General features: G+C 41.6%; 1 protein-coding gene across 2 annotated transcripts; it reads right to left on the bottom strand.

Moving 5' to 3' along the window:
• Positions 1–7,284: 7,284 nt before the first annotated feature.
• On the bottom strand, positions 7,285–72,992 carry Rlf (RLF zinc finger). Of its 2 annotated transcripts, XM_027399160.2 has the most exons (8): positions 72,722–72,992; positions 44,992–45,146; positions 43,397–43,478; positions 39,711–39,843; positions 32,769–32,971; positions 24,417–24,553; positions 16,907–17,048; positions 7,285–12,402 (listed from the first exon to the last, which is right to left on the bottom strand). In XM_027399160.2, exons 1-8 carry the CDS (start codon positions 72,962–72,964, stop codon positions 7,750–7,752), a joined length of 5,748 nt encoding a protein of 1,915 aa, XP_027254961.1. In that variant the 5' UTR covers positions 72,965–72,992; the 3' UTR covers positions 7,285–7,749. The 2 variants fall into 2 exon arrangements, with proteins under 2 accessions (XP_027254961.1, XP_027254962.1); XM_027399161.2 differs by lacking the exons at positions 24,417–24,553; positions 39,711–39,843; positions 43,397–43,478; positions 44,992–45,146; positions 72,722–72,992 and having other exon boundaries at positions 32,769–32,952.
• Positions 72,993–121,896: the final 48,904 nt, after the last annotated feature.

Raw genomic sequence — 121,896 nt, 5'->3', positions numbered from 1 at the left:
CTCTCAATAGTGAAGATGTGATTAATGCTATGAGACCTTTCAACCTAGCTCCCTCCGCAGTGCCAGCCTCCCAGCCCAACCAGACTGCTCAGTTATCTTCCATGTCCCACCACCCCACTGCAGGACTGATGTTAGCAATGCTTTTCCAGCCTTCAGTTGCCCCTCCAAAGAAAACCTTCACCCAGACACGGAGCAGTCAGAGCCATAGTCCTTGCCCCTATTACTTACCCAACCTTCACCCCCCTCCCCATTTATTTTTCCAAATTCTTGTCCACATCACGGATAAAGCTGCTGTATCCCAAAGCCCCGACATGTATCAGGGTTGCCTCCTTACCTGCCTAACCTGATTCAGGTGTCTCAACATTGCCTTCGCATTGTAACACATTTTGGTTGTGTTCTTCTGTCTCATGTCAGTCTCCCTACCAGGCTCCCCTAGCAGGATGCCAGAAACTAAAACATCTCATCCAACACATCCTACCCAGAGATTGACAGAGCATATACACATAGTAAATACTTAGCATTCTAAATTTTAGGTAACTTCCTCAGAGCTACGATAACTTTTGTTTTTAGACTAAATCTGTCATGGTCATTACATAGCCTTGACTGGGACTGAAAATTGCAATGAGGCCACGCTGGCCTCCCAAGCGCTGGGATTGATGCAGAGCGCCACCATGACTGCCTCAGACTAAGTCTGAGAAATATATGTTTTTTTTTTTTTTTTTCTTCCAGTGCTGAGGATTGAACCCAAGACCTTGAGCTTGCTTGGAAGTATTCTACCATTGAGCTATAGCCTCTCAGCTCCATTTACAAATTTTAAACTCTTGTACTTACCCTACTTAGCTAATCTGAAGGTGTTTCAGACCTCCAAATGGAATTTATCGTTCCTGAGTTGTTTTTTTTTTGTTGTTTTGTTTTTTTGTTTTTTGAGACAGGGTTTCTTTCTCTGTGTAGCTTTGGAGCCTATCCTGGCACTCGCTCTGGAGACCATGCTGGCCTCGAACTCACAGAGATCCGCCTGCCTCTGCCTCCCGAGTGCTGGGATTAAAGGCGTGGGCCACCAGTGTCTGGCTGTTCCTGAGGTTTAAATGAGGCAGGCTAGACTTTCTACAACAGCTACATATCAGGGTATAGAGCATTCCAGGAAGCACCATAGTCCATGCAGAGGTGAGAAACGAAGAGGAGCAACTGTTGTGCAAGCCTGACTTTCTCAAGTGCTGTTACTCACAGAAACAACATACAACAGCTTCCTCACAGGAGGAGAAACACTGGAGCTGTAGAACCTGGCCACTCCCCACTCTCAGCTTCTTTCCACTATTCACTCGCACAGCTCGGCTCGCCCCTGACTTAGAGGAGTGGTGTGTCATGTGCTTCATACCACCCGCCATTTCTACCCTTCCTGCCTACTATTCAATGCACTCTGTGGGCTGTCTAGTTAGGTCAGAAACAGTGGTCAGTAAGTCAGGAAAGACATTTCATCTTTTAGAAAAGATGTTTTATTTATGCAAATGTATGCTTGCCGGCATGAGTTATGTCCACCACAGAGGCCAGAAGAGGGCATCAGATCCCCAGGTCGAGTTACAGGCCACAGTGAGCCACAATGTGGGTGTTGGGAACTGAACTTGAGTCCTCTGCGAAAGCATTCAAGGCTCTTCACCCTACCTACTTCATGGGGTTATGAACATCAACAGTATAATTTTATGATAATTACTAACACCTCACAGCACTTTTCACTGTGGATTCCAGGTGTTTCTAGAACCACTGTTTGCCTATGAATCATCTGATCTCACTAACATGCCAATTTTCGTCTAGCAGGTTGACAGCTGTCCCTGAAATTCTTCATTTTCATCAAGCTCATTCCTGATGCTCATGCCTACTGCCACCGTAAAGCTCCACAAGGGCACGGACAGATTTACTTTCATACTTTTGTCTCCCAAAGCATCTCAAAGTCTGTTATTTTAATTTCTGAGTCAAGGAGTCTTAGCCTAGACTGGCTTTGAACTTACTACGTAGTTGCAGATGACTCTGATCCTATCTCCACTTCCAAAGATCTTGAATTACAGACATATGCTACCATGCTCAATAAATGTCTTTAAAGGTATTTGCTGGGTATATTGTGCATGCTTCTGGGCTACATGGTAAGGGGTTGGGGGAAAGGCCAGGGACATAGCTTGGTGGTAGTGTGTTTCTTAACATGCACAAGGCCCTCGGAATTCCTGGCCTTCACCAACACACATAAAAACCTCATACTTCTTTGGGGAATGGTCATGCATCGCAATGACTGTCACTGAGGCACAGTTCAGAAGTAGACAATCCAGGACCTGAGAGAAGATAGGTTGGGGATGGAAGACTTCTAGGAAGCTAATACAAACCTTTCCCAGCCGGGCGTTGGTGGCGCATGTCTTTAATCCCAGCACCTGGGAGGTAGAGGCAGGCCAATCTCTGTGAGTTCGAGGCCAGCCTGGTCTCCAGAGCAAGTTCCAGGACAACCTCCAAAGCAATACAGAGAAACTCTGTCTCGGAAAAAAACCCCAAAACTCAAAACCCAAAAAACCTTTCCCTACGTGGTTCTAGTGAGAACTGGGGGAACACTGAAGCGTGAGCCTTGGGTAATAAGCAAGCATGGATACATCAGGCACTGTTGTTGGTTTTAGTTGAAAAAAAGAGAAGTCCTTGAAATAGTCAATGCTTTCATGTCTGGGCCAAGGTTAGGACAAATTCCAAATAAGACATCAAGTTGGAATTACTAAAAGCTTCAAAATAACCAAGTGACTCTTGGAATTGCCATGTAATTACTCATCCTGGCTTACAAAGAAAACATTCTTCACCCTAACAAAATTTCAGGGACATTATTCATAGATTGGAGGGGGGTCCTACAATAGAAGACCCTAAATAAAGGTTCCAAATATCCACAGCAGTCCCGAACAGCAGCAGTCATGTTGAGGTGTCACAAAGCTTGGGTTCAAACCATACTACAGAGTCATGGTAACCAACAGTGTGGCATGCTGTGTAGAGCAAGGGAATAGAAGAGAGCCCAGAAATAATCTATGTGCAAACTCTTTAATGTTTTAAAAAAATGTGTATGTACAGGGCTGGAGAGATGGCTCAGCAGTTAAGAGCACTGGCTGTTCTTCCAGAGGTGCTGAGCTCAATTCCCAGAAACTACATGGTGGTTCACAATCATCTGTAATTAGATTTGGTGCCTTCTTCTGGCCTGCAGGCAGAACACTGTATACATAATAAATAATCTTAAAACAAACAAAAACCTAAATGGAGATTCCATCTCACTTCAGTCAGAAAGGCAATTATCAAAAAAAAAAAAAAAAAAAAAAGAAAAGAAAAGAAAAGAAAAAAAAAAAAACCCCAAAAACCCCAACAACCAAAAATAACAAGTGCTGGTGAAGAGGCTGGGTAAGAGGAACCCTTATATACTGCTGGTGGGGATGTAAGTTAGTTCAGCTACTACGGAAGTTAGTGTCTGAGTTCTCAAATTCAAACAAACAAAACTAAGAATAGCTGCAAAGAGTGGCAAATACTTTTCTTGATAGCTTTTATCTTTAATCCAATCCCAGCAACCATGAGGGAGAGGCATAGGATCTGATTCCAGGCCAGCCAGGTCTAGGAATTTCAGACCAGTTAGAACTAGTCTCAAAAGAAACAGCCAAACATGGCAGTATACTACATAATTCCAGATTTGGATTTTAAGTTTTGAGGACAGGTTGGGCCACACAGTTAGATCCATTTCAAAATCCTGAACCTATGAAGGTTGAGGAGCTATTAGCAGTTGATGGCTACAGGGGAGGTTCTTTATCCTTTGGGGACATGGATACTAGTAGCCTATACTTCAGTGGATGGCCCCATACTCACCTGCATGAGGGTAGTACTAACTGGACTCAAATATATATATATATATATAATATACATATTATATATATACATACACACATATATATATATACATATATATATATATATATATATATATATATATATATATATATGGGAAGTAGGGGTGGTTACAAAATACATAGCATACCTGTACTAAATTTTCAAAAAATAAATTATTATATATAAACAAGCAAAAAGAAACATAATTACCAAAGGCTCCAGTTTAGTACTCATGGCTGTGGATCAAAGTCAACACACACAAAGGATCTCTGCTCACCCTTGCTTACTGCAATACTATTCACAACAAACCATGGAATCAACTAAAGACCTACCTATGGACAACACGTAACGAACAGTGGCATGTATACACAATTGTGTAGGTTCAAGTCACCCATTTTTAGAAAGGCAGATTGAGTTAGAGATTATCATGTAAAGTGAAATAAGCTAGATTAAGATTGTTAAACATTTTTGGCATATATACAATCTATATTCTAAAAGGCTTTATCTTGGCTGAGTGTAGTAGCACATGCCTTTAATCTTAGCACTTGGGAAGCAGAGGCAAATGACTCTGAGTTCCAGGACAGCATGGTCTATACAGCAAGTCCCTGGCCAGCCAGGGCTACAGTGAGACCCTGTCAAAAAGGAAGAAAAAGGCAGCAGTTGTAAACTAGGCATCTGTAATCCTAGTACACTTTGGATGTGGAAGAGGATAAGAATTCAGTCATTCTTAGGGAGTTAGCCAGTTAGAGGCCAGTCAGGGGAAATGAAACCATTTCAAAAAACAAAGAAACAAAACAACAACAAAAAAACAGAAACAAACATTAGATAGGCATGGCAGCATATGACTGTAATCCTGGTGTTTGGGAGGCTAAGGCTGGATGTTAACCATCCAAGGCCAATCTGGGCTTCATAGCAAGGTCTTGTTTCAAAACAATACATTAAAACAAACCCCATTATTTTGTACAATGCACACAAATAAAAGCTCAGATTACAGGTGTGCCAGGGTTGAGACCTACTGTTTATACTCAGATCACAGGCCTCCCAAGATGATCACCTAAGGAAGCTGAAGCCTACAGTTGAAGACCCCAAGGCACCAGCAGGCATCTCAGCCTATAAATTGTTCCACTGGCACACTTTTTTTTTTTTTCTCCAAACTAAGGACCAGAAAGTGACTCTACAGTATTTGCAAAGAACATAATACAAAGCAGGGCATAATGGGGTATGCTTATAATTACAGCTTTGGGAAGGCTGAGGTAGGATTCAAGGTTGAGGCTAGCTAAGGCTACACAGAGCCAGTCTAAAACTAAAAACCAGTGTCAACAGGCTCATTTGAGAATGTCATCCATTGAAATCTGTGCCAATAAAGGACTTGGGCTTGTGGGGAGTGCTTTAGATGGTCACAGTGAATAGCAGCAGAATGAGTTGTCCAAAACAGTTTCAGAATGGGAAGATGTTGAGAAGTAACCAAGGAAGAGGAGGATAGATGTATGTCATTTCATTGCTAATTAAAGTGGCCGAAAACGTCCAAGGACAGAGTGACGGAGTCAGGTAAAGATATTAGGGTATATTTATTAGGGAGATGCCTTACTTACAGAGCAACCCAGCCAGCCAGCAGGGAACGGAGTAAGTAGAGCAAGCCGATGATAAAAGGGAAGAAGGGGTTACCATGTGCATCCCCTCACTCTTAAACCTCCCTCACGTCACCCTGACCACGCCCTAGGGGGCGTGGCCAGGTAACCTGTAGCCAGCCCTGAGGAGGCGTGATTAATGTGTCCCTTATACCACAGTATTGTTAAGAATTTAATACTGAGCCGAACAAAATGGGATGCACTTGTTATTAGTTTTAATAAGGCTGAGATAGGAGGTTTTGTTTGAGGCCAGCTGGGCTACACAGAGCCTGACTCAGTGTAGAATAAACCTGTAATCAGCACTCAGGAGGTGGAAGCAAGGGGATCACAGCTCATGGCTATTCTAGACAGTGAGTTGACTTGGAGGCCAGGCTGGAGATACTGTTTCAAAAACCCAAAAGCTGGTGTGGTGAAAGCAATTCTAGCACTCAAGAGGTCAAGACAGGAAGATGAAGTCTGAAGTTGCAGAACAGATACTAAAGCAAAACGCCCCACAAGCCAAACCAAACCCTCTATCACCTTGTTGCCAGACCTAGATGACCCAGTTACTGCAAAAACATACAAAAACCAGACTTATCTTGAACCCAGCTTCTTCCCAAATATCCACTCCATTTTGCATTTCCACCTGAGTTGGTCATATGTTTTTCTCGAATGCTTCTCTTGCTGAGAGTCCCAAAAGTCCCATCTTGTTTCATACCTTAATAAGGATAAAAAAAAATCTATGTGCATATGCCATGGTGAATGCATTGCAGTCAGGACAACTTGCTCGAGTTGCTTCTGTCCTACCAGGTAGGTCACAGGGATCAAATTCAGTTTGTCAGGCCTGGCAAGTCCCTTTACGCACTGAGCCATCTCCCTGGCCCCTCTTTATGTGTCTTGACTTCATCTATTCCCTATACTATAATTGTCAACACAGACCATCACCAAGTTTGCATCAACCATTTAAAGACTTTTTTTTCTTTTGGCTTTTCGAGACAGGGTTTTTCTGTATTGCCTTGAAGCCTGTCCTGGAATTCGCTCTGTAGACCAGGCTGGCTTCCAACTCATAGATCCACCTGCCTTTGCCTCCCGAGTGCTGGGCTTAAAGGTGTGAGCCACCAACGTCGGGCTTACAGACTTATTTTTACGTGTTCTACCAGCATATATGTATGTGTACCACATGTATGTCTGGTGACAACAGAAGCCAGAAAATAGTGCCAGATCCTGGAAATTGAACCCGGTCCCCTGCAAGATCAGCAAGTGCTCTCAATTACTATGTTCCCATTATTTATCTCCTACCAATTCTCAGATACTCAGATCCCACTCCACAATACATCTATCGATAAATCTGAGTAAGCTGCTTTGCTCACTATCCTTCTGAGGCTTGCAGCTATGTGTAAAGTACAAGCCCTCAGTTCTCAGCTTCCTAAGTTTGTCTCTGCAGCAATCCTGTCCCTCTTACTGCCAACATGACATTATCCATAGTTTGCTGGGAACTTGGCTCTAAACTGCTATGCCCTTCATGTTGAGCCTGCTATACCCACTCCTGTCTACACAGCCAACTTCTGTCCTTCCTGGTCTGGGAGCTATCTTAAATATTAAGGCAAATAACTCAAATCTCAGAATTGTCTTTCTACAAAATTTTTAAGACAAAGGCCATCCAAAAAAGGATAATGATCTGAATGGTTTAATTAGCTGAAAATCACTGGAGTAAAATATGAGACACACTCCAGAAAATACAAGTGCAACTGCAGTTTGCACATGGCATGAAAACTCATTATGAGTAAACAAGTGGGTGAAAAATTGTAATTTATTGAAACTCAACTCAAAAAATATAAGATGCTGTAGTGTACAATATATTACACAAAGCACCCTTGGGTGCACATTCAAGTCAAGTAAGAACTTCCTACCGATTCCCTAGCCCTCCCACCCTGGGACCTTAATATATATTCCATATACAATCATGCACACTTAATTGGAAAAAGGAAGCCCCAGTATATTTTGATGTATTAATTAGCACCAAACAAGAGTACAGTTCCATTTTTTTTTAATAAACAAACAAAAATCCCAATCAAAAAACCAACTGGAGAGCTACTGGACGCTGCCAATACTGCTGACATAGATATTGTACATTCATGTAAATACACAGCCTATTCTACCCTAAGCAAGTGTGGCTGGTGCTCAGCCTTTGTTCACGTTGGCAAGTGTCCCCACGTTGCAGTGCTGGAGCTAGCTGCTTCAAAAACAAAACAGTGATTTAGGAACTTCCTACACAAAGCTCGTCTGTCTTCTTAGTTGGAAACAAGTCTAAAATTGGTGTGGAGAACTTAGATCTTTCAAGGACAACCACTGGGCGAAGATAATGAAGCTGCTTTAAGGCAAGCTCTCCACAGTCTGTTAATGCTTTGTCCAGTACGACCCTCAAGTTTTCCAAGGAAGGGACTGCCGCTGCTTCAGCGACTACTAATGGTGGGACTGCAGTCAGATTCTCTGCAACTGGAGGGTTAATGGAAGAATGAGGTATGTCAACTTGAGGGTCGCTGTCATTCACTACGGTATTTGCCACAACATTCCCTGTCAAGTCATTAGCAGGCTGAGAGGAGTTATTCAATGGTAAGTGCTCTGAAGGCTCCCAGTCATCAAAATCGTCATCTTTCTCTTCACTTTCCTGAATAAATTTCAGAAAGGAAGATTCAAATCCCATAGGTTTGTAAGTCTTCAGATCAAATGATCTGGGCTGAGGATGCTTCCTCATATTGTCTTTTGGGACCTGGGTTGCACTTTTGACAGTGTTTTCTTGCCCTGAACTATGCTGCCCAGGTTCTTCTTTGATCCTTGATAAAGGCAGCTGGAAGTCTGTGAAGTAAGTACTACTTTCTGTCCCACTGGGATTAGGTATGGGGCTTTCTATTTTACAGGGAGGAGACTGAACTGTATCACACTGTTCCAAAGAAGTGGTTTCTGAAGTATGGTTGCATTTCAAAGTTCCCCTGTAGAGCAGAGTGTCTGCATCAAGAACTGAGTTTCTTTCCACACACCCTTTCTGATCGCCATCCTGTTGAGCTGGGCAAGTGGAATCAGCGTTCTGGAGGGGCACGCTGCTGTCCCCTGGGGAGTGCTCTGTGTGTACTGACTCACAGCTGGTGTTTTCCTCTTTCTTTACACAGGGCTCTACTTCAGAAGGAGGCTCCTCCTTAATTTTGGTACCGTACTTAACACAAACCACAAGGTTCTCTAGCTGCTGCTCTAAATAGGCACTATTCATCTGATGGGTACGTTTGTAATGCCTCACGATGCTGCTCTCCAGCTTCACCACAGACATGCATCCCTGAACCATGCATGGGTATTGCGTGTGTTCAGAATGCTCAACGCACATATGGATAGCTTCTGCTCTTGTCTTAAAGCTAATCGGAGCTTTCTTATCTTTGAGTAAGCCACATTTTTTAGCTTTAGTATTAAATGGCCTTTTGGCAGTTTGCTGCTCCTGCTCCTGTCCCTGCGTCTGTCCCTCTGTCTGCGTCTGCTCCTGTGCCTCAGCTGTCTGACACACCTTTTCACTCCTTAAGAGTCGCTCATTTGCTACTTTTTGGTTGCTGAACAGGTTGTCATAACTGTCCTTATGTCGGTAGTAGACATGCTGGAAGTAATTACTTCGATGGCTGAAAATCTGGCCACAGCCATTGAGAGTACAATGGATTTCATAATCCGAATGGATTTCTCCTTCAATATTATGCTGTTCTAACAGGTGTTGTTTCAATTTACTGAATGAATAAAAAACAGCAGGGCACTGAGGCTGGTTACAAGAAAACCTCGCCGCAGACTCAGTCTCAGAAAGCACTTTAGACTCTTCAATGTGGTCTAGGTTATGAGAGTCACTGCAGTGCTTAGCCAGGGCCTTGGAGCACAGGAAGCGCTTGTTACAGTCCTTGTATTTGCAAGCAAATAACTTTTTACATTTTACAAGTTCCCTTTTGGTTCTTGCTTTGTCCTTCTCTAAGCATAACTGCTCTTTGTTGTACTGATGCACAGTTCTGTAGTGGCGGATCAGGCCTTTTAGATTGGTAAATGAAGAGTTGCAAGTTTTGTGGATACAATGGAATGGTTTGTGGTACTTATTCAAAATATAGCACAGATTTCCTTTAGCAACAGTCCGCCTGCTTCCTCTCCCTTCTCTCCCCTCTCCCTCTTCTCTGTGGCTGCCTATCGGTGATGAAATGCCAGATACCTTACTTTCTGTTTCCTCACAAGAGGACTCCAAGTCTGTTTCTGAGCTGCATTCATCTTTTTTAGAATGACATTGAGTCATCTCTGAGTTACTGTTGGGACCAAGCTCTGCAGAGCAGTCACCTTTCAATCTGTCTACTGAGCATGGCCCTTCATGATCACATTTCTCACTTTCTAACAGTCTGTGAGTTGCCCTGTCACTGCCAATTTGATGTTTGTTTTTATAATGAATCCTAAGGTGTGTTTTTCTTGTAAATGACCTTTGGCAGATGTGACACCGGAATGGGGAATACCGGTGTTGAAACATGGTTAACTGAAGGACCTTCTCTTTAGAATAATTATGCTTTTTAAGGTAATGCATTAGTAAAGCCTCTCTGGTCACAAATTCGTATTTGCATCCTTGAAGCTCACAGAAGAAAGGCTTAGCTGCCAACTGTGCAAGGTACTGACTTGGCATATTTTCATCCTGATTCTGAAGGTTAAGGTCTGACATGGAAGATGGGACTGACTGAAGAGACTTAGCACCACTAGATGGGCACCCCTGCAGCGACCCTGAGAAAGAGTTCTTCAAGCTTAAATGTTTCAAACGTAACAGAAGTTCCAACATTGTATCCTCTGTACATGGCCTTTTAGAAGCACAAATGGAAGGTTCAGGGGAATAACTTCGATGGTCTCGCTTGCATTTAGCATGGATACTGTGATCTAGACCTTCATCTGGCGAGTCGCTGTTTGTATCAGAGCTGGGTTTAGGTTCTGCATCAAATTTGTCAGCCTGATTATGTTTGTCACCCAAGCAGGTAAAGAGGTCTTTTGTCTTGACCTTTCTTGACTTGCAGTGGTATGGATGCACCTTCCGCAGATGTTTCTGCATCCCTCTTGCATTTTTGTAGGTGGATCCACAGCCGTCAAAACCACAGGTAAATTTAGTTCCATCAAAACAAATGGCCACGTTGGAGCACTTCTCTTTTAAACTGGAGGGTACAAAGACTTTCTCATGAGATAGTAATAGGTCCTGCATGGTTTCAGAGTGATCTAGTGTGTCAATTAATTCCTCATTTATTGAAGTGGAAGAGCTGTGACTTAACTGATCACTAGAATTGCTGTCACTGTTGTCCTTCAGGTTTTCTGGGGTATCTATGTGAGCAGTAGCTGATCCTGCACAGAAAAGATGATCTTCAGGAGAATGGGACTTGTCAGTTTGGTCAAGTAGATGAGTCTGGTCCACACAATCTTGCTTCCCACCTGCAGCAGGTTCCTCAAGTTTCACTGATTTCTTTAATTCTCCATCTGGACTCTCAACATTATGCATTGAGAGGTGGTTCTGGTATTCAATTTTGGAATAATAAAACTTTTTACAGCCAACGACATTGCATGTGTAGGATGCATCCCTAAAGTGTTGTGCTTCATGGTGGTAAAGTTGGCCCAGGTCACTGAACACAATATTACAGCCATTCAATTCACATTTATAACGAAGGTCATCATGCTTTTGTTTGTGGTTAAGGAGTTCATTCACTGATCCAAACCTTGCATAGCAATCTATAGAAACACACATATAAGGTTGAGGACCACAATGCACCTGCTCATGCTCTCGCAGGTGAAAAGCAGACATGAAATGCCTCCGGCAGTAAGTACACTTCTCTCTTCTATTTTTCATATCCAAGTAGTGCTTGGCATTTTCATCATTGTTTTGGTGTTCAGCTTTAAGATGCACACTTAAGTATTTGAACTGTTTGAACACACGGGAACAGTCTGTACCGGGACACGGGTACAAGTCTCTGTCTTGTAGGCGGCGGTCTTCTAACTTACTAAATGTGACATATTCATGAGATTCTCCTTTGGCTTGTTCGCTCAATGACTGATTTTGTTCCAGACTTCCAGTGGGACTCTTGGGATAAATACCCCTTTGCGAGCCTTTCAACAGTAATTTCTTTCTGGAACGGTCTCTTCTGCTTGGTGGCATTTTAACGTGTTCCATTACATGAGGAACAAATAGTTCTTTTCTCTTAAATTTTTTAATACAAACTGGACAGGTGTATATTCCATCTTCCATGTGCATCTTGGAATGATGAAGAATCCTGGCCTCTATGCATTCCCGCTTACACAGCAAACAGAAGAACTTGTACTGCAGCCACCTCTGGTACCTCTCAGAAGAACCAATGGGTTTTTTATCTCTTTTCTCTTTATTCTGATCTGCCAGATTTCTTCTATATTGTTTATCTTCTTTACTTTCATCATAGTCACTGAGAAATGACTCTAGGACATCTGTATCATTAATAGACATTTCATAGCCACTTAAGTCATCATCAGAATCTGAGGCTTCTTGTCCCAAGAGTTGGTGGCAATGTCGTTTCAAAGTTTTCCAGTCCCAAAATTCAGGATCGAAGGGCCAGTGGGCTTTTAAAGCTAGTAAGAGCTCACATCGGAGGGAATTTGGAACTGGTGCATTTTCTTCATCAAATTTTTGATCTGGCTGCAAATACAGTTCTTCCAGCATATTGAATCCATCCAAACTGGGTTCAATTAAGAATTCTGTAAGCTGACAGGCTCGCCTAACTTCCAAATCTTCTGGTAAAAGACAGGAAATTGTTTTACAGACTGAAGCTTTCATTTCCTCATCTTCACTTGATCTGAGTTGAAGAGCTCTGACACACAGTAAAATTGATACCCCAATACCAGCGTCTTGTGCCTACAAGCAAAAGAGGAAATAAAAGTCAGTCTTGTCATACACAAAGAATTACATTAACTTTTGTGGCTAACATATTTAACTTCTGAAAAACTTTCAGAGTTCAGGGCACATGTCTATAATCCCAGCATTTGGGAAGTTGAGGCAGAAAGATTATTCGTGATCAGTTAGGGCTAAGGTGAGATAGCCCAGTAGATAAAGGCACTGGTTACCAAGGCGTGGGGATGGGGGGCGGCAATCTATAAAGATAATAGTATAATATTATGACCACATTATATTCTTCAGTATGTTTTTCTGTTTATAGTGAAAGAATAAATGCAGAGGCCAGGATTCATCATTCTAACATGGAATATATGCATATGTATATGTGTGTATGTGTATATATATATATATGTACACACACACACACACACACACACACACACACACACACACACACACACACACACACACTTACTTCAAGAAAAAAGAACTTTTTGTTCCACAAGTAATGGGACATGTTAAAATGCTACCAAGCAAAAGAGTCCATCCTAAAAAAAACTTTTAAAAAGACTATTTAACCAACACTAAAAACATAGCCCCCCCCCCTTTTTTTTTTAAATTTTTTGAGACAGAGTTTCTCTGTGTATACAAGACTGTTCTGGAACTCTTTCTGTAGACCAGGCTGTCCTTAAACTCAAAATCCACCTGATTCTGCCTCCTGAGTACTGGTATTAATTAGTACTGGTATTAAATAAAGGTGTGCACCACCACTGCCCCTTTCATTTTGGGTTCTTAAACTTCATCTTAAATCTCGTTCTCTCCTTCATGTAAACAAATGTAGTCTCACATAGGCCTTGAACTACGCTTTACCAAATGTTGGATCACAGGCATGTACCACCACATCCAGCTCCAAGTCACATTTAGATCATTTTTGTCTCAACATGAAAGGGACTAACTTAGCTGCTGTAATTATGCAACAAAGTGTATTTACGGTTAGTTACACAGTATGGTATATTGTTCAGTTGTTTGGAGCCAGGGTCTTGGTGTGTGGTACCCCACCAGGCACTGCTGACTGTACTGTAAGGGTAAGCAGTTCTTACCCTTCAACGAAATTTCCCATGAACCAAATGCATAAACAAATGCAGGAGTTTACAGGATTATGGGGTAAATGAGCTCAATGAAAGATAAAAAAAAAAAAAAAAAGACAAAACCAAAAACCAAAAAACAACAACAAAAAAAGAATGGTGGTATTCAGGGGTAAAGTGGGTAGTTTAAACCTAGGTATTTAAACCTAGTAGGCACCTATAATCCTAGCACTGAGAAGACTGAGAAGGGGAGACACAAGCAATCAAGCAAAAACAGGAGTTCAGCAAATGGGGGAGGAGGAAACATGGTGCACAAGTGATTAGAAAGCTCTCTGTATGGAAGCACTGGGTTTTTCAGGGCCCCAACACTAAATCCTTATCCAATTTCTCTTTCAACAATTGTCTTGCACATTTCAGTCAAAGGTGCAATCAAATCTCAGTGTTCCTAGAGTAAGAGATAAATAACTCCCCAGAAGGTAGTTAAAACTCACAAAAAACAAAGATTATTGTATACTTGTCTTTATCAAGAGAGGCTGAAATGGAAGGTGACACTGCATAAGCAAGGGGACCCTGTGGCAGAGGGGTTAGATATGCAGTGGCTAACAACAAAGATTAGTGTCAGACTTTGACACAAGTTCAACTCCTCCAGACCTCAAGTTTCTTTATTGGTAAAATGGTAAGAGTACTGGGCAATATTCATTTTCCTCATGGCTATTATATGCATGAAACAATGAGAACATAAACTGACGGCCACAATGTATGATAAACATTCAAGAGTTTGGTAAACAATCTGCTGGCTTCTATGTTGGTCATCATTCTAACACTGGGAACATGGGCTGCAGAAATTACTCAGTACTTCAGAGCACTGACTGTTCTTCCAGAGGACCTGGGTTTGGTTCCCAGCACACACAGAATCTCTTAACTGTCTGTAAATCCAGTTCTAGGTAATCTGATAACCCCATGTGACTCCATGGGCACCAGGCATGAAGGTAGTACACAGACAGACAGGAAGGCAAAAGAGTCATACACATAAAAATTGTAAAATCTTTAAAAAACAAAACAAAACAAAACAAAAAAAACCAAAAAAAACGTGAATATGGGCTGGAAAGATGGCTCAGTTAAAAGCACTAACTGTCCTTCCAGAGGACCTTGGTTCAATTCCCAGTACCCACATGGCAGCTAACAACTTTCTATAACTCCAACATCTGACACCCTCACAGACATACATGCAAACAAAATGTCAATGTGCATAAAAAAGAATAAATTATTTAAAAAATATTATGAATATAAATAATTGTATGAATTTGCAGAGTTGTAACAGCCTAGTTATTTATTCTAGATAAAATTTCCTGTTTATATAATTCTCATTTCAGAATAAAAAGAAGATTCAGATGTTCAATGTCACTGGCTAGTGAGCAGAGAAGGGTTTTTAAACTTCAAGTGTTGTATCTAGAGTCTAGGGTCTTAGTTTCACACCTTTACAATCTGTTCTCACTGTTTTGTCTTGTTTTGGGCTGGGGAAGTGAACATGCTTGCCATGGTGATCATGTGGGAGTCAGAAGACAGCCATGGGCCATGTCATTAACACAAGCCTGTGACTACAAAACCATGCAAATCCTAGGCCAGTCCCCCGCAAAGCTTTAATCCCAGGCCTTGGTTAGTTGAGCAGACTTTGCTATAGTAGCTCACTTTGGACTTGAACTTGTGGTTCTATTTTGCTTCACAAGTACTGGGATTATAGACAGACACGAGCCACTTGATTTTTAAGTAGTTACAAAGTCACCTATAACAATGAAATCTATCCTAGCCTCTCTTGCAGCTGGATGTGGCCACATGCATGTGCTGACGCCCTGGTTAGGAAGGTGTGTCATGGTGTAGTCTGCCTTTGTACCTACCTCTTCTTTCCTGCTCTATAAAATGGAAATATCCTATCAGGATTAGGCCATATAGCTTAACACTCGGAATTGGTATGGAAGGTATGCTTTCTATATGTGGAGTCTATAAAGCAACCTGGCCTGTCTACCTAGATTATATTTCTATATGAAAAAACAGAAAGATTTCCATGTAGCTCCTGTCAATGGACTTAAGAATCTCAATAGAGCCTACACTTGGTCCCCGCACCCCCTATCTCTTCTGTCCTTGAGGTGAACACCATGTGAAGACTAGAAAAGGACAGCCGACAGCCACACCCAAGAGTGCTGGTGCTACAGGTACACTGCAAATCCTTCAACCTGTCAAAAACAAAACAAACAAAAAACCCAAACAAACTACTTTCTCTAGTATCCAGCAGCTTCCCCAATATTCCGTTTCTAAAACTGCAGAATTAAAAAATAACCCCTAGTAGCTGTCATTGGTGGCTCATGCATATAATTTTTGTATTAGGAAAGTTAAAAAAGCAAGAACTGCTTTGAGTTTGAGGATAGCTTGGGCTACAGAGCAATATGTTGTCAAAAACAAACAAAACAAAACAACTAAATAGGGCTGAAAAGATGTCTCAATAGTTAAGAGTACTGTCTTCCAGTTTGATTCCTAGTATCATAGTGGCTCATAACCATCAGTAAATGTCAATTCCAGGGGATCTAACCCCCAGTTTTGGCCTTTGAAGGCACCAGATATACATGTGGTGCACATATGGTGTAAAATACCCATAATTGTAAAATATTTTTTATATCCATAAAAACAAACAAATGCCCAAGAAAACAATACCTGTTGGTTGGCATTCAACTTCACACAATCTCTCCCTCTCAAGGGTGACTGAATGTGTAAATATGTTAGTACTCATGTGTTAACAAAAGGGTTTGCAGGTAATAAAGTCTCAAATCAGTTGGCCTTACAGACCGTAGTAGTAAGATGGCTCAGTAGGCAAGAGTGTCAAAAGTGGTAACCTGAGGTTGATTTCCTAGGACCCACTCTGTAGGAGAGAACCAATTTCTCTACTCTCTCGTGTGCACTTGCACACACAGAAATGAAATATTTTTGGTTTTTTTAAGAGACATAAATCTAGGTTAAGAGGTTCAGGTCAGAAGCTGGTGGAGATGACTTAGTGGTTAAGAGCACACACTGCTCACTTTTCCAGAGGATCTGGGTTTAATTTACACCACCACATGGCAGCTCCCAAGATCCCATTTCTGTATCCTAGCACTCATGATCACAGTGAGACAGGCAGGGCGTCCTTTCAAGGCTGGTCTAAGAACCAAGAAGGGAGGCATGGTAGTATACATACAGAAACCAACACTTGAGAAGGAGGCAGAGGACCAGCCATTTAACGGCATCCAACACTATTTGACACCCCGTCTCAAGAAAAAAGAAAAAGAAAAATCAAACCAAACCTGTGGCTCCTTAGAGGTCAGTTTGCAAATGAGTGAGGCAGGGTCAACTCTACAATTTTAGAATTCCCCAAGAAGCTGCCACAAACAGCAGGGAAAGCAGAAACTACTCACTTCAGTCTGTATGACTCTAATCAGGCAAAACAAATGCTGCTGTGTTTTAGCTATGACACCAAACTGCCGACAGCGCTCCAAAAATGTCTCCAAAGACGGGTCTATTCTTCTTTGCAGTTTACTCCAAAAGAGAGTCAGTTCCCTGTGAAAGAAAACAGTTGTATTAAATATAAACTGGTGTTTGCTGACCCACTCTTGACCACAGTTTTTTTTTTGAGTCAATGAAATTAAGCTGTCAATAGAGACAATAAAATCAAATGAAAAGCTGTCTAATCCTCATCTACTTCTCCCTAAACAGGAAACACCATGAAACATCTCTCCTGAAAGTTCTGATTCCTTTCTTGTCTGTTCAAAGACAAAAAAATAACTATTTCCTTTATTATGACATTAACTTTCCCTCCTTTACTTAGATTCCCTCTTTTTCTACAGGCTTAACTTTCACATTGGTCATTAGTTATACTGAGTGAATTAAAGTCCGTTCTAATTAACTGGGCAAGTACTAAGGAAATCTATACAGCCTGTCAACATCCTAACAGACACTTGATTTCTGGCCTAAAATGTGATGGTGCTATTAGGCCTACGTTACTGAATGCTTAAATAAAATGGCACTCTGGGAAATAGTTAAAACACAGAAATTCTACAAATATTCATTATGGAGGCAATGAAAAGCTTGAAGGAAATAAATTATTAGTGTGAGACCATGTTTCATTATGTAGACCAGGGCTGGTCCTGAACTCAGAGGTCAGGCTGCCTCTACTTCCCTAGTGCTAGAATAAGCAAGAGCAGAAGGGAATGCAGGTTCAGTTCCCAGCATGCATTTGGAGGCTTAAAACTCTAATTCCAGAGAATCCTGCACTCTCTTCTGGCATCTGAGGGCACAAGTATGTGTTTCACATACTTGCATGCAGGTGATACACTCAGGCATATAAAATAAAAATGAATCTTAAGTGAAAAGGAATGTCTAAAGGCAGAAGGGTGGTGTATATCTTCAATCCTCGCACTCAGGAAGCAGAGGTAGGTGGATCTCTGTGAGCTCGAAGCCAGCATGGTCTACCCAGTGAGTTCCAGGCCAGTTAGGACTATGCAGTCAGATACTGTCTCCATAAACAACTGATTTTTAAAAAGGACTGAAGACTGGGGAGCTAGTTAAGTGGTATAACACTTGCTTGGTATGGGCAAAACACCTCAAAGTCTGTGTGTGTGAAATCTACTGATCAAAAGCTAGTTATAGCCTGGCGTCGGTGGCGCACGCCTTTAATCCCAGCACTTGGGAGGCAGAGGCAGGTGAATCTCTGTGAGTTTGAGGCCAGCCTGGTCTCCAGAGCGAGTGCCAGGATAGGCTCCAAAGCTACACAGAGAAACCCTGTCTCAAAAAAACCAAAAAAAAAAAAACCAAAAAAAAAAAAAGTTACATATTATGAAGAGTAAAGGATACACAATGTAAACTATCTAAAATTTACTATCTCAAGCCAGGCAATGGTAGTCTTGCTACTCCAGAGGCTGTTAGGAGTACTGTTACTAGTTCAAGAGCCTGGGCTACACAGTGACTATGAGATTAGCTGAGATTCACAGCAAGAGCCAGTCTCAAAAACAAAACACAAAAACCTTACACAAAAAAACCCTTAAATTTAGGGGCAGGAGAGATGGTTTGATTAATTAAGAGCAGTCTTACTTTTGTAGAGGAACAGAATTCTGTTTCTAGTATCCATGTCTAGAAGCTAACAATAGCTAGTAAACTCTAGCTTCAGGGGACCTTATGCAGGAACGCACGCATACAAGCACACAAACTCACGCGCACAAACACAGAAACACAGATTCACACACTAAACCACAAAAAAGGGGTCAGGAGAAATGGCTCGGTGTTTAGAACACTTGCTGTTCCTGCAGGAGTTGGGTGTGATTCCCAGAACCCATACAGTGGCTGACAACTGCCTGTAACTCTAGTTTTAGAGGATCTGACACATTCTTCAGGCCTCTATGGGCACCCAATTCACTAGTACACACACACACTTGCAGGTAAAACGCCCATACACATAATGGTAAATAAATATATATTTTTTAATCCAGCTGGTGATATAGCTTAGTTAGTAAACACACTTGCCTACTGTATGAGAGGCCCTCAGTTTTATTCCTAGTTCTGAAAACAATGAAATATTAGACAACTATAATCTGAGCACTCAGGCTGAAGAAGAAGGAAGGCCATCTGAAGTCTGGTGCTGGCCTGGGTGACAAAGTGAATTTAAAGCTAACCTAGGCTACAGCAAGTCCCTTCATAAACAGATGACTCCTATGTGGTGAAGTGATGAGTAATATTAATCTAATAAATCATACAAAAATTTATTTTAAAAATTGGGAAATTTATGTGGTTGGAGGCATGGCTCGGTGGTTAAGAGCACTGGCTGTTCTTTTAGAGGGCCCAGGTTCAATTCCCAGCACCCACATGGTACTCAAAGCTATGTGTAATTCCAGTTCTAGGGCATCCAACATTCACACACAGACATACATACAGACAAAACTCCAATATACATAACATAAAAATAAACTGTAGCCACTGGTGGTTTTAATCCCAGCACTCAGGGAGGCAGAGGTAGACTGATCTCTTTGAGTTTGAGGACAGCTAGGGCTGTTACACAGAGAAAACCCTGCCCCCCAAAACAAAAAACCCAACTTTAAAAGATAAGGAAACTAGCCAGGCAGTGGTGGTGCAAGCCTTTAATCCCAGCACTTGGGAAGTAGAGGCAGTCCGGATGGATCTCTGTGAGTTTGAGGCCAGCCTGGTCTACAAAAGCGAGTTCCAGGACAGGCTCCAAAGCTATGGAGAAACCCTGTCTCAGAAAACAAAACCACACACACACACACACACACACACACACACACACACACACACACACACACACACACACACACCAACACCAAAAAACAAAACAAAACACCCCCCAAAACAAAACAAAAAACAAACAAAACAAAATAAAGGGAGAACTTTTAGTTTATGTACAGTAGGAAACACAATTTGGTTATTTTCCTGCTAAATTAAGCTAACAATAAAATATTTTCCTATAAAATTAAGCTAATAATAAAATATGCTAGTTTTTCTCCATGTGCTGGGATACAACTGTGTAATAAACAACATACATGACTTTGGTATGTCACAGTCCAGCTGGGGTAGAAGAGCAATGTAAATATTCCACCAGAAGCAAAATGTTCAGCATGCAAAGTTTAATTTCACAAATGCTAGAACAGGCAAAGACTAGCCTATCAAATACTCAACAGAAAATGTGGTAAATGTCAAGTTCAACTGTGCCTTCATCTCTAAAGCAGGACAGTCACCACACGCCCCTGTGCAGTGTGCAAAATGGCCCCTTTCACTTTCCAGGTATCTCTACTAGCACTGCTGGACACCCACAGTGCGCATGCTCCTGTTCTCATTCTTTGACACACACCCCGAACCCCAAGTTGTATGCAGCTGGGATTAATGGATAAACTAAGTGATACAGCTTCTAGTAATGAAAGGCATGGTGAATGTTGCATTTTGTTTTTGTTCTTTGATGGTGATTTTTAAATGTCTCTGAAGAAAATTTCCTGAGAACAAAAAAATATTCTGGGTGATAGAGCTTTATAGTTCACATTTCAAACACTATCTTTCTTGGTAACAAATTCAAGAATGACATTTTCTAGAAAAAAAATTTAGAGTATGTACTGGAAAGGTTATGTGACTTTGAGACAGGGTTTCTCTATGTAGCCCTGGCTGGCCTTGAACTCAGAATCCACCTCTGCCTTCTGAATGCTAGGATTAAAGGTGTGAGCCCCACGGCCCAGCTCCTTTGTGGCTTTTTATTTCAGTTATTTCAACTCTTGTGTATTTTTTAATTTTAACATTATCAAATTATTTAATTTAATTTTAAATTAAATTATTTAAATTTAAAATTAAATTATTTAATTTAATTTTAACATTATCAAAAATGTCACTTAGACTTTGTGTTTTGAAAAGGGTTCTTACTATGTAGGCAGGCTCACGGCATACTTTCCCCACCCCTAAATTCCAGTATGACAGATGTGAGCCATGACTACAGCCTTTAAATACTTGTTTTCTAAATAAGAACCATAGGTTCCTCCATCTTCCACAAAAGCTCCCAGCAGAACAAATAATCTTTCTTGAGCAGAAGTTCTGAGATTAAGTTTTTCTTAGTTAAATTTATTGCTCTATGTGATTCTTACTCCAATATCTAGCCTCACCCCACAAAAAGGAGAAAAGGGTTTTTTTTGTTTGTTTGTGATTAGATTCCATTGCTCTTTGACTTGCTTAAAAGCTTTTTAATGAAGTGTTAAATAACTAACATTTTCTTTACTTTTTTTTGCATAGGCAAGAAGGAAATCCTCATTAATCCCTTCCTGCTTCCAAGGAACACCATTAATCCTAGAGCCAGCTAGAGGTTCATTTGAGTAGTGGCTGAGTGAAGAAGGGGTGGGGGGGGCACTGTAAAAAAAAAGTTGAATCAAAAAATTGTGGGAGGAAGCTGGGGATGGCTCAGCATTTGAAGTGTTTGCTGTACAAGAATGAAGACCTGAATCTGGATCCCCAGCACCCATGAAAAGGCCGGGTGTGGTGGTGACCACCTAGCACCCCAGTATCAGGAAGCAGGAGACAGCAGGTGCTCTGAGACAGAAAGTGGGTTTACTGAGAGGAAGCCCTCCAAGCACATGCACACACAAACATAAATACACACACAAATGGAAAGCAAAGTCTGAAGCTGGGTGTGGATGTAACGCCCCAAATCTGTAACCCTAGCACTTGGGAGGCAGAGGCAAGAGAAGTGTCTTATATCTGGGGCTAGCCCGGGCTATAGAATAAGATTCTATTCCAAATAACCAAAGGGGGAAAACAAACAAGGGGGGAAAAAAAAACCCACAATAAATGTATGGGCTTATTTTTGAATGTATGGGCTTATTTAGAATCTTGGGTCATACAAACATGAGGATCTGGGTTGGAATTCTGCAAACTCATGTAAAACAAACCTAATAGATTTGTCTACTAGAGTATAAGTCTGTAGTCCTGTTGCTTCTGTTCCAAGATGCCAGGAAGAGAGAATTCCTATCAGTTTCCAGGCCAGCTAGCCTGGCACCCACAGCAACAAACAACAAAGAGACTCCATCTTAGACAAAGAGGAAGGTGAAAATCTACTCCCAAGATTGTCTTCTAATCTCCACAGGCTCGACATAGCCAGTTTTTACACATACAGAAAACACCTCTCCATTACCGCCCCCATACACACACAGAATCTATAATAAATATTCTATATATGACTTTATCAACTTTTGAAGTCAAAGTCTAGACATAGCAAACATAGCAGATATGGCAAATACCTTTAATTCCAGCACTTGGGAGATAGAGTGGGAGGATCTCTTATGATCTGAAACCAACCTGATGTACACAGTGAATTCCAGAACAGCCAGGGCTATGAAGAGACCGTCTCAAAAACAAAAACAAAAAACCAAACCAAACCAAAACAAAAAAGTCTAGATGCAACCAGCAGATTTCTTTTTTATTATTAAAAATGAAATAAAAAAATTTGTGTGTCTGTTTTTCAAGACAGGGTTTCTCTGTGTAGTTTTGTAGACCAGGCTGGTCTCGAACTCACAGAGATCCATCTGCCTCTGCTTCCCGAGTGCTGTACTAGGATTAAAGGTGTGCACCACCACCACCCGGTGAGAAAATGAAATAAATTTAATGATACCAAGAAATACAGGTTTGCTCTTAAGTCTAATTAATGTATCTATTTACTGAAGCTAAAACTTCTAATCTCCAGACTCCTCGTTGGGGAAAAAAAAAATCAATGTTACTTGATTTAATGGTAAAATATCTCACTGGTATTTAACAATTTGTTTTTTTTATATAGTCTATTATTCTGTTCCCTGGCAAGAAGCCTACAATAATTTTTAGAACCTACTCTTATTATGGACTTAATGACAGAAGACTACAATTTGCATCTTAGACTGTTCAATGGCTGGAGATACAGTTCAGCTAGTGGAGTGCTTGCCTCCCATGGGTGAAGCCCTAGATTTAACACTTGGGAAGTGGAAGCAGAAGAACCAAGAGTTCAAGGTCAGCTTCCGCTATATGAGACCCTGTTTTCCCCCAGAAGAAAAGCACTAGATCAGGAAGTAAAACTGTTGGGCCAGTGCTTTATAACATTACTTTGAGACAAAGCAATCCTAATAGCTCTTAATTACTCATTTTACTGTCTCGTATTATAATGATGGGGTGAGATAGTTTATAGCATACAAATACTTCTATATAAATGGTAAACAAAAGAATAAAGTAGAAAGTAAAAACCCATACCCAAGATTATCTTCTAATATCCACAGGCATGGCATGGTCAGTGGCCATGCCCAAGCATACACTGGTCACAATGCCACCCGCCCCCGCCCCCAAGAAAACTATACAAACAGATAAAGCAGCTCCAGAGGGAGATCAATCAAGGCCCAAGTACTCAGAAGCCTTTACCTTGGTTTTCTTAAGAAACAAAACAAGTTAAGCCATTCTTGGGCTCAAAAACGCTTAGAACTTCCCTAATCAGTGTTGTACCCATCCAATTCAGTCACACTACTTCCTTCCAGGTACCTCTCTTAGCTGCTCTGGTGCAGCATTCCTGCATTCCTTACTGTCTGTCTGTCTGTCTGTCTGTCTGTCTGTCTGTCTGTCAGTCAGTCAGTCAATAAATCAATAACCTGGTGTGTTCGTGAGAACTGGAGCAATTATGTGGATAATTAAAGTTCAAAAATGTAAACATTTCTACTCCATTATTTATGTACTTGAGGCTAAAATTTACTTAGAATTTTCACTCCATGTGACAGCACTGCCGTATTTTATAAACTGGCATTTCTCCACAGAAAAGCTGTATACCATATTCTTATCATGAATCAGCACACAATTTAGCAGTTTCTTGCCCATTAAGTTTATCCCTCTCATCTAAATGATCTAATACAATTAGAATTAAGGGTTTATGGGTATATTTGTTTCTATTTTTTTAATAACTAAGCAACCATAGGCAAACAAGATATAAACAGATTAAATAAAAATAATACAATGTCAGCAACATGGTACCAAGGTTGCAAATCAGATTGGCACTCAAAGAGATTTCCTTTTCTAACGTGAATTTTAGACTCCTAGGTATTCTGATCTTTTCATTAATGAGTTTCCAAGTAAGGGTGAGTTACCACCAGAAGATATAAATAAATGTTAAGGGAAAATAAGCTAAAACTTATCTGTCCCATGTTGACATAATGTTGTCTTCTTCCTTGAAGACATCTATGGGAGTCATGAGACAACCATATACATGACAAGCAAGAAGCATATCTTACCTTTCCTTGGCTACAATTAAACCAATGGTACTTTTATTTAAATGACTTCATTAGTAATCAAGATTTTATTTACATGCTAAGACATATCTGACACAAACCCTAAATGCTATGCTATGTACTGACAAAGTATATACAAACTAAGTGTACTTACCAAGAACAATATACACTGGCCGTTTGGAGCTGCTGGGTAAGGTAAGTCGTACAAAGAACAAATGCTGTGTTATCCTGACCCTCAGATTCCAGATTACATATGATGTCTAGTACTTCCTTGCAGTCCACCTTTGCAATCTATCAAAAACGAGATAACTAAGTTAAAAAGAAAATGGTGACTTTTTCTGTACAATTTGTTAGGTAAATGGGAAACTTGTTTGTAATATTTTCTATCTTTGCTAATTTCTTTGATAACTGGCAAGACAAGAGTTAGAGGCATGGTAACTATTTTACTAACTAATGTCTGAGTAGTATAGTACAAATGCTTCATTCGTCAAATTGCTAAGATGAGAAAGTAACAGGCATTCTATTGTTCTCTATTAATTTGAACATAAACATTATGCAGTCCTACAGTATTCATGAACACTGCTACCATATAAGTGAGCCAAATTATGTAAAGCAGCTGGTTATTTTCATTCTCTCGCCCGAAACCTCCCAGTGTTGGACAGCGAACCCAGGGCTTTTAGTATGTTCAACCATCACTCTATAGCTGAGATATGTCCACCCCTCCCTCATTTTTTAGTAGAAATAAACATGTTTACTGAGTATACTGTAAGGGGCAGAAGACTGGAGAGCAACCAAGAGCACTGTCCATTTCTCCTCCGTTTGAAATAGGGTCTCATTAAGTTGCCCCAATCAGGCCTCAAATTCATCAGACTAAAGCTCCTTAGCTGCAGCAGAGGGCACCACTGTATCCTGTCCCCTCTTTTCCAAGAACTCCTTGGAAATTTTATTTAGTCTACACTGCAGGTAAGACACTCCAGGGGTGACCTTTTCACTGTCCTTCCCTTTCTGTGATTAAATCTCCCTAAATATTGAAATTAGAGTTCTGAAACCAGATAATCTCTCCCCCCCTTTAAATTTTACTTATTTGTTGTGTGTGCGCTTGTGCACTTACACAAGTGCAAATCATCACCCAAGTAGTTTGGGGACAGTTCTTGGGAATAGGTTCCTTTCACCACCTTGTGGGATCTAGGATCAAATTAGGTTGTCAGGCCCATACACATGTGCCTCTATTGGCTGAGCTATTTTGCTGGCCCTCTGAAAAAGCTAGTCTTATTCATTCCTGGCTTCAATTTCTTCCCTCCCTCCCACTCCCCCACTTTCACGTTTGTGTTTTGATCTGGGGCCTTATTATGTAGCTTTGGTTGGCTTGGAACTATGTAGACCAGACCAAGCTGGCCTTGAATTCATAGAGAACCATCTGCCTCTGCCTCACAAAGTATGGGTTTAATTAAGGTGTGTTATTACCACACCCAGCTTTGCTCCAAGAACTCTTCCAGCTCAGACTCTTACTCCTAAATCTCACATGGCTAGCAAGCTGGGTGGGATTCTAAGAGTGTGCCACCATGCTTGTTTATTTTTTAATGGGTTCCGAGTATCCTGGTCTTCACTCTTATATGGCAAGCATTTTCTTGCTTCAGGTGTTTCTACAACCCTACAACCCTGTTTTTTTTTTTTTTTTTTTTTTTTGGTTTTTCAAGACAGGGTTTCTCTGTGGCTTTGGAGGCTATCCTGGAACTAGCTCTTGTATACCAGGTTGGTCTTGAACTCACAGAGATCTGCCTGCCTCTGCCTCCTGAGTACTGGGATTAAAGGCGTGCACCACCAATGCCCGGCCTACAACCCTGTTTTTAATGCTTATTTATTTTTGATACAGGGTCTGCTCTGTAGTCCAGGCTGGCCTGGAATTCACTATGTAATCTAACTTAAATTCAAAGCAGTCCTAACCCTTCAGCTTCCCAAATGCTGGGATTACTTGCATGAGCTACCTGGGTGGATTCATAAAAATCATGTTTGACTTGGCAATGAACCCTCTAGTCCAACAAGATATCAACCCAAAATATCAACACTTAACCCACAGAAGTGAGCCTAGAAGTGAAGTCCACTCATATCAAGCCCTAGGAAAATGCCTCTTTAGAACTACTTAGGACTGCAAATACAGTCCTGTGGTAGCTCAATTCCCTAGCAGGCATGAGGCCCTGGGTTAAAAACTATTTAGAAGAACTCTAAAAGTAAAATATTTAAATAGTTAAGTCTTCAATTCTTCACAGTCTTTCTTAGTGTATTTCTTGAGTATACTTCTCATTTCCCCTTATGACCATATGGAAAAATATAAGTATTAAGATTATAATTTTAAAGCCAAGAGTGGCTTCATGCCTTTAATTTGATCAGATGGCTCTCCGTGATTTCAAGGCCAGTCTAATCTACATAGCCTTTAAAGCCAAACAGGGTGACATGGCTAAGACCCTGTCTCAAAAAAATTAAATAAAATTTTATAGACAAGCATGCATATTTTTAAACATTTCTAATAACTCCTTGTTCTGTTTTACTTTACTAATTCATATTTAATTAAAGGCACACCCAGAATTTCTATGCTCCTGTTTACTTGTCTACTCTCAAACTGAATTCCCACTGGGTCCTGTTTAAAGTATTTGCTGTTTATCATTTATACTTAGTGACTGTGTCAATTCCCAACAGAGTTAGTTAAGACTGGTTAGTAAATTAGATCCTGTTTATATTTTCTTGTCTCCATCAAGAGAAGAAGTAAGTATCTGCTACTGAGCCTACCAACCACGATAGTCAGGAAATATGCAGTTCATCTACACTGAACTGGACTACTACTTTACCCAGGACCTCTGTTAATAGGCTTCCTATTTCTTTAAAATATAAGCATTTCATGTTTAAAACACTGTCCCTGCAAAGATTTACCTTTTAATGATGAAAAAAATATGGAAACATAGACTTAACCTTTGTTAAGAGAAAAGGGGCTCCCTAGGTTGTCCTCTGACCATGAAACATGGCAGGCATATGAGGGCGGGCGGGCGGGCACGCACGCACGCACGCACGCACGCACGCACGCACGCACGCACGCGTAATCTAATAAATTTTAATTAGGGGCTGGAGAGATACCAGCAGCTGAGAGCAGAAGCAACTTTCAGCACCCACATGGTAGTTCACAATCATCTGCAACTCCAGTTCCATTGTATGTGACACACTCTGCTAACCTCCACAGACACTGGCATGCATGTGGTACCCACAACATGTATGTAGGTACAGTACTCATATACATTTAAGAAAAATCTAAAAAACATTTTAATTAGTACCAAGCATGCTATATAAATGGTATCAACCTTGAATTCCAGATTGCAAGGTATTCTATCTGTTAGATCTCCCAGTTCCTAATTTGTCTAACTATGCACTGGCAATGAACCTGGCTTTCACATAACCTAGTCAATTAGTCTTAATTGTATGTGTTTGGCAAAATGGTCCCCAGCAGAGGTTTCTCATTACACACACCCATTACTAGGATACCCACAGGTGCCAACATACAAAGAACTTTTATTCCCAGTTGTTGCTCAGGTCAATTTAACTCTTCTCCTGAAAGCTGAAATAAGGTAAAAACTATGGCTATATTAGAACATATGCTGGTTAAAAACACCAATTAATAAACACATAGTAAGTCATCAGTAGTTTCCAAACTAAAGGCTCTTTATAATTTTATTGTTGACTGCAACAGAAAGAATCACTGATTGCAAAAGAAAGAATCACTAGATAGAAATCAGTGCTTCTTTGCTAAGTATTGTTGTCCTAATAAATTTAACAAATTAATCCACGTTACAAGAAATACTTAAAAATAATCATCTGCATATTTTTCTAGTATGTAGGAAACCCTTGGGTTCAATTCTCATCACTGAGGAGGGGCAGGAAGACACCACTCATCACTTTCTTCCTAATGGACATGAATCACACAGTGCAAAGATAGCCAAGGAGCCAGCTGCCTTTTAGCTGACTTCAGATTCTATCATTAGCATACTACATGTAGGGCTTTGGGGACACTACCATATTGGCTTCAATTTCATCACTGGTAGAGTATAGAGGACTAATTGTAGTCACGGTGATTGTCATCTGATGGTGGCAACAGATTGAAATATTATTTTAAGAGTCAGTAAACATTTTAAGCAGAGAAGACAGAAAATACTTTACCAAATAGTTTCTGCTATAAGTGTCCCACCACTGTAGAACAAAAGCAGCCAGAGACAAGAAAGAACTAAGAATGACTGTGTGTCAAAAAGACTAAAAACCAGATAGAGGTGGAAGTGTTGGTACATGCCTATAGTAACCCCACTACTCAGGAGGCTGAGAAGAGGGAGAGTTTGAAGCCAGCCTAGATTACACAGAATGCTCACTGCTATCTGAGGTAGACGAACACAAAACAGGCACAGTCACATGTCAGATAATGTTTTAATCAGATGGCATATATGATAGCATCTGTTAAATAGCGTATGCGGGCAGTAGGGTAATGTTATCCAGATTATGTAACTACACTACAATGCTGGCACAAAGATGAAACTGCCTAATGACACATTTTTTTCTGACACATCCCTTCATTAAGCAGTCTGCCAATCCAGATACACTGTAGAGCAGTAGCAAAGCCTTTTCCCACAGTAGTTCCCTGCAAACTCAGCAACTAGCAAAGGGAACCAATTAAGTAACTCCAGGAAAAACCCCATTTACTTACTTGGTTGGTTGATTGACTTAACACAGCAGTGTCAGGCAAAGACTATTATCAGAGTTATAACCTAGCTCCTTAATTTGTTATTAATAAACCAGGAAAGACCACAGATAAAACAAAGCTGACAGCTAAGGGTGTAATCTTGAACATGTGCACAGTCCAAGGTTCAACTGCAACACCATTAAAACAACCACCACAGTCCTGACTGTCTTCTCAGACCTTCCTGGCTCCTCCACATCTCTAGCATCTTAGTGGGCAGCAACACAGGGCCACCATCTTCAAGTCTCAAAGCTTTATGTAGCTCTTTTGGGTATATGTAGGTGTATGGAAGGCCAGAGAATACTCCCTCAGTGTCATTCCTCAAGCACTACCTTTTTTCTGAAACTGGTTCTATCCTGGCCTGGAACTTGCCAAGGAGGCCTGCCTGGCTGGTCAGCAAACCCCAGGAATCCACCTGTCTCCACTTTCCCAGTGCAAGGATTATAAATGTGCACTAATATCCATACGGAGGTTTGAATGAAAAATGGCTCCCACAGGCTCTTAGGGAGTGGGACTATTAGAGGTGTGGCCTGGATGGAGAAGGCTTCGGATGTCTCACTCTCAGCTCCTTCTCCAGTACCATGTCTGCCTTCCTGCCACAATGTTTCCCACCATGATGATAGTGAACTAAACCTCTGAAACGGTAAGCCAGCCCAATTAAATGTTTTCCTTATTAAGAGATGCTGTGGTCATGGTGTTTCTTCACAGCAATAGAAACCCTAAGACAATTCAGCATTTAAAAACAAAACAAAACAAAAACCTATATTCTGGGGATTGAGCTCATATTCTCAGCACTTTACCAAATGAACCATCTCTCCAGTCCTACCCCTAACCTAAGGAGGGTGTCTCTTTATGAAGGCCACAATGGTCTCAAACTCTAGAGTGCTAGGATTATAGTGTGAACTATCACATATTATTATTCTAAGTATCTTGAAGTCATATCTGTATATAATTCCTTATTTCTACACTGTTGTGTTACTGTTTTTCACAATCTCTTGTCCTAACCCTAATACTCTACTCTTTCAAATTTCCCTAAAATATCACGATAGCCACCATATCACTTGTTTAAATCTCATTCATTTCTGAAGACCCTCCTTTCCCCAAGCCAACAGATCTTACTTCTCACAAGACCTTAACACACAAAGTGTTCTCTAGTGAGTTACTGAAAATACAAGTTAGTTACTATGTCTTACTACCAGTCAGTTGTCCTTAACACAGATATCCACCCATCTACCCTTACTTCAAGGTTCAACTCAGGTATCATTTTCCTTATAAGGGTTTTTAAAATGGCATTCACATGGATAGTTTCCAAATCTACTTAGGTACTGAACACAGCAGTAGCTTAATATTATTTAGCATTTTTCTTTATAATTGTTTGTCAACCATGCTACATAAACTTCTGTATTAGCCAATGCCCAATACAATGGCAGAATCAAAGTAGGTTTAAATTATGATCAAGGGGCCAAGTGGTGGTGGCACATGCTTTTAATCCCAGCACTCAGTAGGCAGAGGCAGGCAGATCTGTTAGTCTGAGGTCAGCCTAGGCTCCAAAGCTACAGAAAAACTCTGTCTTGAAAAACCAATATATATATATTTAAAGAAAAGTTGTAATAGGAAGAAAGGTTAAACTCTTTGCTGCTGCTTCTGAATTCTTCTGGTAAGTCTCAAATACCCAGATTAATGGCTGTTTCCTGAACACAAAATATTGCAGTTGATATTAGGTCAGTATCTGAACTTACCCAATACTGTAAACAAACTATACGTATATGACAATGCTCCCCTTTCCTCTATCTCAAAAGTTTCTTGCTATATAGTCCAAGCTGGCCTTGAACTTGAAATCTTCTGGTCAATTATAGGAAGGCACAGTATCTTGTCTTCTCAACAGTACTGCATGTTAGATTCAAAGAAGTATTATTATAGAATCTGTATTTATAGTATCTATGGTGTGTGCCTGTGCATGCATGTATAGGCCGTAGAACAATTTTGGGTATTATCCTCATGACACGACCCCTCTTTTGAGTCTGGGTATCTCGTAGTCGGTAACTCACTAATTAGGCTAGACAGCCTCATCATTCTCAAATGTACACGTACACACATCCCCTCTCTCCTCTCCCTCTTTCTCTCCCCCCTCCCTCTCTCCCCCCTCCCTCCCTCTCTCTCTCTCTCTCTCTCTCTCTCTCTCTCTCTCTCTCATACACAAACACACACAAATGTTTCAAAATCATTTTAAAGATGGGGGCATACAACATAGCACTTAGGATGAACGAATGATTCCTGTAATTATTTTTAAAGATGCAGTGGGAAGCATGAAAAGGCAGATAGTGTGTTGTTAGGCCTTTGATTTCTTCATGACCACAATGCCCAATAAATTAAAACATGTAAAGAGTCATTAAGTCAGTTTCCATTTTGGAAAATTACATTCAGGTATCCACAGCACCAAACAGCTGTTTCATCTTTGTATGATATCTGGGACACTGTCTAGGACCATATCTCAAAATGAAAATGACCAACACTATCACTATTCACATACTACACACCAGACAATCTTGCCAAACACAAGTGACTATCAAATTTTAATATTACAGGTTACGCTGTTCCCATTGGGATATTGCTAAGAAACATCCCAGGATAAAGAGCATGCAAATACTTTTTTAAAAAGAAGAAAAACAAAAACACCCCAGGAAGTTGGTAGGAAGATTAATGGAAGTCAGGATGGAAAGACAGGCTACAGGAGTCAATCTGCTAGGAAGTACCTGAAATTTCAACAATGTAGCTGACAAGCCTCTCACATCAGGGGATAAGACCTGAGTCACAGGATGGTTTAGCCATTTCAAATAACTACTGATTCAGACATTGGTCCAAGATTCAAACAAAGAGAAACTGGATTTACAGCACTGCATTATAGCAGATATTTACTGAATATAGAGTAGAAGAGGGAATATACGGGCATCGCTTTATTTATTTAAAATTTCTTTGTAATGTGTGTGTGTATATATATTATGTGTGTGTAGCCTGGAACACACACGGAGGTCAGAAGACAACTTTTAGAAGTTGGTTTTCTCCTTCCACCACGTGAGATCCAAAGCCTCTGCCCACTAGCCAGCCATCTAAGCAGTTTCTAGGGCATTCCTTTACATGGGACCATGAGGAAGGCCTCTTTGATATAATAGGAGACAAGAAGGTAAACCATGCAGGGTTGACTTGCAAGTACAAAGCTCTATGGCAAGAGGATACTTGGCTTGCTCTTAAACTGCAGAGATAAAGGTAGCTAAAGAGCAGTGAGCATTAAGTTGTGAAAGATAGAAAAATAGACACTGGCCATCAAATAGAATGAAGGCTTCTGGATTTATTATTATGAAAAAAAGGAAAATTATTGGGTGGTTCTAAACAGAAAATTGTACAAATGTTTGAGTGATGGTCTAACTCTGAAATCTTCAGATCTGAAAGTAACTTTTCTTCTTACAGTACTAATTCTGCTGGATTTGGGAAATTAATAAACAACAGATGAAGAGATAATCCAAGGAGAGTGGGACTTATCTTAACTTTGTACATTCTTTACCACCTACTTTAGAAAACTACCTATACCAATAACTAACTTCATATTTAATCTGAACAACAGTTAAACACACAGCCTAAAAGATGAATCATGGTTTTCATTCTGACGAGAGGAAACACATGATGCAATGTCTGTACTAACACATCACAACTGCAGCAAGATTGATTGCCTAATGTACTCACCTCCTGAATAGCCTCTTCGCTGGGAAGCATGGAACATAAACATGTGACATAGGCTTGCTGAAAACATGACACCTGTGAAAGTTCTTTAGACTCTGCACACAGTTTTGATAAAGCAGTGGCTTGGGGGATGCAGTTAGATTTCAACAAATGTTTGATTCGCATTTGTAGAAAGGAAGGTCCTTCTTGTGCAATCAGTTTGTTAACTAGAAAAAAGGAAAAAATGCAACAGTGTGATAATATACCACATGCCTGAGTAGTGATGACAATTTCATCTTTCCTTCGCTGCTTCTGCCTTTTTTCTTCTGAGACAGTCTGATGGAGCTCAGGCTGCCCTCAAGCTCACTATTCAGCTAAGGATGGCCTTTGATTCCTGATTCTCCTGCTGCCTCCACCTCCAGTTGCCTTATAACTAAACTCTGAGTTGCTATAAACAACTAGTTTATAGCTCATTCTAGTCTCTTGTTCTAGTCTCTTGACTCCTCTAACAGAGGCAAGAGGAAAATAAAGGTAACAATTTCCATATTAATTAGTTTTATTCTAAACAAAATTTTTAATGAAACTGTCAGTATTTTACAATTATTTAATCATCTCCCCCCACATTTTGATAAGTCCAGTAAAGAATAGTGAAATAAACCTTAAGTGTAAATAAATTCAAGAAAATGCAACAGGTGACCTACAAAATATTAACAATTACCAAATGGATGAATGTGAGGTGCCAAGTTTTAAGCTAAATGTTCTCATATACCTCTCATTTATTTTTCACACCACCACCAAGGCAAGTAATACCCACAGATTAAGGTTAGAAAAATTAACATTCAGAGAAGTTAGGTAACTTGCCAAGGATTCCAAAGCCAGTGGTGCTGTTTCCTCTAAACCAGGCATTTCTCAAAGTGTGTTCCACCGACCAAAAGACCTGAGAGATAGTCCTAGAAAAAAAAAGGATTCCTTGGTCAAATCTCGGAACAGTCCTGCAATGAATAAAACTGTTCACGTGTATTTAGTTCTGTGTTTCCCAAGTTGATTTGACCAGAGAACCCTTTTATGAATATTAGTCCCTTGTAAAATATATATTCCTGGTTTAGTACACACTTTGGAAAATGCTGCTCAGAGCACTAAACTTACAGTGCTCAGCCAAGACCTCAACTTTGCAAAGCTGCTCAACAAGTCTGCGACAGTACCCAGCATCACTAAAGATCAGAGGTTGAAGTGCAGCATTCAAGCAAGCTAAGACTGCTTTAGGTGGTTAATCTAAGACAGTTTCTCGGATGTGAAAATGCTAAGACACCCAGGGAGCTTGTTTAAGTGTAGATTTTCATTCAATAGGTCTGGAGATTGGAATCTAGAAAAATTTTCGATACAGGGTCTCACTGGATATCCCTGGCTAACCTGGAATACTCTATGTTTGTAGACCAATCTTGGCCTTGAACTCAGAGATCCACTTGCCTTTGTTGAGATTAAAAGTGAGTGCCACCATTTCTTTAATTTTTTTCCTAACAACCCCTGCCCCCTGTAGTCCCCCTGGTTTTTAAATTACCTTTGAAAAAACAAGGTAACTCACTATCTATATATGTCTGCATATACACTTCCAGGACAAACTGCATGTACTACAGGACAGGTTTTTTTTTTTTTTTTTTTTTTGAGACAGGGCTTCACTATGCAGCTCTGGCTGGCTCAAGAGCTTGCTATGTAGACCTAGCTAACACTGTACTCATTGAGATGCATCTGCCTCTGTCTCATGGGTGCTGGGATTAAAGGCGTACACAACCATGCCTGGTGCAAGAGTGTTTTATATTTTTTCAGATTTATGTATTTAAATGTGTACCATGTGAGTATCTGGAGGTTACAGAGAGTTGTTGTTATGTGCTGGGAAGCAAACCTAAGTACTCTTAACCAGTGAGCCATCTCTTTAGAAAGCAAGATTCATTTTTTTTTAACAAAGAAAACTCTTGTTTTTGACATTGGTGCTCTAGTTTCTCTCCCATTGATTTTTTAACTTATTCTGTACCCTTCCAGAAATGATCCCTTTCTTGACCAACTAAATACATGATCTAGCTCATTCTACCACCAATCCCTTAGAGTTGCCTTATTATTGTTATCAACCAAATGGAACCTTACTACATGGATGTACTATAGTTCACCTCAAAGATTAACTACTGATCCATTTACAAGTGGTTTCTAATCTTTAGCAGTCATCTGTAATGATGCAATTAACAAGGATGTGCATGGGTCATTTCACCAATGAGCATATTAAAACAAAACAAAACAAAAAAGTCCAAAGAAGTGGAATTACTAGGTTAAAGGCTTTGTTTAATAGCCCTGGACCATACTGCCAAACAATTCTCCAGAAGTTGTACCTATATTACGTCAGAGTTCTAACTCTGGATGGAGACTTTAGATTTAGCAGGCAGAACTTGGATTTTAGCATATGTTTTAAATTCTACAAAATGGAGCCAAAGTCAAGTCATGGAAGAAATGAATCAGATTTACTGTAGCCTTTTCCATTTTAAAGTCAGTCATTAAAACCCACAAAATAATTCATAATCAGAACTCTCCCTATCAATAGTTCTTTACTGTTTCCAGTAATATTATGTCAACTACTCAAAACACAAAACTATGAAACATTCATTTCCCCATGCTACTCCTTTCCTCAGGGAACCACTGAGTTACTTTGACCTTATTGTTCTTTAAAACTCTTCTCATGATTGCCCTCTCATCCTGATCTGCCTAACATCAGATCCTGCTCTATCTGCCTTCCAAGGCTATGAGCAGCTTATGAATCCCACAGAAAGCAACACACCTGAAAACAGGTATGCTACGTTTAAGCCTACAGCACTGCTAAGTTTGCACAGTCCTTTTCATCTCTTACCACACTAAGATTTCCCTGTAAATGTAGAATAAGGGTTTGTAATGTAAAGGGGGCACACACACAAAACTGACATCTGAGGATTCAGCCTAACTCTGACACAAAAATCACTGACCACTCTGAAGCCTAAACTTTTCATCTATAAAATGTTAGTAAAAATTTATCCATCTTGAGGGAATCACAGAATCATATATGAAATGGAAGTGGTACAAATAAAACAGCATAAAAGTAAGCATGGAATAAATGCTTACTGCTCTGGTTGTTACTTATCTCTGATATTAATCTGTGATCAAATACAATGTTCAGTTAACTTCTGTATTCTCTCTAGAACTAAGCACCACAGAAATAGCAATGTAAGCATTACCAACCGTCAGTCAGATGCTTTTAAAGTCACAGATGTTTGAACCTACATCTATACTTTTAACTACATGGTCTTGGGCATGTGTGAGCTCTCCTCTGCTTATAGATGAAATATGAACATACTAATACAATACTCAACATAGAGCAAGCCCTCTAAGTAAACAGCTGTTATTTCTCTAGGAGAAAAAAGCAATCTACTTCACACATTACAATGATTAAACAATTACTGTAACTTTTTCTTGGGGGGAGAGGGAAGAATCCGGGGCTTCAAGTTTGCTAGGTAAGCAGTTCTATCACGGTTCTGTATCTGAAGATTCTCCCTCTTTCAATTTTAACGTAGCTCAGTCTTGCACTTAAAAATCATTTCAGGGGGCTGGAGAGAGGGCTTCCCAGTTAAGTGCACTAGATGCACTTCCAGAGGTCCCATGTTCAATTCCAAGAGCCCACATGGAAACTCACAACTGTCTGTAATTCCAGTTCCAGGGGATCTGAGGCCCTCACAGCCATACATGCAGGCAAAACAATACATAGAAAAAAATTTTTTTTAAAAGACCATAATTTCAAGGGCTGGAGAGATGCTCACTGGATAAAAGCCACTTGCATGAAGACTTGAGTTTGACACCAGAATTCACATAAAAGGTGGGCATGTGCTAGTTACCCCAGGACTGAGGTTTGGAAACTGGCAGATCTTGGGAGCTCTGCTGGCCAGCCAGTCAGCACTGCTGTCCTTCCAGCTCAATACAAGAAGCTGCCTGTCTGAGGGCAAAGGTTAATCCACCTGCCTCAGTCTTTTAATGTTGGGATTAGTATGCCCCACCATGCCTAGCTTCTTTCCCTTTCTTAAAAAGTATCTATATTTCTTAGTACAAGTACTTGTATTAGTCAATACATGTATTTGTTGAGAAAATCTAGGGGCTGGAAAGGCAGCTCAACAGTAAAGCATTTATCCCGTGTGTCCAAGATACTTGGTTCATGCCTAGTGGTGACAAAATAGAATGACGATTGTGTAAATCCATGTGTTTCAATACTTAACAAGGTTGTCCTCTCAACTCTACACATGCTGTGGCACACATACATACAAATAAATTAATATGTAGAATAATTTAGAAAATTAAAAGGTGTGGCTGGAAATGTATCTTAGTGATAGAGCACTTGTCTATTATGGGCAAGGGCCTGGCTTTGCTCCCTAGCCACAGGTGCTGGAAAGCAAAAGTAAAGTTACTGACAGAATGATACTTTACCTATCTAAATTTATCATCTGAAAACAATCACGTTTAAGGTTTAATTTAAAAGGAATTCCTAAGGCCAGGGAGGTGGCTCAGTGGTTAAGAGCACATACTGCTCTTCCAGAGGACCAAGGACCTTTCCCAGAACTCACTTCAGATGGTTCAACAATTGTAACTCTAGCTCCAGGTGAACCCAATGACTCTGGTCTCCTTGGACACAGTACTTAAACGCACGTATCAACACACCCACATATATGTAAATAGAAAAACCCGAACCTTTAAATAAAAAATAAGAGGAGCTCTTAGCCAGACAATGTGCTACAGGCTTTTAATCTGAACACTTGGGAGATTGACAGAGTCAACTAACACTCGCAGACTTCTATACACTGTCAGAAGAGTGACCAGCTCTTACGGGCTTCAGAATAAACTATTCTACACATATCTTTCTGATTTACTAGCATGTGAGTGGTGTGCGTGGATGTGTATGTGTGGGTGTCTATGTGGAAGTTAGAGGACAATTGCGTGAAGTTGGTTCTCTTCTTTCACCTTTATATGGGTTCCAGGATTTGAAATATGGTCATTACACTTGGGCAGCAAGCAAAAATGCTTGCAGACCTTTTGAATTCAAAACAAAGCTTAATTCCAGAATTCTGTGAGTACAAGGCCAGATTGGTTTACACTAGGAGTTTTAGGCCAGCCAGCACTACATAGTGAGATCCTATAAGTTATATAAGATTACAATGAAGAGAGCTGAAAAGATGACTCAAGTGTTTAAAAAGCACTGGTTGCTCTTGAAGAGGACTTGGGTTAGATTTCTAGCGCCCACATGATGGTTCACAATCATTCATAACTCTTGTTCCAGGCACTAGAAGCTCTCCTCTGATTTCAGCAGGTACCAGACACGCATGTGGTTTATTTATACATGCAGGCAAAACATTCATACACATTAAAAAAAAAAAAAAATCCAGGCGGACAGTGGTGGCACACACCTTTAATCCCAGCACTCAGGAAGTGGAGGCAGGCAGATCTTTGGTTCCAGGACAGTCAGGAATACACAAAGAAACCCTGTCTCAAAAAAACAAAAACAAAACAAAAAAATCCAAGAAAAACCAAACCAAACCAAACCAAAAAATCCAAGAGAACAAAAGAGAGAGAGATACTATAGTATAGAGTCTAAAATGCCTAAGGCTAGGCTGGAAAAATGACTTGGTAGCTAAGAGCATGACTGTTCTTCCTGAGGAAGAGGTGGCTTACAACCATCACTAACTCCAGTTCCAGGGGTAATCCCACACTCCTTTTTGAGGCCTCTATGGGCAACAGGCATGGATGTGGTATTCACACATGCTCCAAGGCAAAATGCTCATAAACATAAAATAAAAATGAATCTTTAAAGAAAACAAAAACCCAGCAATTTCTTGCCATTTAGTGGCAATGTAGCATAGGAATATTGTGATGCCATGCAATACTCTGTGGTGATGCTGATATAGAGAGACCTACCACACTGACAGTTTCATAAAAAGTATGCTACATAAAATTAGGAAGTACAGCTGGGTGGTGGTGGCGCACGCCTTTAGTCCCAGCACTCGGGAGGCAGAGGCAGGTGGATCCCTGTGAGACCAGCCTGGTCTACAAGAGCTAGTTCCAGGACAGCCTCCAAAGCTACACAGAGAAACCCTGCCTCGAAAAACAAAAACAAAAATTAGGAAGTACATGACACTTAGTAATGATTAAATCATATTTCTAGTTTATGTTTTTACTGTGCTATAATTTCTATAGTTAAAATGTACTCCTACTTATTAAAAAAAGTTTAGTGTCAAACAAAATGTACTGGGGCAGTCAGTACCAACCTCCAGCACTTCATACTTACTACGGGTCTTGACTGCAAGAGGCCACTGTGAATGGTGACTGTGTAAGTATACTTACACATGAAATTTCTAACAACTCCTTTCTTAGGATATACTCCACCACTGAGCAGTGTATGACCCCTCGCAGTTCTTACTGATAATAAACATGTTTTGTTACTCTCCACTGCCTACATTTACAAAGGGAAATTTTTTTTTCCCAAACAAGTCATCAAAGGACATGGCCAATAGAAAATCTAAACACCTCAGGGCCAGCATGACGGCCTGGCAAACTGAGGTAAGATCCCCAGAATGAAGATGGGAAGAGGAACTTACAATCATTATTTTGTTTGAGGCAGGTTCTCACCATAAGAGGCTGCTCTCCACAGTGCTAACAGAGGCTCATCTTGAACCGATCATCCTGTCTCCGTCCCCAGAGTGCTGGGATGGCAGTGTGTACCACCACACACACACACTTAGTAACTATTTTTTACTACTCAAAAAAACAAAATGGGAAAAAAACAAAAACAAACAAAAAACCCCAAAACCAACCAACCAAGAACAACAACAAAACCTCAAGTACAAAATTTAAATCCATAACCAATTTCAATTCTCTTAGAACTAGATATGTTCAATAAGTTTTAAGACTTACCTTCCTCTGTTTCTACTGGCTGTTGAGAGAGAATTTTAAGAAGAACAGGGTTTTTCCACACTCCTTCTTTTGTAACATGAACCAGTATTTGTAGATTATTATTCCCAAATTCCAATAATGCATCATGTGACTCCTAAAACAAAAACAACATATTTAAAAGAGAAGCTAATAACAAAGCATTGCCTTCTCAATATAGTTAAGTATCAATAAACTGAAAAGGACTTGAGAAGGGGAGGCTATAGAAGTTTGTGCTTTTCTACTGGGATATTCTTAAACACATTAAAATATATTTAAAATGTTTTCATGAATTTCCCTCATGTAAAATTATCACAATCAATTTATGCCTGAATTGAATATCTGAAATGTCAGAGTAATTAAGATGACCAGATTTGCAGTAGCAGACTTAGTTTTTTTAAGACCATTGATACAGTTTTCATTTAAAGGCCTGTTTAGGATTCATACAGGTAGCACACTCTTGCAAACAAACATAATTACTGCAATGGCAATAATTGATGTATGACATGGAGGGTTGCTCATGCATGCTATGTAAGCATTCTACTGCTGAACTTCACCAGCCTTGATTTCCAACTATTTAAATTCTTGTTATTCTATTATTTAAATAAGAGATGGTTGTATACAAAATGTTGTAAGCTCTTGGTTATTAGTGGTTTTCAAAAAATTTAACTGCTACTAGGTATGGCAGCACATACTTTTAATTTCAGATTTAAGAGGCAGAGGCAGGCACATCTGGAGTTCTAGGCCAGCCAGGGCTACATAGTGAAATCTTGTCTTAAAAAAAAAAAAAGAAAAAGAAAAAAAGAAAAGATGTCCAAGGGGAAAGTGGTACATTTCTAGCATATCAGTAAGAAGTGAAAAGGCAGGTAGATCAAGAGTTTAAGGCCAGCCTGGGCCACATAAAACTATCTCAGAAAAAAAAGGGGGGGGGCTTTCAATAATGGTTTACTAATACCAATATTTAATTTGTAATTATTTACTATCATTTTAGCATAATTTAACACATTAATTTTCCTTTAACAGCCTGACAGATCTTCAGACTTCTTTCTTCTGAACATAGTACAGATATTTTACTTTGCAGTGAAGACAAGGTATCTAAGTAAAAATTTCAGAATTTCCTGTCAGGTCACTGGATCTACAATGTCTACCACAACACACTGTCATAAACAGTAGCTGGCGCCATTTGAGGCCTTCGTTGACACAAATCTTATCCTGGGTGGAAATGGAGCATGAAACAAAGCAAAAACCAAAGAGTCAGGGACAGTGGCATGCCTACAAATCAGAGCAGTTAGGAAGTGAGAAAGGAAGATGAAGTTCAAAGCTGAGACTGGAGAGATGGCTTAGCAGCTAAGAGCACTGGTTGCTCTTCCAGAGGACTGGGTTTAATTCCTAGCACATACATGGAAGCTCACAACTGTCTGTAATTCCAGTTCCAGGGGATCCTCACACAGACATACATGTAGGCAAAACACCAGTACACACACACACACACACACACACACACACACACACAAAATAAATAAATAAATAAATAAATAAATAAATAAATTTGTTTTGTTTTTATTTTGTGTTTTGAGACAGGATTTCTCTGTGGCTTTGGAGGCTGTCCTGGAACTAGCTCTTGTAGACCAGGCTGGTCTCGAACTCACAGAGATCTGCCTGCCTCTGCTTCCGAGTGCTGGGATTAAAGGCATGTGCCACCAACGCCTGGTTCAAAAGAAATTACTTTTTAAAAAAGTTCAAAAGGTTTATTTTTGCCAAAAGTATCCAGAATGCCAACTACTACCTTGCCCACTTGTCACATAAAATGCAAAACAAAAAACAAAACCCAAACCTCATTTTTTTTTCTTTCAGATCTCAACATGGACCAAGTCTTTTATTTATCTGCAATGTTATTTCATTAATTTTACTGAACATAGATTCAAAAATATATCCTGTGCAAATGACAACTACTAAACATTTACACTGGGGAAGGTGAGGGGCCACTTATTTTATTCAGGCAAACCACCTAAGGAAATAAAGCTTATGAAAGTGCTCTGTCCAGGGGGGATAAAGTAAATACTCACAGCACAGAAACAATCAATTTATTTGCCCTGCCTTCTGCCTTCCAGAATGCAACATGTCAGGACCAAACTACTAAGGCCTCAAAGAAGCAAGACAAAAATGTGCTCAGCTAGGCACAGTGCCGCATGCCTCTAATTCCAGTACTCAGGAGGATCGTCACAAGGTTGAGGTCTGTTAAGGCTTCAGATTGAGTTCAAGGTCAGTCTCTTCTTGGATTTCAGCTAAACCAGGGCCATTGTGTGATCATCTCACAAACAAACAAAAACAAACCCCAATAAAAGCAGAAGTCAACATGCTATATGAGAAAATGACTTTAAAGGCTATTTATGTATGTGGGAAGTCAGGACCACATTACAGGATTTTATTCATTCATTCATTTTGGTTTTTCGAGACAGGGTTTCTCTGTGTAGCTTTGGAGCCTATCCTGGCACTCGCTCTGGGGCCTCGAACTCACAGAGATCCGCCTGCCTCTGCCTCCTGAGTGCTGGGATTAAAGGCGTACGCCACCAATGCCCGGATTTTAAAAAGGCCAGGAATATGACAAAGAATTCTCTTCTCCCCAAGGAGAAAATATTACAATCATTTCATTTTGTAGTATGTACCCCAGAGGAAATAAATTCTTATACTCTAAAGTATGTTTGCAATATATGAATCTTTATCTGTGTCCATATGAAGCAGGTCCAAGCTACTTTGAAATGTGTCCTAGATGAATCAGTTAATAAAAGATTCTAAATCTGAAGGTTCCTCTAGGCAAGATAAATTTCCTATGTGCACCTCCTTGTTTGTAAATGGGGACTCAAATAACCTTTACATTATAAAGTTTACTTGATTAAGGGATATAAAATATTTAAGTAAAATACAAAGCACTGATCCTCAATTAGTGACATGTAATTAAATGACTGATATTATTTAATGTCTCTCTCTCTCTCTCTATATATATATATATACACACACATATATGTATATATACATATATACATACATATATATGTATTATACACACACACATATATGTATATATACATACATATACATACAGGTGTGTGCCTACTGTCAACACCTTGGTGTTGTTCCTCAGGCATTTTACAAACTTCCTTTGTTCAAGAGTCCTGGCACTTTGCCAAGTAGGCTAGGTAGACAAGAGCTCTAGGGATCATCCTTTCTCTGTTTTGCATCTCGAAATCGGCCTGTGGCACCACATCTGGCTTTTTACATGGGTTCTGGGGATCCAAACTCAGGTCCTCATGCTTGCAAGGCAAGAACATTACTGGTTTAAGCATCTCCCTAGTTTCTAAATGTATTTTTAAAATACCTTCTGAGTTTCTACCCTAATGATCATTTGACACCTGTTGCTGGGCAGGACACTTGCCATTTTCTAATCAGTTCACCCTCCCTCCTGTGAGTATAATGCATGAACAGAATCTATGATTATTAGTCTCACTAATTTAGAGATATATTTTGATTGGCAAGACACAAGTATGTTATGAAAAATCTGAATATTTTATTTAATAATCACAATACATGAATATGTAATTAGCTTGTTTTTGTTCTATGTTTCAAAGTTTACTTTGCTGAGAATAAGTAAATGCATGTCTTGGGCAACTCACCTGCAGAGACTGAAGGAATGGTACCCAGACTTCACAAGGCAGCTCACTTTCAGGCACTGAAAGCAGTAATTCAAAACAACTCCTATAATACAAATAAGTATGTAAGAATATAAGGAGGTTACAGTAAAAATTTAGTACAGCATGAAAGTAATATGTAAGATGTTTTATAATTGTTCAAATTACTTTAAATACTTAAAACTCTAAATTTTTCCTTGAAATTGTTCTACTGGCTTTTCAAGTATTAAAAAACAGAAAAACTATAATGCTTTATGTTTACATTATTGTTTTAATACATCTTAGAAATATGAGCCTCCTAAAAAAGTCATATTGCAAACAGTGTTACTTTGTATGGGAGGGTTACCCATACGGATAGACCAAAAAAAATTGGATCTGGGGATATTGTGAATTTATCCCCAGTGATAAAGAGAAGTAGCCTGTCACCCACACCAGTTTCCATCAATTGCGGAAGAAGCAGAATGATCAGCAAAGTGATTTCTTCACTTCTAAAAAGGAAGTAATAGAGTTTCTTCTTTCTACTCTAAACACTACCCAGACACAGAGGAGGAGGAACAGGAAGGAACTTAAAAAAAGACTGAGAAAAATGTCAATAAAAAGCAACTCAAAATATCAATCCAGCACAACTCTCCTAAATCTTACAGAATAATCACTTTGCCTGTAGAAATTGATATCAAGTGGCAGGAAGTGGAACCTGGTAGTGAGAACAATGGGATTAAAGGGGGAATGTTAATCTTCCACAAAAGTATGGTATCAGAGATTCAGCTGAAGTGAACAGAATACAAACTGCCAGACAGAAATAACCGATTACTCTGACTAGCACACATCTCATTCAACAATGCAAAATTTAAACGAGACAACACCAGCCTACACCTGAACAGCTGTTGATGTTAATGGTGTAATTTTGTCTGTTATTAGGCAACCTATCACAACAGCTAAATGAGTATGGATTTTAGATAACCACTTTCCAGATCCTGTGATAATTCTGACTGCCAACTTGATTGAGATTCCTAGAAGATGGGCAGAACACACCTGTGAGTGTATCTGTGAGAGCATTTCTACAGATGATTAGCTAAGGGGAGACTGACATGAGGTGATCAGTACTGTCTACAGACTAAGGGCCAGGCAGATTAAAGGACTATAATGGAGTAGTTCAGCCTGTGGACATTTTCTCTGCTTCTTCCTTCAGTGTGAGAACAGCTTTACGTGTCCAGGCCTCCTTCTCATGATAGACTAAAACCCCTGAAACTGAGCTAAAACAACCCTTCTCTCTTAAGTTGGTTTTCTCTAACATTTGGTCATGCTCACAGTAAACTGTTTAACACATAATCTACAGCTAAGGGAAAGAGAGGAGAAACAGATGGGATTTATAGTATAAGCCTGAGTAAAAAAAGAGATCCCAAAGACAGCTATAGATTTTGTTTAGCTGGAGCTTCACTTGGACTTTATCTTCACCTCAGGAGTGAAGCTCAGAGCAAAGGCAACTGGTACTTTTGTAGAATAAATAGTGCTACTGTAAAGAGAAGTCAGGCAAACATCACAACCAACAGTACTCAATTCACAAGTAATTTTAAACTTACAGGACTAATCTGCCAAGCACTAGGAGGACATCTTCACATTCAGTAGTTAAAAATGGACGTGCGCTGGCAAAGCTTTGGATAGCAAGGCGGTATACCTCCAGAAGATAAACAATGTGTTCTGATGCATTCTTGTTGCTTGCATATTGCAATAAGGTCTAAAAAAAAATTAATCATTTTACAAATAAAAACAAAACAAATTGACTCTTTGCACTCAAAACCACCATTTGTTCCTTCTTTTGTAACATGTGCTTACAAACTGTCAAAAATTTTTAGGTCCTGGTTAAGAAATCATCCCTGTAGAGTTATCGGAATACAGATGGTTCTTCTGACAGGAAGTAAAGCCATAATCCCGAGCTGGGTATCCCTATACATGTAGAATTAGAAGTAGCAAGTTTGGTTAATAAAACATTAAATTGAAGAGGAAAAGGAGGGTTGCTACATGGACACCCTGCCCCTAATAACAGAGTAAGTTTCTCCTCCCCCTTTGTAGACATTTATTATTCAGATACACTCCCAGATATATCCATGATGGAGAGGCCGCTGTTCTGGCAGAGATCTAGGCAAATTGTCCTGAGTTGAACTTTTAGAGAGAATTCCTCATTTACCATCTTATGCCTAGGCATAAATACATTATATATATATAATTAAAACCAGAGACATCATTAGAAGGGACAACTCAAGTCTGTCAACCAAAATAGAGAACAACCCAAATTATGACCCTTAACAACCAGTCCCTCCTTTCCCTTGTACCCTATCAGCAAAGCCCCAGGAAATAATTCGGGGCACTAGAGTATCTCTAACTCACATGGCCCACTGTCACTTACCCAAATGCCGAGCTACACTATCCTGCTTTTAAATGAAGCGTTCTTGCTTACTCTTGCAATCTACACAGACCTTGATTTTAATTCCTTGAAAAAAAGACACCAAAAAACCTGATGTGAAGCCGGGCATCTCGGTACCCACCTTTAATTCCAGCTTTGGGGCAGGGGCAGGGGCAGGGGCAGGGGCAGGAAGATCTTGCTCAGTTTGAGAGCTTGGCCTACATATTGAGTTCCAGGATAGCCAGGACTACATAGACAGAACTTGCCTCAAAACCAAAAAACAAGCTGGGTGGTGGTGGTGTATGCCTTTAATACCAGCACTCAGAGAGGCAGAGGCAGGGGTATCTTTGTGCGTTCGAGGCCAGCTGGGTCTACAAAGCAAGTTCAAGGACAGCCAGAGCTGTTATAAAGAAACCCTATTTCAAAAAACCAAAACCAAAAAAAGCCTGATGTGACTTTATGTACATAGCCTCACATAGGCAAGATACTATTTTCCCTCTAGAAAACACAGTCTAACTGGTTTATAGAGCTCCTAATAAAATCAAACTTAGGGCTACTCCTACAGTTAAATCTTATTTTCAGAAGGCAGCTTGATTATGAGTGAATTCTATGTTACCTGAAGTTTTTACCCTCAGAATAATTTGTTAACTTACTGTTTGATTTTCTGTCCAAAGAACTACAAATAGGGCTAGTAAAATGGCTAACAGTTAATGACACAAGCTACTAAACCTGAGGACCTAAGTTCAACCCCTGGGACCTATATGGTAGTAATAAACACACATAAACACACATAAACACACATAAACACACACACACACAAAAAAAAAAAAAAAAAAAAAACAAACAAACCTCAAAGAAATACACTAACCACGCAGGATTCCAAACTTTCCACACTTGAGTGTTCATATTAAGGATCCCTTTCGAGCTGGGTGGGCTGCACACACACCTGTAATGCCAGGGCTGTAATACCAACAGTTTTTTTTGCACGAGGGTCAAGAGGTTAAAGGTTATCTTTGACTTCACAGTCTGGGAGCAGCCTGGGTTACATGACAACCTACCTCAAAACAACAACAAAACAAGAAAAGATCTCTACTGATCTTTTTAGTCAGTTCTGATTATCTTTCCCCAAACCTCCACAAAGACGGTCTGTGTGGCCTAAGCTGACCTTGTCCACCTTGAGTGCTGGAGATCAAGCAAATCAGGCTGGCACTCGACCTACTAAGCTACAGCCAGATTCCAAATTTTTCACTTTCAAATATCCAAGACTTGAGATTTGTTTTTGTTGTGCTGACTTTTTTTTTTTTTTTTTAAATTGGTTTTTCAAGACAGGGTTTCTCTGTATTGCTTTGGAGGTTGTCTTGGAACTCGCTCTGTAGACCAGGCAGGCCTTGAACTCAGAGATTCACCTGCCTCTACGTCCCAAGTGCTGGGATTAAAGGTGTGCGCCACCACTGCCCAGCTATATTCATTTACTTTTTTTAGGTGCTATTAGAGACTGAACCAAGGGCCTTACTTGGTAAGTAAATCCTCTACCAATAAGCTATACTCCCAAAATTTTATCATTGTTTTTAATGCAAGATTAGGAAGAATGAATTGTATTTATCCAAATACCGCATATAAACATAATCCCATCAGAAGCATTTAAGAATTTTCCTTGCCGGCAGTGACGGCTCAGACTTTTTAGTCCCAGCACTAGGGAGGGAGGAGGCAGGTGGATCTCCGAGGTCGAGGCCAGCTTGGTCTACAAAGCGAGTTCCAGGACAGTCAGGGCTGCACAGAGAAACTGTCTCGAAAAACAAATAAAGAAGAAAAAAGCTTTCTTGTTCTTTTCTTAACAAAGCTGGAAATGGGGTAAATAATGATAAATATGAACCTTTCAAGTTCAGTGACATTCTACAGATCAAATTAATGAAATTTCTTCTTTGTGTCAGTAAACTATTTCATAAATAAGGAAACCAGTCATGTATGTTTGAAAGCAACTATTTAGGCACCATATTTAACTATTTAAATACTCTTTAGAGTGCTCTTATTCAAGTTCCAGGCAGATTACCATCAGAACACTATCTCAAGCCCTTGCTATGTATTTCAAATCTATTAAATATTTTCATCTGAACGGCCCATTCAAGTTCCAATATGTACAAAACCGAACATCTTTCACAGAAACTACACCCTCGTTCCTTTTTATTTCCTCTGCCTCTTTTCAGGAACCCAAACCAAAAATAATGTTGAAACTATCACACCAAAGTTTGTTTGTTCTAGCTCAAAAAACCCTTAGCCCACCCACCATGGTCAGTATCCAGTACTTATTCTAAGTCGCCAATACTTTCATCTGAATTGCTCCAACAGCTCCCTTCTGCAGATCTAGATACTCTCCAGCTCTGAGTGGACTATAAATGCAACATATTTATACATTAAAGAATCAATGCATAGGGTGAGAAGACCACAAACACAGGACTAAACAATGCTAACACAGTGAGACTGCAATGGTTATAGGATTGTGGGCTAGTTTTCTGCCATCTTTATATTTTATTCTATTAAACTATCAAGAAGGAATAATTTCCAGATGGTCACATTTTATGCAATGGATGCCCTTGTTGGGCAGCTCATTAACTGCCTTCAAAACCCCAGCACCCTCTTCTGGCCTCCACATGCACTGGCTCTCATATTCACATACCCATGCATAGGCTCATAAACTAACATAATTAAAAATAATAAAGTAAGTATTTTTAAAATGGGTGATGTTAAGAAAAGCAAGAAGGGTTGGAGAGGTGGCTCATCAATTAAGAGCACTGGATGCTTTTCTTGGGGGCCCAGGTTCAATTCTCACTACCCACATGACATCTTTAACTCCAGTTCCAAGGGATCTCCATACCCTCTTCTGACCTCTTCATGTACCTGTCAGACTTGTATGCAAACCAAACACCCATAACATAAAATAAACAAATTTTAAAACAAGAAAAGAATTTTGTTCAGAAGTATGCCAATGCCACTCAGTGGGAAAGGGAGACAAGCCTAAGACTGGGCCAAATCTCTACAGTTTGTCTGGGCACTTAGGCCACTGGATTCTCTTACACAGACGGAAATAAGAACATAGCATCATCAGGGTAGAGGATACAGATTATTTGGTGAATCCCAAAATCCCAGATTGAAGCACATGAGAAGCAGGTGGATCTCTGATTAAGGCCAGCCTGATCTACATAGCTCATTCTAGTATAACCAGGCCTCCAAAGAAACCCTGTCGTGTGTGTGTGTGTGTGTGTGTGTGTGTGTGTGTGTGTGTGTGTGTGTGTGTGTGTGTACACACCATGCACATGCTCAACCTTGGCAGTCAGAAAACAGATCCCCTGAAACTGAAGTCACAAGTGGTTGTAACTATGTGGGTCCTGGGAAATGAACCAGGGTCCTCTATAACAACAGCAAGTACTCAAGCCGAGCGTTGGTGGCGCACGCCTTTAATCCCAGCACTCGGGAGGCAGAGGTAGGCGGATCTCTGTGAGTTCGAGACCAGCCTGGTCTACAAGAGCTAGTTCCAGGACAGCCTCCAAAGCCACAGGGAAACCCTGTCTTGAAAAACCAAAAAAAAAAAAAAAAAAAAAAAAAAAAGAACAGCAAGTACTCTTAACCAATGATGATCTCTCCAGGCCCCCTATAGTTTATCTTGAAAAAGCTCAAGAGTATTAGTCTACTGCCTAATTTATTATAAAACAAATGTTTTGTGGCTTTTGATGTATACCATAATTTATTCATACATTCCAGAATTCAGATCATGAATAATTAACAAAGTAATTATTTGTTGGACAATATTGATTTGAATAAAACTGGCTTATAGTTTAAAAAAATGGAGCAGAAAATTTTCTGTTGTTTGTTAGTCTTACTATATCTTTCCATGTTTGGATGTATAGATACACAGATGCCTAAGGACATGTCCCAATTTATCAACAGTATCTAGTATAGTAATGGCGGACAAGTTCTGAGCCTAGAAGCAATAAACTAGATACATCATATAGCTTAGATGCACGGTGGGGTCTTTATGGCAACTAAGTCTAAGAATATTCTATGGTGTTCATACAATGACAAAATTGCCTAATCACAGATTTCTTAGACTGTATCTCTTGGTCTTAGGTTGTCTGATTCCTCTGTGTGCACGTGCGTGTGTTGTGCTGCTGAACACAACAGCATGATAGGCCCTGGCTAGCCGCTGCCTGCTTACAATGAGGAAGTGACTAATTAAAACCCTAACTTTTGGGCTCAACTCACACTTTCCACATTAGCTACATATTAAAAAAAAAAAAAAGTACTGACAGGTTCTCTAGCCAACCTCTAACTTCCCATTTAGGCAAGGATGACTTTGAATTTCTATCCACTTGGTTCAACCTTCTAAATGCTGAGATTATGGGATTATAGGCCTGTTTTATGTGCTACTGGGTGGGGGCCAAATTCAGGGCTTTACAGACGGAACTACATCCAGTTTCTACAGCTGATTTTAAAACAACAACAACAACAAAAAAAAAACAAAAAGCAAAACAAAACAAAAAACCAAAAACAGGGTGGGGTGGGGAGGAAACTGGAGGAGGAGACTTACTTATCACTTCTACCACTGATCTACATCCCTGACCTTCAGCTCAGTTTTTAAAAATAAGAAAGTAGATTTTATGCCTTAAATCATCTACTATGTAAATGTTGAACAGATAATCTGAACTAGTCAGGCTCCAAAAAGCACATCCTTCATCACTATTCTGTATTTCTCAGAACACATCTCTACTACTTTCATAATAAATGTTTATTTCTGACTTTCCTTCTGAAGCATCTACCTTTATTTAGTATTTGCAGCCACTGTTGCGTGGTCGGCATCTGGCTCTCTTCCTGAGACTGTGCCACACCCATCTCCCATCCTAAAGTCACTGCTTCTGGGAAGTTTTCCAGCAATAGTGCTCAGTGACATCCAATACTCTGCAATGCTGTAGTTGTCAGGGAAGTAGAATGTGTGCCTGGTATGCACACAGCTCTGGGTTTTGATCCTAGCACCATGTAAGATGGACAAGATTTACTGGCCCAATGTCCCAACAATTGAGAGGTGGTGACAGGAAGATTAGGAGTCCAAGGTCATTCTTAGCTAGCTGTAGAAGACCCTACCCATCAACCCACCCTCCCACTCATCCCCACAAACCAACCAACCACAAGTGCTGGTAGTTCACTACAAAACTGAACATGTAGGGCAACAAAGAGAAGAATATGTATTATTTTAAATTTTGCACATAACAAAATATCTTGTTCTGATTTAAATTTCTCAACACATGAAATACCTAAAATTCTAAATCTCCCCAGGTGGTGGTAATGCATACCTTTAATGCCAGCACTCTGGAGGCAGAGGCAGACAAATCCAAGGCCAGCCTGATCTACAGGCTGAGTTTCAGGACAGCCACAGCTACACAGAGAAATCTTTTCTTGGGAAAAAAAAAACAAAAACAAAAAACAAAAATCCTAAATGTGAGTGATGGAATTATACTGTAAAGGATAAGCTTCTAGGGGGAGTCAGCAATTGAATTTCATCCCTGAAGCAGAGTTTTCCAGTGAAAGGTAAGGATATGGGAGGACTTCAAAGATGATTAGGACTGAGACTTAAATATCAATTAGCATTGAGGACTAAACAGTCTACATGAACCTGACCAGGAAGAGAAGAGCTGGCTGCTCCAACTCAGGAAGTCAGTGAATAAAGTTCAGTCTTGAATCCGTGCTGCTACTGTGATCCAACTCCTACTCAGGACGTTAGTTATCACTGCTTTTCAAAACCTGGCTTACTTGTTATCCATCCATCTATACTTCTTCATCCACACTTGGATAACGTTTCACGGGATTCCATCCACCATCCTCATCTTCCCAGACTATTCTAGACAGTGATCCTGGGTCAAAAATATGCTTTCTAACTTCATCTAGCTATCAGTTTTAAAATGCCTCTTGCTTTTGCCGTAACAGTATGTCTTTACATACACCAATTTTTCCATAATGTTTAAAAACCACCCAGAAACAGATCACTATTAACAGGCAAGTTTGGAAGTTTCTTCAATGTATACAGTGAAGCATTTTATGCTGATACTCTTATCTCTACATTTATTGTAGAGCTCCATTGACTTCACTTCTGTTTCTGCTGAGTGACCACCGTGCTCAACTGGGCATGCTAGGCAAGCCCTCTTCCACTGAATTATATCTCTAACCACACTGTAGATTTTCACTGTTTTCAATGTTGCATAACCTTGTGCAGAAACTAATTTCATTTATGGACATCATAGTTTCTAACTTTTGATTTTTTGAGGCAGGGTCTCACCACGTAACCAAGGCTGGCCCTAAAACTCAGTATGCACGCCAGGTTGGACTCACAATCCCCCTACTTAAATGCTGGGATTACAGGTGTCTACTATCACATCTGCCCTGCCCTGGTCTCTTAACTACAGCATCATATATAACATTAAGATAAGTTCCCCTATGTCTAAGGTTTTACTTAGACTATCTTATTAAGATTATGACTATCTTATTGCCTTAACTTTAATTTAATAAAGTATATATAAGGCACTCCACCTACACTCTCCAATCTCCCACCATTCCCATGACCTCTTTTCCACATCCTTATCTTTTCGTTTTGTTTAGTGACCACAGGATTGAAATTATCTACTGGAATTTTGTGGCCCCATGACTATTTTCTTAGAATGAACTAAAAATAGAATTTCTGGCTCCATAACTTCTAAGCCTTTAAACACAATATTGGATTCTGCTCCAGAAAATTAATTCCAATTTACATTCCTATTATCAGTATAAGATAGTGTCATGCTGAAGGGCTATCATATAAGACTGCCCACCACGTCTGTCTGATCTAACATCCATTCCTGTGACTATCAAAGCCTTTAAAATGTACTCTTGGCAAACCACTAGTGCCTACCACTTCAAGAGCTAAGAATGTCAGACAGCATTTAAACCATAACAATCCACTCTACTTTGCTGGAACCTGTGGTCCTCAGCAACAAATTTGGTAAATGCCTTTCTTTGTTCTGTAACCATAAAGTCTCATGTAACCATCTCTACAATGGAACACAGCATTGGCTGTAGCATGAATTCGTACTCCCAGACCACCATCTATTTGGCTCCAGAACAAACTATCCCTTTGGGGTAAGAGGTATGTTTTTTGCATAGACAAAAGATCAGCTTAATGGAAAAACACAGTATCTTGCTTATAATCTTTTTACTGTATTTCTGTTTGTTCTTTATTTTTTGAGACAGGGTGTAGTGCAGCCTGGGCTGGCCTTGAATTCCTGATCCTTCTTTCTACCTTGGCCTCTGAAGGGATAACAGGCTTGTGCCACCATGTCCAGCTATCAATCTTTTCACCACAGGCTACACACAGAAACCCTGTCTGTCTTGAAAAACAAAACAAAACAAACTAACAAAAATGGCTAAATAAATGAAAAGGACCAACTATTCAACTATGAGCCTCAAGATTCTAGAGAAACTTGAATGTGCAACAGGAAGGATCTAGAGAGGGAGATAAATACAAATAACTGTCCAGTTCTACGTTAGTGAATTACCACTAAAAAGACTAATCTACAATATTTGTTAATTTGCTACAACAGAGTTTTTCTTTCCTTTTTAGAATGAGCCCCATGTACTGCCCCGCCCCTTTGGCTTTTTTCAAGACAAAATTGCTGTCCTGGAGCTCACTCTGTAGACCAGGCTGGCCTCAAACTCAAAAATCTGCCTGTCTCTGATTTCTGAGTGCTGGATAAAGGCTTGTGTCACCACTGCTTAGCTGGCAATGATTTTTTTTTTTTTTTTTGGGTGTTTGGAGACAGGGTTTCTCTGTGTAGCTTTGGAGCCTATCTTGGCACTCGCTCTGGAGATCAGCCTCATCTCGAACTCACAGAGATCTGCCTGCCTCTGCCTCCCGAGTGCTGGGATTAAAGGCATGCGCCATCAACGCCCGGCAGCTGGCAATGATCTTAAATGTAAGATTTTCCTTCTTGTCTCTACCTTCCAAGTGCTGAAATTACAGACTTATATCACCAAGCCTGGTTAATGGATTCTGGGAATAGAACCCAAGAATTCCTGCACACTCAGCAAATACTCACCCAGTTACAATCCTAGCCCCAAAAGTGGGTATTTTTAAATTCCAGATTTCCCATATATGATAAAAGCATTATAATCCAACGGGCGTTGGTGGTACACACCTTTAATCCCAGCACTCAGGAGGCAGAGGCAGGCGGATCTCTGTGAGTTCAAGGCTAGCCTAGTCTTTAGAGCAGTGCCAGGACTGGCTCCAAAGCTACAAAGAGAAACCCTGTCTTGAAAAACCAAAAAAGCATTATAATCCTAACTGTAAGGGGGAAAGACATGCTTTTTGGTCGTTTGAAAGCTGATCTCTGCCCCATCTTAAACATGGAGCCCTCTCTAGCCCAAGCCCCATCTTTTTTTAAGACAACCTCTCTCAGGATTCTTTTGTTTCGTCTGGTAATGCTACAGATGGAACGCTGGGCCTCATTCATGTTGGTAAGTATTCCTTTGAGCAATTAACAATCATCTGTACAAGCTTACACCTACAGCTCTATAGTGGCAAGTATATCCATACTGTTTTGCTATAGTCACTAGCACTTAGCCACAGAACTTGGAATATTGAAGTTATTTTTAGAAATAGAAAAGAACTCCAAACTAGGCATAGTGGTGCATGCCTTTAATCCTAGCATACAAGAGGCAGAGGCAGGCCTATTTCTGTGAGTTCGAGGCCAGCCTGGTCTACACAGAGAACCCCTGTCTTGGAAAACTAAACCAAAAAACCAAACCAAACCAACCTCCATATTCTCTATACTCTCCAACCCTTAGCAAGTACCACTCTTCCTGTTTTTATGTGCAATATCATTTCATAATATATTGTTTGAAAAGAGTGAAGTAAGTGTGCTATTGGCAGTAAAGCAGACAAACAGAAAGATACAGAATCCAGAAATGCAGCCCTACACAAATGACTACTGACTCTCACAAGGCACAAAACCAGCTCAACAGAGAAAGGATATGTTTCAACAAATAGTGTTTAATTAGAAACTCAATTTTTACAAAAGTAATATCCACCCATGCCTTACACTAAATATAAGAATTAATTCAAATGGAACATTTGCCTGAATTTTAAAACCTAAAAACTATAAAATCTCTAGAGGGGGGTCATAGAAGGTTATCTTAATGTTCTTAGGGGGGGGGGCTTTCTTTAGATAGAAGATGAAAACTTCAACCCAAAGGAAAAGTGGAAAATTGAACTTAAAACTAAGAACCTATGTTCATTGAGATAACTGTAAAAGAAGCAAAAGGAAAGAAAATCTTAATCTAACAAAGGGCTTTATCTAGAAACATACACTTTTCTCAAATCTCAATAGTATGAAAAAAAAATCTTTTAAAATGCCAAAGACCCAAACAGACACTGGACCAGATACAGATTGTAAAAATAAGCATAAGAAAAAAATACTAAACATAACTCATAAGGGAAATGCAAATTGGAGCTTCAGCAAGCTACCACTAATTTTAGAGTAGTGACAGTTTAAAAAGTAGAGGTGCCAAGTGTCTTTCAGGAAGTAAAAGGCAGACTTCATACTTTGTTGATGGGAGTGTAAAATGATACAACCTACCAAAGGATCCAGCTGTTACACCTAAGAAAGGAAAAAATCATCTGTCCACACAAACAACAGAGAATGCTCATATTTATAGCATCCACAAACTAGAAAACACTCAATATTTATCAGCAGTTGAATGAATATTAAAATTATAGTATATCCATACCAAGAAACCAACTATTTACTTATACAACATGAATTTCAAAATAATTACACTGAAAGAGACCCAACAGATGCTCTTTCAGGACCCAGATTCAATTTCCAGCACCCGCATGGTAGTTCACAAACTCCACTTCCAGGAGATCTGACTTCCTCTTCTGGCTCTTTGGGCACTACATAAATGTTGTAAACAGACATGCAAGCAAAAACCTATACACATATAAAATAAGTAAGATTTAACCTGGGGGTAAAAAAGAAAACAATTATGTAGCTGGAAGTCCATTATGTAGCTGGAATTTGAAGGTATGGGCAGGATTAATGCAAGTTCACAGTCAAACCTGGTCTGTACAGCAATTCCAGGACAAGAAAGAAGAGTAACATTAAAAAGTCACTGTAAAAAACACAAAACCAGAATGCCTGGTTTGTGTGATAGAATTTGGGAAGTCTAGCATGCTTTGGCAAGTATTTTATGGCTGGACTATATCCATAGCCCAGTGGGAGTTACTTTACTTATGCTCTTGTTCCCTAAGGACAAGCTGGTTGGAAAGTAGATAAAAAACACTTGGCCATCAAACACTATTGCCATACTACAAATGTAACATGAACATTTGTTTAATGTTTATCTTTTCTACTAGACAATCCACTTAACAAATGCCCCGTGTACTGCATTTTTGTTAAAGGATGTGCTAAATTATCTTCAAAGTACAATAAGGCAGTTTTTCAGGCATATATGTTTGGTCAGTTGGAAAATGTCATCTACTACAAGAAACTTAGTAGGCATAGTGGAGTGAGTGGTAGGTACATGCCTTTAATCCCAGTACTAAGAACAGAAGTAGGCTAAGCTCTAATTCCACTCCATCAGGATATATACTGATACCCTGTCTAAAATAAAATAAAAAACCTATAGTGACTTCAAGGTCGGCCTGAACCACACAAAACTTAGCTTCAAAGCAAAGCAAAGCAAACCAAAATAAAACACAAGTTTTAGGGCCAACAAGAATGGCTCAGTGGGTAAAAGTGCTTGCCACTAAGGCTGGTAACCTGAGTTTGATCCCTGAGACCTACAGTGTGGACCTAAACAAACTCATAATTGTGCTCTTACTTCCACATGGGCGCCATGGCTTATATTCTCATTCTCTTTCCCCCCACCCTCTTTCAACAAAAATATAATTAAAATTTTTAAATAGGTTTTGGCTGACAAGTAGACATGCTAAATGACTTCCAAACACAAAATTACCTCAAACACAAAATTCTACAATTATAGAAACATGACTTTATTTTTCCCAGAGACATAAATTTTTCAGGTTATAAATTCAAATATCTTACATATGCATACTTCATTGTAATGAAACATATAGTTGGACATTGTAATGCATGCCTGTAATCCCAGCATTTGGGAAGGCAGGAGGATCAGTAGTCAACCTGAACTAAGACAGACCCTGTCTCAAAAGAAGGAGGAAAATAGAAAGATATACATAATTTAAATATAAGATAAGCAGATTACCAAGCTTTAAAAAAAAAAAAAGCTTTACATAGAATAATCTATGGTAGCCTAGTGTGGAGGCACATGTCTTTAATCCCAGGGAGTCAGGGGAAGTGGATCTCTGTGAGCTCAAGGCCAGCCAGGGGATACACAGAGAAACCCTGTCTTGAAAAGCCAAAAATAAAATAAAATGGGGCTGGAGAAATGGTTCAGTGGGTGTGGGGGGGAGAGCAAACAGCTCTTGAAGAAAACTCGACTTACATTATCAGTTAGGGTGGCTTACAACAACTTCCAAATATTGCTCTCTTCTGGCTTTTCTGGCTCTATACTCTTGTGTACACACAAAATGAAAATAAAACCTTTTTATTAGTTACAAAAGGTAGAATCTATTATACCTACTACAAGCCATTAATAAGTATCTATTGCTCCAATACAACAGAAGTTCACTGTAATTTATAATATACAAAACATTCAAGGGTCTCTAAATCTAAAAGTATGTTTAAAAAATGTTCTGTGCCACTTTTTTTTTTTTTAAATCTCAATCTTTTGATTTTACCAATAAAGACTAGGGAGCCAGATGCTGGGGTGAAAGCCTGTTAGCTCAGAGGGGCAGAGAAAGCACCCAGCTGAGCTTCATCCACCACCAATACCCAAGAAGCCTGCCTTCTCCTACACCGACCTAACTTACCTTCCTCCTCAAACTGAATGTCCCTTGCTTCTACTTCCTGTGCACCTAACTCTCCATCCTCCTGACTCCCTCTTACTGTCTTTCTTTTTTTCTTGTTCACTTCCTGTACCAACTGGTTGCTTGATCTCTCTTGACTTATGGTTGCCTTTATTTAATCCTGTTTAAATATCCAAGCAGAAAGCTCTTGGATTAAAGGTGTGTGCTAGGGCCACACAACTAGAAATAGGTTGTTCCCAGATCTCGGGATTCACAGCGTGAGCAAATATCCTGCAACAACACTACTCTAGGAACATTTCCTTTCCATTGGCTACACACTGACAGGAAAACAGGTAAGCTGCTTTGCAAACCTCCTCAGGTGGGCAGGGAGATAGATAGCTCAATGGATAAAATAATGTATGCCCCACAACTGTGAGGACCAGGTGTTCAGATACCTAGCAAACTGTAGGGGAAGCTGTAGCCACGCCTACTTAGGGGCTGGCTACAGGTGTGCCTGACCAAGCTTGAGAGGGCGTGGTAGGGTGACTGTCCAGGTAGTGAGATGTCTCTGTCAATTCTAGAGTTTATATATTATCCTTCTGTGGTCTTTGATAGAGTTGAAGACAGATAGCTATGGTTATAGTTTTCCTCAGTTATTATAAAAGATAGGTTATCTTTCTTTTTATTTAGACAGAAAAGAGGAGATGATGGGGAATGTACTGTGTATGTTTATCTTATTGATTGTTAAAATACTGTTTGGCCTATGAGACAGCAAGTAGACAGGACTAGAAGTCAAAGAGGATTCTGGGAAATGTAGTAGAGAAGTGCTGATCCAGGGAGGAAGTGACATAGCAAGGAGACTCATATTTAAGCAAAGGAGAACCAGGAAGGGCCCTTTTTCCTGTTTGCCTACTCCAGCGGCAGGATGTGATCCACCAACAAGGAGGGACGCCAATAAGGCGTCTGATAAGATAAGTCTTATAAAATATATAGATGTATGATAATTGAGACTGAGCTAACAGATGAGGAATCCTAGTCATTGGCCAAGCAGCATTGAACCTAATACAAGTTTCTGTGTATTCATTTGGGCCTAACTCAGGCAGGTGGCTGGCGTAAAGCACACACGTGGCGGTGGGGCTCAGGCAGCTTTTGGCAGAAATATTTATCATAACAAGCAACCATATAAAACTCAAGCAAATGTAACAGCCAGCCTGTAATCCTAGTGCTTGGGAGGTGGAGACAGAATCCCTGTGGACAAGGAGACTAGCTAGAATAGTCAAACAGAAGTTTTGGGCTCAGCTGGAGACTCTGCCTCAGTAACTAAATGGGAGAGCAAGTGAGGAAGAAACGCTGACCTCTGAACTCCACACATATTCAAAAATGTATACAGACCCCACCCCCACCCCTCCTCCCTCTGGGATCCTTGGGAGCTGAGATTGCAGCTCAGTTACACACACGTGCACAAACCACACAAACACACACATTTATGGAGGGTAGGGACATAGTTCAGATTGTAGAGTGCTTGCCCTAAAATTTAGTAAGAAGCCCTCGATTGGCACCTCAGCACTCCATAAGCCAGGTGTGGTGTACAATCCTGTATCCAAGCATTGGGGAAGTGAAGACAGGAATATCAGGAATTCAAAGTCCAACTTGGGCTACAAAAACAAAACAACCAGCCGGGCATTGGTGGTGCACACCCTTAGTCCCAGCACTCGGGAGGCAGAGGCAGGTGGATCTCTGTGAGTTCGGGACCAGCCTAGTCTACAAGAGCTAGTTCCAGGACAGCTTCCAAAGCCACAGAGAAACCCTGTCTTGAAAAACAAAACAAAACAAAACAAACCCAAAAAACAAAACAACCCCTCCCTTTGAGCTAAGCATAGTAGCATGTACCTATCATAACCTCTAGGTGTGGAGACAGAATAGAGTAGCAAGTTCTAGGACAGCCTGAGCTACAAAGCAGAATCCTGCCTTAAAATGTTTTCTTCTTTGAAAGAAATTAACATATTTATCTTTTATCCAAAGCAATAGCAAGGGCAATAGCATCTGGTCCCATCTGATCTGCCTAGCCACTTACTGCACAGCAGCTATTACCTCCAGCTCTAGATAATACAGATCTGTAAGAAGGTTGAAGACTGACAGGTATTAGAATGGAAGATTTTTCTTTCTTTTTCTTTTTGAGACAGAGTTTCTCTGTGTGGCTCTGGAGCCTGTCCTGGAACTTGATATGCAGACCAGGCTGGCCTCTAACTGCCTCTGCCTCCTGAGTACTGGAATTAAAGACATGCACCACCACTACTGGCTAGAATGGAAGATTTTAAGTGCAAACTCCTAATATCAAAGGTACATAAATAGACATGCTCTCTAGTTCATGACAACAAAACACCAGACCAATTCAAGTATGCATGATATCTTCTCCACACTTACCGCTAGACTGTTATGGGGAAATATGCTCTAAATTAACATTTGCATTTATAAGTCCTTTAAAGTAGAAATCAAGACTTCACTACAAAGAGCAAAAGCCAAATTAACAGAGTTAAGTATAACAGCTCATGTAAACAAGCAATCTTAGTTAAATTAGTAGTGAGGATTCCATTGGGAGAGGCGTTTACTCTAGAGGGGGAATGATAAGTTCATCAGGGGCACAAATATAATCTTAAATACAGTCAAAAAAAAAAAAAATCAGCCCTGGGGGCTGGGGATTGGCAGAGGGCTTGTTTAGCCTGCAAAAGGCTCTGGGTTTGATCCCAGCACCACACAAACCATGGATGGTAGCTGACTACTATGCTAGAAAACTAGACTCAGGTACAAGAACTCAGTTTGAGGCCAGCCTGGGATACATACAAAGCGTGGACTAGAGAGAGAGGGGTCATCATCCCTTTTATACATTTCTGGTTTGGCACTATAATTATACAATTTATTAATACAATATAAGGTTTTTATCTGAAATCTCTCCAGTCCAGGGTGACATGACACCTTTAATCCTAGCACCCAGGAGGCAGAGACCATGTGGTTTGAATGAGAATGGCCCCTACAGGAGGAGCTATTTGAGAAGGGTTAGAAGGTGTGGCCTTGTTGGCTTTGAGGTTTCCAAGTCCACACCAGTAGACTCTCTGCCTCACTTTCTGACTGCTGCTTGTGGTTCAGAAGTAAGCTTTTGGCTACTGCTCCAGTAACATGCTTGCCTGTCGCCACTCTCTCTACCATGGTGATCATGGACTCATCTTCCAAAATTGTGAACAAGCCCCCAATTAAATGCTTTGTTTTGTAAGTAAGTTTTCTTGGTCATGGTGTCTCTTCACAGCAATGGAAGAACAGTAACTAAGAGACTAAGCATTTCTAAGAAAAACAAAAGACAAAATTTCTCACTGGCACAATCCATCACCACATTGTAACATCACTTCCCAATCACTTCAGCAGATTCTGTGCCTTAACTCTTTGGGATATATTCTTTGCCTTTGCTGTTATTTGTTTTGTTTTAGAGATAGGGTCATGTGTGACCTGGACTAGACTCTCCCTATCTAGCTAACGCTAGCCTTGAACTCCTGATTCTCCTGCTTCTACTTTAAAGTAGTAAGCCACCATACACTGTTATGTCTAGTTTTTGTAAACATAAGAAAGTATAGGATTTTAAGACTAGAGCTGGGTGTAATGATACTCACCTATAATCTCAATATTAACAAGTTAGAAATCTAAACTATAAAATAAGACCTTCTCTCACGAAACCACTCAAGATTGTAGGGTAAATTTAATAATTAGATAAAATCTAGTTTTAATGACTTAAATAACATTTTAACAAGATACATAAAAGCAAAAATCTCTGTAAGGTATATGACTTCTAGCCTCTAAATGTGTGGGCATGTTGTGTCTGACTGCCCCCCCACCACCACCAAAGACAGCCAAGGAAGGCCTCTGGAAGAGGTGGCAGGCATTCAGATCCCAATAAAAACAATGCACCTAAGCTTTGACAATCTTCATGATCTTATACTTAGCTGTGTTTTCTATTTACCTATTTTTATCATCAATGTTCAAAAGAGTGAGATGTACAAGATGAAACATACATACACAAAGAAACTACAAGTCAGGCATGGTGGCTCACACTTTTAACTCCAGCTCTTGGGAGGCAGAGGCAGGAAGATCTCTTGTGTTTGAGGCTAGCCTGGTATACAAAGAGAATTCCAGGCCAACCAGGGCCTACATATTTAGACACCCTGCTATACTGATCTTGGGTGTACACCCAAAACACTACCCTACTGCAGACACGTCTTCACCCATGTTTACTGCTCCATTCAAAATAGCCATTAAATGAAACAGCTTAGCCCATCCATCAACTGATGAACAGATAATGAAATAGGATAAATTTTCACAATGGAGTATTATCCAACTGTTGAGAAAACAATCACCCTGAGGTAAATGAGACTCAGAAAGACAAATATTATATGACTTCTCTCATAGGGGGGTGCTAGCTTTGAATCTTTGGATGTTTCATTTGGAATACTTAGGTCAGAAAACTACAGTCATAAAGGAGCTAAGGGAAATAGCAGAGTAGGGTGTTGGTGGCACACACCTTTAATCTCAGCACTTGGGAGGCAGAAGCAGGCAGATCTCTGAGTTCCACCTGGTCTACAAGAGCTAGTTCCAGAACAGCCTCCAAAGCCAGAAAAACCCCGTCTTGAAAAAACAACAAAAAAATCCAAAACAAACAACAACAACAAAAAACCTACAGTAGAAGCTTACTAAAATATGTACACAAAGAGTTTAATTTAAATGTAGCTACCCTAAAACAGGGTAACAGTACCCCTACTAGATACAGCAAGACCCTACTGTTGGGGAGGGGGGACACGACAACAGAGAGAGAGAGGTGGGAGGGACAACTGCAGTTGTTACGTAAAATGAATAATAAAAAAAGACCCTACTCTAAGAAATCAAGCTGGTACTAAATTGGATACTTCATCCTGATAGTTCTGCTTTCATAGTGCTGGAATGTACTAGATTCACACTACCAGTAGTAATCATTAATCTCACACAGCTGTGCCTTGAGAGCTACAACATGCTTACTGGTGTAATAGTGACACAAATTTTATAGAAGTAACCAAATTTTGACTAGATTTAAGGACCAATTCACATGGTGAAACCAATACCTGGCACAGTTACTGGGGTCAAGAAACGTTGGCTAGATAGGTCATAGGCCCTGGGAGAGACCTGTTACTGACAAATGGACATAGTAAACTGACTAATAACTCATCAATACACTCATCTCCCAACCCTCATTGGAGAAGCTTTCTTTGTTTCTTTCTCCTTCCTTTCTCTTTCTTTCTTTTCTTTCTTGTTTTTTGAGACAGGGTCTCTCTATGTAGCCTTGGCTGGCTTGGAACTCACAGAGATGCACCAGCCTCTGCCTCAAGTGCTGTGAAGATGTGCACCACCACCACCCGGCCATAGAAGCTTCTTGAAATAAGTAGTAAATAAAATTTTAACCCAAGAAGCCCACAAGTGGTCAACATCCATAGAGACTGGCATGCTTGGCACTAAATGAGACATTACAGCCCTCCCCATAAAGACTCAGAGCACTGAGAACAAAGGAGCATAAAGATCTTAAGAGCCAGAGGTGGTGAATGATAACAATGAAACAGTATTTTCCAGACAAAACAGGACAGCTGCACATAAGAACTCATAGTAGCCATGAAAACATAAACAAGACCCAGAGAAGCTCAAATGAGACAAAATCCCAGCTTGGAGGTTAGTAGGCACCAAATACTGCCTCTAAATGAAGGTCTATCAGCAACTGATAGCTATTCAAATAGCTTTCTGTAAGATTGATCACTGAAGTAGGGTGTTAACACTTGGTAGACTAATCATGCCCCAGGGAATGGTCCCATTTCTAAGAGTATCTAGGCAGCAGAAATTGGACTGTATGGGGGGTGGGAGGGACAAAGCTGGGTGGGTGGAAAGGTGAGGATAGGTTCAGAGGAATTTGGGGTGACAATTATGATCAAAACATATCGCACAAAATTCTCAAAGAACAAATATAAATTTTAAAGAAAATTTAAATATATAATTTACATGGAAAATACTCATTACTTCAATGCAAATTTAGAAGATGAGAATGAGAACATGCTTTTAACATTAAATGTATGAAGCTTAATAATATCAAATTAGTGGGCTGGGTATTGGTGGTGCACGCCTTTAATCCCAGCACTCGGGAGGCAGAGGTGGTGGATCTCTGAATTGGAAGCCAGCCTGATCTACAGAGTGCCAGGATAGGCTCCAAAGCTACACAGAGAAACCATGCCTTGAAAAACCAAACCAAACCAAATAAAACAAAAACCAAAAACCAAACAAACAAAAAACCAAATTAGCAAGGATATATAAGGAATAGGGATTCACAAACTGATGGACATACTCAATTTATTAGTAGACTAATACCCACCAACACAACACTTTAAAAAATTGTTTTATGTATATATGTGTTTGGCCTGCAAATACATCTGTGCACAGTGTATGTACAGTGCCCACGAGGAGAAGTGAATGTTGGATCCCCTGGAGATACAGTGTGAGCAGCCATGTAGGTGCTGAGAATTAAACTCATATCCTCTGGAAGAGCAGCAGTCAGTGATCTTAATTGCTGAGGCATCTCTCCAGCCCCCATCAACATTCTTTTTAATGTAGGAATTTATGTTGTAGATATAAATAACCAAGCAACATTTAAAGAGGTTCTCTGGAATATCTGTGATAACAACCAAAATGCAACACATATGGTTAAATTATGGTGCTACCAAATGTGATGACCTATACCCGTAGGCCCAGGAGGCAGAAACAGGAGCAGAAGTTCCAAGGCCAGCACCAGCTACTTGAAGAGCTCCATGCCAATGTAGCTTACGATGAGACCCTATCTCAAACAAAGACAAACAACAAGATGATGACTTGTGAAATGGCTCTGTGGTGGGGACACCTACCACCAAGTAAGTTCTCTGATAACCTGAATTCAATCTGATAGATCTATATAGTAGTAGAAGGCAGCCATTCCATGCAACTGTTCTTGGATCTCCACATGCCCACATTCACCTTGTTCGCACAAACACACCCACCATAATAAGTACATTTTAAGAAAAAAATTAAAACCAGCAGCTATCATATTTACTGCACTCCCATGAATTTTGGGTTGGAGGTGGTGGCTCACACTTGCATTTCTAGCACTGCTGAAGATTTTAAGTTGCAGCTTAGCCTGGGCTACATAGTGAGATCTGTCCTTCAAAACCAAGGACAGTTAAGGAAGGCCCCTGGAAGAGGTGACAGACATTTGATCTGAATGAAACAAAGTGCATGTTTTGGCAGTTTTCATAGTATTACAATTTATGGTGCTTCCTGTTTATTACTAGGTTCAAATAATGGATGGACAGAACGAAACAGAACAGCAGTTGTCTCAGAGAACAGCAGAAGAAATGGTGGTCCCATGGCAGACAGAAAAACCAAAGTTTCTACTGTTTCCAAGGTCACATTCAATGTTTGGTTGCACAAGCTACAAAGCTAGCTTTTGCTTAGAAAATAACTTGCCATATGATTTCTATCCAGACATCTCCCAAGAGAAGGCAGAAGCAGAAGAGAAGCTAATGTGTTTGAAATTACTTGTTTGCAGGCCAAGGAGATGCTTCAGCAAAAGTACCTGCCGCTCAAGCCTGACAATCTGAGTTGAATTCCCAGAGTTCACTGTGGGAGGAGAGCGGACTCTCTGAAAGCTGTCCTGACCTATACCTACACCCGAGCACAACGATATGCACACACTTACAATCTGGTATGTACCACACAAAAATGAATACACACACACAATAATGAAAGTCTTAAAGTATATCTGTGGTGCTGAGGATAGAACCCAGGACCCTGTGTCATTGTTCTAGTTACATCTACAGACTGATTTAAACTTTTTAAAAATATATTGAAAATACTGAGCTTAAGAATCTTCATGGTCATCAAGCTCTCTCCATTTCAGCACCTCTGCACTGTTGTCCTGTTCATTTATTTGCTAATTTAGCTCTTTCACAATACCAAAATGCTTTTCATATATCTGTTTATTTTCCCCAACCCCACAATGTGCAGAGTGAAATGTGTGCATTATATAAACACAAGCTAGAGCTGACAATGTTCTCTAGAAGTGGTCAGTCTCCTACCTGGTTCTTTACCCCAGACAGGTGTTCCTTTTAAAGTTCTTGTCTCTTGCAAGTAACATGTAGTTCTTAACTATAGCTCCTTCAACTAATTATTTGAGGTGGGCAGTGGAAACCCAGACAGCTCAGCAGTTAAGAGAGCTTAATGCGAGGGAAAGTACATGTGAAAATATTAATAATTTAATAAAAAAATGCAAAAAAAAAGAGAGAGCTTAATGCTCTTTCAGAACACCAGGGCACAGTTCCCAGCAGCTACATCTCGTAGCTGTAACTTTAGCTTCTCTAGCTTCTGAGGAGAATCTGACACCCTCTTCTGGCCTCCTTGGTCACTCACATGTATTCAAGAACATGGACAAATACACACACAGTAGGATAAATCTTTTAAAAATATCATTTATATGTCAGCATTGTACTATTAAAAGCACACAAAGAGAGTTGGGTGAAATGGCTCATGTCAGTAACCCCAAGCACTCCACAAGGCAAAGACAAGTGTGGCTAGCTTAGTCTACATAGTGTTCCTGGCCAGCTAAGGATAGTTAGATTCTGTCTTGAAGGTTGTATGTGGGGTGGATGGGTAACAGAGTAAGATACTCTTTAGAGGAATTTTTTAAAAATTCAAACCATAGATAAGGCCAATCAGAAAGCAAGAAATCTGTGAAAATAAAGCTACAAATAGGAGGAAGCCAACTAAAACATTGATGGCAAGAAAAATAACCGTTGAAACTAAGTGTCAAACAAACACAACAGGAAGGGCTCAGTGGTAAACACTTGTCAAACACTGAAGCTACTAGGTAAAAAATAACTTCCTGTGTTAGCCCACACTTGACAATCCTAGCATTTGTAAAGCAGGGGCAAAAGGATAACAAGTGAAAGGCCAGTCTGGTATACGAAGAGTCTTATACCTGATATATATAGGTATATACAGTGACACAGACTTAAAAAGCCAGTCAGGCAGGGTGATTCACAACACATTCCTATAATCCCAATATCTAACACCACAACATGAGATGTAGGCTTGCTTCCTTTTGTTTTCTGAGACAGGTTCTCCTGCAGCCAAGGCTGGCTTCAAACTGGCTTTATGGCTGAGGTTGACCCTGAGTACACCACACCCAGTTTAGTGGGTTCTAGGCTTCAGGTACTAAACTCAGAGCTTCAGGCATATTAGAAGCAGTCTACCAAAGACCACGTCCTAAACCCAATCTTAAAATTCTTAGTCTCCTGCCTCCACTTCCTGAGTATTAATTTAATCAGTGCAGGTGTGCATACCATGCCCAGGGCTTCTTGCATAGCAGGCAAACACTGTATCAACTGATTTGCATCCCCAGACTATTCTCTGTTTGTTTTTTGAGATCTAATATAGTCCAAACTGACTTCAAACTCTTGATTCCCCTTTCTCTATCTCCCAAGTGCTGGGATTAAGGTGTAAGCCAGCAAAACCAACGGACTATTTCAGAAACCCACCTAAGCTGGGCAGTGGCGACACACACCTTTAATCCTAGCACTTGAGAGGTGGAGGCAGAGGCAGGAGGATCTCTGAGTTCCAGGCCAGACGGGGCTACACACTGTCTCAGGAAAAAAAAAATAAAAAAAAATAAAAACACACACACACACACACACACAAAAACACCTGAAAGGTGGTCCTAGTATGACGTACTGTCTAGATGAGAGCTAAAGGTGGAGCTGAAGCTGTAAAGATGTTTCCAAAGATCAGAAATCTGGGTAACTCACACAACCCAAGTCATTTTTTTAAAAGACTGTCTTAGTATTCACAATGTATTTTACTCAAAATACAATATACTATTACCATTCAAATTGTAAATTTTTCTGAGTAAAGAAAATACCACACCCAAGTCCATAGAGCTAATTTAAATGAAGATAGATTGCCCCCCCCCCCCCCGCGTTGGTAGTGCATGACTTTAATCCCAGCACTGGGGAGGCAGAGGCAGCCGGATCTCTTGTGAGTTCGAGGCCAGCCTGGTCTCCAGAGCAAGTGCCAGGATAGGCTCCAAAGCTACACGGAGAAACCCTGTCTCGGAAAAACCAAAACCAAAAAAAAAAAAAAAAAAAAAAAAAAAAAAACCAAAAGAATGGCAGCCCCCTCCACTTTTTTTTTTGGCTAGTTAAAAATATCAAATGGAAAAGTCCTTAAATGATAATGTATTAACTATTAAATGGCATGGCACACTGATTTAAGTAGTGTGATGAAATCTTGGGCTACCCATCTCTATCCCACTAGGGACATAAACATCTCTCTGTCCAAGATATTCATGCCACAATGTTAGTTACTGAGTAGCCAGTCAGTTATTACAGAGCTTGTGTTCAAGTGATCCTTATATAGTAACTTAAAGCTAATGAGTTAGTCATAAGAAGTCCATCTTTCACTTGGGAGATAGAGGCGGGCAGATCTCTGTGAGTTCAAGGCCAGCATGGTTTACAAAGGGATTTCCTGGACAGCCAGGGCTGTTAAACAGAGAAACCCTGTCTTGGGAAAAAAAATAAATAAACCCATCTTTGATTTCATTCCCTCTCTTAGGAACTTTGTCATCTTACATCATCACAGAAAGGATGCATACTAAGATACCTTGAGAAAGAAACACCAGTCACACAACCTTCACTACAGCGCACTGTTGTTAATTGTTCTATGATAAAGTGTTACTATGTCTGATTTATAAACTTAAGCCCGTCAGTGGGAGCACATGCCAAGGTGAATTTGTTGGAAGAAAGAGAACTGCTTTGGAGAGTTCTCTTACTGGGGGTCCTAGGGACTGAACTAAGGTTATCAGGCTTTGCAACAATGGATTTTACTCACTGAATATTTCACCTGCCCCATGGGTAAATACCGGAGGCAGGAGGGGGAACAACACTATGTAAAGAGCTTCATAGTTAGTACCTGTAGTTTCAGACACTGACAGTCTTGGAATACATATCCTGCCCATCGAGAGCTAATTATTGTGTGGCCTATTTGACTCAGAACCCTTTTACTTGGTAACAAATCCAGAAAGATGCAGTACTTATTTTAACCATTAAAACTCAATGAAATTGAGCTGGGTGTGGTGATACAGCCTTTATTTCTAGCACTTGTGAGGCAGACGCAGGCTTATCTCTTTGAGTTGCAGCCTGGTCTAGTAGCCAAGGCTAAACAGTCAGTCAGACCCTGTCTCAAAAAAACAAGCAAACAAAAACATATGCAACAAGCCGGGCGGTGGTGGCGCACGCCTTTAATCCCAGCACTGGGGAGGCAGAGGTAGGTGGATCTCTGTGAGTTCGGAGGTCAGCCTGGTCTACAAGAGCTAATTCCAGGACAGCCTCCAAAACCACAGAGAAACCCTGTGTGTGTGTGTGTGTGTGGGGGGGTCTACATTGTTACCACAAAGCTAGAATCTAAAAGTGTGAAACATGTTTACTCATAAAATGACTTTGTCTGTTATTCTAACAATATAATCACCTGCCTACTAATTTAATGTATGCTAAATGCAGCTTAATTAAAAAGTCTTCAAAACTTGTGTTACAAATAGAGTCACCAGTTCTGAGACTCTCAAAATGTCTTAAATTTTTTACTCATTCCTTCATTCATTCTTTAAGGACATGCTAGAGTGTAGATGTGGAGGTCAGAGGAAAACCTGAGGGATTAGGACCTCTCCTACTACCATGTGGGTCACCAGGGTCAATCTCAGGTCATCAGGCTTGGCAGCAAGCACTTTTATCTACTTAATCACCTTGCTAACCCAAACTGTGAGAATTCTGGTTTCCTAAATATAGAAAAAAAAAATCTAAAGACATCATCAATTTTTCAACAGCAACAAAAAATGTAGCATTAATCTTTTTTTTTTTTTAAAAGTTACTTAAAAAAAGAAAAAACAAACAGACAAAACATGTGCAGATGTGTGGTACCATGGAGATGAAAGGACAACTTTTGGGAATGTTCTCTTTCTCCAAATGGAGGTTGGAGGCTGGGGTATCTTCCTTGCTAGCTCTTCATCTTATACAGAGTAAGAGTCTCGGATGAGCCTCCCTGAACCCAGAGTTCCAGGGCTGGAGAGATGGCTCAGTGGGTAAGAGCACTAGCTGCTCTTCCTCTGCCTGCCTCAGACTCCCAAGCGCTGGGATTAAAGGTGTGTGCTACACAACCATGTTGAGATAGACATATTTTTTATATGTTAACAGCATGTTACAATTGTTGACACAATTCAAGTTTTTAAAATACCACTGGCCACACACACAGGTTTTCTCTGTCTAGCCCTGCCTATCCTGGAACTCGATCTTTTAGACCAAGCTGGCTTCAAACTCTAGACACTTGCCTCTACCTCCCTAGTGCTTGGATTAAAAAGTGTGTGCTACCATCACTTGGCTGAACATTTCTTTCTTTTTGAGACAGGGTCTTACTATGTATACCTGGATGGCCTGGAACTCCTTGTGTAGACCAAGCCAGCCTTAAATCCAGAGGCCTGCTTGCCCCTTCCTCTGGCTCTGGAGTGCTGGGATTAAAGGTATGTACCACCACACCCAGGCTAGGATGACAGTTCTAAATACCTGATGAAAACAATTTGTAATAGTAAACACTGGAGGAGCACAGGTAAGCCCTTTATGATAATGTACTAATCACCAGCCTTTATGTATTATGTGCTCCCAGCTTCTCACCTTCAGCACTCATACAATGAAGTGTTTCTTTTTCTGCCTTTCAACTGTAGAACCAAAGCTGGGCAGCAGTGGTACCTTTAATCTCAGTGCTCTGGAGGGAGAGGCAGGTAGAGTTCAAAGCCAGCCTGGTCTACAGAGGTAAGAAAGAAAGAAAGAAAGAAAGGAAGGAAGGAAGGAAGGAAGGAAGGAAGGAAGGAAGGAAGGAAGGAAGAAAGAGGAACCAAGAAAGCTATTCAACCAACCTTATTCATGGTCACATTCTTCCAGAATACTACTAAGGTACAGTATATTCTGAGAAGATGCAACTGGATTACCTACATGCTGGTAGGTAACTCAAGCCCCAAAGTTCTACTCAAAATCCAGTTGTTTTCCTACCCCCACTCTCTCTGCAATTAATTCCCTTCCCTCCCCTCTCTGTTTCTTCTCAGCTCTACCTCTGGCACTGGAGAGCTGTCACCCTGGCTCCAGGTCTTCATATGATTCATTTATATACTTTAAGTCAGAGGGTCTATCCTAGTCAAAGTGGCTTCTTCCGTTAATTCATGTTGTCCCCTGTCATTCTCACTAGGATGCCCATCCCCTCACACTCACTCTGTATGACACTTTTCCTAATCACTACCAAAATTGCACTGGAAATACTGTCATTTCTTTTTGAGGAGTGGTGTGAAATGTGCATTTGAGAGAGGAGGTATACCACACTCTAGCCTAGCCTGGAAGCCCATTCTTAAGCCCAGGATGTCCTTGAACTTGCCTAGATCTTCCTGTCTTGGTACTGGGATTACAGGTATTTCAGCTCCACGCTTTGCAAATACTGACATCTCATCAAGTCTTATTCATGGTTCCTCAAACACTTGGTTAAATATCTGGCACCATTCTAAAGGTTGGCAAAGGTTTGTGGAATAAATGACTGTCCTAAAAAGAATTATTGCTAGTAAAATACACAACAATGGAAATGCTGAAGATTATACACACAAGAACTGGAATGATCTCATATACAGAAAAGATTAGCAGAAACAAAAATCCAAATAGATGAGTTTCTGGGTCAGAGTGGACACGAACAGCACTCAACCGAGATAACTTTACATCTGTCCAGGACTAACAGCAAATTGTTCCCTACCCCAACTACAACTTTGCAACTCCACAATTTTTCAGCACTCAACTGCTCATTAAGAGTCCCCGTATCAGCATACTTCCATTATTTTGTATTCTCTAAGGTATGCCAAATGAGGAGCAAAGGGATGATTGAAACCTGATAGTGCAAGTACCAGGAGCAGAAACAATAACGGCAAGCATTTTCACTTGTGAGGCGCTTGAAAACATGGGGAAAAAATTGCAATATGATCATGGAGACCAAACTTGAAAACACATCCGTAAGCATGTAGCCCCATAGATTGGGAGCCACACAGAATGATCAAGCACCTGACTGCCAGATGTATAGGCAGGCCACTCTGTAACATCTCTGGCCCGACCTCTTCCACTCAGTCTAATCTCCACTACAGGGCTCACCAGTCCCGTGCTCAGTAATGCAAACCGCAAATGAATACAAAACAGGTCAAAGAATGGCACAAACATCTCTTCATACCTGCCCAAAATGGCAACCCCCCCCCAAAAAGAACCCCACAACCAACCAAACGGCGCAGTAATCCCTAATAGGGAAGCTCTAGAAGCCATCCAAAACCAACTGTCGTATCTTTGGGAAGTCAAAAGATGCTGACTCCAAAGATAAGTCTCTGGCACCAGCCCATCTCTCCTGATTATTCAGAAAAACCAGGGCTTTCCAGTTTGGAGATCAGCACACTACTCCAAAAAGAAAAAAAAAAAAAGGAAAGAAAGAAAAAGAAAAAAAAAATCGTCTCCCTGCAAGAACTGGCAATCCATCCCTCAGGGGGGCAGTGGCGCTCCAACCACCCGGCCAGGACCCAGGCACAGCGACGGGGCACAGCCCTTCCAAGGGAGCTCTCTGGGCTCTCAGTACCGCCCAGCGCAACCCGCCCCGGCAGTGACTGAAGTCAGGGTTGTGGCAGAGCTGGGCCTGCCCGGCTCCGGGGGCGCGGCGAGACACGGGGGTGGCGTTTTCTCCTCTAGCCCCCAGCTTCTCAGGCGGACCCGGGGCCTCTTCCCCAGGCCTCCCCGGCCCTCCGTCCTCCGCCAGCTCGTCGGCTCCTCACCTGGCAGAAGCTCCGGCAGTAGTTCAAAGATGAGACCTCGGACACCTCCTGCTCCCTCAGCTCTGTCTCCAGCTGCCAGAGACACGGCCGCAGGCCCGAAGCTCCCGACGCGGGAGATGCAGGGCGATGACCCCGAGGCATGGACTCAGTCTCGGTTCCGGCTCCGGCTCCCGCGACCGCCGGAGCCTCAACCCCGGCCCCGGCCCCGGCGGCGGCGGTGGCGTCTCCCTTTCCGTCCGCCATCTTCCCACGGCCCAGCAGCGCGTAGGCAACCAAACCACGTGACTCCGCCTGGACCCGCCCCCGATCGCCCGTGAATAGTGACGCACTCCCTGGCGACGCCGGCGCTAACTTTATTCCGTCACTAGGATGCCGAATGTTGGTCCTCTCAGAAGTCTCCACCGCAGCCGCCCTAGCAACAGCCTAGCAACGACGAGGTTCTAGCGGCCCTGGGTTCTACAGGCCCTTCAGACTCGAGGAGCGCCAAGGGCCTAGAGACAATCGAGATGTGAGAAAGACGCCGGTCGAGCCGCGAACTGAAGAGCGAGGGAAAGGTATCCCAGAATGACGCCTGGAGGAAAGCATCCCCGATTGGAGGAAAATAAACAAAGATTACTAGGCCCGAACTGAAAACAAGCTCAGGGGAACTTATTTTATCATGGGAATGGCATTATTAGTCGATGGAGAAAGGATCATCCAAAAATATATGGCGCTGAGACGATTCTACTAAAAGGAAGAAAAAATGGGGGCGGGGTGGTTTGAGACAGGGTTTCTCCCTGGCTGTCCTGGCTGGTCTCAAACTGAAAGATAACCTGCCTCTGTCTCTCGAGTGCTGAGATTAAAGGGTGTGCGTCACCAACGCCCTGAAATAAAGAAAATTCTGTCAATATACAAAGTTTTTGGATAAAGGCTTAAAAAACAGCCGGCAGTGGTGATCCACGCCTTTAATACCAGCACTCCGGAGGCAAAGGCAGGCAGATAATCCGTGAGTTTGAGACCAGTTTGGTCTACAGAGCTACTTCTAGGACAGCCAGGGCTACACAAAAACCCTGTCTCGGAAGGAAAATAAAAAGCAAAAACTAAAAATGCAGAAGATAGTATCACATCCCAATATTAGCATCCATGAGAATGAGGACACCCTGGCTTCATAGCAAAAAACAAAACAAAACAAAACAAAAACAAACAAACAAACAAAAAAAACTTTCCCCCTCCCCCCCTAGGAAAAAGAGAAGAAAAAGAAGAAGCTGTAATATCAGCATTCCTAAGGCAGTTCTGAGGCCCCTAGACAGCCTGAGTTGCTTTGCTACACAGCAGGGGCTTCATCAAAAGAAAAACAAACAAGCCAGGCCGCGTGGTGGCCAGCACTCTTTAGTCCCAGCACTCGGGAGGCAGAGGCAGGTGATCTTTGAGATTGAAGCCTGCCTAGTCTACAGAGCGAATGCCAGGACAGTTAGAGGAACACAGAGAAACCCTGTCTCGAAAAAAAAAAACTTTAAAATGAAAGAAAGAAAGAAAAGCCGGACCTGGTGGTGCATGCCTTTAATCCAAAGCAAACAAAAAACTAAATTAAAAAATACATTTATTTATTTATTTAAGGGGAACTGTGGTGTGAGTGCCTGTGTGCCACAGTGCTCAGTGTAGTGATCAGAAGACAGCTCTTCAGGAGTGCTCTCCTTACACCACCTGGGTTCTGAGGATCCAGCTCAGGGCATCAGCCTTAGTGGCAGGTGTCTTTACTTGCTGAGTCATGTCATCAGCCCCTAATTTGAAATTTTTTAAAAGAAATTTAAGCCGGGCGTTGGTGGCTCACGCCTTTAATCCCAGCACTTGGGAGGCAGAGGCCGGCGGATCTCTGTGAGTTCGGGACCAGCCTTGGCTACATAGAGCTAGTCCCAGACAGCCCCCAAAGCTACAGAGAAACCCTGTCTCAAACACCAAAGAAAAAGGAATTTAAAGGAAAACAAATACACAAAAAAGAGTTCCCCAAGCAAGGAAATATTAAGTACAAAAGTCATGAGGTTTGTTTTTCTTGTTTAAGAATGAAAAAGCTCAGCCGGGCGTTGGTGGCGCACGCCTTTAATCCCAGCACTCAGGAGGCAGAGGCAGAGGATCTCTGTGACTTCGAGACCAGCCTGGTCTACAAGAGCTAGTTCCAGGATAGGCTCCCAAGCCATAGAGAAACCCTGTCTCGAAAAACCAAAAAAAAAAAAAAAATAATAATAATAATGGAAAAGCTCTCGTAGTCACAGCACTTGAGAGACTGAGACAGGAGGATGGTGAGCTCCAGGTCTTGGTGGGAGGGGGACAAAAAGGAAATGCAAGGAGGAGAGGGAACGGGAGAAGGACAGAGCTGATGTCACTGGACCCATTGTGTGGAATGAAGTGAGAGAGCCGTGTTTGTATAAGCATGGAAATGATACAAGGGGTCTTGCAGGAGAAAATCCTTGAGAGGGCCAGAGAAGAGGCACCCAGAACACAAGAGATTTAGTCTAGTACACAAATGAGAGATACACTTTTTTTATTCCATTTTGGTTTTCTGAGACAGGGTTTCTCTGTGTAACAGCTCTGGCTGGCCTGGAACTAGCTCTGTAGACCAGATCTGGTCTCGAACTCAGATCTTTCTTCCTCTGCCTCCCAAGTACTGGTATCAGAGTCATGCACCACCACTTCCCATCAAGAGATACACTTACTTCAACTGGAGGGAATCTATACACAATGGGTCCAGATGAAGGTAAATGTATAAGTTGGTATGGGAGATTTAAGGGTCAAGGCCTAAATGTCCCGTCCCGTCCCGTCTCTCCCTCCCCCCCCCCCCCCGCACTCCATGAAATATAAGTCATTTTGCCAATTACTTGTTTGTGAACTTAATACAAAAACAGAGTCACCTGGGAGGAGGGAACCTCATAAGAGGAAATGCCTCCATCACACTGACCTGTAGGCATGTCTGTGTGGCATTTTAAGTGTGTTGACTAATGTTGGGATGGCCTAGCTCATTGATGCCACCCTTGGGCAGATGGTATAAGGAAGTATAAGCAAGGTAGATGAATATGATCATGGAAGCAAATCAGAAACTTTCCTCCATAGTTCTGCCATCTGTTCCTGTTTGAGTTACTGCCATATCATTCCTCAGTCATAAACTGTGACTTCAACCTGTAAGCCAGATAAACCTTTTCTTCTCCAAATTGCTTTGGCTCATTGTTTTGATCACAGCAATAAAAGTAGGACATAAAGTCCAAATTGAGCTTCTGAGACAAAAGCTAAACCTTGTTCAAGACAGGAGACAATACATACTAATAGGTACCATACAGTTAATTCATATACACTTTCTGTAGTTATACCCTGCCACATCCCCAGAAACTTGGGTCCTGGAACTCTGGCTAGGGTCAGCCAGGAAATGAAGAAAATGACAACTACACAGACACCTATACTGAATCTAGGATCAGGTGATGGTCTCTAAGGCTACCACCATCATGGCAACCTGGAATCTGAACAAGTTTATTAGAGACAAATCAGAGGGAGGATTTATCTAATCTCTGTAGGAGGTCTCTCTGTAGGCACTAGTCTCAGACTTGTAAACATCCAGGAGGAAATTGCAGTTGCTAGTCTTTACACAGACTGATCAATTTTTTTGTTGTTTTGTTTTTCAAGACAGGGTTTCTCTGTATTGTTTTGGAGCCTGTCCTGGAACTTGTTCTGTGGACCAGACTGGCCTGGACTCACAGAGATCCACCTGTCTCTGCCTCCTGAGTGCTGGGCTTAAAGGCATGAGCCACCAATGCCTGGCCTGATCAATTGTTCTCAAACACCTAGACTCCCAACAAAAACTTAGATGTTTCCCTTGAGCCTGACCCATATGGCTAACAGGTTTGCCAATTGGTCTTGGAGTCCTTGATAGGCTTTCTCCATATCTAAAGATACATCTGCTCAGGACTTCCACTCGAGCATCCTCTGCCCCCTACAACAGCCTATGTTATAAAAGGCAGTCCTCCGAGCAAAACAGCCACTATTTACTTTAGGTAAGCTGTGCCTGCTTTCAAGAGTCCATAAGAATACATCTTGTTGACTCCTGACACCTTTTTATAGAAAGGGAAAGTAAGGAGGGTCATTAAACCTACACCTGTGATTTCAGCTGCTCCTTCCAGCCATTTGTATGCAATTTTGCCTTAGTTGCATTTGGCCCCAGGGGTGTTAGAGGCTGGGGGGAGGTTTCCCATAGCTCTATGCAGCTATGGGAAAGCTATCATCTATGCTGGGTGAAAAGACTATCCAGCCAAGCAGTGGTGGTACATGCCTTTAATTCCAGCACTTGGGAGGCAGAGGCAGGTGGATCTCTATGAGTTCAAGACCAGCCTGATCTACAAGAGCTAGTTCCAGGACAGCCTCCAAAGCCACAGAGAAACCCTGTTTTGAAAAAAAAAAAAGAAGAAGAAGAAAGATAAGAAAAGACTATCCATCCGGTGTGGCAGCTTTGGGGTTATCCATGCTCTTACAAGTAGCCTCTCACTCATGCTTTGTAAGTAAGCCCCATAAAATCATTGGTTTCCTAGGGTGAATTTTGGTAGAATTGTACTTTGGTATGTCATTGGGATCTTAATGAAGAGCGTGTAGATGTTGTCTAATGTCTCCCTATGGAAGGAATTCTTTGGACTTCCTAGTTTTGTTAGAATAAGAGCAGAAGCATGGAAGGTGTCCACCTGTTTTGCAGTTAGAGACCAGCTGATTGGGTAGGCAGAGACGTAGACCTTTGATAACTGAGGAAACTACTGTATTTCTTGGTAGCTGGGTTTTCTGTGGGCTGAAATAACCCTTTGTAGCTTGACATCTTTGATGCTGCAAATAGGTTCTTCCCATCCTATCAGAAATAAAGGCATCATGACACTTTCCCAATGACTATACATGACCACCAAAGACTATCTTGATGAGAAAATTTAAAAAGAACACAAGGACACCTTGACCTTTGGAGCATACTCCAAGTGTAGTAAAGGATGACATGAAGGTAGTACTCAAAGGAAAGGAACTGAACAATGGTATCACAAGAGGAGGGGACTATAAGAAACATCTTAAAAATCCACAATGCAGAACCCAGGGCCTGCTCTTACTCCCTTCTGGTCAGCTTGTTCCATATTTGCCTGGAGTGTATTTTGCTTTGTTTTACTAAATAAATGTCTCTTAAATTATGTGTCTTGATTGAATTCTTTCCTTAAGAGAGAAGGAAGACAAGAAGAGAGGAGAAACATCTTATACATATCCCATGTTTCCCTTGGCTGAAGCTGTATTTCTCAGTACACTTATATTAACACTTAGAAGATAAGAGCATAGCCAGGTGTGATTGCCTTTAGTCAAAGCAGAGGCAAGCGGATCTCTGTGAGTTCAAGGTCAGACTGGTCTATATGTCAAGTTCCAGGCCAGCCAAGACTCCATGGTGAGACCCTGTCTTTTCAAAAGAGGGGTGTGTGTGTGTGTGTAGGGGGCTTCAGTGAGATGGCGTTGTTGTTCTACATTAATTTGAAAAATAGTCATTAGATTCAACCTTCCTTTGAACAGCCTGGTAGATGGGACCAACACCAATTCTAAACTGACCATTCAATCTACCCATGTCTGAGTCAATTTTATGTAGCTATTACAAATGCTTAAGTAAACTTAGGAAGAGAAAGGCTCATTTGGCTTCTATTTAAGAAATTTAAATCCATCATAAATTGGTCCCACTGCTAGCATATCGAGATAGGAAACTTATAGTTTGATAAAACCTCTCACTTCATATCCTAGAAGCAAAAAGGGAGAAGATGGTCTAGGTCCCCGAATCCCACTTTAGGGTGCATTCTCAATGACCCGAACACCTCCCAATACTTTTCTAGTATGTTGTGCCCAAGTTGAGAAGATCCACAGGGACCACCAGGGAGACAGACCCACTGAACTGTAAAAGCAAGGTTTTATTGTTTATCCAACAATGACAGGGACCCAGTCTATCAAGTTGACATAGCAGCCTCCAGAGGGAGTGAAGTTCCCTGTCTATTGCTAGGTTTTAAAGACAAAAGTTACAGGATTACATCAGTAGGCACGGGTTGGTTTCTGATTGGTTGACATTTGGGAACAATCAGGAGAATTTCTCAAAGTCATATTTTGGTATGAAGTACCTGTGTACCAATTATTTTCATTGGTCAGTCCTGAAAGGGAACATTCTATGGTTTCTATGGCTTTGTCTTGTTACTTGCAGGTGGCCTGTTGTACATAAAAATACCAATAGTTTGCAGAAATGTATCCTGGAAACTACAGGGGAGGTTTTGGTCTCCCCTGGAGTTTCTTTTGTGGCCAAACAGTTCCCAGGAACCAAGTATCTATGAGGCTTCAGGGAGGGGGGGTCTGGAGTTTCTTTGTGTTTAGTTTTGGCCCTAGACTCTGGGAAGATAGGAGATCTTGAGTTTCCTTGTGTCAGAGGCCTATGTGTCTTTTCTGTAGCCCGTCATGGCTGCTAAAGCAGGGGGCTGAGTGGGGATCTTGTCCCTTCATAATACATCTAAAATTTCCGAACTGGGGATCAAGCCATGGGCTCATGGAGGATACTCAAGATCCATACTGTAAGTGGTCATGCTCATCGGCATGGAGCTGTGCTTAGAAACATTTGTGTTGGCAAGAACAGGCTATGGACTCATTGTTAGTTTTCTGCATCAGAGGGAAAAAAAAAAAAAAAAGCATTGTATCTCTAAGCTGCAGCACTGAGGCTGAGTTTTTTTCTCATCCTAAGGTAGACATGAAGAGCAAAGGGATGTTGTGACATCTAATGAGAAATGCCATATTGGAAATGCCCACAGCAGGATCAGATGCACAGTAAGCAATCAGTAAATGTATCACTACCCTTCTCAAAGGGTTGTGTTCAGACAGTGACTTTAGTTCCCCCTTATTGTAGGCTGCCCGAACTTAACAAGCACCATGGAAATCGTATGTTTTCATGGCTTTGTCATGTGCATAAAAAAACATGACCCAGGGAAATATCCATATTGGGGATCATTAAAGGAGCTGGTCAGGCTTCAATTTTGGATTTTTCAAGTTCAAGAACCTAGTCTACATTTTCACATACCTGCCGATCAAATCACAAGAGTCCAATTTACTAATTGATCCTAAAAAAAGCTATTGTCATCCCTATAGGAAAATCATCTTGGGAACAGAATTAGTAACAGAAGTTTCCTTTGGGAAGGTTGGGTAAGTGTAGAGGGAACAACAAAATCTCTGCAATCAATCATTCCCACACCCAGTCTAATTTGAGTTACAGTCACCCCCTCTTCCTCCTCTTCTTTTTTTTTTAAAGATTTATTTATCGCTATTATATGTGAATGAGCGTTTTGTCTGCATATATGTCTGTGAAACACGTGTTCATAGTTCTAGAAGAAGTTGTTGAGTCCCTAAAATTAGAGTTGCAGACAATTATTAGCCACCACATAGGTGCTGGCACCTGAATCAGGGTCTTCTGGAGCTGGAGTTATAAGCAGTTGTGAGCCACTGGACTTGAGTACTAGATTCTGAACTCAGATCCTCTGGAAGAACAGGAAGTGCTCTTAATCTCTGCAGCCCTTTCTTTCTTCTCCTCCTTGTCTTCTCTCCCCCCCCCCAATCCCTGCCTTCTTATTTATTTTTAGGCAAAGTCTCACTACTTTAGTCTTGGCTGGCCTGGAAGTCTTTGTGTAGCCAAGTGGCCTTGAATTCCAGATACTCCTGTCTGTGCTTCCCCAGTATGCAAGTATGCTGACCTTGATGTTAACCCAGAATGGCTAAAAACTTGTGGTGTTTCTACTTCAGTGTCCTAGGTGCTGGGGTTACAGGCATGTGCTTTTATACCTAATTTTGTCTAGGTGTTTTTTGTTGTTTGTTTGATCTCTGGAGACTAAGTGTCCATCTGTTTTGATAATTAATGTCCAAGAAGTACCTGGTTAGGCTGACCAAGGAGTTTATCCACACTGCCCCCTAGAGGAATTTGTTTTTGAGACAACAGTCTCTGGGCCCAGGTATGCTTAAGAATCTTTAAGAATCTTTGTAACCTACTCAAATACCCTAGAGACAGACAAAGCTCCAAATCATGCCTGAATTTGTCCCCATGGTATTAGTGGACCACACAGAGAAAATGCTCAGCGATTCCGGAGGAAGCTAGACATCAAACAAAGTTGATTCCCAATCAGCAGAGTGTTTGTGGGAGTTCCAATTATTTCAGGGAACAAGGGAGGCCACCTGATTGAAACATGAAAGGGATTATTGGGAGCTTGATAGGGTTGGGTGTTTGTTTTGTTTCTTAGTTTTGTTTTTGTTTTGTTTTTTTTTTTGAGACAGGGTTTAATGTAGCCCAAGAAGGGCCCAAATTTACTATATAACCAGTTTATACAGTGCTGGAGATTAAATCTAGGGCTTCATTCATGCTATGCAAGTAAACTACCATTCCCAACACACATTCTTTCTCTTTTCTTTTTCTTTTTGAAACAAGGTCTCATATAGCCTTATACAGTCTTGAATGTGCTATTTGGCAAAGATCACCTCGAGCTCCTGATCCTCCTTGCTGCACCATCATTTAGAGTACTGAGATTGCTAGCATTTCCCACCATACCTAACCCTTTTCTCCCACTCATTTAGTGTGTGTGTGTGTGTGTGTGTGTGTGTGTGTGTGTGTGCAGAAGTGTACATGCACACACGCATACATGCCATGGAAGATGTGTGGAGGGTCAGAAGACAATTTGGGGAAGTTGCTTTTCCTTTTCCACTATGTGTGGTTCTGGGAATCTTTGGATCATCACACTTGGTGGCAAGTATTCTTAGCAGCTGATCCATCTCACTGCCTTCTTTCCATATATTTTAATATATGGAACATTCATACACAAAGAGAGAGAGATGGAGAGAGAGAGAGAGAGAGAGAGAGAGAGAGAGAGAGAGAGAGAGAGAGAGAGAGAGAATACCCCAGTCAGTTTAGTTAGGGTTACTTACAGAGCATAGGTAAGGGATTGGTCACATGAACATGGGCAGCTTACAAGTGACTACATCACTGAAAAAAATGTTCTCTCCTCCTCCAGCAACCATTAACTGCTTATATATTCACAGAGACCATCGGGACCTCGTGAGCTCCTTTGCTGCATGATAGAATGTTGACGAACCCACTGTGTGGTCCAATTCTTTTTTATAATTTTTAATTAGATTTATTCATTTTATTTTATGTATAAATGTGCACCACTTTAGTGTTTAGTGCCTGTGGAAGTCAGAAGAAGGCATCAAATCCCCTAGAACTGGAATTATGGATGATTGTGAACCACTATTTGAGTCCTGGGGATCGAACCCAGGCCCTCTATAATAGCAATAAATGCTCTTAACCACTGAGCCATCCTTCCAGCTCCACCATGTACATCCTTAATGTTACACAGAAAGAGAAAGCAGCCCCTGACATCTAGAGCTGCTCTTGGTATTTACTCTTAATTAGTAGCACAGCTATGTACTAGCTTGGCATGCACAACTCAGTCATGGCATTTGAGTGTTAAATAAAAATAAAATAAAACTCATAAATGTCAGGTAAACTCCAAAGATGAAACAACAGTATGATCTAGCCAGTTAGGATGGCTCACATCTACAATCCCAGCACTTAGGATGCCACTGTAAGAGGGTCAACAAGGATTCAAGGCTAGTCTGGACCAAATACTGAGTTCCAGGCCAGTCTAACTTTTTTTTTTTTTGGCTTTTTGAGACAGGGTTTCTATGTGTAGCGTTGGAGCCTATCCTGGCACTCGCTCTGGAGACCAGACTGGCCTCGAACTCACAGCGATCCGCCAGGTCAGTCTAAACTGCATAACAAGATCCTGTCTCAAAAAAAAATCAGGAAGTGGAAACATTGTGTGATGAATTTACCATTTTGGAAAGCTGGTATTCCTCCCCTGTTGAACTTCAATTCCTAGTGACCTTGACTATAAGCTGACTCTGGTGATATCCAATAGTGGGAAGTTTTGTCCTATGTTTGATGTGCTCCTATCTAAATGAAAACATATTAACATTTTGAAATGCAGAAGTGAAAACAAGATACTAGCAGTCACATCAAATTTACAGTTTAAAAAGATGTCTTTGTTCTCCTTTTCTCTTTTTGAGAACAGTCTCACCACGTAGCTCAGACAGGCCTTGAGCAAGCAGCAACCCTCCCATCTAAACCTCATCTTAGTCAGTGTTCTATTGCTGTGAAGAGAAATCATGACCATGGCAACTCTTATAAAGGAAAGCATTTAACTGGAGGCATGCTTACAGTTTCAGAGCTTAGTCCATTATCGTCATGGCTGAGAGCATGGTGGCAGGCCTTGCAGGCACAGTGCTGGAGAAGTAGTTGAGAGCTACATCCTAATCCAAAGGCAGAGAGAGATTTTAAAACCTCAAAGCCAGTGACATACCTCGTTCAACAAGGCTACAACTCATGATCCTCTCAAACAGATTCATTTCCTGGTGACTAAACATTCAAACGTATGAGCCGATGGAGGCCACTCTTATTCGAACCACTACATTCCACTCCCAGGCCTTGTGGTCATATCACAATGCATAAATGCATTCAGTCCAACTCCAAAAGTTCCCATTGTCTATTAGAGTCTCAAGAATGTTTAAAAGTTCAAAGTCTGTTCTGAGACTCATGGCAGTCTCTTAACTGTAACATTCTGTAAAAGCCAAATTAAAACAGGTGACATAATTCTAACACACAATGGAACAGAATATACATTATTATTCCAAAAGAGAAGAAAGGGATCATAGAAGGAAATATTGGACCAAAGCAAGACCAAAAACCAGCAGGACAAACTCCAAACCCCACATCTCTGTGTCTGATGTCAAAGGAGGCAATAAATGCTCTAAATCTTGGCTGGACTGTGGTGGTATATGTCTTTAATCCCAGCACTTGGGAGGCAGAGGCAGGTGGATCTCTGTGAGTTAAAGACCATCCTGGTCTACAGATAGAGTTCCAGGACAGGCTCCAAAACTACTCAGAGAAACTCTGTCTTGAAAAACTAACCTCCCCCGCCAAAAAGCTCCAAACCACAGATCTCAGGCAAGCCTGGTTTACAAAATGAGTTCCAGGCCATCAAAGGCTATGTAATAAAATCCACTTGACTCCCTGCACCCATGTGGCAGCTGACATCTGTCTTTAGCTTCACTTCCAAGGGCTCTGATGCTTTGTCTCACATATGTGGCCATATATGCAGTGCACATACATCACATACATACATGCACAAAAAATAAAAATAAATAAATCCTTTTGTCTGTTAATACTTTGTAGGTTTATTTATTTCACTTTATGAATATATAAATGTTTTGCTTGCACTTGAGTTCCCAGTGCCCACAGAGGTTAGAAGAAGGCGTTGGATCCCCCTTGACATAGAGTTGTGGGTGGTTGTGAACTACCTTTTGGTGCTGGGGACTGAACCCACACCCTCTGAGTCCTCTGTAGGAGCAATAAGTGCTCCTAACCACTGAACCACCTCTACAGCCCTGCACATTTAAAATAATATATAATTTATTTTATGTTCATTGGTGTTTCACCTGCATGTATGTCTATATGAAGGTGTCAGAAGCCTTGGAACTGGAGTTACAGACAGGTGTGAGCTGTTGTGGGTGTTGGGAATTGAACCTGGATCTTCTGGAATAGCAGCCAGTGCTCTTAACCACTGAGCCATCTCTCCAGTCCCTGTAAATTTTTTCTTTAGGGTTCCAGTCCTTAGGCTTAGAGTTTGGCGAGTGACTTGTTCATAAGAAGGGGTTCAGTGGCAGGGAGAGAAAATGGGTTTAAGCCAATAGGAAGTCTTTATTTGTCATCCGACAACTACACTGGGTGTTTGAATCCCAGTGTCAGCACCAAACCTTTCTCAGAGTGAGCTTTTAAGCACAAAACCAAATCTTGGGTTGACACATTTCAGTTAACAAGAACAGTTAACCAGAAGCAAAACTACAGAAGACAAAAAGCAAGATTAGTATATTTAGAGACTTTCCCAGGACTGTGGACTTTGATGGGTTAGGTCTATGTTTTGTTTTGGTTGGTGGTGCTGTCTATGTGCTGAGTTATATGGCCTGAATGGTACTTCCATTATGGAGTCAGTTGTGTTAAGGTCGGGGGCCTCCTAAGATCTGGGGACTGTTACAGAAAGGAGAGATCCAACTTTCCAAAGTTGTTCTCTGACCGCCACAAGAGCACTGCCACAAACAAATAATAAATAAAATAAAAGTTTTAAAAAAGACTTGGAATCTGCCTTGACTGTGTATCAAGACTCAGCCTTCCTGGCTGAGGGAAGGGTGTTTCTGCTATTGTTTTGCTTTGAATTTTGGAAACAGTCTCATATGGTCCAGGTTGCTGTCTAGCTGACTATATAGCCAAGGATGACCTTGAACTTCTGATCCTTCTATCGCTACTTTCCCAGTGGCAGGACTGCAGGTGTGTACCACCATAGCCAGCTTATGAGATGCTGAAGACTGAACCCAGGGCCATGTGTCTATGAGGCAACCACTCTACCAACTGTGTCACATCCTTAGACTTGTCTGTTTTTTTTGAGACAAGTTCTTACATAGGTCAGGCTGGCTTCAAACTCACTTTGTAGATGAGGTTATCATTAAACTCCTAATCCTTCTTCAGCCTCTACATACTGAGATTATAAACTCTCTCCATTTTGCCAGATGAAGACTTGGTCTTAAAGAAAACAATCAGGTTTCACTTTTTTTTTCTTTTCTTGAGACAAGGTCTCTCTGTGTAGCCCTAGCTATCCTGGAATTTTCTCTGTAGGCCAGGATGGCCTCAAGCTCACAGAGATCCACCTGCCTCTGCCTCCTCAGTGCCACCACACCCCACTTGAGTTAAAGTTCTCTTAAAGGTAGAGTATTGGTGGGGTACATTTTTACACATGTGAACTACAGAGGACCATTTTGCAAACAATATACTTCCAGTTTACAAGTGATACTGTGTGGAGTATGAAGACATTACATTAAAACTTCTGTTATAGACAGGGTATGGTTGTACATACCTTTAATCTTAGTCCTCAGGAGGCAGAGGTAGGCAAATGTGGCCAGCCTGGTCTATATAGCAAGTTCCAGGTCAAGCAAAACTACATAATGAGTCTTTGTCTTAAAAATCTAAAAATAAAACTAGAACTAAAAATCTCTGTTATATCAAATAGCTGAGTAGAGAATAGACCAACTCACTAGCTTTGTTTTGTTTTGTGGGGGGTGGGCCCAGACACGTGGAAGACAGAAGAGACCATTAGATACCCTGATATTGGAGTTACAGAGCCATCTCTCATGGGTGCTGTGGTGGTTTAAATAGGCCCATATGTGGCATTATTAGGAGGTGTGGTTTTGTTGGAGTGAATGTGGCTTTGTTGTGTCATAGGGTGGGGCCTGGGGGGTAGGAAAGGTAAAGTGGGGGTGTAGGTGGGCTTTGAGGTCTCAGATGCTCAAGCCTGGCCCAGTGTGATACTCTCTTCCTGCTGTCTGACAATCCAGATGTGGAACTCTCAGGTACCTCTCCCGTACTATATCTGCCTGTGTGCCTACATGCTTTCCATCATGATGACAATGGTCTAAATGGCTGAATTGTAAGCCAGCCCTAATTAAATGCTTTCCTTTTATAAGAGTTACCGTGGTCAAGGTGTCTCTTCACAGCAATAGAAACCCTAACTAAGACAGATACTTTGAAATGAACCCAGATCATCTGCAAGAGCAGCAAGCCCTCTTAACTGCTAAGCCATCTTTTTGAAATCTCACTGGTCGTTTTTGTTGTTTTGAAGAAAAGTTTAACAGTTTAGAGCTGATGCTGTAGGTTGGTGGCAGAGCTTATCTAAACAAGGGTGAGGCTCTATGTGTGCTGCCCATACTGCTGAGGAAGAAGAGGAGGAGGGAAGAGAGGGAGGGAGGGAAAGAAAAAAAAAGATTGAACAAGAACCAGACTTAGCTTTCTGCCGACCTGATCCATAACGAGGTGAGTGACCCTCTGCTCTTACCCAACTCCATCCAAAGCCCCATTCACCCCGATCTCTCTGGTCCTGCGCCCGCTTGGAGTAGACCTGCCCAGGCAGGGAGGAACTCCCTGAGTCTGGAAACACCCATTCTTCCTTCCCATCCCGCCAACCTGACCCCTATGGAGGCCTAACTCCTTCAGAGTGAGGAGACTACCAGAAGAGGCAAGACCATCCAGAGCTGTGGACATTGAATTCCAGGCCCACACACACCACTGGGTCACAAGAAGAGATAGAGAGACCCCATCTGCACCCACTGGAAGAAGATATGGGAAGAAGACAGAATAAGAACTCACTCAACAACAGAAAGACCAATATGACACCACCGGGATCTAGGGACTCCACTCCAGCAAGATCTGAAAAGTCCAACACAGAGCATGAAGAAGAGATGGACCTCAAAAATTATCTTGGCAAGATGATAGAGACCTTTAAAGAGGAAACAAGAAAATCCCTTAAAGAAATAGAAGAAAAAGCAAGCAAAAAATTACACAAAATGGAGGAAAAGACAAACCAAAAAATTCAAGAAATAAACAAATCTCTTAAAGAATCTAAAGAAACCCAAGAAAAAACAACCAAACAAGTGAAGGAAGCTCTTGAAACAGTTCAAAGCATGAAAGCAGAAATAGACACAATAAAGAAAACACAGAATGATGCCATGCTGGAAATGGAAAGGCTGGATAAAAGATCAGGAACTAAAGATGTGAGTATAACTAATAGAATTCAAGAGATGAAAGAGAGAATCTCAATTGTTGAAGACTCGCTAGAGAATATACATTCATCAACCAAAGAAAACCTCAAGTCCAACAAATCCCTAACACAAAATATCCAGGAAATATGGGACACCGTGAAAAGACCAAACCTAAGAATAATAGGTATAGAAGAAGGTAAAGAAACACTGCTCAAAGGTACAGAAAACATATTCAACAAAACCATAGAAGAAAACTTCCCCAACCTACAGAAGGATATGCCTATGAAAGTACAAGAAGCTTACAGAACACCAAACAGACTGGACCACACAAAGAAGTCCCCTCAGCACATAATAATCAAAACACCAAATCTACAGAATAAAGAGAAAATATTAAGAGCAGCAAAGGAAAAAGGCCAAGTAACATAGAAAGGCAAATCAATCAGAATCACACCCGACTTCTCAATGGAAACTCTGAAAGCCAGAAGGTCTTGGATAGATACCCTACAAGCACTAAGGGAGCATGGATGTCAACCCAGACTACTGTACCCAGCAAAACTTTCAATCACTATAGATGGAGAAAACAAGATATTCCATGACAAAAACAGATTTAAACAATACATATCCACAAATCCAGCACTACAGAAGGTTCTGGAAGGAAAACTCCAACCCAATGAACATAACTACACTCACAAAAACAAGGCAATAGATAATCTAATTTTACCAAGCACAAAAGGAAACAGGAAGGGGAAATCCACACACAAGACACCAACAACAATAAATCCAAAACAAACAAGAACCAACAAACAATGGACATTAATATCCCTAAATGTCAATGGTCTTAACTTACCCATAAAAAGATATAGGCTAACAGAATGGATACGAAGACAGAATCTGTCCTTCTGCTGTTTACAAGAAACACACCTCAACTTCAAAGACAGGCATTACCTCAGAGTAAAAGGATGGGAAAAGATTTTCCAATCAAATGGGCCCAAGAAACAAGCTGGTGTAGTAATCCTAATATCTAACAAATTAGACTTCAAACTAAAATCAATCAAAAGAGATGAAGAAGGGCATTTCATACTCATCACAGGAAAAGTCCATCAAGATGAAGTCTCAATCCTGAATATCTATGCCCCAAATATGAAGGCACCCACATTTGTAAAAGAAACATTATTAAAGCTCAAACCACACATAAAACCACACACACTTATAGTAGGAGACTTCAACACCTCCCTTACACTAGACAGGACCACCAGACAGAAACTTAACAAAGAAACAAAGGGTCTGACAGAAGTTATAACCCAACTGGGGTTAACGGATATCTATAGAACATTCCATCCAAACACAAAAGAATATACCTTCTTCTCAGCGCCACATGGAACCTTCTCTAAAATTGACCACATAGTTGGCAGCAAAGCAAACTTCCACAGTTACAAAAGAATTGAAATAGCCCCCTGTATCTTATCAGATCACATGCATTAAAGCTAGAATTCAACAGCAATACGAATTGCAGAAAACCTACATATTCGTGGAAAATGAATAACACCCAATTGCACCATTCCTGGGTTGAGGAAGAAATAAAAAAAAGAAATTAAAGACTTCCTAGAATTTAATGAGAATGTAGACACAACATACCCAAACTTATGGAACACTCTGAAAGTAGTGTGTGCCCACATGAAGAAACTGGAGAAAAGTCACATTAGAGAATTGACAGAACAACTGAAAGCTTTAGAGCAAAAAGAAGCAAACTCACCAAGGAGGAGTAGACACCAGGAAATAATCAACCTGAGGACTGAAATCAATAAAGTAGAAACTAGGAAAACATTACAAAGAATCAATGAAACAAAGAGTTGGTTCTTTGAGAAGATCAACAAGATAGAACAAATCTCTAGCCAAACTAACCAAAAGGCAGAGAGAGAGCATGCTAATTAACAAAATCAGAAGTGAAAAGGGGGATATAACAACGTACACTGAGGAAATCCAGAGAATCTTCAGGTCATACTTTGAAAACCTGTACTCCACAAAATTGGAAAATCTAAAGGAAATGGACAGTTTTCTGGATAGATATCACTTACCAAAATTAAACCAAGATCAGATAAGCAGTTTAAATCGACCTATAACCCCCAATGAAATAGAAGCAGTCATCGAAAGTCTCCCAACCAAAAAAAGCCCAGCGCCAGATGGCTTCACGGCAGAATTCTACCAGAAATTCAAACAAGAGCTAATTCCAGTACTCCTCAAACAGTTCCGCACAATAGAAGCAGATGGGATATTGCCTCTTTCTACGAGGCTACAATCACTTGATACTCAAGCCACACAAAGATATGACTAAGAAAGAGAACTACAGACCGATATCCCTCATGAACATCGATGCTAAAATACTCAATAAAATATTGGCAAACCGAATCCAAGAACATATCAGAAAAATCATTCACCACGATCAAGTAGGCTTCATCCCAGGGATGCAAGGATGGTTCAACATATGAAAATCCATCAATGTAATCCACCATATAAACAAACTGAAAAAGAAAAACCACAAGATCATCTCACTAGATGTTGAAAAAGCCTTTGACAAAATCCAATATCCCTTCATGATAAAGATCTTGGAGAGAACAGGAATAACAGGAACATATCTCAACATGATAAATGAAATATACACCAAGCCAATAGCCAACATAAACTAAATGGAGAGAAACTCAAAGCGCTTCCTCTAAAATCAGGAACAAGACAAGGCTGTCCACTCTCTCCATATCTCTTCAATATTGTACTAGAAGTTCTAGCTAGAGCAATAAGACAAGAAAAGGGGATCAAAGATATATAATTGGAAAGGAAGAAGTCAAACTTTCACTATTTACAGATGACATGATAGTCTACATTAGTGACCTGAAAAACTCTACCAGGGAACTCCTACAGCTGATAAACACCTTCAGCAAGGTAGCAGGATACAAAATTAACTCAAAAAAATCAGTAGCCCTACTATATACAGATGATAAATCCAATGAGAAAGAAATCAGGGAAACATCACCTTTCACAATATCCACAAGCAACATAAAATATCTTGGGGTAACACTAACCAAAAAAGTGAAAGACCTGTACAATAAGAACTTTGAGACTTTAAAGAAAGAAATTAAAGAAGATACCAGAAAATGGAAAGATCTCCCATGCTCTTGGATAGGTAGAATCAATATAGTAAAAATGGCAATCCTGCCAAAAGCAATCTACAGATTCGATGCAGTCCCCATCAAAATCCCAACACTGTTTTTCACAGACATTGAAAGAACAATACTCAACTTTATATGGAAAAATAAAAAACCCAGGATAGCCAAAACAACTCTTTACAATAAAGGATCTTCTGGAGGCATCACCATCCCTGACTTCAAGCTCTACTATAGAGCCATAGTTCTGAAAATAGCTTGGTATTGGCACAAAAATAGACAGATAGACCAATGGAATTGAATTGAAAACCCTGATATTAGCCCATGTACCCACGAACACCTTAATTTTGACAAAGGTGCTAAATCTATACAATGGAAAAAAGATAGCATCTTCAACAAATGGTGCTGGCACAATTGGATTTGGACATGCAGAAGATTGCAGATAGATCCATACCTGTCACCATGCACAAAACTTAAGTGCAAATGGATCAAAGATCTCACCATAAATCCAGCCACACAGAATCTTCTAGGAGAGAAAGTGGGAATTACCCTTGAACAAATTGACACAAGAGACCGCTTCTTGAACATTACACTAGTAGCACAGACATTGAGGTCTGCAATTGATAAATGGGACCTCCTGAAACTGAGAAGCTTCTGCAAGGCAAAGGACACAGTCAGTAAGACAAAACGACTACTCACAGAATGGGAAAAGATCTTCACCGACCCCACATCTGACAGAGGGCTGATTTCCAAAATATATAAGGAGCTCAAGAAGCTGGCCACCAAAACACCAAACAATGAAATTAAAAAGTGGGGTGCAGAACTAAATAGAGAATTCTCAGCAGAGGAATCTGAAATGGCTGAAAGACACTTAAGAAAGTGCTCAAAATCCTTGGCCATCAGAGAAATGCAACTCAAAACAACTCTGAGATACCACCTCACACCTGTGGTGGAATGGTAACATCAAAAATACCAGACACTCTATGCTGGAGAGGATGTGGAGAAAAAGGAACACTCCTCCATTGCTGGTGGGAGTGCGAACTAGTAAGACCACTCTGGAAATTAGTATGGTGGTTGTTCAGAAAAATGGGAATCATTCTACCTCAAGATCCAGCCATTCCTATCTTGGGTATATACCCAAATAGTGCATGTTCAGACAACAAGGACATATGTCCAACCATGTTCATAGTAGCATTTTTTTTTGTAATAGCCAGAACCTGGAAGCAACCTAGATGCCCCTTAACTGAAGAATGGATGGAGAAAATGTGGTACATTTATACAATGGAGTACTACTCAGCAGAAAAAAGCAATGGAATCTTGAAATTCACAGGCAAATAAATGGATGGAACTAGAAGAAACCATGCTGAGTGAGGTAATCCACTCACAAAAAGACAAACATGGTATGTACTCACTCATATATGAATTTTAGACATAGAGCAAAGGATTACTAGCCTATAATCCTCTTCACCAAAGAAACTAGGAAACATGAAGGACTCTAAGGGATAAATGGACCCCAGGAATGGGAAGTGGCATGAATTCCTGATCTAATTGGGAGCATGAGGGTAGGGGAGAGGGAGCTGCCACAATTAGAGCAGGAGAAGAGGAGTAGAGGAGAGGAAATGGAGGAGCAGAAATATTGAGTTGGGGGAAGAATAGAGGAGAGAGAGCAGGATGACAGATACCATATTAGAGGGAGCCACTATAGGTCCGAGAAGAGATCTGGAACTAGGGAGATCTCCAGAGACCTACAAGGATGACACGATCTGACAATCCAGGCAATGGTGGAGAGGATAACCTAAAAGCCCTTCCCCTAAAATGAGATTGATGACTACTCTTGATGCCATCCTAGAGCCCTCATCCAGTGGCTGATGGAAGCAAAGACAGACATCCACAGAAATACACTGAGCTGAAATCGGGAATTTAGTTGAAGAGAGGGAGGAATGGAGATAGAAGGGGTCTGTACCAGGTTGGAGAAACCCACAGAAACAGTTGGCCTGAACAAGGGAGAGCACATCGACCCCAGATGCTGTCTGGGAGGCCAGTACAAGACTGATGCAGACCCCTGAACATGGATGTCAATAAAGAGGCCTCTGCACTCCAGGGAGCCTCTGGTAGTGGATTAGTATTTTTCCCTGGGGTAAGAAGGGACCTTGAGAGCCCATCCCACATGAAGGGATACACTTTGGCCCTGGACACATGGGGAAGGGCCCAGGACCAGCACAGGAAGACTTGGTGGACTTTGCAGAGCTCCGTTGAGGGCCCTACTCTGCCTGGGGAGTGGTGGGTGGATGGGGTGGGGGGTAGGTTGGGGGTGGAGGAGGAGGGATAGGGGTGAGGGGAGGGAGAGGGAGAAGAGACTTACATGTGAAACAAGCTTGTTCCCTAACTTGAACTAATTAAAAAAAAATTAAAAAAAAAGAACCAGACTTAGTGGCGCATGCCTTTAAACCTGGCACTTGGGAAGTAGAGGTAGGTGGATTTCTATGAGTCCAAGGCCAGCCTGATCTACATGTAGAGTTCCAGAATTGCCAGGGCTACAGAGAGACCTTATATCAAAATAACAAAACCAAACCAAATAGAAAACAAATTGAATGAGTTTGTTGATTGTTTCTCTTCCTTTCTTTTCTTTTCTTTTCTTCTCTCTCTTTCTTTCTTTCTTTCTTTCTTTCTTTCTTTCTTTCTTTCTTTCTTTCCTTCTTTCTGTTTTTGTTTTTGAGACAGGGTTTCTCTGTGGCTTTGGATGTTGTCCTGGAACTAGCTAGCTCTTGTAGACCAGGTTGGTTTCTAATTCACAGAGATCTGCTTGCCTCTGTCTCCAGAGTGCTGGGACTAAAGGTGTGTGCCACCACCACCTGGCTGATTGTTTTCAAGGTGAAGGGCTGAAACTTGCTCATGTAAACTTTTAGACTTATATTAATACTTTATATCCCTGCATTAATATTAAACATTTCACACACATAAGTAAATGGGAAAAGCTGTCAATACCTTATTTCTGTTTGTGTGTTTCTACTCCCAATTATATACTTAGGTCCCATTGGGAGGGAGGGAGGAAGAATCTAACATTCACAATTGACAATAATAGGAAGAAAAAGAAAAGATTTTTTTTTTTTGAGAATGAATTAAGGATTCCTAAGCGTGTCCTCCATGGATGTCTTTTGGCATAATTGTTACTTGTTCAGCATGGATGGCACAGACTGGTATCTTCAAAAAGGCCAACCAGATGGGCTTCACTTGACTCCAGCGAAGTGCTAACAGCTGCACTCTGGGAGCACAGATCTATTTTGAAGTCCTGAGCAATTTCTCTCACCAGGTGCCAGAAGGGAGTTTGCCAAACACAAGTGACCTAACAGTGTCTAATTTCCAAGTGTCATGGGCACCAGGCCTGTAAGCAGGAGGTTCTTCACGAGGGTGCACCCTGAGGAGCCTTTCACAATCATTCCCTGGGGGCTACCGGTATGTTTTCAGTTTCAGTCCAGGTAGAGGGACATCCTCACCCCTCTTCTCTTTTAGTTTGCACTTGACAAACTAAAGGCAGCCCCACTAACAATCTGAAAACTTTTTAACCCTCAGTGCTGGAGCTCGAACCAAATCTTTACTAAGATAATTAGGTCCTCTCTCCCAGCCCCTAAAACACAAAGCAATATGTCCAGTGTTTATCAGCTATCGTAAATTCATGTAATTTTTGTACCGAGTTCCTCTTTTTCTTCCTCCTAACAGGGTCTCACTACGTAGTCCAGCTCCCAAATCATGGCCTAGAGACTTATTATCAGTTATGAATGCTTGGTCTTAGCTTGTGCTTGCTTCTTGCTAACTCTTACAATGTAACCTGTTTCTCTTCATCTATGTTTTGTCTTGGGGCTTTTTACTTTTCTTTCTTTCTGTTTGTTCTGTTCTGTGACTGAGTGCTGGCTGCCTAGCTTCTGGTCCAGGGCATGTCCCTCTCTTTCTCCCTCATTCTTTTCCTCCTCTTCTTTCTGTCCTCTTATTTATTCTCTCTGCCTGCCAGCCCCACCTATCCCTCTACTGCCTAGCTGAACTGGCTGTTCATCGTTTAATTAAACCAATCAGGTGCCTTAGGCAGGAAAGGTGAAACAGCAACACATCTTTACATAATTAAGCAAATGTAACACATTTTTGAATAGTTAATGTAATATTCCACAGCATAAAAAATGCAACACATCTTTACATAATTAAACAAATGCAGCCCAAACAAAAGTAACACACTTTTACATAATTAAACAAACGAAGCATAAACAAATGTTAACACACCCTTACACAGTTAAATTAATATTCTCCAGCATAAAAATATGTAACCTTTGCCTAAAGTAATAATCCATAACATTTCCCTTTTTTTTTTGAGACAGGTTTCTCTGTGGCTTTGGAGGCTGTCCTGGAACTAGCTCTTAAAGACCAGGCTGTTCTGGAACTCACAGAGATCCACCTGCCTCTGCCTCCCGAGTGCTGAAGGCGTGCACCACCAATGCCCAGCAAAAGGAAGAGTTTTTAACATAGTAAAGCTATATACAACAAGAATAATTATTTAGTAAGGATTATATCTACAATATCTAGCCCATTTGTATTAATCAAATTCAGAGAAAATACTCCATTATCTACTCTATCTTAATGGGTCCAAAGTTGTCCCTAATTTGCCTTCTATCATAACTAAGGAAAATGGTAACTATAACTCATGTTCAACTCCATCAAAGATCCTAGAAGGATATAATAGTACCTGAGTAAACAAAGTACAGTGCAAGCCATTTCCCAAAGTATAGAAATGACAGACATCTGGCTGCCTGGACAGTCACCCAAAGTTCCTTTGCAACATTGGGGCATCCATCTTCAACCTATAGGACTAGAATATCTGGCAGACTCTTCTGTGAAGCAGGAATTTTGAAGGACTGTCTCTGCAAAGTTCTAGTCTTGGCAAAGTTCAGCAGTCACTTGCCTGTTTTTCCTGAAGAATGCCTGGCAGACTTTTCTATGAAACAGGAATTTTGAAGGACTGTCCCACCTTGTCTTGGCGGCAGTGTACCACCACCACCTGGATCTCTTTCCTTTTTTTATGTTTGTTTGTTTCTAAATGGAGTCTCATACAGCCCAATGGAGTCTGGAACTTGGTATATAGCTGAGGCTGACCTTGAACTCCTGATCCTTTTGTCTTTATCTCTTAAATGCTGGGATTATAGATATGCACCCCACCTCCACTCCAACCCCTGAGCTAAAATGTAGGTCAACTTTTTTTCTACAAGATACCAAAGTTAGGGCTGGGCATTGGTGGCACATACCTTTAATCCCAGCACTTGGGAGGCAGAGGCAGGAGGATCTCTGTGAGTTCAAGGCCAGCCTGGTCTACAGAGTGAGTGCCAGGATAGGCTCCAAAGCTACACAGAGAAACTCTGTCTTGAAAAACAAAACAAAAAACAAACAAACAAACAAAGATACCAAAGTAAGAAACAATAGTGTAGTGTTGTTTTTTCTTTTCTTCCTCTCTTCCTTCCTTCCTTTCTTTTTTTTCTCTTTGCTTTTGGGGGACCCAGCACCCAGCTACCAAATAAATATATACAGGGAGGCTTATTCTTACTTGTGAATGCTGGGTCTTTGCTTGGCAGCTTTTTGTCTTGTCAGCTTTTTTTAGCTTATATTATTCTGTCTATCTTTTGCATCTGGGCTTTTATCTTTCTCTATTTCTCTATTTCTTTTCTTTTCTTCCTATTCCATATTTGTCTGTGTGGCTGGGTGGCTGGCCCCTTCTTTTCTCTCTCCTTGACAGTTTTTTCTCCTTCTATTTATTATCTCTGGCTGCTAGTCCCACCTATCCTTTCTCCTGCCTTGCTATTGGCCATTCAGCTCTTTATTAGACCAATTAGGTGTTTTAAACAGGAAAAGTAACACAGTGTTACAGAATTAAACAAATGCAATGTGAAAGACACATCTTTGCATCATTAAGCAAACGTTCCACAGTGTAAGTGAATGTAACGCATCTTAAAATAGTATTCCACAGGAGCTGGAGAGATGCCTCCGAGGTTAAGAGCACTGGCTGCTCTGCCAGGGGTTCTGAGTTCAATTTCGGGCAACCACAGGGTGGCTTGCAACCAACTGTAGTGAGATCTGGCGCCCTCTTCTGGTCTTCAGGCATACATGCAGATGGAACACTATACATAATAAATAAACAAATCTTAAAAAAAGTAATATTCCACAACAAAATAGTCTTTTTGAATCTGGAATTACATGTATGCCTCATCTGTGATCCCAGCACTGGGGAGGTGGAGGCAGGAAGATTGCTATAAGTCTGAGGTCAGCTGTGTTTATATGAGACCCTGCCAAAAATATTAATAAAACAAAACAAAAGAGAGAGTATTGGGGAGTGGGAAAGAGGGAAGCAAGGAAAATGGAGCGGGGAGAATGAATATGAGAACATGTATGCCTTGGGACTAGAGGTAGGAGAAGCCAGCGAGATCAGGCATGCGAGCTGCCTTCAGAATTCCAAATTGTCTGTAAACATTCACAAGTCAAGTAACGCTGGTGCTTCCTTCTTCAGCCGATGAAGAACGGAGCTCTAAACTATCCGAAAAGCTAAAGAGACTCTCTTTGTTCCTGCAGTTGTTGCTTGTGGACCACAAAACTGAAGAACAAAGGAAATAAAAAGAGTCCACTCCCACAACCCACATGCACTAGACTCTGTATGGCCTCGTCTGTGTACCAGGAGTTCTGGGAGAAGCATAAACCTCAGGAGAGAGTCTGTCTTGGTATTGTTTGAAATGCTTGTGTTACATAGACCATCTCATATTGAGGTTACATGTGTGTCAAAAATAAATAACATGGGGATGGAGAGATGCTCAGAGTTTAAGAGCATGGTTTGCTCTTCCAGAGGTCCTGAGTTCAATTCCCAGCAACCACATGGTGGCTCACAACCATCTGTAATGAGATCTGGTGCCCTCTTCTGGCATGCAGGCAAACATGCAGGCAGAACACTACACAAAATAAATATATCTTAAAAAAATAATATGAGTGAGTTTAGACAATAACAGGTTTTTTTAATATGGCTACTTGGCATCTTGATTTGCCTGGTGACCTCGTTATCATCAACTAGTTCACTAACTAATTCGCCCAAGCGTTAAGTTAACATGAAAGCAATGTGGCAGATTTTGCAGGGTTCTCGGGGTTCTTGGCTTTTTGTTTGTTTGTTTTTTCCGAGACAGGGTTTCTTTGTGTAGCTTTGGAGCCTATACTGGCACTCACTCTGGAGACCAGGCTGGCCTCCAACTCACAGAGATCCGCCTGCCTCTGCCTCCCAAGTGCTGGGATTAAAGGCGTGTGTCACCAACACCTGGCCTCTTGGCTTCTTTTTTAAATATAAAAATCTTTTTTTTTTAAGCTTGATATGATGGCATATGCTTTTAATCCCTGCACTGAATGAGAAGTGGCAAGAGGGAGGATCTTTGTAGTTTGAGGCCACTCTGGTCCACATAGAGAAACCTTGTCTAAAAACCAGCTTTAAAATTCTTCTTCTTACCATATCATCATCGTGTGTGTGTGTGTGTGTGTGTGTGTGTGTGTGTGTGTGTGTGTGTGTGTGTGTGTGTGTGTATCAGTGGTGGGGGCAGAGGGCACCCTTTGGGAATCAGCTCTTTCCTTCTAGAAGGAAGGCAGGCTTTCTCTTGCTTCTGTCATGGTGGCATAGTCTAAGCTAGCTGAAACTCCAGGTGCTTTTCCTTGTCCCCATCTCCCATCTCACCACAGGGGTGCTGTAATTAGAGACACATGCTTCTGTGTCACGCTTTTTACGTGGGTTCCAGGGGCAGAGCTAGGTTGCTAGGCATGCCTAGCCTTCTTGCCACCCCAAAGTTCTTCTCTTTTTGGAGGGAATGAATTCAGTCAGAGAGACAGAGACTGTTTGAACAGAAGTTTACATAGCAAAGTTGCAGCAGCAAAGCAAGAACTCCAAAACGAGACTGGAATGGACTGCCGCAAAGTGGGGAGCTGCAAAGGGCTCTCTGCTCTGTGAATGTTAAAGAAGTTGGTATGAATATTTATGAGGTAAACAGTATGTTCATAGGGTAATGTGACCCCCTCTCTTGTCCAAAATATAGTGGGCCAGATCTATGAGGTACTTCCACCTATGATCTCCACATAAGGTGAGGGGTGCAAAGGATATTACAATGTGTCAGGCCTTTTGAGGGTGAAGACTCCTTGTGACTGCACACATGTGGAAGGATGCCTTTGTGTGTTGTTTCTGCTCTGGTGGGAACAGCCTCACTGCAGCTTCAAGGATGTTCAACCACAAAGGAGCTGTCTGACCAACAGCAGATACAGCTACCAAGATGCAGCCGTGGTTACCTTGGTTACCTCTTATCTAGCTCCTTGCCTATGGGAGGGGGGTTCACTCCCTGGAACAGGCAAGGCTGCAGGTGCTAGTCAGAACCTGCTAAGTAAGTCCAGCTTTGCTTTTTCTCAAGCCCAGCCCTTCCTCTTATCAGTGGGCTTTGCTGTCTCATTGCCAGCTGCAATCCCTTTGGTTTCTCATCCCCAAAGTTCCTCTCGCTGTTTTAAACCGAACATTCATTTTTTACTCACATATTTTATTCTATCAAAAAAGAAAAATGTCACTTGATAGCTTTAAAGTGTGTTTTAAACTCTGCTGATGAAATCCATTTTAAAGAAGGCAGCAGGCCATTCCTGTAGCACAACCTGTTTCCTGCAACTTTCCCATGCTTTGAAAGTTCTGCAGACTCTGTTTGCCCCATTAATTTAACTAATCTAATTTTTTTTTGCAAGTGGACTGGTTTAAGAATTTTAGCAGTTTTTTTTTTTTGAGACAGGGTTTCTCTGTGTAGCCTTAGCTGTCCTGAAACTTGCTCAGTAGACCAGGCTGGCCTTGAACTCACAGAAATTTGCCTGCCTCTGCTTTCTGAGTGCTGGAATTAAAGGCGTGCACCACCATATCCAGCTAAGAATTTTAGTTTTTTTCTTTTTTCTTTCTTTCTTTCTTTTTTTTTTTTTTTTGGTTTTTCGAGACAGGGTTTCTCTGTGTAGCTTTGGAGCCTATCCTGGCACTCACTCTGGAGATCAGGCTGGCCTCAAACTCACAGAGATCCATCTGCCTACCTCTGCCTCCCGAGTGCTGGCATTAAAGGTGTGCGCCACCAACACCCAGCCAGAATTTTAGTTTTTAAGGTTTGTTGGCTACTGAGGAACTTTTAAAAAAGTACATGAGCCAGGCAGTGGTGGTGCACACCTTTAGTCCCAGCACTCGGGAGGCAGAGGCAGGTGGATCTCTGTGAGTTTGAGACCAGCCAGGTCTACAAGAGCTAGTTCCAGGGCAGCCTCCAAAGCCACAGAGAAACCCTGTCTTGAAAAACCAAAAAAAAAAAAAAAAAAAAAAAAAGTACATGAAGTACAACTAAGTTATAAAGCTTCCCACAACTGAAAGTGTGTGTGTGTGTGTGTGTGTGTGTGTGTGTGTGTGTGTGTGTGTGTGTGTTTAAACCTGGAAAACTTGTAACAGAACTGCACAGAATTAGGACTATTTTAAAATTAAACTGATGGGTCAAGGAGATGTTTAAGCAAATAAAGGTGCTTGCCATAAAGACTGATAAGTGAACTTCAATCCCATGGACCCACATGGTGGAAGGAGAGAATAGACTCCTACAAATTGTTCTGGCTTTTATGCTAGTGCTGTGGCACACACATGCACACAGATACACACACACACACACACACACACACACACACACACACACACACACACGAATGAATGGATGAACGAATGGATATAATTTAAAAATTTTAGATACAAATTTAAAACAAGAGAACAGGGACTGGAGAGTTGTCTCAGTGGTTAAGAGCACTTGTATAGGGCTGGAGAGATGGTTCAGAGGTTAAAGAGCACTAGATGCTCTTCCAGAAGTCATGAGTTTAATTTCCAGCAACTGCATGGTGGCTCACAACCATCTGTAATGAGATCTGGTGCCCTCTTCTGTCATGCAGGCACATCTGCAGGCAGAACACTGTATACATAATAAATAAAATCTTAAAAAAAGAGCACTTGTATAACCACGAGGACTCGAGTTGATATCACAGCATTTACATAACAAAGCAGATATTCTATGCACATTTACAAATCCAACTCCGAAAAACTGGAGACAGGATGATGGCTGAGGCTTGCTGGCTTCTAGCCTAGCCAAGAAGACACAAACCACAGGTTCAGGGAGAGACTCTACCTCAAAGGGCTGGACAGAAAGTACTAGAGGATGCCCTGTTCTGGCTGCTGGACACACACAGGCATGCACATACATCCATATACAGACATGTACACACACACAAATAAAGGGGGAAAGAAAGAACCACAAAGTTGTCCTTCGATTTTCACAGGTGCCTCATAGGATAATGGAGTCCCACCCCTCTGTCACTTACAATAATAAGTTAAATAAACTTTAAGATGTATAAACATGAAAATAATCATAGATTACAATTTAGCCTTTTCTTCCTTCCTTTTGAAGACATCTCATGTAGCTTGGGTTGCTTGGATTGGCCTCAAACTCTATGTAGTTGAGGACCACTTTGCACTTCTAAGACTCCTGCCTCTGCCTTCTGAGTGCTGGGATTTTCAAAAGCTGTGCTGAGGATTGAACTCAGGATTTTGTGCATGCTAGGCAAGCACTCTACAGACTGAGCTGCATCACTAGCCCCTTCCTTTCTCTGTTCTTTCTTTGAAGTATGGTTGCCGGTAGCCCAGGTTTGCCTCAAACTCACTATATAATTGAGGATAGCCTTGAGCCCTTGATCTCATTCCCTCTACTATGAGTTCTGGGATCATAGGACTGTGACATCATACCTACCATAAGTATTACTCTTTCTTGTTGCTGTTGTTGTTTGCTGTTTTTCAGGATAGAGTTTCTTTGTGTAGCCCTAGCTGTCCTGGAACTTGCTCTGTAGACCAGGCTGGCCTCGAACTCAGAGATCCACCCGCCTCATGCTGGCTAAGAATGTTTTCTCTTTCTTTCTTTCCTTCTTTCTTTCTTTCTTTCTTTCTTTCTTTCTTTCTTTCTTTCTTTCTTTCTTTCTTTCCTTCCTTCCTTCCTTCCTCCCTTCCTTCCTTGTTTCCTTATTTCCTTCCTCTCCCTCCCTCCCTTTCTTTTTCTTGAGTATTACTCTCTTATAATTGCAGAATTATATTCTTTTCTTTCTATTTCTACTCCTTCTTCTTTGACAGGGTCTTACTTGTAACTTTGGGTGACTTGGAACTTGCTATGTAGACCGCGTTTGCCTTGAATTCAGAGATCCTCCTGCCTCTGCTCCTCAAGTGCTGGAATTAGTGTCGTGTGCTACCATGCCCCAGAGAATTATATTCTTGTTGCTATTATTTAAGAACCATTCTGATTGCCTTGAAAAAGAGATAGCTTTGGTTTGGTTTGTTTTTTCAGTGGTGCTGGGCATCAAGCCCAGGACTGCATATATAACAGGCAAGTGTCCTACCATTGAGCTATGTCCCTAGCTTTGGGGGATCTTCGACCTTCACAGGCAGCAGAGAGAATGAGACCAGAGAGGCAAGAAAGCAGTTCGACATAACACAAATCAGTAGCTAAATGTTGGTTCAAACTTCAGGAGTCTGACCCCAAGCAGTTTTGTTTTAGGCACATTTAAGCATGTACAATATGGTAAAAATTATTCTTGGGATTAGTAACTCAATTCTGAGCCCATCCAAAAGTGTACCTAAATCTCTTTGAGGAAAAAGTAAGCTAAATATAGTTCAGAAATGACTACATTGCAACTCTGTGTAAAGTACATATATAAGTACAACCTTCTATAAAGATAGGTTCTATAGATTGACCAAGAAAAGCAAACTTTTTTTTTTTTTTGGTTTTTTGAGACAGGGTTTCTCTGTGTAGCTTTGGAGCCTATCCTGGCACTCGCTCTGGAGACCAGGCTGGCCTCGAACTCACAGAGATCCACCTGCCTCTGCCTCCCAAGTGCTGGGATTAAAGGCGTGCGCCACCAACGCCCGGCTGTCAGGGTTTTTTTTTTTTTTTGGTTAAGAAAAGCAAACTTTTTTTTTCTTAAAGATTTTATTTATTTATTATGTACACAGTCTTCTGCCCGCATGCCAGCAGAGGGCACAAGATCTCATTCCAGGTGGTTGTGAGCCACCATGTGGTTGCCAGGAATTGAACTCAAGACCTCTGGAAGGAACGGTCAGTGCTCTTAACCGCTGAGCCATCTCTCCAGCCCCGAAAAGCAAACTTTTAAAGCATCAAAAATGGAAGCGATTGACCAGGCATGGTGGTGAATGCCTTTAATCCTAGCATTCAGGAGACACAGGCAGGGAATCTCTGAGTTTGAAGCCAGCCTGGTCTACGTAGGGAATTTCAAGCCAGTCAGGGTTACACCATGGGAACCTGTCTCAACAGAACAAAGCAAAGTCCCCCACAATGTGTTAAATGATTTGCTTGTTTATTTAACTATTTTTTGGCCAGCCTCCAACTGGCTATATAGCTAAGGATGGACTTGAGCTCTGTATCCTCCTGCCCCTTTCTCCCAAGTGTTAGGATTACAGGCTTGTGCTACCATGCCCAGCTCAATTAATGGTTTACAAGCAAGCTGGTTTTATGAGATGTTCTGTCCAAACTTTGATGTAGTGCACAATGCTTTCATGCACTTGCAAAGCTCTTGTCTAACCTGCACTTACATACCACAATGATAACATGGTACATACACACATATAACAATAAACAGCATTTCCCCCAGAGGGACATGGGTGACAGCTCATCCTCACCTCACCTCACCAAGAAACTACTAGAATTCCTATGGGATCAAAGTAGAATTTTATAAGAATATAATGGATCAAGAGGAGAAAACCTGTGATGGCTTTGAAGGTCCTGATGCCATACAGGTCAAACTAATATCTTCTAGTTGGGTTTGGTGGTACACTCTTTAATCCCAGCACTCCAAGGCAGAGATAGGTGGATCTCTGGTAGTTTGAGCCAGCCTGTTCTACATTGTAAGTTCAGGACAGCTAGGGGTACATAGTGTTAAGTTGAAAGTGCTCCCCCAAACAAAACAAAACAAAAGGGCAGTGAGGATGACAACGTCCTAAACAGGACTTGGTCAGGTAAATAGAAGGATTGCTATTGGGTAAACAGAGGTCTAAAGGGGGTTTCTACTTACCAGGAAACCACTTTAATCCCATCAGCTACCTTAACTAGGGTTCCAAACTGCCTATGTCAGCCCAAAGACCCCACCCTGTTGATTGCTAAATAAAATCTGCTTGCTTTCCCACCATTTTGCATCCCCCCACGTGCCCCAGAGAGGGAGGGAGGGAGGGAGAGAGAGAGAGAGAGAGAGAGAGAGAGAGAGAGAGAGAGAGGGCATGGTGTGGTGGTGCCTTTAATCCTAGCACTCAGGAGGCAGAGAAACCCTGTCTGGGGATATATATATATATATATATATATATATATATATATATATAGAGAGAGAGAGAGAGAGAGAGAGAGAGAGAGAGGAGGAAGAGAGGAGGAAGAGAGGAAAGGAAGAGAGGAGAGGAGAGGAGTGGAATTAATGGTTCTCAGTGGCCATGTGGGTGCTGGGAACTGAATTCAAGTCCCCTGGAAGAGCAGCAAGTATTCTTAACTACAGAGTCATTTTTCCAGCCCTCGTATTTGTAAGTTTGGGTAGTTGCTTTTGTAGTGAAATAATCTTATTGGATCTCTATTCCTGTCTGTCTCTTTTATTTTTTGGTAATTGCTTATTAAACAAATTAATATGCTGTCTATTCACTTTCTCATTTCATATAGCAAGATCCCACTTTCCAATATCGATACAATTCTTAATTGTTTAATTTTGGGGAACATTTCATAGATATATGTAATGTATCTTAGTTATATCCAATCCCCACTCCCTTCCTCCAGCTTCCTGTGTTTCCTAACATATTTTCAGTTTCCCTCCCAATTTCATGTCTTAGTATTATACTGCTGTGAAGAGACACTGTGACAAATGCAACATAAAGAAAGAAGAAGGCATTTAATTGGGGGCTAGCTTACAGTTTCAGAAGGTTAGTACACTATCATCATGGTGGAAGACATAATGCTGTAAAAATAGCTGAAAACTTTATTTATCCTGATCTGTTGTTGGTTGTTTTTTTACTCTTTAGCTCTTTTGGGGGCCTGCCATTCAGCTCCCAAGTAAATCACATATGGAGGCTTATTTCTTACTTGCAAATGCTTGGTCTCAGCTTGACTTAATTCTAGATAGCTTTTTTTTTTCTTTTTTTGTTTTTTCGAGACAGGGTTTCTCTGTGTAGCTTTGGAGCCTATCCTGGCACTCGCTCTGGAGACCAGGCTGGCCTTGAACTCACAGAGATCCATCTGCCTGCCTCTGCCTCCCGAGTGCTGGGATTAAAGGTGTGAGCCACCAATGCCTGGCTAGACAGCTTTTCTTAACTTAAACTATTCCATCTACCTTTTGCCTCTGATCTTTATCTTTATCCTACGTAACTTTCTTTAATTCTTACTCCGTGGCTTGCTGTGGAGCTGGGTAGCTGGCCCCTGGAATCTCCCTCCTCCTCTCACTCCTAAATCTTCCCTTGATTCCTAGATTTTCTTCCTTTTTATTCTCTCTGCCTGCCAGCCCCACCTATCCTTTCTCCTGTCTTGCTATTGGCCATGCATCTCTTTATTAGACCAATCATGTGTTTTAGACAGGCAAAGTAAAAGCTTTACAGAGTTAAACAAATGCAACATAAAAGAATGCAGCACATCTTTGCATCATTAAACAAAAGTTCCACAGCATAAACAAATGTAACACACCTTAAAATAATATTCCACAACACTGATCTGCAAGCAGTAGGCAGAGAGGGGAAGGAGGAGGAGGAGGAGGAAGAGAGAGAGAGAGAGAGAGAGAGAGAGAGAGAGAGAGAGAGAGAGAGAGAGAGAGAGAGAGAAAGAGAGAATCCACCATGTGGGATTTTGAAATCTCAAACCCCACTCCTAATGATACACTTTCTTCAACAAGGCTACACCTTCTAATTCTTCTCAGTTTCAAGAATTCAAACATAAGACCCCATTGGGACCATTCTCATTCAAGCCATCTCACCATCTGACATGTTTTCTACCCTGAGCCTTAGGATGATGGGGTTTGATGCAGATGTTCCATTTATGAACTTAGTCACTCGCTCTCAGTTATAAGGGCACTAACTACTACTACTCTGCAATAAAAACCCGCCTGTTCCGTCGACAAGTGTGCTTTTGGCTGCATTTCCCCTTAAGACTAACAAGGAAGTTCAGTTGATCATGTACCCCTTACTGTAGATTTCTGTTTCAAACCTGTGTGTGCTTCGCTACAATAGTTGAAACTCTTGTTGAATAAATGATTCTTGATGTCTAATTCAGGTGCAGTGTTGACTTGGTCCTAATGAGGCTGACTATGTGCTCTGGAAAGGGGTCTTCATTGTCCTGTGTCACTTTCTCTTCATTAGTTCAGGGTCTTCCCAGTAACAGAGTTGCAGCTCCCAGCATAGTCCTGACATATGTATAGTAGACTAAGGGAAAATTTAGGACATTAGAAAGGTCTGATAAAGCTGGGCGTTGGTGGTGCACGCCTTTAATCCCAGCACTCAGGAGGCAGAGGCAGGTGGATCTCTGTGAGTTCAAGGCCAGCCTGGTCTCCAGAGCGAGTGCCAGGATAGGCTCCAAAGCTACACAGAGAAACCCTGTCTCGAAAAACCAAAAAAAAAAAAAAAAAAAAAAAAAGAAAAGTCTGGTAAACCCAGAACTGGGTGGGGGTAGGGTAGAAATAGAAGGATCCCAAGGGTTTGCTTATCTGGACCTGGTAGCACACATCTGTAATCCTAGCTCTATGAAAGTGGAGGCATAAAGATCTGAAATTCAGGATTATCCTTGGCTACTATACAGAGAATTCAAGGCCAGGCTGGAGTCGAGACCTTCACTCTTCCTCCCTCCCTCCCTCCCTCCCCTCCTTCTCTCTCTCTCTCTCTCTCTCTCTCTCTCTCTCTCTATATATATATATATATATATATAATGTGTAAGCTGGGGAGATGGTTCAGAAGCCAGAAGCCAGCTGGGCTCTGAGGGGTATACCTGTAGTCCTGTCACTAAGGAAACAGCGGAAGAGAATCTCAGGGGCTTGCTAGCCAGCCATTCATTCCAAGTTAGTGGGCTACTTGGTCAGTGAGAGACCTTGTCTCAAAAAGATAAAGTATATAGAGCAGGAAAGACAGCACAGTGGTCAAGATCAAGCACTGGCTGCTCTTGTAGAGGGCCCAGATTCAGATCCCAGTATCCGTGTGGCTGATCACAGCTGTCTGTAATTCCAGTTTCAGGGACTCCCTTGCCCTTTTCTGGTCTCTGGTGGCACTGTGTATCTAAAGACACTCATACACACAAAGCAAAATGGATAAATATTTAAGTATAGAAATACACAAAGTAAAAATTTTAAAGTACATTTAAAAATTATTTTTTATTTATGTGTGGTGTTTGTGTGTATGCTACGTGTGTGTAGGTACTTGCAAAAGCTAAAAGAGGGTGTCAGAGCCCCTGGAAGCCAGAGTTAAAGGTGTTGTGAGCCACCTGACTTGAGTGCTTAGAACTGAACTCAGCTTCTAGAAAAGCAGCATGTGTTCTTAAATTTAAAATATAAAGAAGTTCAATGGGTCAAGGCGTTTACCACCAAGCCTGATAATCCGAGTTCAATCCCTGCAGTGCTTGGGGTAGAAGGAGAGTCCCAACCTCCACATGTGGTCCTGTGACTTCCACACACACTCCATAGCATAAGTGTCACACAATATATTCTAAAAATAGAAATGACATGTGTATAGAACATTTTGTTCCTACAGATGAAAGTGAATAGTCAAGTGCTTTTAGCAGAAGTTTAAATCTCTAAGAAGTTTCCTAGGCAACCATTATCATCATAACTCACATTATACAAAGCTAATGGGAGACTAACAATGTATTACCCAGCTGTGTGGCCTCCAAAATTAGCAACTTTTTGGTTAAATAAGAGTAGGTGAAGCTATAGGATCTATTTAGGTTATCCCCTTAGTGATAATACTTTAAGAAAAGAATATGATGGAAATAAAGATTTCCACACAGGAAGCGCTAATTGTTGTATTCTGTAAGATCCAATAACAGATGGGCAGTGGTGGTGCACACCTTTAATCTCAGCACTCGGAAGGTAGAGACAGGCAGATCTCTGGGAGTTTGAGGCCAACCTGGTCTGCAGAGTGAGTTCCAGGACAGCCAAGGCTATACAGAGAAACCCTGTCTCAAAAAATAAAACAAAACAAAACAGCAACAACAAAAAGATCCAATAATGGTCTGACCTTGCTGCTAAAATTCCTTCCCAGGAGGAGACATAAACAATATACCTCCTCTTCCTTTGCTCCCAAGGACAAACTGAGGTAAGTGAATGAAAAAAAAAAAAGAAAGAAATAAAGATGAGAGGACTTGACTGCTCCTAATTGTGGGGGAGAAGGAAAAAAAGCGAGAGCATAGTCAGAGGCAGGGGAGTCTAGGAGAGTCCAGAGTGGACACGACTCTGAGCCATGTAAAGAGAGAGGGACTGGAGGGGAGAAGGGAGAGAGGGGAACCAGGTGCAGCAGCCAAAATAGATGGGGGTGGGGTGTAACCAAAATGGTTAGATTTTATAGGGAAGAGCAGCCCAGCCCCTGGGCTGGAGAGTTCAGTGTAGGGGCGGGGTATGCCAGCCAGGAGGACCCTGTACCAAGTAGGGGTTGTGGGATGCAGGAAGAACCTGCCATCAGCATCCACTTTGATGTGTCAAGTAGGCAACTCAGCCATCTGTCCCGGGGTTGAAACCAAAGGTCAGCCTGGGGAACCAAGGAGTTTGTTTAAAAGGCTTACTTAGAACAACCATACCCTGCGGCTGGGGTGGGCAGAACTCAATCAAATGCAGCATGAGCTTTCTAGCCCGGACCACTAAGAAGACTCCAGCAATACTGCTGCATCAACCAGGAGCCTGCTGGGCGAAGCGCCTCTCTCTCTGTCATGAGAAATCATGGGCCTTCCCCGGGCCATGACAGACTGAGTGGGACAAGGAGATCCACACATAGGCCTGGGGTGGTCTGACCCTGGCTTCAAGGAGAACACACAGGCCCAGCTGGCCCCAGGCAGATGGGGCACTCCTATAGTGAGCAAATGTATGGTGTGGTATGGGAGAGAGAGAGACAGAATGGTGCATGTATGTCCTTGAAGAGGCGAAAGAAGTGAGGAGTGGGTGAAAGTGGGTGGTGTGATTGCCACCCAGGGCCATAGTGATGTCTGGGCCTGGGTTGCTGCTGGGGCCCATGTCTAGATTCATGGCCCTGTAGTAAGACACAGTCTCTGTTGATGTCCGGGTCTCTTGAATCCACCAAAGGCAGCGAGGCTAGGGCTATATAGAATTGGCCCCACCCTTTACTGGCTGTCACACTGGCCCTGCCCCTAGCTGGCTGAAGCACTCAGGAAAGAGTCCTACACGTCCACTGGGCAACACAATGGAGCCGACCCTGTTTGCCGGGGCATGGGTGAGCTGACCACGAGGGAGTGAGATTGGGAGAGCAGGTCGCACCCCTCTCGTATGCCATGTGGTGACATGGATGAGAGAAAGACGCCCTCCTCCCCTTGCCCCTTACCAGCTGCAGCACTCGGGAAAACAGGCCCTGTGCCTCATCAGAACAGCACAGTAGAGTTGACCCAGCAGAGAGGGGCACAGGTGGGCCATTCCCGAGGGCATGAGGGGCCATAGCTGCTAGGTACTTCCTCCCTAGTCTGCAGAGTGGTGGTAAGAGAGAGAGAAAGAAGCCTTCCCCCTCCCCCTCCCACTTTCAGCTGGTGAGGGAGCTGACCCTCCCCTTTACCAGCTGCAACACTCAGGAAAGCGGGCCCTGCACCTCATCTGGGCGGCACAGCAGAGCTGCCCCTATTGACAGGGGTACTGGTGAGCCACCCCAAGAATGTGCACGTGGGAGATCTGGCCTTGTCCCTCATCTGCCATGTGGTTGTGGTGTGCGTGGGAGAGATTCCTCCCTCACAGGCACCCCTGGACACCTGTGGCTGTTAGGTCATAAGAGCTGGAGAGCTGTCCCTGCCCCTCACCAGCTGAAGCAGTAGGGAGAGTGGCCCTTGCACCTCTCTTGGGTAACACAGTAGAGCCGGCCCTGATGGTCCAGTTGTGGGAGAGCTGACCCTAAGGGCATGAAAGCAGGAGAATGGACTCTGCCTCTTGCTCATCACTTCAAAGGATGACCCAGCCAGGGCAATGCTGGAGAGTTCATCCTGGTGGCGAAGATGGGAGACCTGATGGGCTGATCAACCCTGCAACTACCCAGTCCCAGAACCTGGGTTATGAGTTGACCCACCCCATCTATGATCTGTGGGTGCTTGTGAAGGGGCAGGTCTTGCAGACCCCAAACTGCAGGATCTCCACAACACAGAGCAACAACAGGATGGACCAGTATCTATAGTGTAGCAGAAACCAGAGGCCTCGAACCAGACCAATGACTCTTTGCAATGAACACTTGCAAGTAAAAATATATGGACAAAAGGGCTTACTGCGTGACTCACTGTCACACTACAGTTTCCATGATGAGATTTTTCTTTTTTTTCCTCAAATTTTATTCTATTCTGGGGGAGGGGTTGCAAGGCCTGAGGGCAGATACCAAGAGATGGAGAAATGAATGGGATCAAGATGCATGATGTGAAAGACATAAAGAATAAATTTTAAAAAAGTAAAAAAAAAGAAGGAATAAAAGGCTTACTTATAGAGCCTGGGTGACATTAAAGCAGCCACACTGGATTGTGTGCAGCTAAAATAGATGATGACTCCCTCAGTGTCACTCCCCTAGTCCTTCCCTGTCCCTCCCTGATACCCCAAGACCACATGAGTAATGCAGAAAGAACTGCATACAACTAATTGGGAGGGGTGACTAGATACTCAAGTGAGGTTCCATGGCCCTCCCTACCCCTTCCTTCTATGGGGAAATGTCAACAGTCAATAAACCCAGCTGTGATGATCTATTGGGAGCAGATCCTTACAAACTCCTGAAGATGGCAGCAGAGCAGTTCAGAAGACAGTCAAATACAACAGACTTGAATGCTCACTAATGCAATCTTGGAAAGGTTTAATAAATTATGCTATGCCTGCCAGCTAGACATAATAAAGAATATAGTAGAACCCCTGAAAACAAGGAAAATATTTGTGAGATGCCACAGAGGAGTTTAATGACTATTGGGTGAATGGATAAAGCAGTAGGACCTTTGCGTTCAGCAGTCAATGCTTCCACAATGTTTTCAGGTGCTTAGAGCCAGAACTGAGGCCACTCTATGTGTCTGGTCTCTGCAGATGGCTGTAGACAGGACTGAGGGAGGCCAGTCTCTCTGTGTCTGGCCTCTGCAGATTACAATAGACAGGACTGAGCCTAGTGTCTCTGTGTCTGAACTCTGAGGATGGCTGTAGACATGACTGAGCCTAATCTGTCCATGTCTGGACTCTGAAGATGGCTATGGGTAATGACATTTCTTCACCAGAGAAACCACAGACAAATGACTCTAAGAGTCAGGCTCCATCTGGGCTGAGACCTGAACCTTGGGGATGTTCTTGAAAGTTTTGATTGTCTTTGTATTTGCAAAATAGCAAAATGATACCTCTATGTGGATAAAATCTGGAAGGCAGTGTATAAAAGGTAGTTGCTTTGTTTGCCAGAAAGAAATTGACTTCTTTTTCTGTGATGCTAGGGCACTTTGTACTGGAGAATGAACTCCAGCCCTTGCATATGTTAAGCAAACACTCAGCCACTGTGCCACACCCATAGCCCTCCACCACTTTGAGGCAAGGCCTTTCCTTTTCATTTGTTCTCTTTCTTTCCTTTCCTTTTTTCCTTCCTTTTTTCCTTCCTTCCTTCCTTCCTTCCTTCCTTCCTTCCTTCCTTCCTTCCTTCCTTCCTTCTTTCCTTCCCTCCTTCTGTTTTCCTCAATACAGGGTTTCTCTGTGTAATCCTGCTGTCCTGGAACTTACTTTGTAGAACAGACTGGACTTGAACTTAGAGATCTGCCTGCCCTGAGTGCTGGGATTAAAGGCGTGCACTTATGGCCGAGACAAGGTCTTTCTTTGTAGTCCTGGCTAGCCTGGAACTCACTGTGTTGACTAGTCTGGCTTTAAACTCACAGAGATCCATCTGCATCTAACTTCTAGGTGAGAGGATTAAAGGTAATTATCACTACACCTAGCCTCCTAGCTCCCTTTGGAATATTTTAAAATTTGAGACAAGGTCTCAGTAAGTTACTCAGGCTGGTCTTAACTTGTGATCCTTCTGCCTGAGGGTCCCAAGTTGGGGAGATTACAGATGTGTACTACCATGCCTTAGCTTCAGACTTTTGAATAAATTGTTTTCAAGAAAAGAGGCCTCAATTGTGGCTCATGCCAGTAAACCCAGAGTTCAGGAGACTAAAGCTGGAAGATTACCATGAATTCAAGGTCAGCAAGGGCCACATAATAAGACCCTCTCAGAATCAAAAGTTTCAACAAAACTGGTTTCTCCTTAACCTTCAACTCAGTGTCACTAAGTGAAGATGAAAGTCCAGTTAGTGGATGGCTTAATGCCGGTCTCATCCAACACACACTTAGACCTTGCCAATAGCTCATCCTTCAGAAATGCCTATCTAGGATTTTGCTTTCTCAGAATTACGTATTAGAACCGTGCTGCCCAATACAACATCAGCCCCACACAGCTATATTTTAAAACTTTTAATTGTTTGACAAGTTCAAACATTTGTACAATGAATTATAGTCTTTCCCACCACCCCTCTCAATCTTTCTCTCTTCCTCCTCCTGCTCCTGCTGGAACCTTCTCTACAAGTTACCCTCTTACCTTCATGCCTTCTTTTTGGGTGCAGCCCTCTTGAGTTTAATCAGATTTTTTTTGCTTTTGCAGGGTGGGGCCAGGTGGAGCAGGCCAACTTATCAATGATTGTACCAGGCCAGTAAAAGACCCTGTCTCAAAAGAAAGTATATAGCTCCTGAGGATTGACATCTGAGGATATCTGGGCCTCCATATGCACAGACAGACAGACAGACAGACAGACAGACAGACAGACAGACAGACACACACACACACACACACACACACACACACACACACACACACAGTGTTAGTCTTGCTATACATCCTTGCTGTAAAAATACAAGTCATACAGAAATGTGTAAAGTAAAAAATGAGTAGGGTATGGTGACCCAGGACTGTTATCCCAGAACTTTCAAGGCAGAGGCAGGAGGAGCAAGAGTTCAAGGTCATCCACAGTTACACAGTGGGTTCCAGGACAACCTGGGCTGCATGAGACAGAGCCATCAGGTTTCTTTCTCAATTACTCTCACCTTATTTCCAAGTTAGTTTCCCATTAGCCCTGGAACTTGGTGGTGTGGTTAGACTGTCTGGTCAGCAAGCCCCAGGGACCCCCTTGTCCTCACTCCTGGATCACTGGTCAGCACAGGGATCACAGGTGCTCACCCCTACACCTGTGGGTGTGGGATCCGACTCAGGTTCTCACACTTCTGCAGCAAGCACTTTACTGACTGTCTCACTAGTCCCCAGCCCATTTTTCTTTTCATTACTTTTTAAACAATTAATTCATTTATTTACTTCTATGTATATGTGTGTTTGCCTACATGTATGTATGTACACTATGCACATGCTTGGTACCTGGGGAGGTCAGAAGAGAACATTGGATCTTCTGGAACTGGAGTTACAGATGGCTTGTGGGTTCTGATAACCAAGCCCGAGTCTTCTAGGAGAGCAGTGAGTATGCTTAATCAATGAACCATGTTTTATCCCTATGTTTTGATCACATTTTATTTTATTTTATTTTTTATAGAAGGAAGAGTTTATTGGGTTTACAGCTCCACAGTACAGTCCATCATGTTAAGGAAGTCAGGGCAGCAACAGTATGAAAAGTTAGTCACACACTGCCCATAGTCAGGAAGCAGAATTAGATAAATTCCTACTCAGCTTGCTTTCTCTCTTGAACATAGGGCGTGCAGCCCAGGACCCCAAACTGAGGGAATGGTGCCACCCAATTTGTGTCTTAGTTGTGACTTTTTTTTGTTTGTTTGTTTTTGGTTTTTGTGGCAGGCACTCTCTATGTAATCCTGGCAGGCCTTGAACTCACAGAGACCCTCTTGCCTCTGCTGACAGAATGCTGGGATAAAGATGTGGTCCACCACGCCCTTGAGGATGCCACCCATTTTTATAGTGAGTTTTCCCACTTCTCTTTTTTTGTAATTTTTTTATTAGTTCAAATTAGGAACAAGCTTGCTTCACATGTCAATCCCATCTCCCTCTCCCTCCCCTCCCCCGACTCCTCCTCTGCTAACCCTCACCTGCTCCCCACCCCATCCACCCTCTACTCCCCAGGTAGGGTAGGCCCTTGACGGGGCTCCCCAAAGTCCACCACATCATCCTGGGCCGGGCCTAGGCCCTCCCCCATGTGTCCAGGCTGAGAGTGCATCCCTTCACGTGGGATGGGCTCTCAAAGTTCCTTCTTACACCAAGGACAAATACTAATCCACTACCAGGGGCCCCCTAGAGTGACATCCATGTTCAGGGGTCTGGATCAGTCTGTGCTGATCCTCCCAGACAGGAGTCTGGGGTCCATGTGCTCTCCCTTGTTCAGGCCAGCTGTTTCTGTGGGTTTCACCAGCCTGGTACGGACCCCTTTGATCTTCATTCCTCCCTCTCTGCAACTGGGTTCCCGAGTTCAGTTCAGTGTATTTCTGTGAGTGTCTGCCTCTGCTTCTATCAGCCACTGGATGCTGCTCTGAGGCTAGGTGCCCACCACAGGACCCACATTTTATTTTTTTATTTAGTGTGTGTAGGCACATGTGTGTGGGCATGCATGTGTCATGTTGGATGCCTGCAGTCTGAGGAGAAGTTTGAGGAGTCAGTTCTCTTCTCCCATGTTCTCGGCACCAGGGATGGAACTCAGGTATTCAGGCTTGGTAGCCAGCACCTTTACCTCCTGACCCTGTGCTGACATAATGACTTTCTTTCTTGCAGTAAGTCCTTCTGCAAGTCAGGGAGACTGGAAATGTGATGCAGAGTTGTCAAGAAAAACACGCAGACTTCTTTTCTGAGGGTCAAAGCTTAGTTCTTTATTTTATTATCCTTTCTGTTGCTTGTTCTACTCTATTCTTTTTCTGTTCTGTTCTTCTGCCATGATGTTTCCCTTCTTTCTCTTTCCTGATGTCTTCCTTCTCACTTCTTTATTTTTTCCTTACAGCTTATATACCAAAGCAGAATCTTTCAAGCATTATAAAAATTACAATGCAGTTACATTCTATTTTTCAAGTGAATGATTACAATGAATACAAGTAAAAATAGCATGTTTTCCATATTCCTTATATGATTAAACATTTTATGTATTACAGGTAAAAAACAAAATTTCCCCAAGAACCCATATACATTCATGTCCAAGCAACTTGTTATAGGTTAACAAAATATAACCAAGTAAGGCATATTTCTCAGACAGTTCTTTTACTGGCAGGTTGCATTTTGTGGCTGCAAAGAAAGGATCAAGCATTTTATTATTTATTTAAAAAATAATCTTATAAAAATCTTTAAAGAATTACAAATCTCAGCTTTTATATATGAAAAACAATCAGTGATGCTTACCTTAAATCCTCATGGTGCATACCGATTCTCAACAGTATTTTTATTAAATCATATCAGAAAGTTGAGGGCAAAAATGGGTATAAGGAATCAATCATCACCTTTTATCATCAACCCATCCTAGCAAGAAAGCCAGCAATAGCCAGGCTGCCATTGTTTTGTTCTGTGACTGAAATGATTCCCTCTGCTTTATCAGGGGCAGGGACAACACCAGTCCTGCCTTTACCTATTTAATTTTCCCACCAAAATAACCTCTATTATAATCCCTTGCTACATTTGTTAAAAATCCTTAATCATCAAACTTCTATTTAAACTAACACTATGATTGCATAATTTTTTTTTTTTTTTTTTTTTTTTTTTTTTTTTTTTTTTGGTTTTTCGAGACAGGGTTTCTCTGTGGCTTTGGAGGCTGTCCTGGAACTAGCTCTTGTAGACCAGGCTGGTCTCGAACTCACAGAGACCCACCTGCCTCTGCCTCCCGAGTGCTGGGATTAGGAAAAAAAAAGTCTGGCCACATAACCACATGCACTAAAGAGTGAAAGTTTTGAGTGACAAGAGTCTGTGGCTATAACCAGATTGCAGCTTGGATAAGAAGAAGCCAAGTTCCCACATATCTCTGCTGCACTCAAAACACGCCCTCCATGACAGTCTGCATCCCTGACTGGATCTCTAATAAGACACCCTCCTCCTGCTCTCACTAGCTGAAGCTTCCTCCTCCGTAATTAATCTTAACCCATTGGAATCCTAGCTTTCCTTCAAGATCTAGAACAAACACCACCCTGCCATGACCAGCCCTGGATGGAAACCAAGTCTCCTTCCCCAGTCCCAACACAAGGCAGAGTCCTGTCTTTCTTCCACACAGCCTCTTCTTCCATGAAGCACAGTGCTGAAGAGCTGCTGCCTCTGTGGACCTCACCTCATTTCTCACATAAACACACGCTGAAATAAAATCTGCTTAGTGGTTAAGGCAGCTGCAGCCAAGACCAAAGTCCTGTGTTCAATATCTGGAACTGAATTTTGAGAAGCCAGGAGGGATGAGAAATTAGTGTGTCTGTTAGAGGATGGGGGTCCCTAGCTTTAACAGAGATGGTGATCCTCTCCTGGAGAGAAGGGTTGAGCACAGTGCAAATGAGGGAGTCCCAAAGTCTCGTTCAGACAGAAGACAGTCAAAGACAGTCATCTCCTCACAGGTCAGAGGGTGGCCTCAGGTTAAATTTCTGAATGTAAGGGGACTATAACCTTATTTTGGGGAGGGCAGCAGTTAGGGGAGAAAGAGAGGTGGGGGCAGAGTTTAGGGTAAAGAGGAAGGGCAGGTGGATTAACTAGGGGGCAGCTGGAGAAACAAGCTCAAGTGTTTTGAGAGTTGCCCACACCAGCACCCAGCAGTCAGGATGAACAGGTCCTGGGTCCAAGGTAATCTGCAATCCTCAATCCAGAGGCCTGGCAGAGGAAGGGTGAGTGGGAGAAAGTAGGAGAGTTTCAGAACAGGGTAAAATTAACTCAGGGACACCTCAGGATCCAAGGGTTAGACCTGGATGCCCTGCCACTGCAATGCTCCCTGGGTGCAAGAGGGTCTCCTGCTCTAAACACCTGACCCAGGATTGAGAACCATGTTAGGAAATAATGTGGAAGAAGAGGTCAGGAGACTGGACTCAAATGCAGACGGGTTTATTTCAAGAGCCTGAGGAGAGCTCACACTAAGCAAGGATGCCTCTCTTTCAGAGTAGGAACCTTTCACTAAGCTAGGAGGAGGAGAGAGGCAGGGGAGCTGTGTGCTTAAGCAAGTGACTAGTTCTTTGAGACAGCATTGGGCTGTTGCAGTTAGATTGTGTCTCAAGAATTCAAAATGACATAAAGAACACAGCCTTGTTTGTAATGTTTTGCACTTGCTGTGGGTTGGGTCCAGCACTGGAGGTTAAGATAGTCAGAAAGTTGCTTCATCACCCTGAAAGATCACATTAGGGATATTAGCCATTGAGCCATCTCTGTAGACCACCTTCCTGACCCACAAAACCACTTTGTTTCAAGGCAGGTTCTCCAAATATAGGTGTCCTGGAACTCACTGCTTAAACCAGGCTGTCCTCAAATCTGACTGCCTGTGCCTCCCAAATACTGGGATTTAAAGCCTGTGTCACTACACCCAGCTTCTCTGGCCTCTTTTGAATCCATTTTGATCAAACTCTTGCATCAAGGTCTCCAGGAAATAGTAAAACATCAATTGGGGTATTTTTTTGCTTGTTTTTGAGCCATTGTTTTATGTATCTCAGGCTATCCCCAAACTCACTATGTAGCCAAGGCTGATCTTGAACTTCAGATTCTACTGTCTCCATCTTCTGAGTGCTGGGATTAAAGATCTGTGCCACCACACCCAGTTTAAATGTTTCTTCTCTTTAATAGACAAGTATTTATGAATACCATTATGGGACTTTGCTTTAAACTACTCTGACTCTGGTAGAGAAGGTCTAGAAATGGTGTAAGATGGAGTGTGAATGTGGCAGCCACTGCCCATGTGTTGAGGGCAGAGACAACTTTCTGCACTTGTTCTCTCCTTTCACAAGGGATCTGAAAGTCTAAGTTAGCTGTTCAGATGGCCTGGCAACCACTCTTAATCCATTGAGCCATCTTACCGGACTCAAACTAACAAATGCTATCAAGAGATGAATGTAAGTATGGAAATAATCACTCTATTATTCTCTGCTTTTATATTTATTGGTAATTTTCACACAATTAAAATTAAAGTAAATAAGATTAAAGTATATTAAACTTGGAGACTTCTGAATACTTCCAGTCCTGTCACCATCTTGAATTTGAGACATATATTTTTTAGTTGTCTGAAATACAGCCCCATTGGTTTGCCATCTCTAACTGTGCTTACAAATGAAGTCTACATCCTGTCTGTTTACACCACAATCAAACTGCCTGCCTAAAGACACATGAATGCCTCTCTTCCTCCCCAGTAATCCCTGTCTTTGTAAATAATAATATGACTCAGCCAGTTGCTCAAACTGATAACTTGGAGACAACCTTGATTCTTCTCTGTGGAGATGTTACAGTAGGTAAATGCAGCTGCTGCCAAGCCTGAAGACCTGAGTAATTCCCTGAGGACCATTTGGAAGTAAGACACAATTGAATTCCTTAAATTGTCCCATACCTTTACTAGCACACTATGGCATATGTGTGACCACACACAATACATAAATAAATGTAATGGAAGTTAGTTTTAGGGGCTGGAGAGATGGCTTAGCCGTTGAGAGTGCACTGCTGTTCCAGAGGAGCAAAGTTAGGACCCCACCACAAACATTAATTGCTTCACAGATGTCTGTACTCCACCATCAGGGAATCTGACTTTGCGGACAAATCAGACTAGTAAGTTTTTCTTTAAATGAGTGATGTTGCTTGTGTTGGAACATTCTTAAAATACAGCATTCAGAGGCTGAGGTAGGAGAGATGCTAGAGTTAGAGGCCATCCTGGAAACAAAGCAAAACTTTATATCAAAAAGAAAACAGCCCCAGGAACATGGGTTTCTGTGAGGAAACCTCGGAAATCTACGAGACCTCCCGTAGAAGTTCAGTACTTATCCCTAGCTTAGGTGTGGACTTTGGGAGCCCATTCCATATAGAGGAATACTCCCTGAGCCAAGACACACGGGGGTGGGCCTAGGCCCTATCCCAAAGTATACGATAGACTCTGATGACACCCTATGGAAGGCCTCACCATCCGGGGGAGCAGAAAGGATATGTGATAGGTAGGGTTTTAGTTGGGGGGTGGTGGTAGGGGAGGACAGTAGGGAGAAGGGAACTGGGATTGTCATGTAAAACAACCCTGTTTCTAATTCAAATAAAAAAAGTTGAAAAAAAAGAAAACAGATCCCTAATGTTCTCCTTGCTCTTCCCCTTCACTCGATGGTGTAGATGGATGTGGGAGATGGGGGAAGGACAGAGAGGGAGAGGAAGGAAAAAGAAATCTTGACTGAGGGAGTTATTATGGGGCTTGTGAGAAACTTTGCACTAAGGAAATTCCCAGGAATTCACACAGATGACCCTAACTAAGACCCTAAGCATCAGTGGAGAGGGTACCTGAACTGGCCTTCCCCTGCAATCAGATTGATGACTACTTGAATTATCATCGTAGAACTTTCATTCAGCAACTGATGGAGGCAGATGTGGAGATCCACAGCTAAGCACTGGGTAAGATCCCAAAGTCCAGTCAAAGAGAGGGAGGAGTGACATTATGAACAAAGAGGTCAAGACCATTTGGGGGAAACCCACAGAGCCAGCTGACCTGAGCTAGTGGCCGCTCAGCTGGGGAACCTGCATGGGACAAATTGGGCCCTCTCACTGTGGGTGACAATTGTGTGGCTTGGGAAGTCCCACTTGCAGTGGGACCAGGATTCATCCTTAGTGTTTAAACTGGCTTTTTAGAGCCCATTCTCTTTGGAGAGATACCTCGCTCAGCCTAGATATTGGTGATAGGGCCTTGGTCCTGCCTCAAAGAGATGTGCCAGACTTCGTTGACTCCCCATGGAAGTCTTACCCTCTCTGAGGAGTGGATGGAGTGGGGTGGGGGTAGGTGGAGGGATTAGGAGGAGGGAAGGGAGTGGGAACTGGGATTGGTATGCAAAATGACAAAAGATTGCTTAAAAATTCACGCCTAAAAATAAAAATAAACAGTGGGAGAAAAATAAAACAGAAATAAGAAGTATCAGGTGGGTATTGGCTAAAAAAGGGAACTGTGGGGTAAAGAAGGGAAAGTTGGGGCTGGAGAAAAGGCTCAGCAGTTGGGAGCTGAGGTTCTTAACATAATTAAGTACCAGGGGTCTTCAGTTCCATTCCCAGCACTGAGTTGATATCTCACAAATGTCTGTAACTCCACTTCCAGAGAATTAGACATTCTCTTAGATATGCATGTAGGAGCTGGGCACGGTGGCGCACGCCTGTAGTGCCAGCTACTCGGGAGGCTGAGACAGGAGGATCACTTGAGTCCAGGAGTTCTGGGCTGTAGTGCGCTATGCCAATCGGGTGTCCGCACTAATTTTGGCATCAATATGGTGACCTCCCGGGAGCGGGGAGCCACCAGGTTGCCTACGGAGGGGTGAACCGGCCCAGGTCAAAAACGGAGCAGGTCAAAACTCCCGTGCTGATCAGATATGCATGTAGGAAAAGCACCAATACACATAAAATAATAAAGGCATTTAAAAAATAGATGTTACCTTAATGTTTATCTTTCAGAAACTGACATCATATTTTTCATCTCTTGGCATCTCTTGGCCAATTCCTTCCTGGAGAAATCAAAGGTGGCTGTCAGCTCTGAAGGTCAGATTGCAATGTATCAACAGTCACCTCATATGTTAAGCTATTTAATGCACCATTGGTCCCCAAACCAGAGTCACAGGATCCTCCCCCCCTAAGGAAGGACACAAATGCAAATCTTCATAGAACATGAATCCTGAGAGGCTGGGGAGATGGCTCAGTCAGTGAAGTGCTTGTCATGGAAGTGTGAGCAACTGAGCCTGGATTACATGTTCCTCCTTAGAACAGAAAAAAAAAAAATCCAGGCAGAGCAGTAATCTGGTAATGTCAGCACTGGGAAGTTAGAGACAGGAGAGTCTCTGGAGCTTGCCATTCAGTCAGTCTAGCTCAGTAGTGAGCTCCAGGTTAACCGAGAGACCTTTTCTTATCCCTTTCCTCCTCCTCCGCTTCATCGTCACCATTGTCATCAGCAGCAGTATCATGTTGCCTAGTATGTACACACTAATAAATAAATACAGTTTAAAATGTTCAACCAGAGGGCTGGAGCGATGGTTGAGTGTTGAAGAGTGTTTGTGCCCTTGCAAAGGACTTAAGTTCAGTAGTAACCACATGGGTAGCTCACCTCACCTGTAACTCCAGCTTCAGGTGACCTCTGTGAGCTCTGCACTCACATGTGTCCATGCCTATTGTGTGGGAATCAAGATCCACCAGACTCAGTACAGGTTAAGTAAAGTTTATTTGGGGAGATTACACTTACACAAGAGGCAGGTGACTGCCATTGGTTCCAGCTCCAAGGATCCTCTGTTCCCTGTGACCTGACCAGCAGCAAGAGCGAGCTCTGGGGTCTGTGACCCAGATTTAGTCCTATCCTCCATCACATCCTCACCTGTGACCACACTTAAACCAGCGTGGTTAGTGCTACAGGTATGGGCGGTTTGATATTTCACTGCATATGACCACCCCAGGTCCCTACATACATATATAATTAATACAAATAGAATTTTAAAATTTTTTATAAAATTTTAAAGTAGGGAGCAAGTGAGGAAGTCACACATCATTGAACTCTGACCTCCGAGTCATAACAGTCAATTCATTGGGATAGAAGCCTCAATTCCGTGTAAATGCTACCATGAAATAGAAGGATACTTACAGCAACTGGGGTCTTTTGAAGAATGCAGCATCGATGTAGACTCGGTATAATTTAGGATCCTTAGCAAGAAGCTCACACACTTGGAGAATTGCATTCAAGTCCTTGTCCTCCATATCCTAAAAAGTGAACAGTGAGAAATCCAAGACTGGGATTGTTGGTAACTGGCATTTTCTCTAAGGAGAGAATTGAATAAATCTCAAGGGTGTTTGAAAAAGAATTCCCCTATAGGCTCAGGTATTTAAACACGTGGTTCCCAGTTGGTGTGCTGTTT

Source organism: Cricetulus griseus, chromosome 2, assembly GCF_003668045.3.
Source record: "Cricetulus griseus strain 17A/GY chromosome 2, alternate assembly CriGri-PICRH-1.0, whole genome shotgun sequence".
Taxonomy (NCBI): domain Eukaryota; kingdom Metazoa; phylum Chordata; class Mammalia; order Rodentia; family Cricetidae; genus Cricetulus; species Cricetulus griseus.
This window is presented reverse-complemented; position numbering and strand designations above follow the sequence as displayed.

Bases quoted from the DNA above. Each gene is read 5' to 3' on its own strand.
- Rlf (XM_027399160.2), bottom strand. From the start codon at position 72,964: ATGGCGGACGGAAAGGGAGACGCCACCGCCGCCGCCGGGGCCGGGGCC. The intron at 32,972-39,710 runs GTAAGTCTTAAA...CCTTTTTTCTAG, and splicing joins GCCAGTAGAAACAGAGGAAG to TTAACAAACTGATTGCACAA. The intron at 24,554-32,768 runs GTGAGTACATTA...CGTTTTTGATAG, and splicing joins GCGAAGAGGCTATTCAGGAG to ATTGCAAAGGTGGACTGCAA.